General features: G+C 39.8%; 3 protein-coding genes across 8 annotated transcripts; all 3 read right to left on the bottom strand.

The window, feature by feature from the left end:
* Positions 1-26,229: 26,229 nt before the first annotated feature.
* On the bottom strand, positions 26,230-38,357 carry fgf24 (fibroblast growth factor 24). The gene is made up of 5 exons (XM_061252566.1): positions 38,326-38,357; positions 38,129-38,165; positions 33,202-33,379; positions 28,108-28,214; positions 26,230-26,508 (listed from the first exon to the last, which is right to left on the bottom strand). The coding sequence occupies exons 1-5, from the start codon at positions 38,355-38,357 to the stop codon at positions 26,230-26,232; spliced, it is 633 nt and encodes a 210-aa protein (XP_061108550.1).
* A 28,306-nt stretch (positions 38,358-66,663) lies between these two features.
* Positions 66,664-98,104, bottom strand: npm1b (nucleophosmin 1b). Of its 4 annotated transcripts, none has more exons than XM_061252838.1 (11): positions 97,968-98,104; positions 96,693-96,775; positions 95,032-95,151; positions 91,880-91,973; positions 90,213-90,316; positions 89,405-89,472; positions 88,993-89,080; positions 81,043-81,138; positions 72,922-73,020; positions 71,099-71,173; positions 66,664-70,360 (listed from the first exon to the last, which is right to left on the bottom strand). In XM_061252838.1, exons 1-11 carry the CDS (start codon positions 98,017-98,019, stop codon positions 70,340-70,342), a joined length of 900 nt encoding a protein of 299 aa, XP_061108822.1. In that variant the 5' UTR covers positions 98,020-98,104; the 3' UTR covers positions 66,664-70,339. The 4 variants fall into 4 exon arrangements, with proteins under 4 accessions (XP_061108822.1, XP_061108820.1, XP_061108821.1 ...); XM_061252836.1 differs by having other exon boundaries at positions 66,664-69,244; XM_061252837.1 differs by having other exon boundaries at positions 66,664-69,244; positions 81,076-81,138.
* Positions 98,105-115,053: 16,949 nt separating this feature from the next.
* Positions 115,054-137,101, bottom strand: LOC133134632 (T-cell leukemia homeobox protein 2-like). 3 transcript variants are annotated; one of them, XM_061250863.1, is made up of 5 exons: positions 135,998-137,101; positions 124,784-124,999; positions 123,154-123,391; positions 117,133-117,313; positions 115,054-116,535 (listed from the first exon to the last, which is right to left on the bottom strand). In XM_061250863.1, the coding sequence occupies exons 1-5, from the start codon at positions 136,479-136,481 to the stop codon at positions 116,524-116,526; spliced, it is 1,131 nt and encodes a 376-aa protein (XP_061106847.1). In that variant the 5' UTR covers positions 136,482-137,101; the 3' UTR covers positions 115,054-116,523. The 3 variants fall into 3 exon arrangements, with proteins under 3 accessions (XP_061106847.1, XP_061106844.1, XP_061106846.1); XM_061250860.1 differs by lacking the exon at positions 115,054-116,535 and having other exon boundaries at positions 117,097-117,313; XM_061250862.1 differs by lacking the exon at positions 115,054-116,535 and having other exon boundaries at positions 117,097-117,313; positions 123,154-123,388.
* Between the last annotated feature and the right edge of the window lie 7,078 nt (positions 137,102-144,179).

Raw genomic sequence — 144,179 nt, 5'->3', positions numbered from 1 at the left:
CTGTCATTGAAAAAGGCTCTCTGCACCAAAACATTGCATAACTGTACAATAATTCAAGCTCATTGGTTGAACATTTGTTCTAACTGACACTGCCAATGGTGTTTCAACGTCAGTGCTTTTACAGAGAAAGGGGAGGGATAAACAGTGTTATGGTTTGAAGGTCTTTTTTGCTGCTATTCCTCTCTTGACCTTTTGAAGTCCAAAATTGTAACTTTAAACCTTTAAAACTTATTTCTAGTCAGGGCACAGGTGACTGGGGAGTGGCGAACTAGCGGGAATCCAGGTACATGCAAATGCCTTGGTCAAGATTCCAAAAAGATACTTTTGAGGCAACAGTATTATTCACTGCACCACGATGCCACCCGGCTGCATCTAGTTTCAAAAGGAATAAATCACGATACTGAGAAAACAAACATTCCCATTCTTATTGACTCACAGCCTTTGAGGCTCCCCTTCAGTATCATTCTTTCAAAAAACAAATCAGAAAATACTGCTATGTAATTGGTAGGATGTAGGCTACTACTGTAAATACTTAATTCATTCATTCATTCATTATCCTAACCCACTTATCCTGAACAGGGTCGCAAGTGGGCTGGAGCCTATCCCAGCATACATTGGGCGAAAGGCAGGAATACACCCTGGACAGGTCGCCAGTCCATCGCAGGGCTCACACACCATTCACTCACACACTCATACCTACGGGGAATTTAGACTCTCCAATCAGCCTAACCTACATGTCTTTGGACTGTGGGAGGAAACCGGAGTACCCAGAGGAAACCCACGCAAACACGGGGAGAACATGCAAACTCCACACAGAGAGGCCCCGGCCGACGGGGATTTGAACCCAGGACCTCCTTGCTGTGAGGCATCCGTGCTGCCTACTGTACATACTTGCATTACCAAAATAACTTGACCAATGTTTAGCATCAGTCAGTAACAGGACATTGATGAAAGTAAGTTTCATCAATGGCGGACAACCAACCTGCTCTGGTGCTATAAATTGTCCGAAAAAAAAAGAAAACAAATTTCATGCAGAAAAATATTGTGCTAATGTTATGTATCACAAGCCATCAGGTAGACGGCTAACATTAGACTAGTTAGTGAACTACCAAAAAAACCATCCCTTCAGCTACCAACTCACTGACTAAATATCCCATCCATCCATCCATTATCTTAACCCGCTTATCCTGAACAGGGTCACAGGGGGGCTGGAGCCTATCCCAGCATACATTGGGCGAAAGGCAGGAATACACCCTGGACAGGTCGCCAGTCCATCGCAGGGCACACACACCATTCATTCACACACTCATACCTATGGGCAATTTAGACTCTCCAATCAGCCTAACCTGCATGTTTTTGGACTGTGGGAGGAAACCGGAGTACCCGGAGGAAACCCACGCAGACACGGGGAGAACACACAAAGAGGCCCCGGCCGACGGGGATTCGAACCCAGGATCTCCTTGCTGTGAGACGGCAGCGCTACCCACTGCACCATCCGTGCCGCCGCTGACTAAATGTATCAGTGAAAAATATTTATTGCGTTATCGGTAAGCTCTGCAACAACAAAAACATTCTGTTGTTGACCTTAACTCTTGGAGCTGACATTTTTAGTGTACCTAATGTTATACCAGTTTTCAGTATGTCAGTCTGTAATCCTCCTTGCTGAGGAGTTGTAGCTAGAATTGTTGATGGGCATTCAAGACAAGGTGTGTGGTGTGTGATGAAGCTGTATACTCTTTGGTATAGAGCTTAATCTGAAAGTTACACTGACGAGAAGTATAAGGATATGCTGAGCACATTAGACTCATTGGGCCTCATGCAAGAACCACTCGTACAAACTATTCGTTCACCAATTTTCTCGTATTTATAATTTTTCTTTGGGAGGAGCAAAATGTACGAATGGACCCAACCTGTTCTATGAATCATTTAACAACAGTGCATGACGGGCACAAGTGCATGACTCACAAAACTTGGATCAAACTATGATCGAACTAGGCATTGCAGATCAATTATAAGTCAAGATTCAGCAACTGCATTGCTTATGCAAATATTTTCAGAAAGTGTGCTGTTTAGGAGGTATAAGAGAAAGTTTCTCATTGATCCTCCATATTGATATGTAATCAACCACAGTCTACGCAATCAGGTTCAAACTATAAGGTCGACTATGTCCCTTGTTCTTGTTGATCCAATTGGCCATCCTCCTACAGTCCTGTATATACTTACCGTGAAGTGGTCATCATGGCGGTTCGATGCAATTTTCATTTTTGCATGCGCACTCATTTAAAGAGAGGTGGGGATTCATTGTGTTTACATAGTCATTTAGAACAGCTTCAGAGGTTGAAGGAGCATTTGATGAATCTGACATGGCACTCTTACAAGCCCTTTGTATGAAAAAGTCTGCAAAATTTACAATAAGAATACGAAAATGTTCTTGCATGAGGCCCATTGTCTATGCACCCAAATCCAAATGTATAACAATATGTACATTATAATTTCATATAAGTGCCTGTGATATAGAAACATTCTCTGTCATTTAATATGTGTTCTAATACTACTGAATAATAAGCTTGACCGCATAAAGCTGGCATGTTAAAACAGAAAAATAAATGTGGAGCTGAATCAGGATTTAAATATACTTACTGCCTGCAATCGTATTTCACTTTGTAAATGCCCTCTCTCCCTCCCCCTCTCTCTGTTTGTGTGTGTAGTTGAATTAATTTAGTTCCTTGCCTTAGGTGAAACCAATCAAATGAAAAAAAAACAAAAAAAAACTCGGAAAACACTGCACTGCATTTGTCAATGTTACCAGTTTAGGTGCTGGGGCCTTTTGGTACTGACTACACCCAGTTTCCAACAGAGTAATCAGAGGGGGCACTGCCCCCATTTTGCGGCCCCCTCCCCCAGCCAAATGTGGTGACGACTCAATGCTTTTTTAAAGACCTCCACAACCACCAGTGCTTCTTTTGAAGGGAAAAAAAGTTGGCCTTGAAAGAGTCAAGGGGCTTTTACCATTGGTGGGAAAGTGCTGATTAATTGTGTCGTGGCCCTGTGAGAAAATACGCCCTGTGCAGGGCACTAATTATGGGCCCTGCCTAGAGAAAAAGGGCAAAACTTTCAACAAAGGCTTATCTCATATCCCAAGACAATGAGGGCCAGAGAGAATGGGAGAAAGGGAATTAATGAGGTGTGTCACCTGCCAGCTGGTAGCAGTGGATTGTCGGGGAGCCTGCAGACATTCCCTCTGTAAGGTTTGTGTGAGGGGAGAGCGCAGCAGGTCTTGCCTTGGCAGTGAAGAAAAGACACGCATGGCAGCCCAAAGCCGGATCACTTTCTCCACCCCCTTTCCAAACCTACCCCGATTCACCAGAAACTCCATAAATAAGAAAAAGTTTCAAATCTGTTTTTGGTTTTGTTTGTTTTTTAAATTCATGGTCGTTGTCACAATAATACTTGTGATCTACCTATCTGAATTTAATTAATAGTTTTTTTGCATTTTGGTCACAGCTAAAAACAAAAACATTGGTGTCCAGTCACAAAAGAATGTAATAAAATAAAATATGCTCCTATCAAACCAAATACCAATAATATTAATATTACAATAATAATATTAATAATAATACAGTTATTATTATAAATAATATTCATAAATAATAAATAAACAATAATAAAACATATACAAACAAAGAGATAAATAAAACTGTGATCACAGACATTACAGCCTACACTAAGCAATGATTTTCAACAGTAGACTAGAGGAGCCATTTCAAGTGAAAAGTCCTGGTGTTTGAAGAACTAATCCATTTCTATAATTAATCTCTGCAAAGTTATCTGCATCCCTAAAATATACCCCTCCATCTATTTTTGGCATAAATTATGTCCATGCTGCATGTCTTGCATTGATTAGTATAATTTGCATTGTGCTAATGAGTGAATCTCTTTCTGTTGCATTGTATCATTAACCTTTGGCCCTTATTCCTTTTGTGTCCTTGTACTTTGATCCTCCAGTCTTGAACCAACTAGACAGGGCCACAAAAAAAGCCTTCATGTACAAGTCTTCGGTTGTGTGATGTGAATTCAAGGCTAATAGGTAGCGCAGACCTCTCACTGGAGTTGCTTGGCGAACAACAGCACAGTCGTGTGACAGGTCACAGGAAAAAAATGGGATTCCAGCATTGTTTGATCTGTGGTCAAGTGTTGTTCTTCTGCTTCTGGAAACAATCACTATAAGGGGTTGCCCCCCAGCCCTTTTGGGTTGCCTTTGTAATTAAAATACTTAAATCAGTGATTAGAAAAATCTGTGTTTTTGAAACGTTTACAATTGGGTTGAATGAGAAATTTCCATTCCATTCAAAGCATAAACATGGATATTGTATGTGTAGCTATACATCGTATTGTTTTAATACATTTAAAATGGCATATTGCTGCTAACTGGAAGGGTAAATACCAGGAACTTATTTATGAACTAACATCTGAGCTTCAATTGCTTACTAGTATGATATACAATATTTTGGCTTTGTGAAATTGAAATATTACTTAAATCCCCTTAAACTAAAAGAATATAAATGTCGTGGGGGGGGTTACCATTAATGGAAAACAGTCACAGTAAACATTAGGTGCATACATTTGGCCGGCAGATTTTATTTATTTATTTAATTTTAAGTAATCATAATTTTGTAGCTTTTTTGCAGGATAAATCTGAATGCAAGACACTGTATTTCACTGCTAGTGACTGACAGTTTGTTTTGTTTCCTTGTTCTTTTTTTAATCAAAGACTGCAGCCTTATCAAAATTCTGTGTGAATCGGTGACGGTGAGGTCCAGTAACCCCATTCAACTCCCTGGCATAGTTTATCACTGGGAGCTGGCCTCCAAGGTTAACTCTTGAAAAGCAGTGGAAAGCAATAAAGAAATCCCAAATGAAAATGCATTTTGAGTTTACTGATCAGAAATTACTGCCTTGTTTTTATCTCTGCTGCATGGAACCAATGTATGCAGCTAGTTATTAATGTGAATATCAATGAAGCAGCCATCAATGCAGATACACATTTGTGTATCTATTATAAAAAACTTAATTAAGCATTACTTTTCAGTAAGTATATGCACAACCCATAGGATTACTTATTGTAGTACTGAATAATTGAAATTCAGCACTACAATAAATAATCCTATGGGTTGTGCGTATACTTACTGCACAGTAATGCTTAATTAGGTTTTTGGAAATCACTGAATTATTATTATTTTTACCTACTATATGCACTACAGTGGCTCAGAGGTGCAATCCACATTTCTAAAAAGCAATCCTTGTTACTAAAAAGGAATCCATATTTCTAAATTGACATCCTAATTTCTAAAAAGCTATCCTTGGTCCTCATACGAGATTATTTTTGTATTCTTATCTTAAATCTGGGTTAGTGTTGCAGGGTTGGTTCAGCTAGTACCACGACAGTGCTCCCCGATGACATAACCCTCAAATTCAAAATAATTTTGTTGCCCATGTCTAGGGGTGACTTAGCTTTCAGCTGACTGGAAATACATTTGTCTAACAACTCCTTGGACAAATGAGAGGATGAGGTTCAAATCCCACCTCGGACTCCTGCAAAAATCCCTTGCTCATTACACTCGTACAAGTGTGCCATGTCCGATTCAGCTCTCGTAACTTCAGATAAATGTACTAAATGCTGATAAAAACATGATGAATCCCACTTCATTAGGAATGAGCCATTTATGTGTCACAAAAGGTGTCCCATTTGTTCAGAAGTCATTCGTAAAAATGGCATCTAAGAATAAGAAAAATAACTTTGCTGCTTTCTGAGATCAGAAAAATAAAGCATTTTATTTTTAGCAGTGCCGTCAGTAGAATTAAGAGACCTGCAAAAGCAAGGAATGGGAAAAAAATTCTATTGCTATATATGCTATTAATACATGTGTCACCTGATGCTCGTACCATCACTGAAATTAAGAATGGTTTGATATGAAAATGTTTTCAGTCCACTGACAATATTTTAGATGGCTACAACTAATAGATGACAAGGCACTTTAGCTGCCCATCTTAATAAGCACCTTGAGAAAGACTTATCCCAACTCACAGTTTTGCAGTACAAATAAGGCAATTAAAAAGTGACATTTAGCAAGTATTTTACATCTCAAATAATTAGGACATCAATGGAGTGATACTGCTTACAATTAAGGAAGGGGAATTGGAAAGGCAAAGGTGCTTCACTGCTTAGACTACATGTGTATGCTACAGACTATTACTCCTATGCTGTTTGGTAATTCAGGGATGGCATGGAAGTCACTCTAAATTTGTAATTGTTTGATGGCAGTGTATGAGAATTGAAAGTACCTGGGTTTTTTTTATGAGTGCATTGATGACAGAGGGGAGGACTCAAGGAGGTCTGGGAAACACCAGGTCGGTCAAATGAACACAAAATCAATGGCTAAAATGGTCGTTTCTAAAATGCAATTCTAATTTGAAATCCTTCTTTCTAAAGATAAATCCACCTTTCCAAATCTGTAATCCTACTTCCAAAATAAATCCTTATTTCTCAATTAATGTCCTGGCCCGCGTTTCCCAATAATGGTGTCTCTTAGCGCTTTACGAAGACTCTCTAAGGTATACTAAAGTTGTTTACTTTTCTATGTGTGGTCCCCGAACTATCACTTGGGCGGTTGCTTAAGGGATAGCTTCTACGTACGACGTTACTAGGCCCATCAACTCGTAGCAACACGCCTTCTTTTGTTTTATTTACATTATTTTAAGATCTTTGTCATGGTGCCTTAAATGACTTTGCAATCAGTTTTGATTTGCCAGAAGCACCATCACATTACTGCCGTAATTCGCTATTTTCTCTGATAGCTGACATTAGCAATAAAAATGCACCAACAAGCAAAACGCACCAACACGAAAGCAACATAAGCTACGGCAGAAAAAAACAAAGAAAGAAGCGGTCCCACAGCTTCACAGCAAGCGAAATGGAAATATTGTTAGCGTATGTGATGCTGAATAAAGAAACATTATTTTCCAGTTTTATGACTATGGTGTCCAAAAAAACCCAAAGAAAGAACTATGGTTAAACATCCTCCAGCCCACAGAGAGAGTGGGAAATCGTCTGTTTATAAATATCATTTAAAAGGCAATTAGGCAACATGCATCCTTTGTCATGTACAATTTTATTATTTGCATGAAAACAGTCCCATTAATGTGGTATTGTAACTAACTGTTACTAACTAGCACAAGGCTGTCAAACGTTTCCTTTTTTTATGTACATGATTAATTGTGATCAAATTGTGAGTTGTAACTTCCGGAAAGCTGTGCAAAAATACTGTAAATCCATGAAAATATGATTCAGCCAGTAGATAGTGGTGCGGGGCTGGCATCTCCATGAATCTAACTGCAATGCAATGGGAATAGAGCTAGCAGCAATAAGCTAATATCAAAGGCTATTTGTTACAAAAGTTACAATGTTCTAATTTTCTGCAAACTTTGTTTGCACATGTGTTGCACAGGTGTAGATTTATATTGTAAATAAACTAAGCATTTGATCATATCAGCAAAGACATGCATTCTTCAAAACTGGAAAACCAAGCATTGGTACCTACCTATTCTATTGATTAGGCTGCAACCACATGGAAAAGATGTAAGGCCCTATCTTGGACAACACAATAACCATGTAATGCCTTATTAGGGATTCTGTACTGTCTGTTTCCACCTCCTACGATATGGATGTGGAGTTGGACTTTAGGGGGCAACTATTGGAATGACATCCATTCATTAAAAACTAAGGCTTAATGTACATGCTTCATACAACAGTATGCGTATGCCATAGCTTATAATAGCATTTATGTATAGTTATTTGTATTCCAGGTATTCTAGCTGCCAACCATGGTATGCCAGTTGGTAAGTTGAGGAACTCTTCAATGGTTCAAGTTGTATCTATGTGATAATTCTAGGACTCGGAACTGTACTTTACTGTACGCATTGTCCCTGGGTTTCATTTGCACTTCATTGTATGTCACTCAGGGGTGGCCTGTAGCTTTGTGGTTAAGGCACATGACTGGGAACCGCAAGGTCGGAGGTTCAAATCCCGGTGTAGCCACAATAAGATCCGCACAGCCGTTGGGCCCTTGAGCAAGGCCCTTAACCCCACATTGCTCCCCAGGCACCACACAGTGGCTGCCCACTGCTCCCAATGACTAGGATGGGTCAAATACAGAGGACAAATTACCCCATGGGGTTCAATAAAGGTATATTATTATTATAAGAGCATCTGATAAATGCCTATAATGTAATGTAATATTTTTGTTCATAGCTCTGAAAAAATTCTATATACAAGAAAATTGGGGAATGTGCCAAGTTCTCTTAAATCAGTTGTACAAGAGATTTATGTCCCTTGTACAATTGTGGTGGCATTGGCTCAGGAGGGAAGAGCTGTCATCTGGCAGTCGGAGGGTTGCTGGTTCGATCCTGCCCTAGGTGTATTGAAGTGTCCCTGAGCAAGACACCTAATCCCCAATTGCTCCTGACAAGATGGTTGGTGCCTTGCATAGCAGCCAATCGCCGTTAGTGTCTGAGTGTGTGAGCGAATGAGAAGCATCAATTGCACAGTGCTTTGAATAAAGGTGCTACATAAATGCAGACATTTACATTTACCATTTTATGAAGAAATCTGCACAAGTGGTTCTTGCATGATGGTTGGCATTTATATAGCGCCAAAGCACTGTACAATTGATGCTTCTCATTCACCCATTCATACACACACTCACACACCGACGGCGATTGGCTGCCATGCAAGGCCCCGACCAGCTCGTCAGGAGCATTTGGGGGGTTAGGTGTCTTGCTCAGGGACACTTCAATACAACCCAGGCGGGGGATCGAACCGGCAACCCTCCGACTACCAGACGACTGCTCTTACTGCCTGAGCCATGTCGCCCCGGGCGCCCCGGGCATGAGGCCCAATGTCTGCCAATATGTATACATTTAGGCTATATGAATTTTGTAATACTTAGATTTCAAGACTTTCTTTGGTTGTTTTTCCAGAATGAATGTATTATTCTCCTCAATTTATTTGGTATTGCTTTTATATTGTCATATGTGTACTGCCATGAATTTTGAGAAATTCTGGTGAAGTCTGCAACTAAGCTCCATGAAAGTCCACAAGAGCCCAGATGTAGACTTGATTGCAGAATTAGATTAGATTCAATCAAGGAACCTCATTGGTTCTGTAGATGTGTTAGTACATCAGCTGGCTACATGTATTTGCTTTCATGGTCTGTATGTCTTAATGTCAAGAGTAAATGTCAAGTTTTAAAGGGTTTATACATAAGATGACAAGTTATAGCCACAGAGCTTCATTAGACCAGTGTTGGTAGTCTCCCAGCCTCACATAAGTCTCGCAATGACACTTTGAAGCCTTTTTCTCAAAAACATGGTTTGATGGCACTCAAAATGAAATGGGGCACAGCCCCCTCAAAATCTAGAGTAGAGAGATAACTTTAGTATCGTTAGAAAGCCCTTTATCGTTCCCCTCTTTTGATTAGGTTAAAAAAAGCCAAAATACAATATGACTGATTTTGATAGAGCAGGTCACATATATTATAGAAGTCAATGTATTCAGTCTTTATTGTTGCATTATTTTAACAGTGCCAGAGAGGGCCTGCACACCTTGGTAGAGTTTTTTTTGCAGGTGCAGCTTTTTTTGAGGTTGAACTTTTGAAAAAGTAAAGAAAAAGCACAACACTGCTACTTTACAGAGTCACCACTTTATTGGCAGGCGTGCTAATATTTTAACATTACAATGTAATGTACTGCCATGTAACCTTAGTATTCATTTTCTTGTTACAGTAACCAGCAGAAAGGTTCTAGAAAACAAATAACAATATTGTATTTAATTGTTTGAATTTGTAGCTGCTGCTTTTAGTTGTGCATCAAGGAAAAAGAACCAGGCTGATACACTGTATACAGTGCACACTCTTAGGCTACCAAAGTGAGAGCAGACATTCTCTTAATGTGAGCCATGTTTGAATTATTCATTCTTCCCCTGCAGCTCCAAAAAAACAGTACCTCCCTTACAACCAGAAATGGGTGTCACCGAACAATATCTGTAGTGCAATTTCTTTCAATCATAACATGAAATATACTGCTCATGCAAATACTCACATGAAAGTTAATGGCAGGATGGTAGCAGCAACATCAAAACACTTCATTTTTTTACCTTCATTTTTTAAATGACAAACACGGATTCCTCTGAAGAGTCTGCAGCCAGAAGTGACTTTTTCCGCTTCACTTATGTACACTTATATACACACAGCTCAGACCTTGGTTAAACACGTAATTGTTTGAGATTCAAATACTTTTTCTACCCTTCACTGAGGTTGTCTGGTATTTGGAACCTAGAAATACTCTCAAAAAATGCAAGGCCTGCCTTCTGGTCCTCTTGCTTTGCTCAATCAAACCAGATTCAAATGTAATTGAATAAATGTAATAAAGCCACAGTCCCATCGCCTCCCAGGGCAGGAGTGACAAAGCTCCTCTCCCCAACAATACACAGATGTCTGCTGAAGGGACTGACTCTGCCATGTCCCTCAGATCAATGAACAAGTGTAGAGGTGTGAATGCAAAACCAGCGGCCTTTACCTTAACTGTGGCTGAGCCAGTGAAGGAGCCCCCGATCAGGCTCACCCAAACCTCATAGCCCCAAGCATCAAGCGCATCAGCTCTCTTGTCCTGCAAGACTGCTCCAAAGCGTTGCCTCCCTGGGTGCAGAAATCTTGAAGCAAATCCCCAAAATACACCAGTGATAAATAGTGATAAAACAGCGTAATGGTAACGGTATTAGCACCACTAGCATGCTCACATTGGCCTGTTTGCCTTGAGAGTCGTAATATATGAATAGATGTGGGGACTGTTTGAATGACGCACACGTTTATTATCTCTCAGCTTTATAGGTAGCGCAACAAGCTCAGTGCATAGGGCTTATGCAGCCTGTATATTAGCTTGCGTTTATTAGCTTCCAGCTAATACAGGAATCTGTATACATGGTTAAATGATGGAACTAGTTACCAGATGGACTGTATCGCTGGGAATATGACACACCAATGCCTGTTAGCTGACTGCTAATACATGGGATTTGGAGAATGGGCTGGGTGGCCGCTTCCGCCGTTGCTCCCAACCGCTTAGCAAAAAGTGGGCCTGACCTAAGGAGCGATCATGCCGCAGAGACAAGCAATTTGCTGAAGCAAATACAGTGGACCTCATGCAAGAAATTGTTGGTGCCAAAAGGGTGTATGTGACATTTCTTTCCATAATTTTATTATTTCAAAGGTTTTAGAATATTTCATTGTAAATCCTGTGATTTTCATGCACAACAGTCTCCAAAAAAACATCCATTGAGCAGCAATTCTGCAGGCATAAACGCATTATTAATGAAAGAGCTCAGAGTGGAATGGCCAGACTGGCCGAAGCTGGCAGGAAGGTGACAGTAATGCAAATAACCATACATGACAATAGTGGTAAGCAGAAGAGCATATCTGAACACACGCCAATTGACCAATGCTCTGTAATTTTGAGGTATGTGACTGACGTTGTCAATGAGAGGCTTGTTGTGCCCCCCAACCATGTGCATGTATGGTGCTGAGCACATATCCTCAATCTCCTGCTCTCTGATACCACTCAAATAGTGATTGAGAGTGGATCGCTGTTGACACAGCAGTGTTCATCAGGGAGTCATATCAGAGAGTGAACCTATGGGAGGTACATCGCTCCAATTGGAGAGACACGTTGGTGGGCCAAGTACAATGCCCTGAAGAAAATATTTGGATTATTACGAAAGCTTCAAGATGGTCTGTACATTGATGTGCTCTCCACGCTCATAGCCATACAGGAGCAGATGACGTGTATGCACCAAAATGTAAGAACCAATGCCAGAGGATACAAAGAGGGCCAACTCAGGTATGAGACAATACCGATAGCTCAATTATTCCTCAGGACATTCGAACATATATCTCCACGGTCAAAGTACCTGCTGAAGGGTAGGATGGACAATCTCTCTGCTCATAAGCTGGTCATGTCAACACAAGATGCCTTCAATTTCCAGGCTCTCAGAGATGCTGTTGACAACATTGTGAAATGGACGAGTGAAGAAATCGAGGAGCAGGATGATGAGATAAACATAGAAGTGGAGGCTGCACTGCCACAGAAAAGAATAAAGAAGAAGAAAGCAATGGCTCCGAAATGGCTCAGGATGAGACCATGATTGATGCAGACAGAGCCTACGAGGTAAAGGTCCATAACCAAATTCTTGATACAGATATTGAGGCCATCCACCGGTGATGATGACATCATATGAAGTTTAATTAAACTTTTTTTTGTGGGAAGCATTAGTATTACGTACTACCAACATCAGGCATTATTATTAAAACATTATTTTAATATTGGCATTGCTTTGTCTTTCATTTGTAATTATAGAGGTTGGGGGTGAGTACTGGTATGTGTCTGTGTGCCTCTGTGCGTGTATGGTGCCCCTCCCAGGTAAATGGCCACCAGCCGCCACTGTTTAGGAAAATAGTAAGAGCTATTCTTTCGATATCATGGGTACCCTTGCTTGCACAGGATACATATGATCTACAATACTTACATCAATGATACAGTTCTTCATTCTGTAACAATTACTGCTTTTAGTCCCCTAAACTATGCTTGGTGGCATTGCCACTACATTGAAAGACATCATTTTACAAGAGAGAGCAATGCTGGTGCCATCACTGCCGCTGGAATTTTTAAATAACAGATGTGCATGGTACTTGTGGGGGAAAAAACAGCTGATCCTTGTGTGCAAGGAATCAAGACAGTTCTCTCCGAAAACTTTGTGAAAGTAGGCAGCCCACTCTGGTGTCACATTTGACAAAGACAAGAGAGTGTCTGGTTGGTAAAATTAGACGTTAAAAAGCCATGCCCAACAGAATTACCTTACGTCTCAGTTTAGAATAATAGCTGGGGGCACTGTTTATATTAAAACTCAACCGTTATTCTGGTCTTGCATGTTTTCCCATACTTAATTATAGCAAGGCGAGTAGTAATTCAACAAACAATTTAGTATGAAAATACTCTTTGACAGAGATTTTGGTTCCCCACGCAAAATTAGAGTGAAGTTTTATTTAAAGAGACAACGCTTGTTCTACAGCCTCGCAGAATTCTGTTGACATGGCTGTATATTAATTATGTGGTGGCTGACTTGCATTTTCGGATACATTTTGGTTTAGTGCACTGACAGGACATTTTCATGGGTATGACCACAAATGCCACACTTCTGCTGGACAACAATGAACTCCTTCTTCTTACCTGATGAAGAGTATTGTTTGTTTTGGTCCACAAAACAGGAATGCCTTTTTAAGACTTAACATGAATGCCTCCAACTTAAAACGCACAAAAATCGTTCATGTCCAAATCAATAAAATGTAAACGGGAAAACATGTGGTTTTGCCTGATCTTAAAAGGAAAATTTGGGGACCACTTGCACTTTAAGTCACACAAGAGACTTCATATGGAAGATAAATATACAATTTTTTTCATTATTTCACATGAAAGGAGGGGAAAGGTGTATCACTGGCAAGGTATTGGTTTGGTTCCAGGCTGATTTGCCAGTGATCAAAGGGGAAGACGAAGAAAAGCTTGGAGGCTAATGTGAAATCCATTTTCCTGGTTGCTGCCAAAAACTTGGAGATGGGTTTCTGTGCAACAATAGCCCCTTAAATACAAATCAGTTTGTATAATTAGAAAATAGGGGGAAGATTTTAAGGATTTGTGTGTGTGTGCGTGTGTTTGGTAGTCCCACTTGAACACTTTCCACTTTGTTTCCAAATATGGATTGATGCAGCAAATACAATTTTAAGTGAGAGTGATGTCAAATATAAATGCATGTCTAATGACAACAGTAACATAAACCACAAATCAGATAACAGCACAAATTTCAGACTAGGCACTATATAAGGACTGCAAGTATTCATGTTCAATCTGATTACGGAGCTTAAACATTGGGAATTTCCATCATTTTAAATGTATAATGGTACCACAAAAATCATTCCTAGGTGGGCTTTTCATAAAATTCTGTCTATTCCACTGTACTAAGCATAAATTATGAAATTACATACATACATAATAACATTTTAAATGAAGCTTTAAATAGGGGAGGACAGTGCACCAAGTGAAACAAAATCATCAGAAAATATCTCTTGAAATAACCATAAAAACCATTTAGATAAACTACAGCTGGGCAATAGAACAACCTCAATAATTATTGTGATAGAACTCACCACAAAAGCAAATTACATAAAACTTTTGAGTCATTTTTGAAACAGCTTGCATGTTTTTGACATCCACACACATTTACATTTTACATTTTAGTCATTTGGCAGACACTTTTAATCCAAAGCGACTTACAAGTGCATAGGTTCTACCATAAGTCAGAGCATCACATCCAGAAACTAGCAAAATACACAGGAAATGCTGTTCTAAACATAGTTGTCATCAGAAGTGCATATTTTTTTTTTTTTTTTTTTTTTTGGGGGGGGGTTAGACAAGGATAGGGATATCAGAAAGGAGGGGCAGGGGAAATCAGGAGGGAGGACTAAGGTACACACAACTGTGACTGTGAGGAAAGTATAGCTTCCAAAGACAAGTTGCCAAGAAAGATTGCATGTTCCTTCTGTAACTGCATGTTTGGTCAATATAAAATGTGATTTGGTTTCCCCAAACCACCCCTGGAAACACCCCCAAGCTTGCTTTGAACTCGCAGTTTGCCAAACACTTTTATTCTTACACATTCTTCACTTTCACAGTAGTCAACACATATTGGCCTCATTTTTACAACATTAACATACTGTGTAATATTTTTATTTTTCAAAATGCAAGATGCGTAACTGTTCTATCAGTTGCTGATAACATGTTGTTGTTGCTGCTGTATTATTAAGGCTTGGGTAAAACAAGTGTCAATTCAAATAGATGGTTCAACATTCTTATTTTGACTTCAATTTCAAAGTTATTCAGTGGTAATTTGAAAGCTCCCATGGGTTCTCCAGTTACTCTCGGGTTCTACTGTATTTGTACAGTACATTTAGGATAAAGGTGTTCGAATGTCAGCTTGTAAATTTTCCAATTTCTTCTTATAAATAATCTTTGGGCTTTACTTAGATAATTACTTCATGTTTATCAGTATAATTATTGTCACCAACTAATATATTTTGTCATGAAAGCTTTAGACCATAGTGCACAGCTTGATAATCAACTGTAATATTACTTCATTCTAAAAATACATTTTCCAAAGTCAACAAGAGTAAGAAAATAATTATAAAACAAAGCCTCTGTTACAAGAATGATACAGTGTTTGATAGTGTGGACACCATGTGTATTTATTTGTGTGTTTGTTTGTTTGCTTTGCCCCTGATGTATACCATTTCATTACCTGCACTACTATTGTTCATTGAAGGTTTTGTAAAAAATTTGACAGTATTTTTTTTGTCATAACATACAGTACTGTGCAAAAGTTTTAGGCAGGTGTGAAAAAATGCCTGTTTTTGAATGCTTTCAAAAATAGAAATGTTAATAGTTTATTTTTATCAATTAACAAAATGCATGAACAGAAGAAGTGAATGAACAGAAGAAAAATCTAAATCAAATCAATATTTGGTGTGATCACCCTTTGCCTTCAAAACAGCATCAATTCTTCTAGGTGTACTTGCACACAGTTTTTGAAGGAACTCGTTAGGTAGGTTGTTCCAAACATCTTGGAGGACTAGCCACAGTTCTTCTGTGGATTTAGGCAGCCTCAAATGCTTCTGTCTCTTCATGTACTCCCAGACAGACTCAATGATGTTGAGATCAGGGTTCTGTGGCCATACCATCACTTCTAGGATTCCTCGTTCTTCTTCATGCTGAAGATAGTTCTTAATGACATTGGCTGTATGTTTGGGGTCGTTGTCCTGCTGCAGAATAAATTTGGGGCCAATCAGATGCCTCCCTGATGGTAGGGAATGATGAATAAGTATCTGCCTGTACTTCTCAGTATTGAGGAGACCATTAATTCTGACCAAATCCCCAACTCCATTTGCAGAAATGCAGCCCCAAACTTGCAAGGAACCTGCTGCCATTTTTCTGTACCCCAGTTTCTGTGTTTTCATGCATAGTTGAGTTGCTTGGCCTTGTTTCCACGTCGGAGGTATGGCTTTTTGGCCACAATTCTTCCATGAAGACCACTTCTGACCAGACTTTTTCACACAGTAGTTGGGTGTACCTGGGTCTCACTGGTTTTTGCCAATTCTGAGCTGATGGCACGGCTGGACATCTTCCAATTGCAAAGGGAAGTAAGCATGATGTGTCTTTCATCTGCTGCACTAAGTTTCCTTGGCTGACCCTCAACGTTGCCCGTTTCTTTGTGCTTCTTCAACAGAGCTTGGACAGCACACCTGAAAACCCCTGTCTGCCTTGAAATTTCTGCCTGGGAGAGACCTTGCTGATGCAATATGACCTTGTGTCTTGGTGCTGTGCTCAGTCTTGCCATAGGGTATGACTTCTGACATTAAACTGTCTTCAGCAACCTCACCTTGGAAGCAGAGTTTGGCTGTTCCTCACCCAGTTTTAACCCTCCTACACAGCCATTTCTGTTTCAGTTAATGATTGTCTTTCAACCTACATATTAAATTGATGATCATTAGCTCCTGTTTGGTATAATTGGTTAATCACTAATCTGACTATATGCCTACAAAATCCCTGACTTTGTGCAAGTGTACCTAGAAGAATTGATGCTGGTTTGAAGGCAAAGGGTGGTCAAACCAACTGTAAGGGTGATTTGATTCAGATTTTTCTTCTGGTCACTCACTTTGCATTTTGTTAATTGATATAACATTTCTATTTTTGAAAGATTCTTACTTTACAGCATTTTTTTCACACCTGCCTAAAATTTTAGCGCAGTACTGTACAATATAAGGGTCATTCTTTCATTTGTATTGCAAACGATATCAGAGCAATTTCACATTACATAAAAAGAAGAAAAAGTATGTCAGGAAACTTATGGATTTGTTTTTAAGATGAGGAAATAAACAAAATAGAGAAATTTGAAATTGTTATATACAGTAGAGCTTTTTTTTATGAAAAACTGTATGTCCAAAGTCTTACTTTTGCAAAATGATGAGATTTAAAAACATAAAAAATTTTAATTACTATTTTCTGGTTCAAAAAAAAGAAAAACACTGAAAATATTGTTTATTCATTATCTCAATTAGTTTGAAAAAATATAAAATTATATTTTATTTTTTATTTTTAATCAGAATATTTGATGTCTCTGGTGTTACCGAACAGATAATATATCTTTAAAAATTAGCAGGAAGAACTTCTAAACTACTTTTTGTTTGAAGTCAAAGAAGCAGGAATTTGTCCGTAACTTGGAGTATAGCATTTGGATATAAAATAATTATCAATGGTGGATACTTCATGTTTCCACATATATTCTTGCTAGTTTGCTAAAATGACTGCTTTGAAGAAATTATCATATTTGCGTGCAGTTGTCTTTGGTGTTCCTGTCTTTGCTGTTACCGCCCTTCACAGCACTTTCTATGGTGTTACTTCTCACAGCATACAGGAGTTAAATGGCATTGAATATGCAATCACCACATGCATTTCTTTTACATTTTTTCACAATAGAGATTGTGAAGTGAAAGTAACAACCACAGACATGAATGATTTTTAATGTGTTTTAAAAAGCGGATTTTTGATGAATGATTAAGCTATCAAATTTGTGGAAGAATAGTAGTAAGATGTTGCCAAATGAAAGATAATTAATTTTGAAGACAATTCATTTTGAACAATTTTTTCCAGCTGGTTTGCAACATTTGCAAAGAATCACCCCTAAGCGAGCAGTTATGTAGTTTGATGTTCGGTGAAATTCTAATATATAACTGTCAACACAGGGTTAAAAAAAAAAGATGCTATCCTCTGTTATGACCCCATGCACATAAGTCAGCTTTTGTGCCTCAAACTTTTTTTCATAAAACAAGAAGCTGCAGACTCTTCAACAACAGAAGCAATATCCATAATATTTCACTGAGGCTGTCTGGTGTAATATCACTCAACTGTTTATGTGGAGGAAAACCATGTGATGAACTTAAAACAGGCTGATGGTGCCCAAAAATGTTCCGTCAGACAAATATTTGTCTTCTGATTCTTTTTAATACTTTGGTGAATTAGAGATTAATACAGCTGTCAAACTAACCAGACCCATGTCATATCCCTGGTGGCAAAATAGGCCATTTCTAACCAGTCTGAGCCTTTTTGTAGCTTGCATGTTGCATGTAAGCATGTTAAGCATGTCTAGCCTCATCTAGTTGATTAGTTAGCCTAGCATTTATGTGCCTTTTCATTCAAATGACATGGAGCTTTACAAACAGAAAAGCATCTCGCCCTAACATATGAACATATCATGCAAAAGAGAAAAATGGGTGGACAATTAAATAAAAAGTAAATGCTTGTAGGCTCCCAATTTCTGTCTGTGGAAAATTCAAGAATGCTGTATATTATTCTTAGCCTTATTCATTAGTTAAAATGGAAGTTTCTACTTAGCCCTTTGCTTTGTCTGGCATGTCCAAATTGGCATTTTTTAATGGCAGGTTAAAAGCTATGGAATATGTCTCCATCTCTTGAAAACAACACTAAACCAGATGCGAAAAATACAAATAAAATACAGGATTCTCACTCCTTCTGTCTATTTTGAGTTATGAGAATTTGGTCTCAGTTAGCAGCAACCTTTCTGTCATATGTCACGCTGTATTTTTTTTAACCCATGCTTTCAGATCATTAGACTTTTAAGTGCAATGACAGGCCGGGATCTTTGCATGATGTAGGTGGCTGCGCTGGAGGGTGTCTGATAACATCGGTGGGAACTTAAACAAAAGGTATTTTTTTCCCTTCAAAATGCTATCTTTCAGTCTGACGGTTACTGTAAACACTATCCCTGCACAAAACATTATAGGACCGTTACTGCAGACTCGGAATGCCTTTGCACATTCCTTGACCCCCTCCCCCCCCCCCCCCCCCATACCCCCCCACCCCAAACTTTTCTTTTTTCACCATTTTTTTGGTGCAAATATATGTTTGGGAGGAGAAGCATTGTGAGTTTTCTTCCAACATTTACATACAGCACAAACATCTTGTTGCATCTACAGAAAGAATGGCGAAGCTTTCATTTCAGCTTGGGAAAGGCCAAATAACAGTAGTCAAAGGGCAGCAGTTCAGAGAGACATGGGGGTGAATTCTCTGGACATTCCCTCCTTCTTTCACCTACTATACACGTTGAGAAATAACACTTCCTTCCTCCCAGTTGGAGTCTGCTCTTTCTTACTGGCCTTTGTGTCAAAGATTTTTCAGATGCTTACAACCCATAGTTCAGGGTCCAGGGTCACAGAAGGGGTGTGGCTGGTGTGTGCTAAGGACACGCTTCTGGCCCCTAATAATGGTGCCAGGCTATGTTAGCCAGTTTTTTTTCTAGATTCCTTTTAAGAAGCATTTAGGAAGGACAGCATTACACACCATGTAATCCCCCCATTTAGGAAGCCAATGTGAACAAATACATCAAAAGTTTGTTTAAGGACTAAATGGATTCCTACCTTCAAACAATGCACCAGGATCATTTCATTAAAATGGTAATATTTCGGCCATATGTGCAATTATCTTCCTTCCTATGTGTTGAATTAAACATCTTTATACATGTTCTATATCAGTCCACTGTCTGATAACATTTCCTGATTTAAGAATTAATCTCACACAATTTAAGGGGAACACTATCAATAAGGTGACATGAATTGGCATTAACTAATGTAGCTGTTAACTAACTAACTACTGAAAAGTTCATCTGTGCAGCTTTATTTACCATTTGTACCTCATTAATTTATGTTAACAGCATTATTATTTAATGCCAATTCATACTGAAATGAATACATGTATTTGTTCATGATTAGCTAACAATAGTTTTATCTTATGGTTTCTAATAATACATCTGAATGTAACTATTGTAAAGTAGTACAAATAAATTAACTGATGAAAAGTTAATGTCATGCTTAATTCATGTATTTGTTTGTTTTTAACCAGAAATGCACATTTATGTCCATTGAATGGAAGCACACACACAACTACACATTCTCATGAATGTTTCTATAGTACCACGAATTTGCTTACTAAACCCAAATGTAGAAAGCTATACATTTCACAACATACAGGGTGTTTTGTCCTTATAATGTTCTTAGAACATAAAACAATCATTTTATCCCAGGTCAAAGACTCTTGTTTCATAAGCCAGTGTCAAATTAAGAGCCTGTAGCCATTGTTATTATATTTGAAATATATAAATAGCAGGGAAATATAAACATTTTATGTTTTACTAAAAAGCACTGTGGATCCATCTATACATATGCAGTATGTCTACACTCCATGTTCCATGTTTGGCAGATTTAGATTTTTAGTAAGATTTTACTTTACCTATTATTCCTATTTTATTAGGCCTATTCATTTTATGTAATGCTTCTCCTTTAGTGAAGCAACTGCTTCATCATTTCTTGTCAGGGTACAATAAACACATCTGTGTGATGAAAGTCCTTCCATTTCTTAAATACTTTCCTGAGATGATGTTGCAAATGCTTGCCAACTACATTTCTTGAGATGGGAATCCGATGGCATTTCATCAGAAAACATCTGGCTTTTCCCATTTGTATACAAAAACTAAATACCTTAACTGGTCTAGGTTGCATATTGACTGGAATGTTGGTGAAAAATGTAAATCAATTTGGACCAGTGGAGATTCTCCATATCAAAATATTTTTTTCTGCGCTTGTGTATACACCCTAGTTGTCGCAGAAATACTCCTGTCATCATTGTGATGTCACTCGCCTCTGAGTCAGGCAACAAAGGTTATGGCCTGTTTAATTTCCTTGTGGGAAATGCCTTTTGCAGACAGACTTTCCTTATTTGGTTAAGAAATTAACCCTGCTGGTGAGTGGATAGGGGCTGCTTGAGCAACAACTGCCATCTGCTAGTAGTACAGGGGCAGCCTGTAGCGTATTGGTTATGGTAAAAAACTGAGACCTGGACATTTGATGGTTCATGCCCTGGTGTAGCCACAATAAGATCCACACAGGGGCAATTGTCCACTCCTTAGTCCAATCAACTGTAAGACCTTTTTGGATAATAATGGTAATGTAATAATGGTAATGTAGTAGGCTATCACTGGGCATGTATGCACACAGCCTGAATAAACAGAGGGATGTAGCCACTACTCACACATCAAATATCTATCTATAGGTATTGATTATAATAACACACATTTGATATCAGACATAAAACCTGTATTGAAAACAGAATTGTTGGGGCCTTGTCTGGACTGCCTCAGCACCCAACTCCTCCCAAAATGCTCCACCCACAAGAAAGTTGTATTGGAGAAGGAGGGAGATTGTGAAAGGGATATGGTTGGTAGTGGGATGAAGAGCTGAAAGCATAGCTGCCACATAGTTCAAACTACAAAATCTCTATGTACAAATCTCCTGAAACTGTGGGAGGATACATGCGGGAAGACCAAAACATTTATTGGTCATTACGTCAGGTCCCTCATGATGTCATAAATGAGCATACATTGGGCGAAAGGCAGGAATACACCCCGGACAGGTCACCAGTCCATTGCAGGGCAAACACACCATTCACTTGCACACTCATACCCACAGGCAATTTAGACTCTCCAATCAGCCTAACCTGCATGTCTTTGGACTGTGGGAGGAAACCGGAGTACCCGGAGGAAACCCACGTGACACGGGGAGAACATGCAAACTCCACACAGAGGCCGCGGCCAACGGGGATTCAAACCCAGGACCTCCTTGCTGTGAGGCAGCAGTGCAACCCACTGCACCATCCATGCTGCCCGGATATAGTAAGTTGATATTTCAAATGCATTGAATTTAAAGTCATATGCAAAAATCTTGGCACCCCTGGTCAAAAAGCCTTTTATAATTAATATCTTGGTGAATAGAAGTGAACCTGACCTGTAAATGGTATAAAGTTAAACATGACAAATTTCTTCAAATTCAAGATACTTATTTTCATTTTTTACAGTTTCTAATTAATACAAGGAAAAGGGAAACAGAACTCACACCAGTTAGTACTACCTCCTTGGGCAACTTTAACAGCTTGCAAATGCTTCCTGTAGCCAGCTAAGAGTCTTTCAATTCTTGCTTTTAGAATTTTTCCCCATTCTTCCTGGCAGACCGCTTCTAGCTCAGAAATATTCTTCGGTCTCATGGCATGTTTGAGATCTCTCCACAGATTTTCAATAATATCCCAAGCCTGGGGATTGTGGGGGCCATTCCAAAACCTTCTCCTGCCTTTCCTGAAGGTATTCATGGTTGATTTTGAGATATGCTTGGGATCATTGTCTTGATGGAATCCATTCTTCCTTGTACTCACACAATATTTTCTGTGACCCCAGCTGCCACACAACCCAAAGCATAATGGATCTACCTCCATGCTTCAAAGTTGGCAAGGTGTTCTTCTCTACAAAGGATTAACCCTTTTTTCTCAGTTCAAAGCACATTCTTCCAAAAGGCATCAGGCTTCTCAATGTTTTGTTTTGCATACTTCAGATGCTTCATTTCCTATGTTGAGGGCATAGGAAAGGCTTATTTCAGTCAGTGTTGAATTGTTGTCTTGTGAACAACTAGACCTGTGCCTGCTACTCTTTTTTTCAGCTCTTTTGCAGTGATGTGTGTGTTCTCACCAGGTCTCAGGGAATTCTGTCTGAACAAGACCTTGCCTTGACGTCTACTGTTCAATTTATCTTCCATTTTCTTATGTTTCTGACAGTGAGAATAGGCATTTTTTTTGCCTCCTCCATCTTGGTGGAAATGATTCATCTTCATTCTGACATCCTTGGACAACAGTTCAGAGGAGCCCATGGTTGTTAACACCAGACAGAACAGCCACAGCAGTTGGGTACTATAAAGTCATGCATGGCGTTCAGCCCTGGAATTATATGAATCTGATTCATTGAAGCCCTAACAAGAAAATCACCTGGGTCTGGCCTTCGTAATAATCTTTTTTTAAAGTAACAAAGAATCATCTAAATGGATTCCCAAACTCTTGCACAGGGCCCTTTTCCTTTTTTATCATTTATAAAAAAGTAATCTTGCTTTAAAATGTGCAGAAAGGTCTCATGTTTACAATTCAGGTTTGCTTCTGTTCACCAACATTGTAAAAGGCTTTTTGACGAGGGGTTCCCACATTTTTGAATACGGTCTATACCATGAATTCAGTATCTAAATGAGCAAATGCTTAATACATCCCATAATAGCGTGTACTGTAGTGTAATGCACATGTTTCTGCGGTTTCGCTGAGTGAATTCGCGAGGTGACTTTTCTGACTTTGTAGGGGGGGGGAGGAGGCAGAGGCACGGGTCCAAACACAGTCTAATAGATGGGGAGAGGGCTTTTTAAGGGCGGGTGTCTTACCACACTGTTAGGAAGTATAATGGGCCTATCTCGTGCAGTCTGCAGTGTGTTTACATATTTTGAGACATGCTCACACTCAAATCAAATCCCCGGAAATAAATACCTCATCAATACTAAATTTATAGAAAGGTTTTGCCTGAATAACACCTTCAACACTCATCCAGTGTACTCAAGTTACGTATGCAATAGTGAGCAAGTAAGCTAATTTGGATGCTACTCCTGTATCAGGTGCAGCTACCATCAATCACTGACCAGGCCAATCAAAAGGCACATCACTCCATAGCAAAACACTCAATCAGCAAATCACTGGTCAGACATAGCAGCTGTGCTATTTTGGATTGCATGTCACCTCTCCCATCGATAGTTTTGAATACCAGCTAATGGAGGGGTTGATACCACACTGTTTTGCACCATGAAGATGGCAAAGATCAATGAAAGAATGTATTCCTGAATTTTGCATCAGTAATGAAAGTGATGCTCTTACTCGTTCCACTATGCTTGCTTAGCATGTACCTTTTCATGATTTTGAATCAATACAGCTAGTTTTCCCTTGTAAAATCATTGGCAGAAAATGTAATTACACAAATTACTTATTTTTTAAATATAGTGTCTGCTTTATTAACAGAGGCCAAATAGATTCATCAAGTCGTATTTACAATGAAAGGCAATAAATATTTTATAATAGTCATTAAAAAAAATTTGCGTACATTTTTTTTAGATCTTAAATGTTTCACGTTGTTAGTAGCGTCACATACACAGTTTATTCAACAATGTCTGCCTGACAGCAGGTACGTATATAACATAACCCCACCTACATAGACTGAATCTTGTTAATCAGTGGCTGTCCAAATGTCTCAAGCAATCTCTGGTGCTCCAAAACTCTTTGTCTTCTGATAAATCTCTCTACTCAAACCTTTCAACAAGGAAAATGTTGCAGGGCCTGCTTCATACTTGGAGGATGTACAAAACTGTAAATATTGAGTAGCCTCCACCTGCTCTGGAGGGAAATGCTTCCGTCAGCATACTCACAGATTATGCATTTCCATTTCTGTGAGTGGGGGTTGAATTTACAGTCTAGTGGTTGGCTCAGGTGATAAGAGCAGTCGTCTGGTAGTCGGAGGGTTGGTGGTTCGATCCCGCCCTGGGTGTGTTGAAGTGTCCCTGAGCAAGACACCTAACCCACAATTGCTCCTGATGAACTGGTAATTGCATGGCAGCCAATCGCTGTTGGTGTGTCAATGGGTGAGAGGCATCAATTGTACAGCACTTTGGATAAAGGCGCTATATAAATGCAGATGATTTACCATATAAAACATTCTGTAAACATATCTGGACAAGAACAAACATACTTCTTTGTACCCCAATGTTCTTAGTGAATGGATATGTCAGCTGTAGCCAAGACATTCTTAAGAGAACGGCAACTTGACAGTGTCTATGTCAGAAATGAAGAGAATTGTTAGGGAGTAACCAAGGCAACTACTGGAGACAACTGATATCCTGCCTTTGGGAATATGTGTTTAAATTACTTGTCAGACTCAGCGCAAAATCCCTTGTCTGTGCACTCAAGCTTGGAAAATGAACCATGCACCATGAAAATGCATCGTAAAAAATATAAGTCTCGCCTTCCCTAAAGGTAATCCAGCAGACATACATATTTATGTTTTAATTTAACTGCTATAGTTTTGCAAGTCATTTAACTTGTAAGTTGGGGGTTGGTAGCTTCTAACTTGTAATACAATAGTTCCATGGATGTTTCCCTGTTAAGACGGGGGGAATGGCATATGGATGTTGTGAATTGGATATCATAAAATAACCAATGCATTCAGGTAGATGGAATGAAAATGCAATGAGAAGGTTGAGAACTTGTGTTTCTTTTTTTATGTTTCTTTTTAACTGTGCCACCCATAACAAAACAGTCAAAAAGTATATTGTTAAAGCATGGCTACTGTTCCAAAGTGTAGCAATACTTTCTCAGTCACTCCAACTTTCTGTTTACATGAGAGACTACTGTCACTTGCTGACACTGGGCATGTCCAAGCTCGTCCTTTTGAGCGGAATCATAGGTTGCAGAAAAATTCCAATAAACACATAATACAGTACACAGTGAGTTCAGAGCATTCCAGCCAGAAAAGCTCACTGGTCAAGCTGAAGGGTTATCATGTGGACCACATCCCAGAAGGAAAAAGCTGTTTCTTTTTAGTCTGTTTGTTTTTAAATAAATAATTGCACTTAAAGCTAAGCAGATACCTAAACAGTCTATGTCATATGTGGTAGTATCTTTGTCTGTTTTGGTCTCAATGGTGTCTGATCCCAGTGAAAAATATGGAATCTGTTCCTTTGTCTATCACTGTGGACCTCTCAGGATTTCCATAAACTTTTATGATAATCAACTATATAGCTATATATAGCTCCTGTTTTTAAGTTGTAGTCGCAGTTGAAAGGTGTTGGCTTGAGTTTTTTTTATCCATTAGCTACCCAGTATAAATAAATTGGCTGACAAATAATTAGTATAACAACCCAGAATCATTCAGCAGTTGTGAGATATTTAATGCTCCTCAAGTATAAAAATAAACATCTTTGTTAAAATTTCTTTTTTTCCTCTATTGTTGCTTTTCTTGTCATTTCAACAATTGTCTTAATAGTTTAAGGCAAAAAGGCTGTTGAGGTCTCCTTCAGCATCATCACTCTCTGTCCATCCCCTTGCCCCTCAGCTCGTTTTGGAGTTAGGTTTTAAGCGCCGTGCCCTACGTGTCCGTTTTGTTACTGTGGTAAAACGGAATTCCTCCAGTGGGTCCACTTTTCCCTTGGGGTGCCGTTTCATGAAATGAACTTCTTGCTGTGTCTGTGTCGTCCGCGAGCCTTTTTTGGGCCTTCCCTTCCGGTTGAAGCCCAAGTACCAGCCTTTGTACTTCGCAGACACCAGTGCTGTATAGTTGTTTTCCAAAAACTCTTCGATGAAGACACATTCCTGGTTTCTCCCGTTGAGCTGGGGGAGGGAGAAGAGGTGGACACAACATGTGAGTCAAACAGCAATCACCTCAGTATGGTATCACGCACTCACTGAAATCTACAACAATTATAATAATGGAGAGCAATAAACTTAGCCATGTTAAAACTGGCTATAGAAGAATTTCGCTAGCCACATTTCGCTAGCAAAGCATGCATGCAGTGTCAACTAAGGAATTAGCTAATGAATTAGTTAATTCCAAATCTGCTCCTGCTTTGAACTCCAGAAAAATCCTTCACGCAGCACAAACCAGAGACAGAAATAATTAATAAATTTGTATATTTACAGTGAATCAAAATGAAGCACCTCCTGTTATTTTCAGTCAAGCCAGAAAAGGCTGGAATTCACTATTCACAGTTGCAGGACTGTTATTCTTCCCCATTCAAAATGTGTTGTGGCCTGGCTTGCGTAAGGAGACAGAAACTAAACTAAACAATTCCACCTTAGAACCATCTGACAGTAACTTTGCAAGTGTGTCCATTTAAAGAGACACACTTCTCCTTCAGAGTTGGTTGACATTAGGGATACAAACCCAATGAATACCTAGAATGGAATCTGTGCATCTGTAGTTTGTAGATTTTAAATTAATTAACGGCAAATACATTTTCTTCATCCAGTTAACAATAGTCTTTTGTTGTCAGTAAATTGAGAAAGAAATGGGTGATCCAAAAGCCATTGCTATTTCCAGATGGCAATATTGAGACCATTGAATATTGATGATGAGACTTTCTAGCTAGCTAGCAACAAGAAAACAGTGATTTTCAAATCTCAGTTCCATGTCCTGTATCAAGTGATAATGTGCTTTGCATTAGAAAGTATCCTAAATGTCCAGTCAGATCACCAGATCATACATTAAAAAAGAATAAATAACACTGACAAAAAAATAGACTGGTCTTACCTTGCATAATTATGTATTTGTGGTTTCACACATGATAAAAATTAGTCTGGGGAGCATCCCATTTTCCAGCAATGAAAAATATGACAGCCATTATAAACAAGGACATTCTTGAAGTCTCGGACCAGTACATTTGTGGTACATGAAATGTAATTTGCCTTTGTTAGATAAAAACCAGAGAATAAACACATATTTTTTGTCCAAGAATATTGTCTCTATATTATTGTAGACTGAAGGTTAAGCACCTTGAATTGAAAGTCTTCTGGACTTATTCAGCAAAACCGGGTGTGGAATTAATAAATGACTTCAACAGAACATCAAAAAAGTATTTTGGGGTCTTGCCCAAAAACCACTTTACATCAAATGGTCACTGTTTTCATTGTAGAGGACCATTTAGAGCACCACAAAACGTTACAATAATAAGATTCTGATGCTATCAATGTTTTGTACTGTGATACTCTTCTCTCATAGTTATGAAACATCCAAGTGTCTCTTTATTGTTTCTAGTATGTTTATCATTAAACATTTTCTGGTAGAAAGTTATGTACAAATGCATTTGTGTAGCTTGTGTTTGTCACAGACATTGGACATTGGAAAAAACCAAAACCATAACTCGAAATACCCATGGGATGATTCCCCGATGCATGATATATTTCACCCTGAAAATTCCAGGCGGGATTTACCTTTCCAATGATTTTTCCATTTTTATTCATGCAGATGTAGTAGCCACTCTCCTTCCCTTTTATTCGGATGTGGCTCCCGAAGGTTTCTGTCTCAACCACAAGGAGAGCTGCAAAGCAAGAGAAGTAGACATTAACTTCAACAATTCAAGGCAAAAAAGAACAGAATGAATGAAGTCAACCATACAGTGGCACATCTTACAATAAAGTCATTAGAGGATACTTAAGTCTATAAGTTAAAATGTGTATATATCACCTTATAAATAACCTAAATCTTTCTATAAACAAGCCATTTCTGTTAGAATATTTGTTAAGCTTCAGCACAAATGTTCTTCTCAGCACTATATTCATAACAGAGGCTTGTGATTTCAGGTCCTTCCCCACAAGCTAAATCAAACAAATTGATCCTGAATTAGCAACTATTTTATTGCCTAGTTAACTCAGGTTCCAGGTTTACTGAATCTACATCCTCTTTTCTCTTCTCACGAATGTAATTGATAATTTATTTGTGTTGACTTCCAAATTAGTATGCATGTATGTTCTGCAGAGCAGGTACAGTACTACGATGTTAGCTAAAATAATCTTATTGAACAGCACATTCCACAGAATATTTCACAAGGGAATAAAGCAAGGCCAGTTAGTGTCTACAGGTGATGGCGACCTAGCTGTTCCCCTGTCACTAACTGCTTGTGTAAAGCCTCAAGGCCCACAGACCACCCCCCACCTCTCTCAACGGAAGAGAGATCTGCTTGAACTTTCATGAGCAGCTTGGGGATTATATTTCAAGGTCTCTGTAGTCCATGTTCACTCAATTAAAAGGTTAAAGATGCTCTGTCTGTTTAACACACTGGAGCTATAGAGTGTAGCTTCAAACACGCACACACACACACACACACACACACACACACACACACACACTTCCTACAGCAAACCAAATCTATTTGGGAGGTACTACTGAACTGGACTCAGCCAGATTCTCCTTCAGACAAGGTGGGCCTAGTGTTGTGAAATGGAGCAAATCCCTGAGAGCAAGGGAGGACTGGTGCATTTTTTCACGCCAGAATGATATCATGTTTTAAAACCTCATTTCTGCTTTGACGTAAGTGGAAATTTTCACCATGTGCTGAATGAAGGCCGACCTAAGAAGGCTGATGCTAACTTCTGCAGCTGACTCTCTACAATGCAAGTGACAATGGTGTCAAAGGGAAATGCTATGCACACTCTCACAACAAGTCATCATCAGACAGATATTTGTTTCAGTACTAATTCCATCATTTAATTCACTTCAGATTTCTAATCACTGGAATAATATCCATACATGGACCACATATTTTCTCACAGTGTCTTCTGTTGTCCTACAAACTGTGTCTAATCTCAGGAGATTTATCTGTGAGACATCAATGTTATTTTTTATACAGGATTAGATTTCTCTGTTCACTCTAATAGGAAGCTCTGGCTTGCTGAGTTGAGTTTTAGACACAGAGCACTCATTTGTGAAACTCAGCTCACATTGTAAAAGCAAATCAATTTTAAACTGTCCTCTACATGAAGCCTTCATCATAATATACAATGGTACAGCCTCAAAAGCCACATTATAAGTTGGCTCTAAAGGCTTTTACTTACACGATTTGTGAACACGGTGGCAGAGAACCATCTTCATTGACACCTAAACAAAAGTTTGGATTTGTAGCTTTGGCACATTTGATAGTTTTCAACCAATATGTTGATCTTTGATGCTAGTCTACTTCCAGTTCTTTAGGGTCTTTGAGGCATTTTGGTAGAAGAGACCTGCCCATGTTACACACACATTTTGATCACTATACCCAGTTGAAGTCAGAGTCACAGTACTGCATCTCAGCCAATACTACTTCCGCACAGCCCAGTATTACTTAATGTCAGCAAGTCTCTAACTATGAATGCAGACCACTGGCAAACATGTCTGTACCACACAGCACCATTGAGTGTCTCTGTCACTGAACAGACCACCAGTCAACAACATCACTGAATACAGACTACTAGCAATAAACATGTATGTGCTGCTGAGCATTGCTATAAACCAGCATGTCTTTATCTATTAATACAGACCCACAGCAGTCAACACACCCATACCAACCAACACTACTGAACCACAGACCATCAGATTTCCTGCCCCACCGACTACTAATTAGTCTATAATATGTGTCTATACTAGCCAGCACTATCATAGATTTGTGGTAGGTAAAAGTTTGGGAACCCCAGGTCAAATTACATTTTGAGTTGATTTTCTAAATGAAAAGAATCTTCTGCAGGGAACACACTCAAATGTGACACTGTGCTGTCAGTCCGTACACAGTGTCATCTTCTTTGGAAAGCACAGCTTCCAAACAATTCTAACACATCTGACACTTTTTATATTCTTCCTTGAGGACGTTTTCCTCACTCTTCCTTGTAGAACTCTTCCAGAAATATTCTTAGGTCTTCTTGCATACACTGCATGTTTGGGGCCTCCATTAATCCATTAATTAAAACATTAATCTTGTGTTCCTTTAAGTAGATCATGGTTGATTCTGATGGATGTATTGGATCCTTGTCTTGTTGAAATATTCAGTTTTATAAATATTCTTCACTGATTCTTGGATTTGTTGCTGTTTAGTTGAATTCATTCTTTCATCCACCAGTGCAATGTTTCCTGTAGATGTTCACTTTTCTGCAGAGATGGCAGGAAAAGTTCCTGTCTAACAATTCTTCCATGCAGATCATTTTTGTTTAAGCATGAAGCACAATGAACCAGCGCACTACCGCTCCATTGTCAGCTAAACGTTTCCACTGGTCCTTTGCATTGATATGTGGGTTCTGCTTTGCATACCAGACCAGTCTCTGAGCTGTTCTATCAGAGATTGTTCTCGATCTTGCCTTGACCTCAACAGTTCCACTCATCTTCCATTTCATAATGATGTTTCTGATAATGGAATTCCCAAGCTGGAAGCATTTAAATATCTTCTTATTGTCTTCTGATAATTTGTAAGAGTCAATTATTTTTAGGTCATCCTTCAGCTGCTGACAGGGGACCATGGTTGTCAAAGCAAGCACAAGATGCTGATACGTTAAAAGAGTCAGAGTAAGTATTAAGCTATTGCATTGTCTTCACCTGGTGTAATTGGCCTAATGAGTCAATCAAGCTTTGAGAAACTTTGAATGGAAACAAAAAGTGTTGTGCATTGAATATATTAATTTGCAGGAATATGTCATGTTCAAGTTAATACCCTGTAGAGATTCTGTTAAGTTTTTTTCATTTCGAGATTCAATAAAACAAGAAATTTCACCAGGGGTGCCCAAACCTTTTTCATACCACTGTATGACACATTACTAAACATAAACACACAAAATAGTGCTAACATTCATTGTCATTCACAGCCCAGCAACATAAACATAAGCCCAACTATCCCACAAACCACTACTCCACTCAGCTTTTGTGAATACAAGCCCAGCAGACAACAGCAGAAAATGATATCTACTGCTGAACACCATTTAACTCACGTGAGCATGTAAGCACCTTTTGTATGCCCTGTTTAACATATTACATTACATGTAATTTGGCTGATGCTTTTATCCAAAGCAACTTACAGTTGATTAGACTATGCAGGAGACAATCCTCTGGAGCAACGCAGTGTTAAGGGCCTTGCTCAAGGGCTGTGGGGATCTTATTGTGGCTACACCAGGGATTGACCCACCGACCTTGCGGGTCCCAGTGATGTACCTTAACCACTACGCTACAGGCTGCCCGAACATTTACTGCAACATTTGAACAGAGGTTATTCTAAGATGCAGTCCAGTAGTTTGATGAATGAGTTGCATGGTGAAAGAGGAACAATTGCCAAATGTTTTAACCTGTGGGGGAAAGGCAATTTTTCCTTTAAGATTTTTCAAAACTTGATAAATGCCCACCCACCGTGGCAAACAGAACAAACTTTTATCTGCAAATGCTTGAGTTGAAAAAAGGGCGAGAAGTCTACCGTAAATTTGGAGCACTTCAACTGATTAGATTCCAGTTGTTTCATCTCCCCTATGATTTGTACACAGTGAAGCACATTCATAGTATTTTCACACGATACTCCACATTGCCATTTCAGCTGCTTTGGCTCTGAAGAATGTTCTCGTAATAATAATCTCTAAATATCCAAACATTGTCAGACAGCAGAAATGATTTTTATATTGTCGTCAGTGAAGTTTGAAACGATACAGATTTCAGAAAAGTAAAAAAAAAAAGAAGTTTGGCGGCCTACTTAGCCCTGGAATTTAAATTAAATGGATTTTCCCTCTCAAACTCTACTATATTTCTTCAGCAGTTTGTAATTACACTGTCTTAACACTGCTGCCTTGAGAAAATGGTATTGCATTGTTAATTGTCTTGCAGAGTTAACTATATTTTACAGCAGTGTGTATTAAACAGATATGCTTTGTCCTTATTGACAACAGAAGTACATGTATTTAATGAGGGACAGGGTAGAGAACCAGTTCCAAAAAATTACTGTCATGCTTAAACGGTTCAGTTTCCTACAATAATGAACACTGCTTTCAATCACATTGACGACTCAACAGTGCTCTGAGAGGGACTGAATGGTGTCATGTTATAGAGTCATCACAAGAGTTATATCATATGTTTTAAGCACACACTAATGCAGCTGAGATTGTAAATGGACCAAATATAAAATGGATAAACGCCTACAGCCAATCAGCTAAGACTCCCGCCAACTAACCATATATGACACCTGAGAATTCAGGAACGTCTTTATTACCATAGATTACATAGGTTTTTTTTCTTTCCACAAGTCAAGCAGCCATTGGTGTAATTATATGAATAAGTGCCCTCTTGGTTTGACCTAGACCATTGGGATGGATATTGGGAGAGGTCAAGGAGGGGGGTGGTGTTTGTACTTGGCCACAAGTTTCTGATAAGATTAAACCAATGAATAATCTTGAGTGATAGCTTCAACAGGGTAACAGCAGTTTAGATTCACCGCTGGACAGCTAAGGCTGAGCTGTTGTTGCAGTTAAATTGCAGGTAAACACCCTTGCTATGCCGCCCCTGCCCACAGCTGCGCAGGAACACTCCCGTACCATACTTGCCCCCATCGTCCCCGTTGGCGTTGATCTTCTTTCCAAGGATCTGCACGTGCTTCCCAGTGGTGCGGCTGTACAGCTGATAGATCCGGATCTGCTTTCGGCTCAGGTCATCCGGGTTTCTCGTGTGGTTCTCTATGTAAAACCGGAAATCAGCCGAACTTTGCTGAGATTCCTATAAGGGAATATACAGCATTAAATGTCTAAGCATATGCATACTTTTTTTTTGTTATCATGAATCTGATTTTAGGTTTGCTGGGAAAATAATTCATTTTAAATACACTATTTGAAAATGAGACCTAGTCTAGAACCAGGTTGGGGGCCTGTACAAATCTGACCTATAAATGCTGAGTGCATCAAAACAAACATTATCCCTGTGCCTTTTTAACCCTAAACTCACAAAGTAACTTGGCAACAGTAAGGCCCATTTACATTACATTAAAGGCATTTAGCAGATGCTCTTATCCAGAACAACGTACAATGAAGTGCAAATCAAACCCAGGGACAAGTACGTTCAGGACCCTAGAGGAAAGTACAGTTCCGAGTCCTAGCATGATCACATAGATACAAATTGAACCCTTGAAGAATACCAACTTACCAAGTAGCATATCACAGTTGGCAGCTAGAAAACCCTGAGCACTACAACAACTATGCAAAAGTGCTATTATAATCTATGGCATACACATAACTATACAAAAGTGCTATTATAATCTATGGCATACACATAACTATACAAAAGTGCTATTATAATCTATGGCATACACATAACTATACATAAGTGCTATTATAATCTATGGCATACACAAGGCTAATTATGGTAGTGAGGTAGTAAAGTAGTGAGCCCAGTAATGGCAACACAATTTTGAGATGCAGAAGCAAACGTGTAAAACTCTTCGACATACTAAGAGGAATGACAGTTGCACAATGCACACTGTAACATTTGTGTATATTGTTTTTTGCAGAAGCAGCTGATTAAACGTCGTGGGAGCAGTGTCACGTTCCCACTGCCAGGTGCCTGGCAATTATACACCTGAAGCATCCAGACTAATAACACTGTCATCAAACAAGTATCTGCTGAAGGTCGCAATCAAGCACACAAAGCTCGGCGAGTGTCATAAATCAGCCGTGCGTTCTGCAGATACGCAAGAGTCGGAAACGGCATGTGGCAAGAAAGACTTTGCCTTGGGGTGATGGGGGAGTGCTCTTCATTCCACACAATTCATATATCTTAGAGAATATAGAATTTGTATATCTTTGGATTGCTTTGCTTTATGAATTTAATCAGCCAGTCGGCATATTAAAAACCTGTGGATGTCCAACAAAGGTGTCCACTAAGACATGTTGTCTGTATCTACACTTAGCTGCTTCTGCCTACCCATCCCTGTGCGAACAAGAAAGAAAATGTATGTTTTTCAACTCCAGGAATTTCAATCCAGGCCAAGATTCAGTTCCCCAGCTGTATCGTGTGGTAATTACACGGTAATGGCCTTTCATGTGGATGTTCTCAGGTGGCTAATTATATACACATTACATACTCAGACTCCTTGTTATTTTAACCTCAGCAAATTAATGACATTTACCAAATCAGAAAGGAAATATGCTCCCGCTAGAACAAATCTTTAAAGCTAAGAAGAAAAGAATCCATGTCCATTCGCAGTCCACCCAGGCTCCCTGGGCAGCTTGGAGCCTATTGTCTCCCATGACCCAAAGTCAGACAACCACAGTACAATGCCACGCTTTCATAGAGCATTTCAGCTGTAAGTATCTAATGCTGAGGGTAAACCATCACATACAAGAAACAATGACACATCCCAGGTGAAAAAGCTTCATGTTATCAAAAATGTTTTTTTTCAAAAGAACGGAGTAAGTTTCCATTGCCGTTCACCCATGGACTTTAAATAGGTAAACAAACAATTAACTAAAATTTGAATTCATTAATATAAATGGAGAGCCAAAAACCACAAATAAAAAGCTAAGAATGCAGTAGTAGATTATTACATGTTATTGCGTATCTGTTGTTAAATCAAAAATGCATAAACACATTGTGTAGGGATGTCCTTTAAATGCATTTTAATGTAAATCTTAAATCCAATTTTAGAGTGTTATGAAAGCTACTCTCATTGGTAGGGAATCTCAAACAAATCATTTAAGGAGTGAGCAATGCCAGTTAATGTATTTCATAAATAAGAAACTGCAGAAGCAGGGCACAAGAGAAGGTAGAATATCATCCAATGCACAGCTTCCCTGACCACTCACTGTCTTTGTCCTGACAGTTCTTTTCAGTTCTAATTCAAATTTCACAAAACGCTTTTGTATTGCCTTGATCCAACTGAAATGGATATGAATCGCCAATACATGCAGTTTTAAGTTAAAACAATACTAAAGTGTCTTCAAACTATGTTGCTTCATAGCCAAATAAGAAAGGTAAAATGTGTAGGACAGTTAGAAAAACTGGTGCCATAGCTGCATGGAAACTGGATTCATCCATGGATGGCAGGTGGTTTTTGTGCATATGAAATATTCCAGCTCACAGACCACAGAGAAACAGCCAGCACTTTTTTGCTCTTATACTGTAACATTCTGAAGTAGCAGGCAACTTTATGGCCTAAAAATATTAATTTCTAAATGGGTTTTCTTAGAATATAGGATGTAGTATATATTTTGCTTTTCCACAACATTAAATAATTCTCAGGTAATACATAAGATCATATTCCAAGGAACGCCAATTAGTCAACAAAAGCAATATTGTATCATGTGGCCAATGTGAAAACCACTAGAAGGATGCAAAGTAGTATAATTACTGACACAAAAGAGAAAAAATGTGACACTTATGTACACTATCCCATTGTTTTTGCCAATTCCTTTGGAACAAACAGAGCACATAGTTATACATAGCTTCTGCAAAAACGTCTTTACTATGAAATTTTGCCTTATCAATATTAGGTAGTGGCCTAAATGTCTACTTGGACATGTATGTCTGATGAGGAATGTCACATTGCCTGTGAGAAAAAATATCTCCCACAAAATATAGTTGACTGGCTTGCATACATTTAACGATTTCAGAAATCTGCTTTAAATTAGCTACAATATTTTGTCAAAATTAACAAAAAGCATTATATGGTAAAATGGCTTGTCATGTTGTAATGCATCTTTATCTCGCGCAGAATCTTATTGATGGAGATAACTTTTGAACTCTGACCCATATATAGCCGACGCTGTTCTGCAACTGAAACATGCATACGAGCGTTCAATGCATTCGGCTCTGTCAGTTCCAGTGTCTGCCATATTAATATGGAGGTTTGAGTATAAACAACATATACATCCATTGTTGGCCCAATTGAATTTCCCACGACATTCACAATTATGCTGAAGTTCAGTTGATGTAAATTCATGTGGTAAATTGTAAGACAGTGATAACCATTGGCAATTTTTTAAACAAGGGAAGGGAAGGGAAGGGGGAAGGTTTTGACCACAACAAAAACTCACAGTTCATTACGATTCAAACTTGCAAGATTCCGCATAAATGATTGCTAGTAGGACTAGGTGTTAAAGATGGTGTCCAAAACAACTCAATATTGCGCAATAAGGTCTGCTGTTCAAATATTTCAGTTGAATAAACATCGAACTGTCGAGAAGCCCAGAATCAATCAGGCGGTAAACGGGGTGTCAAATTGAGAGTGGGATGGATGCGCTTCTTCCTTCAACATATAGGCCTAGATTTAGTTTTTTTGAAACCTTTTTGAATTTTTGATAAAAGTAATCAATTGTATTTACAAAAAAGAAAACAAATTTGTCAATTTATGAACTTGATATTTGCTAAGTCTCTGCAACTGTCTCGAGTTCCCATTCTAGCCTATACGAATTCTTACAATTACGAATATTGTTGTCTCTGCGTTTACCTGCCTTGATGAATCCATACGCTGTCCCTCCCCCATCTTCACGTCGCTCTAATGTGAATAAGATAATGCATAGCGTGTGTGTGTGTGTGTGTGTGTGTGTGTGTGTGTGTGGTATTTATTAATAGGCTACAACTCCGTTCGTCACATGGGCCTTCCAATTTAACATAGGCCTATAAGTGTGCAGAAAATTATTATTTAACGGTGGAATTAAACAGGTCCAACTCATAATATCATTGAGAGAAATAGACAATAGGCTACTAAATAACCGTTTTCCTTTACAAAGTCTCCAAAACATATTATCATAATTCAATAGTTCAATAAATAATAATAATAATAATAATAATAATAATAATAACACCAGTTGTTATTATTAGTAGTAGTATTATTCTATGCTAATAATCATAATCATAATCATAATAATACGCCATTTAGATATACGACATATGCTATGCATCGTTCCGTAGTATCTCAATTAAATTAAATTATTTGGTCTCTTTGATAACTTGCTGTCAGCCTTAGCGTATTTCACAAGGATGTAACCCACACAGCCTTGTTATATAATATAAAAATAAACCATGTCATTATAAGTGTACATAAATCGTATCCAAGTTCCACTTGAATTACGTTTTAAAATAAAGCACTATTTAGTCTAAGCAACGGCCTAAATATATTATGTTTTAAGCACCCCCAAGTAGCGTATGCTTAAACAGTACATAACCACAAGCAAAGCTCTCAAATTCTCGTCCGTCATTCCCAGAATTAAAAGGTGCAATGAATGACCACCAAATTAACAATTCCACAGGCCAACGGGAAACAATCAAAAATGTATTTTTATTTTTTTACCAAATGACCTTTAAGATATTTGTGTTTTATGTGACCCTTACAAACCGCAGTAAATGAGTAGCACAGATGCAGCGCGTCTCCAATTACAATATCATTATGGTCCGTGTGGTTTATATAAAAGAATATCAAGAATAAAACAATAATAAGGTCAAGTGGAAGAGAAACAAGATTAATAATCCTACCTGTAGCTGGAAATAGAAGACCAGGAAATGTAAACACCTGGGGACACGGGGAAAGGAAGAATATAAATCACAGGTAATTACACGGAATTAATATGTATACCTGGACGACAACTTGCTAAAACCTAGCTTTTAGCGACTTCTATTGGCAAGAATGCACACGCTCGCGAAATCGAAAGGAATAAAAATGGAATCCTTACACGTAGATGAACCTTGAAGGAAGAAGAGACATCTTGAGTTTCTCAAATACACCTGTTTCCACCGTTTTAGAAAGCCCTGTGCAGGAAAGGTTGAGGACAACTCCGCCGATTGTCCTTAGGCGAAGTATCCCGGAGGAGCCGTGGAATCCCAGCTCCACGACAAATTTGCGAAGTAAAACGGAGTCCGAGTCTGCCGCATTAGGTGTTTCCGTGTTTTTGAAAAAATATCAGAAATTCTATTATTTTTTTCTCTTTCTTTTTCAAGTCAACATCCACGATCGCCGTAAATTGGAACGCGCAATATTTGCACAATGTGAAAAGATTCAATTTGCAACCCTTCTGTCTTGCAGGTTTCCCTTGTTTAGAAAATCCAATGTGTGCACCTTTATACCCGCTTTAAGTGTGCTTCTCCAAAGATCAGAGGAACTTCAATCCGGAGAGTACCTGCGGAGGACGTCTAAATATACACCTTGCGTGGATCATTTTAATCTTCAGAGTCTATTGTTTTAAAGACACAAAATAGATTATTTATATAACGGAACACGTCTGGTACATTAAGTTGCGTTGCGTTGTATTTAAAAAAAACTTGATAGTTATCCAAGAAATGTGAAGATAAAACGTGAATCAAAAAGCTGCAGCCGGTCCTTGTAACAGGGAGATGTTGTAATGCTGACAGTGAAGTATCTGCGGCTTAGCATTTGGGCACAGAGAGGGTTTTTTTTGTTGTTGGTGGGTGGAAACTTGTCAGCGCTTTGCACCTGATAGGGTAATCTATGAAAGACCATCAGTTTTCGCCCCTTGTCGGAGTGATTATGCTTGTTAGCAAGCAGAGCGAAGGGAGGAACAGATTGAGGGATATGTTTTGCCGTCTTCTCGTTTGTTCTTTAATTTCTTTTTTCCTTTGGTTATTCATTAAGAGCTTGAACCTTGACGGACACTGAAGATTCTCTGCAGGTGTATTTTGGCAGATGACACAGACCCATCAAGATATTTTGGCCGCACAGTGGGATGATCTGAAATACGATTAAGTTCTCAATGTATCATTATTATTATTATTATTATTATTATTATTATTATTATTATTATTAGTAATAGTAGTAGTAATTTGACAATACCCGTATTATAGCACATTTTTTTATAACCTTTTACTTTACGATTTGTTTGTCAGTAATAAATGACATGACATATAAATACTGCGTGCATAGGCCTGAAATTAAGGGCAACATTAGTCGGTTTCCCTGGTTTTCATCTGCGGTAGTTTTGCGGTAAACCACTGCGGGTATCCAAAACTCAGTCGAGTTCAGTCCAGTCGGAGGCCTTTGCGTTTGTGGATTCAGCTCAACCCTTCCAGACAGTATTGAAATGCAGCTAGTTGTCTACCTTGATTTTTCAATAACGTGCTATAACTGATTCTGCATTTAAATAAAAGAGAGGTGCGAATGCGCTGAGAGTGCCCTCTGAACTCAGAATGAATCGACCAAGCATACCACCCAACACTTAAGTCCTTTGTGTGATTTAAGTTAATTGTTGAGTTCACGTAGTGATTTCAGTTCTTTTTAATGCGAGTTACCGAGGGTAAACGAAAATAAACTATATAAAATATGCCAAAACGTGATTCAAATTATATTACACTTTATTTTAAGATTAAATTATTTAAAGTTTTTCCATTTTAAAGCAATTTGTGTCGTCAATGCACAAACAGAACCCACATTGTCACACACGTCTTGGTCATGTATTATTATTATTATTATTATTATTATTATTATTATTATTATTATTATTATTATTATATAATCAATGAAATAATACATAGAGATAAATCATGAATGCTAAATACATAAGATTAAGACCTATCGTTTTTCACATTTAAAAGTTAATTCCAGATATTAACTATTTTCCACACAGTAACATATTAACTGTTAAATCAACTCTTACAGAGTACATATTGTTCCCAACTGGACGCATTTGTACTCTGTTAAGAGTTGAATTCACACATTTGGACATTTTTATGCACAGAAACAACAGCAGCCACCCATTGTGTTTACATAAACACTTGAATGTATGCTTGGATTTTAATTATGTGCTTAGCCTCAGATTGGAGGCTGAGGTGTAGATATGAAGATTATAAAAAAATATATATTGATAGCAGAAAATAGAACTTTGTTTGAAGCTTTGTCTCAAGTCCTAAATTGACAATGAAATAAACCTTTCTTGAATTCTAAACAACAATTATCCTATTGCACCAGAGTGCAAGCATTGTCATGTCTCATTCGGCACTTTTGTGGTTTGGAACAGAGATATAAATCAATACCTGTTACACGGGAGGAGATGAAATTGCTTTGATGTGTCCATCCATGCAGCGCTTGTGGCAAGTTTAATGCCAAAGTACGGGAGAGAGAAAAACAAAAACATATAACAAATCCCCAACCCCCCTTTCTTATCTTGTTTTGGCCAAAAGCAAAAAATTGATTCACAGATGTTTTGATAAGCGCTAAACTCAGATTTTTCTCAAGTGTGTTTCGAAAGGGATTATTCTTCACCAGCCTGGCATCAAATCAACAACAGACACAGAACTGACCCAGCAGCGTGCTTCTAGATGCTGGAGTCCAAAACCGTTTCCGGCTATATCCGCAGAAAAAGGACAGCAGGCAGTTACACATACATTTCACAGACCTAAACCAAGAACTATGCTTCCTGCTCTTCAAACACAGTAATGTTATACCTCCATTAGCACTTTATAGGAGAGAGAGGGAAAGAAAGGGGTGTTGAGGATGGGGCGAGTGTACAAAATGAGCCGGCATTGTCCTGGGCAGTGACCAATGGTCTCTGCGGCTTGTTATGCGTGTGGGGACATCTGCATGGTATGTGACGTATGAAAGCTGTTTGCTTCAAGCTGGGCCTAGTAGACCCCCTCTGTATCCAGGGATCAAAGCTCAGGCCTTCGCAGCATCAAGGTTGCATCCAGCTGGTGGGAAAACAGTGCATCCTGGGAAGAGGACCATACGCAGCAGACAATAAGGTTGTTGCCTTTGCTCGGCTGCAGCCCAAGCAGGGTCCTACTCTGACTTGCAGCCGAACAGTGAAACCAGTTTAGCGCTGAAAGACTGCTGTAGCCTCACTCAAAGTCTGTGCTCGCATTTTGACACCACGTGCGTGTCTATGGAGGAGCAGTGTTGCTCAGTCCAGTCCATACTGGGCGGCCCTAGTTCTCTAAGTGGGACTTTGCAGCGGACCTAGTTAAGATGGATGCCACGTTGGCCCACTGCCTGGCCATGAGCTAGCTCTTACATAGAGTAAGTTTCAGTCTGATTCAATACATTCAGTTACATAAACAATGCTTGAAACAACACCAAACATTTTGCGATATGAATTCTACATTTTCCTCTTCGGTCAAAATGTGTAAGAGCAGCACTTAGAGAGGGGGTGAAACACGAATGGTGGGAAAATAAGCTCATCTCCAGCTTAACAAGTCCCTCCCTAACACCCCCCCCAACCCATACCAACCAGAGTGTCACGCAGCCCCCCTTCCCCCCCACATCATTCCATCCAGAGGCAGTCACACAGGTGTTCAAAGGATTTTAAAACCTGACAAAAGAGCTTAGCAGTTCGGTAAGTAAAATTCCCCTCCCATTACCCGAGTGTCAGAAACTCCACCCCGTTTTCCACTTTCATCTTCAACAGGGTCATATTGTTGGGGGGGGGGGGGGGGTGGCATTCAGCCCAGCCCATTCAGTCGGTGAGGTGTGGGGTGGGGTGGGAAGTAGGAAGGTGCTGTCGGGTTGTAAGCGGCCAGGCCCTTCACAAGTCAGGGCTCATAGAATAATCATGTGAAGAGGCAAGGAGAATTGCCTCTGATCACACAGAACGACTAGATCCTGTTTTTAACAGGTCTTCAAACGGACAGCCAGGATTGCACTTAGCCCTTGATATATCTTCCATGCAAATAAGGTTTTTCCTTTTTTTCCTTTTTTTTTTTTTGTTTCATTTCAGTCAATTTTGCAATATACACTCTCCAGTCACAAATTCACTGCCATCTAAACATTCGCCATGCTTGGTGCCTTGACACGTCACATTTTCGACTATCTCTAATTAAGAATTAATCTGTAGTCTCGTGGAGTAAATAACAGACAGACAGGGGGTGAGGCCTCATTCTGGAATGCCCATTTACATGCATGCTTCTGAACTCGACAACAGCGATAAGCAGCATCTTTTGCGGCGAGTCTGTGGATATGAACTGCAGCCATTTTGTTTGACCATGGGTTTCACTGTGGCCACTGATGGACTTCTACAGATAATCCCCATGCAAAACAGCAGAAATGAAGTTGGCCTGCAACAGTAGGTGGTGTAGAAGACAGCTTGACCATGAAAATACAATCAAACACTGGTCAAGGAAACTTGAAAGGATGGTTCACACTAGGTCGCCCTCAGGTCATGACTCCTTGGTTTGGAAGAGGGTGACAGTGAGAGTGTGCAGAGATGTGTCAGAGAGGCGTTTGGCATGACCCTCGTACTGGGAGCAGCTGTAATTTGTAACCATCGCAAGCAGAAGCTTTGTTCAGCCACTGCAGTTTGCCATGAACCTCCCCTCCCCACCCACCCACCAAGTCCAAAGGACAGAAAAGCTCATGAAGCCACCCTTCACTCAGACATGAAGTCCCATACAATCTGGTTAGCATGGTTAGCATGACCACACTGAGGTACATTGCATAGTGTAGCCTTAAAGTTTTCTGCCCACATGAGTTGAAAACAGACCTGAAAACTCAAGTCATATTGACTCAACTCATAGTAGGTTGCTTGCACCTAGTTCTAAGCAGACCTGGGTCAAATATGTAATTGTTTTGAGTATTTCTATGCTTGTCTGGTGTATTGGAACAATTACATATTTGAGCCTGTTTCTAAGCACAATTCAAATGTCACACTCTTCTCTTTTATACCCCTTCACAGTTGAAGTAACAGCTTGGGTAAATCCCATGTTTTCTGTTGGCACAAAACATGTTCAACCCATGTTATCCAACCCGGGTCTGCGACCCTGCTCTAGACCTGGGAATTACACAGGTTAGATACAACTTCAAATGTTTTGTGATATAGCTCTTACAAAGCATTTACAAGATTTTTAGCACATCGGTAGGCTATTGATTCAGGAGTTAACATGCTGGTTTACGCCGTCGTAATGGCAAACTACGATGTATCCGCCTGCCATCTGTCTGCCAAGCTGCATTAGCAGGAAAAGATTCAATGTGTACAGAAATAAACTAGCAGACACGGGTCTGTGAACAGCTAGCACCCAGCACTTACCCATGACGTATGGTGTGAATGGGTGAAACACGCGACAGACCCATGTTCAATATCCCGTGTGAGAAAGGGGTACTAGTTGACTTTGAACACTCCAGGTTATTAGACGTGAAAAGAGAGAAAAAGCCCAGCTGCCAGCAACCATCACCATGAAGCAGAATTGAGATGAAAAACTTACAATTTGTAAGTGGACTGCAGGACATCTGGGATTCTTGGCATGGTTTCTGTTTTTGGCAGAGGGCTGACAGTGGCCTGGACCGCAAAGTGAAATCATTAAGGCTAATTTGCTTCTTTAAGGCTTCGCTGAAGTCACAGGCTGTGCATTTCAGGAGGCGCACTGCAGCAGGTCGATTTCTGAGAAGGTAGCTGAGGCCATGCGACACAAGCAGTTCAGTGTCAGTTTGAGATAATGCTGCTTTTAAAGAACCTCCCCAAATTGGTATTTGATTGCTGTAATTATCCTATTAAGACACAGGTTCTTTTTTAATGTGGCATGAAATTATGAGCAGGCAGTCAAATTTGTAAGCTTCTTAATGTTTCCCAAAGGGCTGAACACAAAAAAAAGAAAAAAGAAATATACACTCAGTGAGCCCTTTATTAGGTTTTTATTTTAGACTTGTACTGCTGTAGCCTATCCACGTAGAGTTATGATGCGTTGTGTGTTCAGAGATGCTCTTCTGCATATCACTGTTGTAATGTGTAGTTATTTGTGTTACTGTCACCTTCCTGTCAGCTTTGACCAGCCTGGCCATTCTCCTCTGACATCTCTCATTAACAAGGCGTTTCTGTCTGCTGCTCACTGAATTTCTCTAGAGACCCAGGAGATCAGCAGTTTCTGAGATACTCAAACCACCCTGTCTGCCACCAACAATCATTCCACGGTCAAAGTCACTTAGATCTGTGCTGCCACACAATTGGCTGATGTTAGATAATTGCATGAATAAGTAGGTGTAATAAAGTCAAAATGTTCCTAATAAAGTGCTCAGTGAGTATATATATGGGGTTGGCATTAAATCTTTCTTGGATGGGAGCTGGATTGAAGCCCCCCCCCCCCCCATATAAATAAGTGCATATACAGTTGTGCACAGCTGCTATAAGACACAAACTGTTGCATACTCTGTCTCTCTCAGTCTCTCTCTCTCTCTCTCTCTCTCTCTCTCTCTCTCTCTCTCTCTCTCTCTCTCTCTCTCTCTCTCTCTCTCACACACACACACCCACACTTACAGCACAGCAAAGATGGGCCAAGTGCTGTTGCAGTGGGAGCTCCCCCCCCCCCCCCCCCCCCCCGATATGTTTTGCATGCCCCTGCAGCTAGCCTCAACCTGTAGCTCCACTCAGCCTAATGGCTGAGCCCAATCCGTTCCCTTGTCTAACACCTCTTTAGAGGAAGCTCGCCCCTTTGTTCTGACAATACACAAACGACCGTTCACATGGGGACCCTGTAATCAGTGAAATACTAGCCCCTAGGCTTTCTGAGAAAAAAGGGAAAAAAGCAAGAGAGAAAAATCCATCCATGACCAATCTGCTCCTTAACTACCTGTCTGGCTTTTTTAGCTGCAGATGTTTTTTTGGGGTTTTTTTGCAAAGTTTGTGCTGATTCCAGATGGAGTCCAAAATAAAAAAAAAAACATAACTGTGGTACCACACCTCATGTTGTAAAATGTTGCCTGCACAAACAGTTTAACTTTGGCACAGTTACATGTAGGCTATTCCTTATGCTGAAACTGCTTATTTCTTGGGCGGGGGTGTACACAGTGGAAAGTTCAGCCCGCAGAAGCTGTTAAGATGTGTTATTTCTACTGTTAATTATTCAAGTGTTAGGCGGTATTTAGACTAACAGCTACTCCACATACACTGGAATGAAGGGTACACAAAGCAAATGCACACAGTACACCCCCGTACGTGTGCAATCAAACACTTTGATACATTTGCATTACAAAAGGATCTGTGAGGACCAAAGTCCAGTTGCTCCTGTTCCTGCCAAGGCCTGCTTTACGGGAATATGTACCACTTGTGGGCTAATACAGTTCATACTTATTTGTTGAGTGAAAGTGTATCCTGTGTTCCTGTTGCTACTGAGACATTTCAACCGTGAACATCTGGCTCCATACCAGCAAACTCTTTGGAAAGGTGGCACAAACATATTAAACAAAACCAAGCATCCTGAATTTGCCAAATTTCATTGGAATTAAGACTGGAAGAGAGTGCAATGGTCAGATGAGACCAAAATGAAAAGTTTTGGCCATATACACTATCATATACACTATGACTATCATCACATGTTTGGCAGCAAAATGGAATGCATACAAGGAGAAGCACCTCATACCTACTGTCAAATATGGTGGTGGATCGTTGATGTTTTGGAGATGTTTTGCTGCCAGTGGTTCAGGGGCACTATTTAAGGCAATTCATTCAACAAAGTACTTGGAAATATTGGCAGAAAGTCTGATTGCCTCTGCTAGGAAGTTGAGTCTTGGTCGTAGTTGGATTGTCCAGCAGGACAATGACTCCAATTATACACCAAAGTCCACACAGAAATGGTTACATAAAAACAATGTTCTGCAATGGCCATCTCCAGACTTAAATCCCATGAAAAACATGCAAAAATGACCAAGCTTTTTGATACGATTTACCATTCTTTCCACGTCTGATAATAACCAGAACAAATCACACCTACAAGGAGTAGCAAAGTAATCACACTGCCTGTTACAGTCCAGTCATCCAAAAAATCTCAATTAGTCTTCATATGCCCTTCTTTCAATGGATGCTGTAACATTAAATGCAACTAAACTATCACTACAGTTTGTGAAGCGACACAGACAGAAAAATAGGAAAACAAGAGATATGAAAGCTTGTTTGGGTATATATGGGAAGGGCTAGAAAGACCTGTCCCAATGTGCCCATGGGCTGAAGATGTTGGAGAAAATGTTACACAAGTACGCTCCCTAGACATGGATGTAAATATCAGTCATTCAAAGAGTTATTTTCTGTAGTTGCCTCCATATAATTGAGAGAGAGAGAGAGAGAGAGAAGAGAGAGAGAGAGAGAGAGAGAGAGAGAGAGAGCCAGCCATCTGGGGTCAGGTCAAACAGTCTTGCCACCTCTTCGTAGTACAGGGATAAGCAAACAAGATTACATTACATTACATTACATTATTGGCATTTGGAAGACGCTCTTATCCAGAGCAACGTACAACAAAGTGCATACCCATAACCAGGGATAAGTTCGCTGAAAGACCCTAGAGGTAAGTACAATTTCAACTGCTTCCTGTACAACAAAGATAAGGACAAGGGGCTTCTTTTTTTTTTTTTTTTTTTTTTTTTGAACAAACAAACAAACAAACAGAGCAAAAGTCACCAAAGTTAACTATCCAAACACTGCTTACCTAGCCAACTAAAAATACCGATACACAAAGCAGTCACAGAGACAACAATTAAGGTTCACAGGGAGGTAGGGAGGGATGGGGAGAGGTGCTGCTTGAAGAGGTGCGTCTTCAGCTTGCGCTTGAAGGTGGGGAGAGATTCTATAGTTCTGACCTCAACGGGGAGTTCGTTCCACCACCGTGGAGCCAGAACAGACAGTAGTCGTGAGCGTGAGGTGGAGGTTCTGAGAGGGGGAGGTGCCAAGCGGCCTGTGGAGGCTGAACGAAGAGGTCTGGCAGGGGTGTAGGGTCTGATGATTTTTTGCAGATAAGCTGGGGAAGACCCTTTAACTGCTTGGAAGGCTAGCACCAATGTTTTGAATTTGATGCGAGCCATGACAGGCAGCCAGTGGAGGGAAGTAAGCAGGGGGGTGACGTGTGAGTATTTGGGAAGGTTGAAGACCAGACGAGCTGTTGCATTCTGGATGAGTTGGAGGGGTCTGATGGCGGACGCTGGGAGGCCAGCCAAGAGGGAATTGCAGTAGTCCAGGCGGGACAGAACCATCGCTTGGACCAGGAGCTGGGTCGAGTAGGGGGTGAGAAAGGGGCGGATTCTCCGTATGTTGTATAGGAAGAACCTGCAAGACCGGGTCACCGCCGCAATGTTCTCGGAAAGGGACAGTCTGCTGTCCATCACCACACCAAGGTTCCTTGCACTGGGTGACGGCGTGAGTGTGGTATCCCCGAGAGAAATGGAGAGATCCAGATGGGGAGAGGTATTAGCAGGGATGAATATCATTTCAGTTTTACCTGGGTTGAGCTTTAGATCTCAAAAAAGATGACTCCTCAATGAGCCTGAGGCACACAGTAGAGTAGTGGAGAGAAAGCCACAGGGAAACATTCAGATAAATGAAGGACCCTCTACACTTGACCGTCCCAATTACATGTCATTACAAAACAAAAACGTCCCATGTTGTTACTGCTCTTACCATCGCACTTAATGAGTTAACATCAGCAGGGCCATTTGCATGAAAATGCACCATGGCTGAACTGCAGAACAGCCCCAGAGTCTATGAAGGATGTGGTCAACTCTGACCGGGCAGGATAAGAAATCACAAGCCAAATTAAGCTGGGCAACTGGCTGTAGCTTTGGGAGAAATCTACCTGACAACTGCAGGGGGCAGTACAGGAAGAATAAACCATTGATGTTATGTACACCCTCTGAAAAAAATGGTTCCATAGCCTTTGATTCCATAGAAGAACACTATCCAGTTCAAGGGTTCTTTATTGGGCAAAATTATTCTTTGTCTGGGAGTTTTCACACTTCACACCTATGATATGGGGTTCCATAAAGAACCAAAAAAGGTTAATCAGTGGAGACAAGCTGAAGAACCATTTTTCTGAGAGTGTAGATAGCAGAAGTATATGGTGAGTATAGTTCAACTTTTTGGACTAATTGAGTGTTCCATATTGACTGACTGCAACCATAGTACACAGGCACTATATCTGGCAGACTGTAAATCAAGGACTGACATGAATGGCTCAGCTGCTAAAACACTGGCCAAGTACTCAATTTTCTCTAAAGTCACCATGGCTGCAGCCCATGTCTCAAAATTTGTCAGTTCTTCCTTCTTTTAAGAAGTCTATTAGTCACCCGTATTACTTTTGTCCTCCACACAGCTGGGCAAGAAGTTACATCTGTCAATAGTTTCAACCTGTCCATCAGCTGATGATTTTCGGCATTGTGTTGCATGTGTTTTTTTTATGTTCTCTCAGTACTTATCTTATGCACTGTTCTGTTTGTGCTTGGCTGTCAACAACTAAATTTGCCCCAGGGGATAAATCAAGTATTTATTCAAATAAGGTACATACAGTACAGGCCAAAAGTATTAAGCAACCTGCATTTTTACTTGGCTCCACAGATCACAAACCTAACATATTTTTTGCAACTTTGCTATTCATATTTTACTTACACTCCAGGCTTATGGTTGTATGGTACCCGTCCCTGCTGAAAGATTTTTTGAAACAGCTGGTTGACCAGTTGGACCAGCTCCATACTAAACATGGTTTAACCAGCTCAAGCTATGTTTTGAAACAGCTGATAGCTGGTATTTCAAGCTGGTCATAGCTGGATTTTACACCAGGAGTGCTTCTAAAGAACTCAAGGCAGATAATAGATTTAACTCAAGGCAGATTTCATACAATTTAACTACCCCTCCACCTCTCTCCCACCACTCCACCGCCCACGTTGTATTTGCAGTCACAATATTTCAGTGTTTGAGCCAATTTGCATAGCAATGCTTCATAGCATTGATTATAACCTTTGTATTAAAACATGAAGTAATTTATCTGAAGTAATTTATGTAGTAATTGTAAGGATTTAGATGTGTTTTATTGTTTTCCCGTCATGCATGTGATATGTCATTTCCTGACAAGTGTTTGGGGATGAATGAATGGATGGCCACGTTAGTTTGCCAGCGTTTGTTTGCCAGCATTTTGCTACGCTACACTTCAAGCTGTAATATCCTCTCTTAAGTTACCAAGAACTGGTAAGTGGTATGTTACATGTTTTCCGTTTGTTTATTATTTTATTAGCATCTAAAGTTGTCATTGTGTTTATGAATTTATCATACGGTGTTTCTGTGTTTGGCGCAATAAACATCAGTGATTAAGAACCTGGGCTTTGGAGTGTGACTAAGGGCGGCATAGTAGAACACTTTCTGCATCGGTGAAGTCGAGGACCAGAACTGCGCGCTGAAGTCGGCAAGCAATTAAGGATTTTTAGTGTTTGTAAAGGAAAGTACCACGCACGTCGGAATTCGATTCCGTTTGAAGGACTGAAGCAGCAAGCAGACAAGTAAGGCTAGCCAAGCAAGCACTTTAAGTCTTATGTACTTATGGCACTTACGTATAGATATCGTTACTTGTATAGGTATTGTTGTTTTTATTGGCTGTTGTATTGTTGTATTCTAGCTGCCAACTGTGGTATGCTAGTTTGAAAGTTGATTGTACTCTTCAAGGGTTATGAATTTCTGTATGTTTACACTAGGACTCGGAACTGTACTGTCCTCTCAGGTCCTCTTTGCACTTGTTCTTGTGTTTGATTTGCACTTTGTTGTACGTCGCTCTGGATAAGAGCGTCTGCTAAATGCCACGTAATGTAATAAAAAGTTTCTTGGAAGTCCCGCAAGTAGCCTATCTGTGAACTGTTGCACAAACTTTCAATCACGTTTCCCTCCCATGCATTCAAAGGTTTATGGACATTTTCATTCATTGAATGGCTTCAAGGGTAAACTAAATAGACTGGATATTTACATGGTTCAATGGCAACGGATAGCTTTTAATTGTTTAAGTGCCATATTTAAGTTTGCATATTTTTCTCAAAGTCAAAGCTATTGCTATGTGAATTTTGTGTTTAATATTGTGGAAGGTTTAATGACAGTAAATTGTTGTTGTGGTAGGCTAAATAAGAATTAACAAGGGCTCACATTGAATTCTAAGTTAACCTGCTGATAAATGATAAATGGTACTGAGAACATATTGTTACAACTGCTCATTTAGAATTCTAAATTGATTTAGCCCCTTCAGATTTAACATTAGGCTGCATTATACCATGGAACTGATGCGCTTAGGTCACTAGAAACCTACATAAGCCCACTTTCAAACGCTATCACATCGTAGCCTATTAATGTTGAATATTGATGTCACAAGTTACATTTTGATTCTAAATTAGCCACCTTTCAAACTCATTACTGACATTACATAGTAGCCTATTATGTCAGAGGAAAGTAAAGGGACAGTGCAATATGCACAAGAGCCAAATCCTGATCAAGAAGGTCTTAATGAAGAAGAGACTAATGGAAATAAGCAAGTTGAAGAGGCTACGCAAGTCTAACCGTCTCAGGAGAGTGCAGATGTCACAGAACTCTCAAACATTAGGAAAAGTCAACGCACACGCTCACTTACTGAAAAGGGAAAAGTACTGCAAGATGCTAAATTAAAGGACTTAAGAAAGGCATTTGAGCGAATGTACAAAAGCTGGAAATATCACATTAATGGGTTGAAAAGATTAATTAAGCACAAAGAAGATGCAGATTTTATTAATGAAGTTTGCTATTAATGTCACTCAAGCTGATATCAGCAACATTTATGATCAGATCAGAGCTATTGCAACTCCTGACTTTGAAATTAGGAGGAAAAATGATTTATGTTATGCCATCACCAAGACTGCCAATGAAAAGGCTCAGTGCTTTAGAGCTGCTACAGGTGATCCTGACGACATACCACGGCCTGATTCAGAGTCAATATTTGATGGCACAGAATTAAGTATTTCCTCTTTTCTATCTGTTTCTGATCGGGTCTCTCTTAAGTCATTGCAGAAAAGGCAACAAGCAGCAGCCGAAGTAGCAGCAACACAAGAGGTGATTAAAATAATGAAAACACAGCATCAATGTGAAGAGGAAATTCGAGAGCTTGAGGCAGAGGAGAAAAGGCTGACGGCTGAGCAAGAAGCTCAAGAAAGGGCGATGGAGGCAGAGAATGCAAGGAAAAGAGTCCAGTTTGTAGCAGAAAGTGCTGCAAGAAAAAGGAAATTGGAGGAAAGGAAAAAGGAAGTGGAACGATTGGAGGAATTGAAAAGGCACAATGCCGCCCAAGTGAGGCTTCAAGTTTATGCTGGTGATGAAGAAGAATTACCTCCAGTCCCCACCTCTCAAAGAAAACAAGATGACCATGTGTCTCAGTCCAGCATACCTGGCCCTCTATCTCATTCATCTGTGCTCATGCAAGGTGTAGCTCCTTTAAGCCTTCCCCCCTCTTTTACCCAGCAATGACTCGTTCAAGCCATTGCACCTCAAGCAACCAATTCATATGAAGCTTCCAATGATCTTGTAAGAATGTTGGCTGAAGCCATTACAGGCAATAGGATTCCAATTCCAGCACCTTTTCCAGCAGTTTTCTTGGGAGACCCCCTGCAGTACACAGACTGAAAGCTGTCTTTCCAGACATTGATTGACCGTAAGAACTTACCAGTCCAAGAAAAGCTTTTCTTCCTACACAAGTATGTGGGAGGCTTGGCTAAGAGAGCTATTGATGGATACTCTCTAGTAGAAACAGAAGACGCTTATCGTGCTGCCTGGGATTGTCGTGCCTAGGAAACGACAGAGTCCAAATCTTCAATTTGTCGAAAAACATCCTTGCGAGGGAAAAGACGACACCAGGCAGCAAGATCTTCAGGAAAACCAGGCTTTATTAGCACACGTGCATAAAGCCGGATCAGCTCTCCAGAACTGACCCCCAACTGTCATTTTTACACCCATTTTATACACAGTTACTCCACCTACAACCTCCTCCTCAAACCTCATACCTCAAACCTCATTCTGGCAAATCACCCACACTTTTCTTATCGTAACTCCTCCCAACGCTCCTCCCACAACGTCATTGTGGCAAATTGCCAACGGTCCTTATGCTCTGCCAACTCTGTACAAAGTTCAGGGCATTCTGCCAACTACGTGTCCTCACTTCACCCTTCACCTGCTCTTGGCAAACTACCAGACCTCATAAAGTTCTGGATGCCCTCCCTCTAACACATCATCCATACACGTCACTCTGTATCTTTCACTTTTATAAGACGAACTAAGCAGCAGTAATCATTGAAAATATACAGACAAACTAAACATTTCATTAATATTCACTTCTAATATACTTTTCTAATATACAGACATACTAAACATTTGATTAATTATTCTCTTCTAAGGGAGTAAATGTACGTAGCATTCTTTGCTCTCATTTCAACAGTTTTCACTGTGGTTTCTTGCGTTTTCATAAGCTCAGCTATAATTAATGTTCTAGGTCAAATAGATACACTTCTGGCATAAAACATCGAGAGTCCCGGAGAAATCAGCTGCACAGTCATATCTTGCTCTGCCCATGTCCTTGACAGTTTGGTCTACACAGTTCAAGTCCCTCCACTGGTGAGCCGGCTTGCAATTCTCGTACTGGGTCCGCTGGGGCACTGTTGGTGCTTCTGGCACTCCCAGCTGTAAGCTGGACTAAAGCGACCCTAAAAACGGGGCGAACACCCCAACCAAAATAACAACATACAACCCAGAAAAACACTAGGCACGGAAATAAAGAACCATGAGACGCAGCTCAGGAAAAAACACAAACCAAAATACAAATACCGGGGACAACGTCCCTCACCCACAAGCTCACATGAGCAAGAAAATAAAAAGAGACAAAGAACCTTTAAGGAAGGCGTCTGGTTCTATGTGTTACTACTCTGTCTAAGTTCACCAAGTTTACTTTTATTTTTACTTTGATTATCTACTCCAATTAGAATCAGATAAATACCAGCTATCATAAATACTACCACTACCAGCATCATCAAAAGTGCGTTGATTCTGCTGCCCTGTCCACTGATTGGTTTGCCCACCATTCCCTGGCCCTCCCTTCATTTGGTTCCCACCCATTTGTAGTTCCCCCCCTTGTATATTACCTTGCATGGCCACTGGGTGAGGGATGCCGGAGAAGTTGTAGACCACCGCTGGCCGGGGCGCCATTGGGCTGCTCCTTGGTTCAGGTGTGGGGGGTGCTTTTGTTCTTTGGCTTCCAGCTCCTTCAGCTGCACAGTAGTTTTCTTTGAATGTCTTTAGCTTGATCTTCCAGCTTTTTTCCTCTTCTCGCTGTCTCTACAGCGTGCGCCACATGATCCACAAACTCCCTGTGTGTCATGGTGTTCAGTCCCTTTCGGTTATCAGCCTCCACCTGCGCAGCACGTACATTGTCAAATGGCCCACTGTCCACTGCTGTAGGTTGCACCTGGGCTCTGACAAAGCCAGCCTGCTTGAATATGTCCAGCATTGTTTCCATCCCCACAACCTTCCCCAGGAGAGCCTTCAGGCCCCCCACAGCCAAGATTCGGCCTGTCATCTCCTCCTCCAGCATCCTGAACCAGTGGCTCACTCCATTCTGTAGCTCAGGGAGATTTGTTATTACATGTTGCATGTCTTGAGTGGACCAGGGAATGTATCGAGGTCCAACAGCCCTAATTAATAATGGCCCTACTATTTTGGGGAGCTCCTCCTTATCGCTAAACCGTATGGTTTCTGTGTTGTTCTTGTTTTATTTAATAAAAAGAAAAAAATAGTTTTGTATCACCCAGCCAAGTCCCTCTGCACCTGTTTTGACCCCCCTTCTCCACACTCCTCCTTCCCAAGGCCACACGTCATACGGAGGCGGAGTCGCCTCTTCGCTTCAGTTTCTACCCGCCGCCATTACGCTCTCCTTCTCCTCCGCATATTTTTCTTATCAAACGGCCATTTTGCCGCTATTTTCTTAGTTCTTTTTTTTTTGTTTCCACTTATCAGAGATAGTTTCTATCTCCTGTATACATTTAAGATACACCCCCGCTATTATCTCAATCGCCGTTTTCTTTCCCTTTTTCATTTTCATATACTGCCCGTAATACTTTTATATTATTATCTATTTATTTATTTTTTTCCGCCTATTATTATCTATATTATTATATCTTCAACCTTTATTTCCCCTATTAGGAAATAAGCCAGGCAAGATTCAAGTAGTTTTTGACTGCTCTGCAAGATTTCACGGCACTTACCTGAATGAACATCTACTGACCAGACCAGACCTCACAAACACCCTTGTAGGAGTCCTGTGTCGCTTCCGGAAGTGGAAAGTGGCCATCATGTGTGATGTGGAGCGTATGTTCCATCAGTTCCATGTACACACAAGAAGATCAGGACTACCTCAGGTTCTTGTGGTGGGTGAATTGGAAGCTCACCCATCTGTATTCCGAATGAAAGTTCACCTGTTCGGAGCCGCGTCCTTCCCTGGATGCGCAAACTTTGGACTCAAACATCTCGCCATACAAGGTGAAGACAAGTTCAGTCAAGCTGCAGTGAGATTCATACAGCGGAACTTTTATGTGGATGATGGGTTGGCAAGTCTGGAAACAGAGACAGAAGCCATCCAGCTTGTGAGAGAAGCCAGAGACCTCTGCAACTCTGGGAAGCTCCACTTGCACAAGTTCATCTCGAATAGTAAGAAGGTGGTCGCTTCAATCCCAAAGGAAGAATGCGCACAAGGTGCAGCTGACTTTGACTTGGCCTCAGGCAAGTCCAATGTAGAACGGGCACTTGGAGTACAGTGGTGCGTGGCTTCCGACACATTTCAATTCCGAGTGATTGTGAAAGAAAATCCATTCACCAGAAGAGGAGTCCTGTCCACAATAGCGTCAATCTTTGACCGTCTTGGGTTCATTGCTCCCTTCATTTTAGTTGGGAAAAAGATCTTGCAGACAATGTGCCGAGACAAGGTAGACTGGGACGAACCACTTCCAGATGACCTCAGATCACATTGGGAAGTTTGGCTTCGTGATCTTCATGACCTGTCAGCAGTGAAGATATCCTGTTGCTATGTGCCATCAACACACAAATATGTTCAGCTGAATGAGTTACATAATTTCGCTAACGCTAGTGTGACCGGCTATGGGGTTTGTTCTTACCTTAGAACTGTGACCAAGTCTGGACAGGTGCATTGCGTACTAGTCATGGGGAAAGCCAGAGTTGCCCCAACGAAAGTCACAACAATCCCCAGATTAGAGCGCTCTGCTGCAGTTGTGGCCACAACTTCTCTTGATCTGCTGAAAAGAGAATTAGAACTGGATCAGCTCAGCAAATATTATTGGACGGATTCCAAAGTTGTTAATGTAGCTTGGCTACATTAACAACGAGGCAAGACGGTTCCATGTATTTGTAGCCAATCGAATTCAGCCTAGAACCAGAGCCACGTTGCTACAGAAGATAACCCAGCTGACCATGCCTCTTGTGGGCTCACTGCCAAGGAGCATGTGGAGTCAAACTGGTTCACTGGGCCAAGTTTGTTGTGGCAAAGAGAACTCTCTAAAGAAGAGGTCAAGGTGGGAGAAATTGACGAAGACCCAGAGCTCAAAAGGGCACAAGTTCACATGACAAGTGTAAAGGAGCAGAGATCCCTGTTGGATCACTTTCAAAAGTTCTCTGACTGGAGGAGGATGGTAAAAGCTGTAGCAAGACGTAAACACTTTGCAAGGAATGTGAAGTGTCCAAAAGAAATCTCCAAGTCCACAACCCTTGAGGAGAGAAAAGATGCTGAACAGATCATAATCCACACAGTTCAAGAAGAAATCTTCTGCAATGAAATGAAGCACTTAAACAAAGAAAAGAAGTGAAATCAAACCAGTCTTCAAGGCTACACAGGTTATGTCTATTTGTTGATGACCATAATGTCCTGAGGGTGGGAGGAAGATTGACCCAAGCAGCACTCCATCCTCATGTCAAGCACCCCATCATTCTTCCTAAGGGGCATCATGTATCTCGTCTACTCATAAGGCATTTCCATGAAAGGGTGTGTCATCAAGGTCGTGGCATGACCGTCAATGAGATCCGCTCAAATGGCATTTGGATTCTAGGATGTAGTAGTGAAGTGTCCTCCATCATTTACAAATGCATCAAATGCAGGAAGTATCAGAAATGCACTCAAGAAGAAATGATGGCTGATCTACCACCTGAAAGATTGGAACCTACCCCTCCATTTACATACAGTGGTATGGATTGCTTCGGTCCTTTTTATGTCAAGGATGGAAGAAAAGAACTGAAAAGATATGGCTTTCTGTTCACTTGCATGTGTTCGAGGGCTGTCCACATTGAAGTGCTCGATGACCTCACTTCTGACGCCTTTCTTAATGCACTGCGTTGCTTCATTTCCATCCGTGGCAACATCAGTCAGCTCCACAGTGACCAGGGCACCAACTTTGTTGGAGCAAAGAGAGAGTTCATAGAGTTAATGAAGGGAATGGCACCAGAGCGCATGAAAGCATTGGGCTGTACCTTCATCATGAATCCGCCTGCTTCCAGTCATATGGGCGGGGTCTGGGAGGGACAGATTCGAACTGTGAGGAGCATCATAACAGCCATTCTAGATCAGTCTGCCAGGAGACTTGACAGCTCTTCTTTAAGAACTTTCATGTATGAAGCAATGGCAATAGTGAACAGCAGACCTTTGACCTCTGAACACCTCAATGATCCATTAGCACTAGAGCCACCAAACACCAAACCACATACTGACCATGAAATCGTCAATTATTGCACCACCACCAGGAGAGTTCGTAAGAGAAGACCTCTACCTAAAAAAGAGATGGAAGAGAGTCCAGTTTTTGGCAAATGAGTTCTGGAGAAGATGGAAGAGGGAATATCTCTTGAACTTGCAACAAAGGAGTAAATGGAATAAGAACAGACGAGACACAAAGGTCAATGATGTTGTCCTGCTTCAAAATGACTTAGCACCTCGGAACCAGTAGAAGCACGCCAAAGTGGTAGAAGTCTTCCCAGGAACTGATGGTAGGGTCAGGAAGGTGAAACTTCTAGTCAGTGATACAACACTAGATAGCAAAGGTGCACGCATTAGTAAACCAGTTTATCTAGAAAGACCCATGCACAAAACAGTGTCTTTAATTGAGTCTGATTAAGGTGTTGAGCTGGGTAATGACTTATGTCTTTAATGTCTTAAAATGTTTATTGTAAGGTGATATATGTATAAGATTAATTTTGGATTCATTAAAATCACACTGTGTGTGATGGTGGGAGTGTATTTGCAGTCACAATATTTCAGTGTTTCTCCACTATGTGCCAATTTGCATAGCAATGCTTCATAGCATTAAACTTTGACTAATTATTGCACATATTTATACATTGATTATAACCTTTGTATTAAAACATGAAGTAATTTATCTGAAGTAATTTATGTAGTAATTGTAAGGATTTGGATGTGTTTTATTGTTTTCCCGTCATGCATGTGATATGTCACTTCCTGTCAAGTGTTTGGGGATGAATTAATGGATGGCCAGGTTAGTTTGCCAGCGTTTTGTTACGCTACACTTCAAGCTGTAATATCCTCTCTTAAGTTACCAAGAACTGCAAGCTGTAATATCTTTATACTCGCAAGGAACCGCAAGCAGGCAAAAGTGGTATGTTATATGTTTTCCGTTTGTTTATTATTTTATTAGCATCTAAAGTTGTCATTGTGTTTATGAATTTATCTTGACTGTTTGTTATATGTTTATTTGTCTAGTTCTACAGTGTTTCTGTGTTTGGCGCAATAAAACATCAGTGATTAAGAACCTGGGCTTTGGAGTGTGACTAAGGGCGGCATACACGTATTGCTAATACTCATTGCTAAATGATTGGATAGACTTCCAATAATTTCTTTGTAAGTTGCACCAGGCTGGAGAAGGTTTGTTACCATTAATTCATTTTTCCACAGTGAATTCTTCTATAAATTTGCTCACAGGATATACCGTTTTAAAAGCATTAAAACTTAACTTCTATCTGTATAAACTATGATGCCATTGCTTTAGTGATAATGGTTATCTTTTAAGATGTGGGGTGGCAAAATTAGTGTTGGGGGACCGCACCTTCTCTGCATTTTGAAAATCCACAGATGACAGAGCGATTAATTAGAACATTCAAACCAAATCCATAATCGCTCCTCATTCCAAAAACATGCTAACTAGGAGAAACATCATGATAATATCTATTGTTTACTGAGAATTTGCCATTGTATGCTTGTACAAAAGTACATAGGAATGCTAAGATCTATGTTTTAGGCCCTCTGGAATATAATCAGCCCAGCTACAAGGTTCTCTGACCAGTTACAGTACAGCAGTCACTGTACTGTAGACAATATCCCTCTCTGTGCAAGCATGTTTCCAAAAGCATTCATTTTCTTCATCTGTGTAAGTAAACTTTTCCAGTAAGCACGCAAAAGTGGTTCTTATTTTTTTTTTACAAGGAAGTTATATTGATGAGCAATTACTAATTACATTCTCTCAATATTTAATTATTATTCAGTATGCTTATGGTAAATAAGGTGTAGGCCTGCCTTTTATTGATAAATGGCACATGAAATTGTGGGATGTTTGACTTGTTAATGGGTGTTTGACAAAAATATTTAAATTAATGGACCTCAGTCAATATAGTAGTATTCTAGATGTTATTAGCAGAAAAGAGTAGCCAATAAAAACAAAATGAAAGGTCTTAATGCTACCCTCCCTTCATATAGTGTGGTGATTTTGTGATGCATCAATGTCAGAACTCTGATATACCACTCATTTAAGGCTTCCAAAATACATAAGTAAAATCAACCAGCAGTAAAATCATCCAGTTATCTTTTCAGACCAGTGTCCGGCTCCACTTGTCTCTTTGTCGCTGGATGGGGCTCAGGCACAAGTCCAAGTATGTTCCCATATTTGCATAATCACCCTTATATTGCATGTACTGTATATGCAATTAAATATATTCTGAGAATCAAAATTAAATCCAAACACACACAATATTTGATTTGATCATTGGGAGTTAAACTATCTCTTCTGTCACTGATGATTCTCGGTGAAAATATGTGAAGATCATGAGACTTGAGACATATGATATCTTTCAGCATCCACAGAGTTAATGGACAATTATTGTTTTACCGTTGGTGATTTGATAATACCACCTCAGATGTATCCCACAACCTTGTTATATTGTGTGGCTATTTTCCTGTGCAAATCCAAATAGCCATTAGTAATGTTTGAGTTGTTGCAAGAAATGTATTTGAATGATTTGACAAACTGAAGAATTAAATAATCTATATGTGTGCATTGTACCAGGTGGATACCACTAGACCCATTCTCCTCAAGGCATTTTGCAGTTATAATGTGAATACTGAGAATGTGACAGATACATCACTCACTTTGGTCCAGTTTCTCAAAAAGTTACACTTAAAGATGAAGTACAACCACATTTAAAGTCAAGAATGACAAATTTGATCTTTGTATATAAATCAAAATATCAAAAATCTAAAGATCAAAAATAAACATATACACTCACAGAGCACTTCATTAGAAACATTTTTACTTCATTACGCCTACTTATTCATGCGATTATCTAATCAGCCAAATGTGTGGCAGCAGTGCAATGCATACAATCATGTAGATATGGGTCAGGAGCTTCGGTTAATGTTCACATCAACAATCAGAATTTGATCTAAGTGTCTTTGACCATGGAATGATTGTTGGTGGCAGACGGGGTGGTTTGAGTATCTCAGGAAATACTGATCTACTGGGATTTTCATGCACACTAGTCTCTAAAGTTTGCAAAGAGTGGTGCTAAAAAACCCACAAAAAAACAGTGAGCAGCAGTTATGCAGACAGAAACGCCTCATTAATGAAAGACGTCAAAGAAGAATGGCCAGACTGGTCAAAACTGAGAGGATGGTGACAGTAATGCAAATAACCACACATTACACTGGTATGCAGAAGAGCATCTTTGAACACACAACGCATCATAACTCTAAGTGGACAGGCTATAGCAGTAGAAGTCCAAAAAATACGTCCAATGAGTACCTAATAAAGTGCTCGGTGAGTGTATATAAAAAGGCACAATAATAAGAACCAATAATAATAGGTCCACTCTGACCTCATCTGGAGGATCTGCGGTCTTGCATACATTGTGTCGGCAGAGGTATGCGGCACATCTCTACCATAACCAACCGCCAAGGTAATGCGCTTTCATGTTGGCACACGCCGGCAGAGGTGCACCTTTTCTCAAAGTAATAACTAATACACCATATTTATAGGCCTTGTGATGCTTACTCAAAAAGTGATGACTAACACCTTTCTCACCTAAACACACATTTGCAAGGCTATTAAATACCCTAATCCCCCCACCCATGCTCAAACACACAATCACACTCACACACACACACACACACACACACACACACACACACACTCCAATATTTGCTTTGTGCCTGGTGAACTGGTTTGAAATTTTTAGCATGGGCTTCCCATAGCAAGCCATACATTGTACAGTCCACCTTGCGAATCTGAAAAAAAGGTCATGCAGGATATTTTAAAAAGTAATGCTTGTTACCTGTGAAACAGTTCCTAACAATGACGTTGGCTTCCTCAATGCATAATATAAACATACCAGTGTGATCACTTTCTTTCCCCTCCGGCTAACTTATTGTTCCAGTTCCATTTTGTAAGCTTTCTGCAAAATGCTTGATGGTTCCTTGATTTTTGGGATTTGGCTGTAGCTAGGCAATCTGCTGTTGTGTCCCTGGAACATTGTATGGCATTTATTCAACTGTCAGTCATCTCAACATTCATTGAATGACTGATAAAGTCTCCCTTAGATTCCAGTGGTGAAAGACAAATTTTAAGACAACCGGGGTGGTTCTATGTTTATGTTTTAAAAAGCAGTGACGGTGTTTGTTTGGACATTCATAAATATGTATGTTTAAAGTCATTGACTCCCCTTTGGGCTTGGTTTGTCCAATGAAATGATCTTCCATAAAGTTATTTTCCCAATATCCAGTAGGATAATTGTAAGGTCAACACTGGGTGCCCTTTAATGACAGGCCTGTATTTTATAGGAGCTACTATAGATAACTCTATTATGGAAATGGGGCTCAAGATACTCTTAAATGGCACTTAGGGAAATTAAATGCACCACTGACTAGAACGGGGGTTGCACGCAACACACCCAACGAACTAACACAAGCATTTGCACGATGTTACAGTGACATCACTACAATGTGGCGAGGTTCTCACAACAATGTAATTTGTTCAGACTCGTTCCCCTCCCCCCACATCCCCTGACCAGACTGTACACTATGTCATTCTTACCAGACTGCACCTCTGTTTCTGTGGAGGCCACAGAGGAAAAATGTTGCATAACACCTATATTGAGAGTGGAAAAAGAAGAATATCTCTAGTATGTGACTAATGTAGTGATTATATACATATTGGGCAGCACTGTCATGAAGGAACGAGGAGCGGTATTTTTAAGAGACGTCCTTCGGAGGTGAAGAGAGCTGGATGACGTCTTCTGGTGGAAGGTGGGTCAGGTAAAAAGAAATATTGCTAGGGAATGCTGTAAAATCCTCAGGGGAGATTCAACATCAAGGAATACTGTATATCCGCACATTCAACATTTGTGATCATAATGTCACCATTTTAATTGTAGTATTGCCTGTTTAAGAGGCTCGATGGCTAACTGATATTCCAGTGATAATCATACACTTGTAATGCTGTAAATGTATTAACCCTTTCAGTCCCATGGCCAATATGAAGAGGCTCAACCAAAATCCCAAGGGGATTTAATCCCAAGAGAAAATGTATAAAGTTAAGAAAATTTTGCAGGGTTTTAATATGGGTTCAAAACAATAGTCATTTTGATTGGTTGAAAAGGCATAAGGTCGGCACTCTTGGGACTGAAAGAGTTAACATTGTGTAACACACTGCCAAGCATACTGCATATATGACCAAACAGATCAGTCACAGATCATGGCAAAACCATGCTCATATACATCAACTATTATATATTATATCAGCTCTCAGAGATTCCAAAGCACAGCCCAACACTGAACCAAAGAGTGATATTTTCACCAATGCATTAAAGCTCATAACTCAATTACACACGATTGTATCAAGTATTTTATCACTACTGCATTCAGGTGCATGTTTGCATAAGGAAATCATAGCCTGACCTGAAATAATAAGGTGCTGAGCAGCCCATTTTCCTATTCAGGAACTAGTGATATTTACTGTGATATTTATAGGGGGCAGCCTTTAGCCTAGTGCAGTGTCTGCAGGTATTTGCTCCTATGGTGCGCTGCACCACCTAATTTGACTAATTATTTTACCTGCTCGGTTCAGATAATAAGCAAAATAGTGAAATCAGGTAGTTTTAGGTCGCACGGTCGGAGCAAATGCCTGCAGACACTGCAACCCACAGGATGTGGGAAGGTTATCTAGACTCTCCAATCAGCCTAACTAACCTACATATCTTTGGACTGTGGGAGCAAACCGGAGTACATGGAGGAAACCCACATGAACACGGGGAGAACATGCAAACTCCACACAGAGAGGCCCCGGACGACCGGGATTTGAATGCAGGACCTCCTTGCTGTGAGGCTGCAGTGCTACTCACGGCACCATCCGTGGATAAAACTGCACCATCTGTCCCAACTTTGGATAAAAGCGTCAGCTAAATAAAATAACTGTAATGTAACTCTTCACTGAATTGGCCTATTTGCCATGTGTACTGGACATAATATTCATGGCTGTCCAACTGATTCTTTGTTTTGCACTGGACTGTGCAGTAATCTATAATTTATTTTCTGTAGATACCTGATTTAGGTTATGCTTTTATGGCCATACATATTGTAAGCGCATGTGTAACAATGACAGCTCCCGCAGGCGCAATCAGAAAACCTCCATTTCGGCAATTGAGGTGAGGTCCTCGAGAGGTTCAGGCTACTGTTAATTTATTCAAAATCAATAGCACTCACTCAGACCCCAAACCAGGTGTGCTAATTGTGGAATCAAAAAGAACAGCCTTGCACAGGATTTCCTTCTTCAGATTGGAATACTTTTGTTGTGAAATGAAGCCTAAAATGTGTCCATTTTGGTGCAGGGAATCTTACTGCTACTTGCCTCTGGCAAAAGACATAGTCCAGTCACAAAGGGAGAAAGGACATAGGTTTCATTTTAACATTGGGTGGGGGACACAAGACAAAATAAATTTTTTGGACCCCTAATAAACAATGCTGCATCAAGTCTCATCTTTTTACATATACGTTTTACATACTCAAAACCCATGTTTTACTAATGCCTTTTTCTAATGGATTTTATTGTAATAAACTACAGCATAGGTCCAAGCCAGATGTCACCTCAAGGAATAGCATATCACAATTGCGTATCAAACTCATCTCATTGTAATGCCTCATTGTCTTAGAATACCACTTTTCAAACGCAAACACATTAAAACCTCACTTCTGAAGCCTTGCATCTTCTTTACCGGATTTCATTCTGTCCTCTCCTCCAGGCTGAAACTTGTCTTTTATTAACATGACATGTTTCAAGATTTGATAAGCAGTGCCCACTTATCAATAACACATCATATCATTCATTAATTTTTGCACCAATGTTTGCTTACCAGAAAACAAACCTAAGCCTGACAGCTTGATCATTTGTTAATATTTGCGCTGACTCAATGTCTCAATCAGTTTAACATATTTACAGCGAGCTCCAGAATTAATGGGACCGTTGATAAATATGCACAAAATAATACTGTAAACCAGAAAATAATGGTTATCGACATACCTTTCCAACATGTATAATGTGCTTTATTAATGGTTCAATGGAATCAACTGAATCAAATAAAAGGGGTCTTTGCCAAAGTATTAAACCAGCGATGCCAATAATTTAAAACCTGGAAATACATTTTATTTATTATAAAATGAAGTCTTTTCTTTGGTTTCTCAGTTTCTTTATTTTCACCTTGTTCACCAGCTCGATCCACAAGTGCACAAATCTGATTTGTCCAATAGTAAAGGAACATGCCCAGGAACAGAAGGCATGGCTGGGACCCATACAATTAAAGATATCCTTTAGATTATTTTGTTGTTGTTTTGAGTGACAGTTTGTCCATTAACTACATCTGTACAACATGACGGTTTTTAGCCCTTTCAAGTAAGAGTTGACCATTACTGCCACCATGTGGTGTACTTAAGTGTTTTTTCTAGATAAACCTTAGAAAACAAGTATTTTCACTTGAATGGATTTACAAGCACAAACTGAATGGGAGCAGTTTAAAAGGTATAAATAATATAAAAATTATGGAGGTAGTGCTCCCTGTGCCATATTTTTTGATTACACAATGAGGCAGAGGCTTGTTACTGCTAATGGTTATTTTTTTGAATATTTAAACCTCTTAGTGGTTTAACTTGCACACCCCTTGTGCTGAAGGAGAACAGCTTGATTTTCATTATAATAGCGTTTTTAATTTCACAAAATTCTCCATTTGCTCATCGCCACTTCGCTGTAGCGTCCTATGACAGCATTGAGATTGTGCCTGTTCTTGCTCTGTACCTGCTGTTGAAGTCCTTTATGTCTGGCCATTTCCTCCATCATCGCTGTTCAGAGTCACCATCTTGGATATCAGCATGTCAGCTCAGCCTTCCATGGGTGCATTCACACCAAACATTTTTTTTCACCTCAACACCCTTTTAATACTATTCCTATGAACTCCCAAGTTTGCTTTTAAAGTGAGTTAGCCCCAAGAACAAAACTTTCAAATTGGCCTTCCTTACCTTGGAATATTTTCCAAATGACCTGATGTCAGTGGTCTATCTGTGGGCCGCAATCCAAAATAAATGAAGTCAGGGGTGAAACCGTACGAGCAACACAATTTATCAGCAAAAAGTAAAAAAAAAAAAAAAAGAAAATACACAGGACAGTGACGACTGAGCCACAGTGCTTGCCTCATTGCCACCGTGACCCTCACTTGACCAAGTTTTTAGAAAATATATAAATGGAATATGAAGAGTCATTAGCAATGAAGTCATTCAGACAATAAGCCCCCTCATGTCAAGGTCATATTAAGAAATGTGTTCTCACACAGGGATTCATTTCTTGTGCAGAAGTCACATAGAAACACATCTGGTAAACAAGTTCTTAGGAAACACATTGCCTAGGCCCCCAGGGATCAGCTGTACCCTAAAGCCTGATTTATACTCGCCACACGACAAATATGAGTGTCGCACAACATTTGGCATTTACACTTCGGCAAAGGTCTGCGATGTTCGGCATTTATACTTTGGGCTGAACCGCACCCTGAGGGCAGAAGGCTGTGTACTTCTGAAGCGAACTCCGTTCTAACTCTCCGAACTGAGAGTTTCTCAAAGTCCCATTTCAGTTGAGATTGGCTTTCCCCAAATCCCAGAGTTGAAAAGTTTAATTTGTTATGCAATTCATTTAAAAAGTTAGCAAAACAAAGAGGGGGGGAAAAGGAACAGGTGAGCCTTGAACCCTGGTCTCCTACACGAGAAACAATTGCACTAACCACACCAAATCCGCTGGGAGGCAAAAATACATTCTCCCCTGATTGATTAGCAAATACGTAGGTGGGAGATTACAAATTACCCTTTGACATGGCTGTCTGCCCTCAGGGTGCTGTTAAGGGCAAAAACATAGCTAACCACATTTTGGCAATTCCTCACTGCCAAACTCCCGCCAAAAAAAAAAATATATATATATATATATATATATATATATATATATATATATATATGTTGCAGACGTCATACTTTGTCGCGCAAAGTTCTACAGGTGAGTGACACTGGGGAAAAAGTGTTGGAAACTTTTTTCAGTTGAAAATGTGTTATTTGCATCATATGACATGAATCAGGCTTTGATCCTTTGAAGAGGTTTTCAGTTAAGAACATTTTTATTTAATTTTTTGTGATCTTACACCTTCAACCAAAATAATTAAAATGAAGTTGCACAACTATAACTAAAAATATGCCTATGGCTAAAGTAGGGGGTTGGGGGATTGGCTCCATAAGTGACCTCCACACCCCTAAATTACACAATGAATAATTGTTTCATGAAAACATGTAAAAGACACTGGGACCACCACCCCCCCCCCCCCCCAGGGTAAATTCTACCCTGGTTTTACATAAGAGCACTGCTTTTGCCAGCTGAGCCTTCATCGCTGTTAAACCAATGTGTGAGTGACGCAATGTTCTCTGGAGGAATGGTGTAGGCCGCTACTGCTGAAAATGAAATGACAAATCCTCACAGGTTTGACCACTTTCTTTTTTAATTAGAGAAAAAGTCAAGAAAAAAGAAAAAAAAACAAAAAACAAACAAGTTCTTTAAGTTCACAGTCCGCCAATTACTTCAGAACACAAGAAAGAAAACGCTCTTTGAAAACGGTTGGGTGTGCGTAAAAATGGCACGAGACGGCAGTTTTCACCTTTCCCGTTAAGAACGTGGCCCAGAGCAATAGCGCCTATGCACAGTGCGGCCTGCCGGTTACGGTAATGCCCCTCTCCTACTGTAGACTGGCTATGCCCCTCTCCAACTCAAAAACATCCTGGATAATCATGGCCCTTTTCCCATTACAGAACTGGAACCAGGCTGACCGGTTATAGCCCTTCCTCACTGTAGAGGCCTGAAAATGGATGGTCCATTCAGGATCACCAACAGCTTGTCAGCCATTGAAGAAACAAAGCAATGTAAATCCAAAGAGCTGTGGATGGAGACATTCTGCTGTTCACAGCATAAACGATGAGAGCAGCACACAAGTAATGTCTTTAATGCAAAATCAGTGGCCCTCGTTCCTGGTCCTGGAGAGCCACAGGGTGTGCTGGTTTTTGTTCTTACAGAGTTAACTGTAATGAACTGCTTTAATGGATCAATTAAGTGCTGAGTAACAACAAAATCCAGCACACCCTGCGGCTCTCCAGGACCAAGAGTGAGGACCACTGTGAGAAATGCATTTCATTTCTACATTGGAAACAAACGGCAATTTCACATTCTGCATGCGTTGAACAAATTGTCACAAATCATGGGGCTACCCTCAAATGGTCACACAAATTAAGGGACAAATTCTAATTTCAAAAGAAAGTTAAATTAAAAATGATCACTTTAAGAAAGTAAAAATGACTAAATAGGAGCTACTATCTGCCTATCTGTATGGTGCGCAACACCAGTTTAAACAAAATACGTGAACAGAATTTTGACACAGGAAATGGACTAAGGAAAAACTGACCAAAAAAATCCTACAACCATGATATAATGAAAGGTGGGGGGAAAAAAATGCCATGCTTGCGGCTGTTGAGTTTTCGGTGACTTCAGTTAGAAATCAATTAGCATCATGCTATATTAACAAAATGGGTCTCTTTGACTGGCTTAAAGGAAAACACCTGCTTCGCTCATTTTCCAAAACATTTGATGTGTGTCCACATACCAAATCTATTTTTTTCGTTAAACTTTTTAAAACGGAGAACTCAGTGAGCAATTTATTAGGTATTAATAAATTGAATTATAATGAATTAGAATTATAATTCTTTAACTTACTGGTCTTCTACTTAAGAGATTTGACACGCTGTGTGTTCAGAGATGCTCTTCAGCATACCACTGTTGTAATGTGTGGTTATCGTGTTACTGTCAACTTCCTGTCTCCTCTGACCTCCCTCATTAGCAAGGTGTTTTTGCCTGCAGAACTGCTACTCAATGCATGTTTTTCGTTTTTCACACTGTTTTTCATTCTTGGCAAAACTCTAGCGACTGTTGCGCATGAAAATCCCAGGAGATCAGTACCAACAATCATTACATGGACAAAGTCAACTAAATCACATTTCTTCCCCATTCTAACATTTGGTCTGAAAAACCTCTTGACCATGTCTGCATGCTTTTATTTAGTTGCCGTCACATGATTGGTTGATTAAATATTTGTATTAACGAGCTGATGTACAGGTCTACCTAACAAAGTGCTCAGTGAGTGTATGTCCTATTAAGTATGTGCTGACTGAACTTTCAAATGATGCAATAATATTACAACTCAACTGAGTGGACATGCCCTCCTTTGCAGCTGTCAGCACAGGATTACTGGACCATGTCCACATAATAGCCTCAGGTATTGGACAAATATCCACATTCGTCCCACTCCGATGCTAAAGCTGCCTTTATGCAGGAATATATACAGTAGCATTGCCCTACATTTACAATGTACAGAAACGCCCCCCAGGCAGGACGGAAGCCTCGGCACAGACGGTGCAAAATGACGACCAGCTACTGGCCACTGAGATTTAAATAAAAAACCAAGAGAACAAACAAGAGAATTCAACTCTGAAGGCATGTGCGTACATACCTTTCATTTTTTCAAAAATGGTCATGCTTCTGTGATTTTCATCACAGCTTCATCAACAAAACTAAATCGCGTTTTATGGCCTCGGCGGATTCGTTTACTCGACGGACTACATGATAATTGGTACACTTAACCGCTAGACTGGATTGCAAGGCTTGGAGCTGAAATGAGAGCCACCTAGAACACTTTCAGGTGTTTTTGTGTTTTGAGATTATTACTGTACTTTTAGTACAAATTAACCTTAAGTTTAAACCGTTTGCTGGTAAACTTCAGGACTGCATTTGCGGTTTACGCTAACCGAGCACGATGCTAAGCAGAATAGTGGAAGTAGAATGGGTAAGGCGTTCGGCCTGGCCATATATCCGGAACTCAAATGACACACAGCACAGAGGGATGCAAGTACGGAATTAAAAAAATAATAATAAACCTGGGATTAAAAATTATATTTTTATCGTGAGTGCTTCTTCTCAGATGTCAAGGTCTGTAGAAAGGTCCAAAGATCTTTGATAACCTGAAAGAGAGGACAGGGAGAAAGTAATTAGAAGACCTGTTCCAAAGCAGTCATGCAAAGAGGATTCCCACACACTGGCAGAAGAACATGGTGAATGTCGAAGACCAGAACCCTCAATGGAAAGGATCCGCTAACTGGCTTGCAAACGCACTCAAACCAGCGCTTTTATCTCGAAGTTGTTTCCCCCCCACCTACGTGATGACACTGCAGTAATTCAGTCATTCATGCAAAGTAGAAAATATATACTCAGTGAGGCCTTTATTAGGTATTTGGTTTTAGACCTTTGCTGCAGTAGCCTATCCACTTAAGAGGTTTGATGTGTTGTTTGTTCAGAGATGCTCTTCTGCATACCACTGTTGTAATGTGTGGTTATTTGTGTTACTGTCACCTTCGTCAGCTTTGACCAGTCTTCGAGCAGCCTGGCCTTTCTCCTCTGACGTCTCTCATTAACAACACGTTTCTGCCCAGAGAACTGCTGCTCACTGGATGTTTTTTGTTTTTTCGCACCATTCTCTGCAAACTCCAGAGACTTCAGAGAAGACAGTATTCTAGAACTCTGCATTCAATTACCAGTATTGATCTTTACATCAGCATTACTAGTCAAATATTTGCTATATAATACCTTAAAGGGTAGAAAAGTCACTTCACCACAGTCATGATATCTGTGAATAAAGGTTGAAGGCACTCACTCTTGTCTGGAAGTCCCAGAAATGTATTTTTTTTATAATGACTCAAATTTATTTAAATACAGATGCAATTAAAAGCAAGGGAAAGGTTGAAAACAAGGATGCGTTGAAAAGTGTCAGCATCATCCCCTGACTTTGAACAGCGAGCGCATTTATGCACAACATAAAATGCTCTATACAGCACCGGCCTTCCCCTCTCAACTGGCAAATGGCCTTGAAGTGGAGTGAGAGCCTGGTACGGTTTGCATACTTCCAGTCACATCATTAGGCTACAGGAGACATCTCAGAGAGAGCAGATGCCAGTAAATAACCACATAGCAGATACACTCCCGTTCCTGTGTCAGAGGCAATATCCAGCAATCTTTTAATACTCACCGCTTCACAGGACATTCGACCTCTCTGTTTTCATTCACAAGTTTCTTGTGATGAGCTTCAGGAACAGGAAGCATACCGTCATTCCTGTTTGCAGCTATATTTCACTGTTTTCCTTTGTGAAAGATGCGTTTGTTGTGTCACGGTACCAATTTTAACATATACTAGGAATTACTAGGAACAATAATCAATTAAGAATAAATCCCTTTTGGGGACTTCAGAGAGCGGCGCACACTGTGGAGTTAAGAGAGGCATTATCTTTAGCCATTTATCTATGGCCAGCTACCGGAGAGGGAACAACAGTGGACAAAGCTGTGAAGTGTCCTCTCAGTAAAACCAAATCAGACCAATAGAATGGTATTTTATCCCTCCGCCTTCAAAAAATAAATAAGTTATTTAGCTTTTTTAAATAAGCTTTTTTCCAAAGCGACTTAAAGTTGATTAGATTAAGCTGACTTCAAACCACCCAACAGACCTTGCTTATCTTATCATGGGGCTTGAACCACCAGCCTTCCGGGGTCCCAGTCATGGGAGCCACTAGGGTGCCGGCTGCCCCCAATTAGCTTTTCTAATTCAATTTCCAAAAAAAATTTTGAATAAAAAAACCCATACACAAACACACTAATATGTTACTCCAAATATAAACGGATGCTTGGATAGATATGGCAAGGCAGCACTCCACTGGGAAAGGTGCAGTTTAGGAGAAAGCACACGCTTCAGCAGTCTATGCAGTGTTGATGTGTAAATTGCTGAAATTGGTGCTTCCAATGCAAGTAACACTGCTCGCAATACTTACGTTTTTATCCAAGATCTTTAAGCAATTTCTGGCATAATTTTCAAACTTCTGCCCCGTTTTTGGAAGACTTTTTCCCTGGTGAAAATGAAAGGATTAGGTTCAGCTTTTAGGATTCTTTTTTAGAATGCAAGGCGTGACTGAATAGTTGGCTTGCGCCTGGTTTAATGTGAACAAAATGTGTCGCTGATTCCTGTTGTTTAAATGTCTTTAATATCATGCATATCTTATATATTGTAGAAAATTACATTGAGAAATCGTGCATTTATAAATGAGCCGTTTGGACTTCTGAAGTGACATCACAACGAGGTGCTCATTTGCTTCAGCAAGGTCCATATTGTAGCCAAATCCAAGCACTCGGCACAGAGACGCCGTTCGGCTCATTGGAGCTAGCCCACCAATCAGAACAGAGGTTCCTTGATATCAATGAGCCTTAAAGACACAGTCACTAAAACAGCCTGTTCTTGGTGAGAGGCACTGGAGAATGTCAAATGTAAAACCACTCAAATGTTGTCTTATAGATATCAGGACCTAAAATAAACACTGGAAAGGCGGACAATATGGGAGAAATTTGCATTCATCAAATAAACAACCTATATTAATTATAATTTTCATTTGCAGAGGAGGCACACCTAAGTTCTGGAAATACCCGTCTGAGGCTGAAAGCTTAAAAGAGCATGGCCACCTTTTCAGTTGAGATTACTTTCATTAAATGCTTCACTTATGCGAGTAGGCCTTTTTAAAATAGACGTCCGAGCAGCCGTTTCCTAAATATGGGGCAAAACTTAACCTCAGGCTAGCCTAGGTAGGTTCCGTGATATCTGTATGTTAACATGACTGTATTTTCTTGGACTGTCATGTGATCGCCTGGATAGATGGCCACCCATAAACCAGTCTTCTGCATTCAAAGGTGGAGTTTGAGCGCCCATTATATATTCAGGAAACGGCGACATTGATGGTGATTTAAAAAATGACTATACACATAATTTAAGCATTTTATCCAAATAAGCTCAACTGCTCATTGTCATTATCGTTGCTTGATAAACTGGAAATGGGGATAGAAACTGTGTCCTCTGGTGCACTGCCACAGGGCTCCCCTGGGAGAAGCTAAATTGTCTCATCTTGAATTTTGGAGACTAAGGTTTTTGTGTGCATGTGCATGAGTACGTACTGTGCGCAGATTTGTTTGAGCGTGTGTCTGTCTTGTGAACACATCTGAGTGCGTTCTCATGCAGGCCGATGTGTGTGCGCACATCCAAGTGTAAGAAAATGTGCTTGTCTGGGTTTGTTTGAGTGCAAGTGGAGAATTTGTGAAACAATGGTAGTTTTGGTGAAAATTTGTAAAACCATGAAGTTTTGAGAAAATATTTTAAAATGCTCCCTCTGTTAGTGGAAAAAGATACATTAGCCCAAAAAAACAGCAACATATTTTCAGAATATTTTCATTTGAAATGTAATGATCATAAACCAAATCTCAAAATACCAGGGAAAGTTTTATTTCCCATCCATTTGATGGGGACCTCCAATGTTTTGTACTCCACATGCGCAGTACAGGTTTACTCCAAATCTTAGGCTCTGCTTTCCTGACCAGTTAAACATGCATGGAGAGCAACCGTAGTCAGTCAAGCAGAAGGGGGCCAAATTCAATTTCGGAGAAACAGTTCCAAATAGGTACTTTTCGCTAATTATGTCAAACTGGACTGCTGCTGCACACCATCATTCCTGCTTGCAGCTATATTTCACTTTTTTCCTTTGTCAAAGATGTGTTGGTTGTGTCACCGTACCAATTTGAACAAGAACAGAACCACAGGGCAACTCTGACTCACCTCTTTGACTGCAGTGCTTAGTTTGTTCCTGTAGTCACTCACTGTCAGCGGTTGGGGGGACGTACCAGCCCCAGACTTGTCTTTGCCCCCTCCTGCTACCTGAGAACAGTAATACAAGAGATCGATCAATCACCACGTCATATAACACAATCCAACTGTCCACTAGTCAAGGCAAAACCCTTTTCCACTGGGAATGAAAGACATTCATGGAGTCCACGAGAGCCTTTAGACAGCAGGAGAATAATAGCATGTTTAGACACTATATATAAATGGATAAGTAAAATAAAGCTAGTACTTTTAAGACAGACGGACAAAAAGTGGCCTGGCCTCACAGAATTATTCAGTAATAGTTTAAGTTTGACTGGGTCATTAGGGTCCCAACAAGGGCCGACTGCATCATATTGAAAGCTGATGCAACTCATGCAATGGTAAGAGGAAGAGTTGCATGATTGGTTCATAGTTTGGAGATCCTGCCACTCCAATACAATATTGCCTTTCTCTGTAATAACCAATCTGACTTCCAGGACACTTACCCAATGTTTGAAAGGAATGGACACTTTTCTTGAGAAAAACTATTAAAACCAGTGGCAGTGCAGTAAAATCCTTATATCCTTAATGTCCCCCAGAAAGTTTCCTTTTCACAGAACAATTTCAAAGTGAAAGAAAAGTAGCTCTTTTGAAAAGTTTCACCACAATGCGTAAACAAACCAGCTGTTATCTACATACATTTCAGATCATTCATAAACATGATATACCACAGGCAAACTGTTTAACTCAACCCCCCATGTAACCCAATCTCAAACCCCACAATGAACATCTATACCTTAATTTACAAACATTCTATTTACTAATTTTCACATTAACAAACAACATTTTAGGGACATTCTTTCATTTAATGAATTAAATGTTCACTTTAACGAAATTTTACATGGAGAAAAACGTTTTTGCAAGGAAAAGAAATGACCCAACTCAATGCTGCCCTCTAGTGCTTGAAACGTTTTTATTGGAGCAGCCTAATTTGCATTAGCACATTTACCAGTTTAAACTCAAATGGAGGGCGAAGCTCCGGGATTTACTCAATTATATTTATATAATTATTGTTATAAACTGCCCTGAATGTATCTCTTATCAAATCAATGATAAATGCTGTTCGGTTTACGAACAGTTTCTCAGGAACGTAACCCCTTCGTAAATTGAGGAATTCCCTTGAGGAGACCTGTATCTCAAGTGTTGTAAAATGTGGTGTCGTTTGCCTTTTCTTGTTTTGTATATAATGTCCAATTTATCTCACGGTTCTCTCATTTTGTTTTCAACTAACACGCTTCCAGACGAGCACCAAATTTTTTCATGACTATTCCTGAATGCCATTGTAAAGGCATTCTACTTCACCATAGGCCATTATTGACATCACATTTATTAACCTATATATTCTCGGAGCTTTTGTAATTCTAATAGAACTGAGAAAGATGACCGATCTAAAGACTGGGACAGAAGTGGGAAGATCCTGCCTTGCGGGAGGGGAGGTTCTCGGGCCTTTGCTGAAACGCTATGCTCACAGCGCTGGCAGCGGTCGCCTTTGTTTGGAGGAAATGGAAGACGGGCAGCAGCAGAAAAGAGCAGGAGGACACACTTGCACACGCACACGCACACGCACACATCCGTACAAAGCCCTGTTACTCAAGTGATGACCTGTTCCCACTTGCACACAGGCCTGGAATCTGCAGTGATTGCAGGGTTTAAAAAAATTGGCCAGAACTGGGAGAGACTGAACCAGGAAACATCAAGTGTTTAACCCCATAGAGTGAACCATATTGAAATGGGGGTAACCAAAGGACGTGTACACTCACCCATGCTCTGCAAACCCAGTCTACACTCACTTGTTTAACTATAATACAATTGGAGCTTTGCTCTCCTGAATACACTAAATGCGTCCCAAACATAGTCCCCTCCAAAAGTATTGGAACAGCAAGGCCAATTAATTTGGGGTTGAGAAAAAGATGACCACCAGACTAGAGTTCAGAAGTTCAGCTTTTATTTCCTGGTATTTACACCTAGATGTGTTAAACTACTTAAAACATAGCACCTTTGGCATTAGACCACCTGACTTTTAGGTGAGCAAAAGTATTGGAACAATGTATTTAAGTAAATGAAAGGAATAACACTTAATATTTGGTAGCATATCCCTCACTTGCAATAACTGCATCAAGCCTGCATTCTTCTTTTGTGATGCTTTTCCAGGCTTTTACTGCAGCCTCTTTCAGTTATCTGTCTTCAATCTCCTCTTCAGGAGGTAAAATGCATGCTCATGAGGTTAAGGTCTGGTGACTTGGCCAGTCTAAAACCTTTTTCTCCCTAATGAAGTCCTTTGTTGCATTGGCAGTGTGTTTTGGGTCATTGTCTTGCTGCATGATGAAGTTCCAGTTCGTTAGGATTTCTCCGTAAAAATGTTTTTGTAGACTTCTGAATTCATCCTGCTGCTACCATCATGAGTTACATCATCAATAAGAACAGTGAGACCACTCCAGAAGCAGCCATGCAAGCACAAGCCATGACACTTCCTCCACTGTGCTTCACAGATGAGATTATGAGCAGATCCCTTCTTTCTCCACATTTTGGCCTTCCCATCACTTTGGCAGACGTTAATCTTGGTCTCATCAGTCCATAAAACGTTGTTCCAGAACTTTTGTGGCTCATCTCTGTACATCTTTAATTGCAATTGTAATCTTGCCTTCCGATTCTTACTACTGATGAGTGGTTTGCATCTTGTGGTATAGCCTCTATATATTGCCACTTTCTAAGTCTTCTTCAGACAGTTAATTGAGATACATTCACTCCTGCCCTGTGGAGCTCTCACAATGTTTCTGTCATCAACTGCAGTTACACTAGCTCTTTCTTTCCTTTTTCAGGACATTCCAAGTTGTTGTACAAGCTATCCCCAATGCTTGTGCAATGGCTCGGATCGATTTCCCTCCCTCTTTTCTCAGCTTCAAAATGGCTTGCTTTTCCCCCAAAGACAGTTCTCTGGTCTTCATGTTGGTTTATATTTTTTAACACAAAAGCAGTCTTCACAGGCAAAACCAGAACTAGATATTCAGAACTATTTATTGTTTCCCCAATCAACCTAACAGGACAGAGCTGGGCAGTCAACTGTTCCAATACTTTTGCTCACCATTAGGTGGTCTGATACAAAAAGGGTGATATGTTATAAGTTCTTGAACAAACATAAATACCAGGCTGAAATTCAGATCGGTCATCTCATGTATACCTTTTGACCTCAAAAACAAAGGAATTGACCTTGCTGTTCCAATACATTTTTAAAATGCCAAATATTTTCTGATTCCTGGCCTTGAAAAAATCTGACCTGGCCAGAACCAGAGGCATACCCTCAGGTGCCAGCAAATTCTGGTTTGTTAGACAAGACATTCCTGGATTTCAAGAGTTTTCAATTCTGATGTCTATCTTTCACCCTGTATAGGAATGCATTTCAATGCACAACTTATACTGATTAAAACTGAACAGATAAAGTGATTTGCACGATGTGAAGAAACTGTGCCATACATGCACAATCGTAGGCACGCTGGTTAATCAAGGAAACATAATGAAAACAGGTTGAGGTCAATAATTACTTGAAAGGCAAGGATTGCACCTGACCAATTTTCAGCTCACCGACCGCTGTTATGTGTACTCAACCTTCAATACATTTTGCTTAAATTACCCAATATGGTTGAGGCATGAAATTTTAGCTTCAAACTAAAAAATACAGCTGTTAAAATTGTACATGTGAATGGTGTGAAGCACATTGCATTGCTCAGCATCTATGACATGAAAATAAAAGCCTGTAGGGTATGGGGGTGGTGGAGGAGAGGGGGGATGACAAAATGGACTGACAGTGAGGGAAGGGTACAGATTCACATGGGCACTAGTGCAGTGATTAAGCAGTTCAGTTTTGAAACTGAAGCTCATTGTGTGAAGGTTTTGGCCTGAGGTGAACAAAGATCGTAATTTGCATTCTGTATCAGACCTGGGTCAATTACGTAATTGTTTTGGATTCAAATACTTTTCTGTGCTCTACTGATCTTCCCTGATGCAACTCAGCCTGCCAAAAGGGTTTGGACTTTCATAGGCTCCAGTACATCAGAAAAGCATTTTAAACCAAAACAAATACGTAATAGGTCGGTTCTGTATCACTGCCAAAAAACGAAGCGCAGCATATTACCAGCAATGCTATCCCAATTGCAAGCCATATGTGATCAACAACCCGTGCTCCGTTCTCCTCTTTTCCACATTGAGCGTGATAATCTGCTCTTTCCTCTTTTGAGATTGACATGCGCCAGGCAGATCAAAAGGCATCAAATTAGAGGACGCACTCCCACACCTCTGCAGAGGGGAGGATGAGGGTAGAAAGACAAAAGGAGGGGAGAAAAAAATAAAATAAAAATAAGCCAGCCGCTGGCTGCGCTCCAGAAATGCCTGTCCTGCTGAACTCTCCAAGAGGACACCTGTGGGACCAAAACAGCTGAGAAACAGACACCCCGGGGCCAGCCTCCTTTTTCATCAGTGCCAGACTGCTGATTACAGATACCCAGGGTGACCTGCGACTTATTCGATGGCATGCTATCATTTCATGCAATTACCCTGCCCCAAATCACCCATCAGGATATTGTCAACTCTCCTGGCCGCGTGCGTCAGCTATGGCAGTAGCAGTCATGGTCTACACCCAAAGGTTTTTCTTACTTTGTACTTACAGGCAGACAGGTGGTGGTACGCTCTTGCATTAAAACGATGCATTTTACAGTCGTTGACGTGACTAATGCATTTAGTTTAGGAAGTAGTGCCAAACTTGTCATTTGTAATTACTAGCCACTTATCACTTATTACCCTACTACCCGTATCAAAGTGTCAGCCGCTGAAGAGCAATACAGGTGTAATTGGACAGCAATTAATCAATTACCATCAACTATAAATTACGCCGTTCTAATGGACCCCAGGTGTGACAGCGGCTGCCATTGATGGTTTTTACAGCAGTCTTGACAAAGCAGAGCTATCATTAGTGCCTCCAAGTCCTTCTTCAGCTTCCTGTCCTTTAGTTAGCGAATAATCGCGGCCTTTGAAAGCGTGTTTGAGAGACACCTAGCGTTCTTTGAGAGATTACCGCTTTATGTAGGTGTTTTTTTCCCCCCAGATGTAACTGAAAGGCGCGGGCATTCCGAGGCAGATTAACGGTCGATTGTGCCCGCTCCTTAGGTTTTTCCTTTCAGAATGTGCAGATGTGTGACCCTCATCGGGAATCTGCCGGGTGTCCCACCCCCCACCAAGGGCATCCCGCAGGATCCTGCCCCCTCCGCTGAAGGGCCACCACGGGATTAGCACGCAACCTGTACCCACATCAAAAAGGTGTAAAAGCACCAACGTGAATGAAGGTGTACACTGGGGGAGGGTGCTAAACCCACAGGAGGTTCACCGTTAATGAGCCGTTAATCCTCCCCCGGCTTTAACGGCCCCGGGGCCGGACCTCGGCGTGGTCATTATAGGCCTCGGCCTGGGGGGGGGTCCTATCAGAGCGAGCCCAAGCCCCGCTCTCACTCTTAATGACGCGCTTTCTCACGCAGCTCAATTAAGTCTTGCCGAGCATCGCAACGGGTACGAGGTCTCTGTGTGTGTATGGGGGAAGGGGGTGTATTTCCAGGTAATTAAAAGCGGGTAGGGGAAAGCGGAGGAATTTCGGGGGGGGGGGGGATTCTGCAGCTACATTGGTATGGCAGGTTTTACGGGGAGCTCCCGTAAAACCCAGGAACAGCTGTGATCTAGGCGTGCCATCGCGAGGTGAGCTGTTGCATGTTGTGGAGCTGGAGGGTGGGTGGGGGTTCAAACCAAGCCTGGGGGGATGGAGCACAAAGGACAGATCTGTTCATTTAGCTCAAACTACAGGTTGCGTAGGAGGCCTAATCTGGACTAATTACGGCTAATTGCTGTTGGTTTAACTCCCTGCTGCTTTAACTCGGCTGACGGCAGGGCTTGCTGGTCAGTTACTTGACGACAGCAGCAAAGAGACCCCGAACAAAAACTAGCCCCAAAACTAGCACTAAAACTAGCCACAAAACCAATGCTAAAAATGGTTCGCAGTGTGGGAGATCAGAAGTTAAACAGAAGGTACTTAAGGCGGAACACACAAGGTGGAACTTTGGTGCCCTCTATTAATAAGTGGGACAACTCAATTCAACTTATCAATTCTGCTTTGCAATTAATTCATTTATTCATACATTCCTCAAAAATCCAGTTTGTGGATGGTGAGGAAGCAGCATGGTGTGTACAGCACACACACACACACTCCAAAACTGTGTGATTTTTGAACAGCCTGTTCTGAAACCCAGACAGCAAATTAAAACCTCAAATTGGTTGTGTTGGAATCATAAGGCTGCGTAAGACTCTCGTCTAATCTGCTAGACTTCTGAATTTTTCCCACAACGCTTACCTTAAAGGCAACGTGAAATGGCGATTTTTAAAGAACATCACAATCCTTAGACAACTTTCAAAACATTTCAAAACAAATAGGGGCTGATCAAGAAATTGTGACTTCTTCCTAGCTGTATACACAGGCTACAGTCTCCATTATTAAAATGGACATTCTTCCAAGTATAAATATTTTCACCACTATGATTCCGCCTCTCCCACCAATTAAATATTGGACCAAAGTTTATAGTCAAATATCAATTTTATTTGGAAAGACAAACATCCCAGAATTAAAAAGTCAATGCAAAAAGTAATGTGGAGCTGTTTGCACCAAAATCTTTTTTTTTTGTTTTACCATATTTGGGACAAAGACCATCTGCAAATGGCATTTAGACTCCATTTTTCATAACTATGCACTGTTAGCAGACTCCTGTCCTTTCTCACTACCTCAATGGAGAACACAATTCATACCCTTCCTGACAGGAAAATACGACCTACCTGGTACATAATTTTACTATACATCTGTTAAATGTTCCCTTAAGGAACTAAAAGGCCCCCAAATATTTCTAGAGGAGGGAAACCAGAGGGCACCCTTTGACTTTTGTTTCATTAAGTCCAATTTTTTCAAATGCGTGATGTACAAGTGATCGACCTGGGGACCCACCTCTCCTAATCTGCCACACATCTGTAAACAGGTAACAGGAAATCGGAAACAGGCCATGACTTCGGGTTTGAGGCATGGCGTGTGCTGACATCGTTGCCGGACCGATGCCGTTTGCCCAGGCACTCTTTCGTGGCCATAGCCCATTGAACCAAGTTGTAACAGTTGTAACAATGCAAAGGTTGAGGCTTCAAAACCCGAGAAACCAAGTAGACTGAGAAGACAGACGTTTTTTTTTGTTTTACTATTCTATTTTCTTTCACAGCTGGTTTAGTATCTCTTTTCCAATGCAAAAAAGCATCTCATCCCAACACATGGATTTTGAATCAGTAGCAGATTCACATCACAAGTTCAACACAGTTCAACAGTATTTCTGTGGCAGGGTTAAGGAATTGATTTCCAGGCTAAGAAATTGTGATTTTTTTTTTAAACTCAAGAATCAATAGGGCCAAAATATTCAATCACAAATTGCTAATCATCAACAACAAAACAGCCACAACAAGAAGTCCACCAGGAACACTAGTCTGGAGGGCAACAGAGTAAAATTCATAACTGCAGTGAAGGGACAAAAAAATGACCTTAGCGCTGTGTGAGAACACAGTACACGTCACATGAAAACCTGTCTGTCAATTGCTGGGCCGAAGACCCAAAAGTCTGTAGCAGACTGGTTCCAGGTCTCAAACAGAAAGAAGACCGTCAGAAAAGGGAAAAACCTTGAGTGCTAAAGAAACACAGTTATTGGGCTTAAACTGCACAAGACCAATAAACAGCCGTAGGACCAAAAAAGTCTCAACTGCACTGCTGCATGTGTGCTGACAGCACAACACGTTTCGAGACCGTATCGTTTTCCTCAGAAAACATTAGGAAAATCACTTCACTTCACAATATAGACCAAAGGAGGAAAAGCATCATATGCGAAGGCAATACAAGAATATACAAGAAAAAGCCAGGCCATGCGAACAAGGAAGGGCTCCTTTTTTTGGGGTTAATTTTTCCTGCACCAGGCCTACCTTAGCCTGGGGCTTTCCTGTTGGGCCACCCACCTTCCCAGGTGAGCCATTCTCCCGGGAGGAGACTTTAGACTTCTTCTCTGGGGTGCCAGGGTTCTGTATAAAAATAAATAAATAAAATGGACAGCTCAGGGAGCATGATACACATTATTTGTGGGTTTACCATAGACCACACTGCATAGCCAACAGATCTAGGTCAATTAATATCATTGCTTTGTATTCAAATTATTTTCTGTGCTCGACTGCTCTAGCCTGCGGCAACAAAGCCAGCCAAGCTGATCAGAAGGCGGGCTTAACACTTCTTGAGTATTTAAACGGTTTCAATACACCAGACAAGCTCAGAAAAAACATGAAATGTATTTGAATCCAAAACAGTTTAACTCAGGTCTCATAACCAAACAGTAAAACAAACATTTACAGAGAGGTACTGATGTGTGGTCCATTCTGGAAAACTGTGTGCCTGTTCTTTAAACTGGGAAATATGCTTCCACCGTGTGCACTTAGTTGCAATGTGCTTTCAGGAACTGTGCTGAAACAAGGTGGTGGTCTCAACACAGAACCAGTTAGTCAGCAAGCCACTTCAAATCTAAAAGTGAAAATTTCACTTCCTCAGCACAACAGAACCAGAATTGGGAGAGAACAGGCAGAAAGGGAGAGGAGTAATACAAAAGAAAATCATTGAGAAAAGAAGCAGACAAGAGGGACAGGAAACCGCACGCACGCGCGCACGCGCACACGCACACACGCACACACGCACACACGCACACACGCACACACGCACACACGCACACACGCACACACACACAAACCAGGCGCATGTAGGGACCAGGTCACATTCAGAGTAACAGTCAGGAGGGGGGGGGGGAAGCGCTTCAGACAGAGAAATAAAAGGAGAGGAAGAGAAAAGGGACAAACGAGGGTGGGAAAGAGAGATGGAGAAACAGGAGAAAGAGGGAGGGAGTGGGAATTCCCAGTGCTTGTTCTGTGCCATGTTTTTGAACGTGGTTCGGGGATTCTGGAAGCACATTTTCTCCATCAGTTTGCAGCCAGGGAAATAGCAAGCTTAGAGGGAGATTACAGAGGAGACGTCCCGTCATTACACACGAGACCCTGTTTTAACTGTGCAGAAACCAGATGCGTGAGCCAGAAAGAGATGAAAAGTCAACTCTACACACCCGTATCCAAAGCTCCTCATTTAGGGTTGCAGAACGAGACCGTAGAGTTGAGAAATGTTGAGAAAAGTAATTTTTACATGTTGGTAAATAGTTTTACCTAATCCTATTGCAATAAAACTGGTGAAATCAAAAACACAAAGATTTGCCATGACAGTTAGGCAATTGACACATATATTGCATTGGTGTGTTTAACAGTGGCAATGCTGTTGAATAGATTTCTGGACTTTCACACCAGTCCTCTCTGAATGGGTGCCTAATGGATTTCAGTAATACCTAGCCTTTGCTGAACTTAAACCAGGTGAACATTCCCTCCTAAAACATGACATCTAGTGGACATTTTGCATAGTCCCTCAAAATAAACCAGATTCAAATTAAAGTCAGGGGTGTCTAACCAAAAAGCTGTTGTGAGTGCAGGTTTTTGCCTTGTGCAGAACTGCAACAATTGATTCAACTAATCGGTGGTATGGTATTGTGTTTGTTATTATATTTGCATGTTACAATTTATGCTATTATTTCTTTGCGTTGTCACTGCAAACAAAAATAACACCTTTGACGCCGGATTTACCATCCTTGAAGGCAGAAGTCAATGAAAACCCAGGACAGTCAAAGGTGTTTGTACGTTTTATCAAAGCAATCTCAAAAGATTGAGCAAGTCCCTTCACCCCAGATTGCCCCAGGGGGGATTGGACCCTGCTGAGTCAACTCAACTGTTATTCTCTTTGGATGTAACGCTGACCAATGTATACATTGTAAATTGGTCAGCGGTGTTGGAGTTGGCGCTTTTAAAAAATCTATACGAGATCCATCAATGCACTAAACTTTCCACCATTCTGCAAGTACTATCAATAGACATGAGAAATTTGATTGGGACGTTGGTTAGGTTTGGGACAGCAGTGGGTAAGGGTGCAGTGCTCCTGCTAAACTGCCAGGTCCGGGTCATTAAAAATTATAATAATTTGCATCACATACCGAATAGACATTACATTCAGTTATTCAGAGTCCAGTTACACTTCTATTTTGTACTATCCTTTTTACCGGAAGGTAATCATATCTATATAAACAGTGATGGCCCTGACCGATGATATCTTGTGTTAACAGGAAGTAAACCATTTTAAAATCTGCACTTACAATATTCCACTTGTGCTAATCTCGCCATAATAACTTGAACTATTAATGACTAATATAATCTGTATTTGACCATTTCAAAAGAACTAGTTTGGCTGTTAGTTTAAGACTGTTACCACTAATGGCCCTTACACGTTAACATCACAGCAGCAAGAGCTAAAATGAAGTAGCCAACAAGCCTTGAACTCCTTGAACCACATTCTTTTCCACCTTTTCCGACATGAGTCAAAAATGAAATAGTTGAAGTTACGGTAATGTGTGTGTGTATGTGTGTGTGTGTGTGTGTGTGTGCGTGCAGCAATTATTTCCACAGGGGTAGTTGCTGTAGCTTCATATTACCTTTTAACATGACAAAGTTATCCCCAAATTATCAGCTTGTTTGGAACGCAAGATAAATTTGAATCTGCATTTTTTTAGATAATGCAGAATACTGCATTAGTGTGACCACTGATATAAAGATGTCTGTAATCAGTAAATATAGTGTGTTACATACATCAGCCGCAACATTAACACCACCTGCTTAAACCAGTTTTTTCATGATTAAAAAAGCTTTAAACTGTATAAACTTGTCTATAAACACTTAATATTTCATTATATAATACGTGTACTTATATAAGCAGATAATCATAAGTGAATTTCATTAAAAAGTTAATTGGGCTGGGGGTGCATTGTTTTGTTATTTAAATATGTTGGTACGTACTGGTGTTCACGATCACGTCTTAACAGGTGCTCCATGGAGAATCTTAAAAAAATAAAGACCCATCCATCTAATCCTACATCAGTATCACCCTTCTTCCCTCCATTGGAATTACATGGAACTGCATGTGGTGAAACTTATGTAGGGTTGCGTGAGCATATTAAGTTTTTTCTTTCCAGCTTGCCGTAGCAACATTGCCCGAAGTAAAAAAAGGACAAAAACAAGAAAGTAAGACTTATTTTCATTGTCTGTTGTTTTTTTATTTATTTACTAATGGTTAAGGTTAGGATTTGGGGAGCTCCATCACAAGATCATTTCAATAGCTGCTGACTACACAGGTTAGCGAAATATGTTTGCTAGCTAGCCACGTGACCAACCAACCATGGGTAACAAATTTTGGCTAACTTCACTTCACTAGCTAACGTTACAGCATGATCGAAGACAGTTACTTGCTAGCTTTGCCTATATTGCTAGCTATGATAGCTATGTGCTCGCTGTTGATAGCTGCAAAACTGGAGGTAACGTTACATTAAGGCAATGGCGTTTTGTAAGCTTGGCGGTTACAACTAGCCTGCTGTTGTTGGTTTAAAGTATATGCGTTACAGGACATTATAACATAGCTAGCTAGAAGTTGCCATTATAGATACATTTTCCTATTTAACATTACATAGCTAGCTACTACTTCATAGTAGTAATTAGTTAGTAATATTAACGTTACTTTACCACCAAGCCAATATAGACTAGCTAGCTAAGCATAGAAGCATAGAGTTAGGTAGTTATCCCAACAAGACACACCGATGGATAGGACAGCTACATACTAACCAGAGATGCTGTTGTTGGAAAGTATGTTACCCATTGATCCAGGGTCAGACATAATGTTCCTTAGTTATTTTGCGAAATCAGATCCTAGAGCAGCAGGGCAACATAAGACTGAAGTATAGATAGATAGATAGCTAGGTAAGTAACATTAGTTCGGGTAAAAAAAATGTTTTTATTTGAGTTGACTAGCTCAATAGCTAATGTTAGCTGAGCTAACTGCCATCTTGAAAGCGGTCAGAAATAGCCTGTCATGACAACAAGTGCGTCCCATTAGCCAGGAAGTGCATACTACTTAACTCCACTACCACCTTCCTCCACTCATTGCCCCGGAAACTGATCTTTGTGAACTCCCTCCCTCCACTGTCCCATTTTCCGAAGTGTAGGAACGAAATGGCTAAAACTCCGCCCTCCTCCACTCCCCCAGCATAGCGTACAACGATGTATCTTTCAGCGGAAGTCTTTTCACATTTCTGGGTGACTTAAACTATGAAACTACGAAAACCCAACCCACAAAATCTGGCACTGTCCAGGGGAGATGGCAGGGAACTTGAAATCCCCCAATTAGACCATGCAAAAAATGTTGCCCAATTTTTGTGTCGTTATTATCATGCATATCATCCTACCCAGATTGGGAAATGTCAGTTTGTTTTTGTGGGACATATGCAACAAAAACAAATTCAGCAATTTAAAACAGGGAAGTCGGTTTATGTATTTGGTTGTAGTCACTGGAGTAGTGGACACAAACTATGTTCGTCAATCACTAGTCCATCTTGCCAAGTGCCTCCGACGTTGCTGCAGCACTAAAATGGTTTCCACATTGCTTTTCCCTGTAGTAATGTGAGCCAATGTGCTTGCAATCTAGATTCAAATGATGTGATACCACATTTTGTTTCATTGTTGCTAATTAGGCTACTAATAAGCAGCTACATAGTTTAGCCTAAGTGAATTGCAGAATATAGGCCTACGCATTCTAACAATACCCATATGGCAAATGCTGGGAGACAAGGTATACGTGCGACAACACAGAGTTTGGATCACGCTGGGATGAGACTTAGAAATAAAAACGGACACAACATAGACGTGTTTTACTTTGCCATTTGAGCTCTAGCAATGTTCTGTTAAATTTAAAACAAGCAAGCAAATTTTTCCATTCTGTGATCCACAGAATTAAGCAATTAGAATGTATCAATGTAATTCACTCGTGGTGTTCCTATAGCATCTCATAAGACGTGCAAAAAAATTTCTTCATTTACTCAATTATTTTCTTTTTTCTGCCTTCATTTAACCAGGAATACCCAATTGAGGTCGAAATCTCTTTTTCAAGGGGACCTGAAAATCGATCAATTTCAAAATTCAAGCACTTGTCAGCCTACTGTTGCTACAGTTGTGCATGTTGTTATTGTTAATTACATGTATGAGATCTGACAGTTTTATCCTACGTATTTATTTTGCGTGACTGCTCCACCACTTCAGCAAGTGTTGTCTGCTATATATAACACCAAGCATTAATGATCAGCAATCGGTCATATTTTCTCCTTAAAATTCACAAGAAATGAACATTTCCTAGCTGCTTTTAAAAAATATGCCACTGGTTATAGCCTTCATAAAACTAGCGTGACTGTTAACAAGCAGGGCAGCTACAGTTATTTAAATATCCTACGTAAACATGCGTACCATCCATTTCCAAATGGCAGATTAATTACCAATACATCTGTCACAGATGTCACAGTGGGGAAATAATTGTTTACCAATGCAAACACTTGTGATAACTGACATATGAAGCGCCATATAGTATAGGCTACGTTTCACTGATGCACAGAAATGTTTCTGAATTAGTGTATGTGAGACGCAACTGCCAATAGCCAAGAACATAAAACTGTTACAGTACACGGTATTGAGATCGGACACATTGGGATTCTGGGATTAACCTATGGAGCTGGTCTAACCAGCTGTTTCAAAACCTAGCTCTAGGTGTCTTTTTCAGCAGGGTTTGATATTGGACAGGGATGTAACATCACAAGCGATGAGAAAATGATACGGACCAGGGGCCTCATTTATAAACGTTGCGTAGGCACAAAAGAATGCGTACGCCACTTTCTAAGCAAACTTTGGCATTTATAAAAAACGAACTTGACGGGAAAATGCGCGGTCCTCCACGGAAACTCTGACCCATGCGTACGCACATTGACTGGAGAAATGAGAAACTGTGCCTTTAATGCTCGTGACGTAAGACCAGGAAAACGGGAAGTGAAACAGGATGCAAAAAGATATAAAGATTTGCCGGGAGTTGTGGCTGGGTATGGCTGCTGTAAGGACGTGCGTCGTCCGTGTTATACTTATTAAAGTGTTGTATTGTTGAATCTCGCTATATGGGTTCTCTCCCTTCCTAAGTGCAACACAACATTTGGCGACGAGAGAAGTCGAAAATGATACACAACAGATACCACTGTGTAAAATAAATCGAAATTGATTGTTGATTGTACTCTTAAAGGGTTCTGATTTTCTGCATGTTTACACTAGGACTCAGAACTATACTGTCCTCTCAGGTCCTCTTTGCACTTGTTCTTGTGTTTAATTTGCACTTTGTACGTCGCTCTGGATAAGAGCGTCTGCTAAATGCCATGCAATGTAATGTAATGTAATGTAATGAAATATTACCTCTCACGTATCATATACGAAGAGTTAATTTGCAAAAACGGACAAAAGCCTCTCTTACAACGAATAAACAAACAGCTGTTTGATTGATGCTCCCTGGAGTGCCCAAAAAATATGATTTAGGATGATAAATATAAACGAAGATGTTGTAGTAAAATAATCCCTCAAATATGTAGACGAATTGTTAAACAATACTTCATGTTATTAAATGTATTCTCATAAATAATATGGTGAACAGTCGGACAAATTGCGCTGCACTGATGCCGTTTACAAGTACGAGCATAGTTTCATATATTGTTATCATATTCATATATTATGTTTTATAATGTGTTTATTGTTATAAATGTTTGTTCGTTTTATCTCTTAATTTTGTAACTGTGTAATGGTGCTAGACAAATAACGTGTATTATTATTATTATTATTATCATCATCGTCATCATCACATTCGTTGTGCAGAACTGTTCGTCATTTACAATCAATCAGGATAATTCCCACACCTGTAGCTTTTCATAGGCAATCAAATGGCTGAAATCCCTTTTCTTGGCCTTCTTTTCAGCGTTTGCCATTGTTGTCTTCGTGAAATGCATATTCATTAGGGGTGTTTCACTGCCTATTTATAGGCAACTGTGGGCGGGACATGAAGCTGGCAAAGTTGCGCCACATTTAGAGTTGATTGTGATTTATAAAGGAAAACTGGCGTGGGATGTGCATATGCACTGTTTTATAAATCAGAATATTTTTTTGCGTACGCACGTCCTAGGGTTCATGCTTATGCAACCTTTTGACGTGAATCCTAAGCACAGTTTTATAAATGAGGCCCCAGGTCTCATTTGGTTGTAACCCATCGGGATAGCAAAGTATGACTTTGAATTACACACAAGGTAAAAGACACTGAAAACGCTGTCTGCTATTCACATTCCTGGACGTCAGGAGGCAGCAGGGCCGCTAAGGTCTTTGCTGACTGACGTCACATCCACTCCGCCATTATGCCTCCATATATATAAGGCAATGTATAATCCATATGTTCCGTGAGGTGCGTGGCTTGCAGTTACGCCATGCCTTACATTATAGAGTCACTGGCGAACAGACAAGCTAACTTTTCACCATTGATTTTCAACAGGGCCTCATTCTGACAATGTCCATTTTAATAACAACCGTTGCACATGAAAACCCACTTTTAGGAAAAGGCACTAGTCCGTTTAGAAGTAGGACGTGTTCAAATTGGGTGAGAACAAAAAACAAAAAACAAAAAGCAAATATTTTCACTCATTTTAATAAAAAACTACCAAATGGATTTTTGAGATTTTCAGGATTCGTTGGATTAGCGCGTTTGCCTTACCAAAAGATTTTTCATATATATTGGTCCCAGAACGGCGAAACTACGAGGCTGCCGATTTTTGTGTTTTGCATGTCTGGTTCGGACATTATCTGACAGATACACGATTTGTTCATAGCAAATAGAGTGAAGGGAACACATACTATTTTGGGAGATTTGATCAGGGTGCTTTTTGGAATTTTCGCAGAATCTTCCTCATCATCGTCATCTTCATCTTCATCGTCGTCGTCACTGGGAAGAGAACCCAGGTTTCAAAAGCTTACTTTAATGTGACAATTATATTTACAATATCACATTCAAATGTAGGGAAAATAAAGCTACTACAATTAAAGTGTCGTACATCCTCCAATAAGTGACTAAACTAAATTTCTAACTTTTTTTTATTTAGCAAGGCAAACCGTGACTCAGGAATTATGCAAAGGCATCTGCAAATTAAGTTATTCCTTTGAAGGTCCAAATGAAGTTTTAGCCATTTAACATGGCCAATTGAAGAGTTTCCTTTGGGAGCCAAAACTGGCAAGATGCAAATGGTGGTCAGAAAAAGAAAACTCATACTCCTCATCGTCGTCGTCGTCATCATCGTCCTCCTCCTCTTCGTCCATCTTCACCATCTTCAGTTTCTTCTGCATGGGGACAGTAACAGATGGGGTGAGAAGGCAGGCTCCTCAAAGAACATGGCGGAGAAAGTTCTAGAATTTATTTCTACCATGAAGGCCTAATCTACCAAACCTATTAGCTGGTTTCTGAATCCATTTCAACACTGAAAGAATGTGGCTCTCTAATTATTTCACCTATACACCATCATATCATTAGGAGAGCTTTACTTCATGTGAACCTTGTGTTGCAAGTTTTTATTCAGTGAAGAAAGCAAGAGCTGAAACGCTCGTCTTGTCTAGCATTTTTTCCTCACGTGCACAATTTTGCACTATAAATTTCTTTATTCATTAAATGTATATGTTTTCTAAACCACTTTGTCCGTGTTTATGCAAAGTGCCAGGCACTTCTCTGTCTTCAGAGAAAGTACTATAAAAATGCCTAGCCTTGGTGGTCATCTAGTGCAAAATGCTAAATTCACTCTCAGCAACTCTCTGTGCTTTCCTAAATTGTCTGGTGTACTGGATGAACTACTCTCAAAAAGTACAAACCCCAATGTCTGGTCCTCTTGGCTCAATTGCACCAGGCAAGCACAGAAAAGTATTTGAATTACATATGACCCAGGTCTGAAGCCTACTGATAAGTAACCGCTGGAGTGGACTTTACAGCAAGAACCCGAGGTGCCACAGGTACCTCAATCCAGAATAAACCAATTACGGGGACTCAATACTCTAGGCCACGCCCTCGGGATAGGGAATGAGGTACATACCTGCAAGGGAGCCTTCCCAGAGGAGGAGTTTGATGGCCTCTTCATGGGCGATGTGTTGTTTTCTTCCTCCTCGTCCTCTTCTTCATCATCAGAATCCTTCACGCCTGCAAACACGGACGGGGAGATAGAGTCAACATATGCTCAGAGCCTATGTTCACTGCAACCAAATCTCGACAAGCGGTCAAGGGTTCAATTCCGCACCAATGGCGCGCCGTACTGTGATTCCCACCAACATCAGTAACCCTTTCTGCTCTCCACCATCTGAATATATAAAACGTTTAAAAATAAAAATAAATAAACAAAAATCCTCCATATTATCTGCTGATCTACCACTGGAGATGGCAACGCAGGTAGATCTAACATGATTATCCATCATTAAATCCTGCTTCAACCCTGGACCTGGATGTTGAAATATTACATTACATAAGGGAAAATAAATTCACTTAGGCAGCTGAGGAAAGGCCAGTCACAAGGACATTAAATACAGATCCAAAAAACACACACATTCTAGGACGTGGCATTATTAGATAAGGTGTAATGAGCACGCACGCATGCACACGCACGCATGCACAAACACGCAGGCACAAACACGCAGGCACACACACGCAGGCACACAGCTGGGCAAGGGGTGGATTTCTGTGGCAGTTTCAGTTCCAAAGGACACAGTCCTGTTCCTGAAGCGCTGAAGCCTTTGAAGCCTTTGAAGAAGTCGCACACAGGATGCCAGAGCCAGACTAATTCTGCCGTCCCTGTCATTCTTTTCCCATCACCTGCTCTATGAACACAGTGGCTAATAGTAGTGTCATGCCAGGTTTTAGCTAGCATCCAACAAAAGCCGCAATTTCACTGCGCTGTGACCCAGACGCTTCCTCGCTACCTCCCCCTGGAGGCGCCTCAAAGTAGAGCACATTGTAAGGATTTGACATGGGGGAGGTCAGGCTTACTGCCCATTCTGCACTGTTATTTAATACATGCATCCGTCAATGTGTCATGAAATGTGCTTAAATGCATTTTATAGTGCGCAATAAATTACAACAGGAGACGTATTTACAAAACATAATTACACCGCACCTACTCAAGACATTAGTTATACAGCATATTCCATGCATTTCCATACATGGTTAAGAGGTACAGTCGTGGTACACAGGAAGGTTTTATACATCAAAGTTGTATAAAACCTATGATCTATAATAACTTGACACACTGACAACTATTTACTGAAGTATACTTGACTAATTTTGAAATTGCAAAAATAATGACATTACCAAGAGCATGAATGTACACACATTAAACACAACAACTTCCCAACAACACAATAAGGAGTGCTCTCTCATAAAACATGGTCTCACATGAATTGTGCATGGGGTGTTCATATCATGAGCAAAAAATACATACATTTGTAGCAAATTTTTCTGCTATGATTACAGCTAGAGATGGTCCCTGAAACACTCAATCAGTATCTCTTAGAATTCAACATAGCACACCAATTTGACCAGGAAAACCATTTAGGGTTGTTCTGAGAAAATAAAACCCAAGGAACGCGTCTGATATTTCCCCAAATGCTTTGTCCAAGTGCTCTTCTCTAGGGAAAATGCCCTTGGAAGCCTTTCAGTAAAGGTGCATGCATGTATGGAAATCAGTAACAAGGTTCATTGTACGTCACTTACTGACAAAATGTTGGCCGCTGATGAAGACCGGACCGGATCCAGACTTGAGACGGAATGTGATGGGCGGTGTGATCTCGAAGCCCCCCAAACTCATCTGAGGAAAGATAATTACAATATTTTCACATGCAAAATGTACTCTAGGTACTCCATCAAATATACGCCAGCATTGATATACTAGCAAAGGTTACATTATTATTTGAAGTTGCCATATTATGGCAAAAAGGCACTTTTATCAGAACGGAAGTGAATTAGTGTTAAATGCAGATTTTTATGGCTGGCATTTATATAGCGCCTTTATCCAAAGCACTGTACAGATGCTTCTCATTCACTCATTCGCGAGCGCGCGCGCACGCACGCACGCACGCACACACACACACACCAACGGAGATTGGCTGCCAAGCACGGCACCAACCAGCTAGTCAGAAGCAATTGGGCGTAAGGTGTCTTTCAGACAGCAGAATTATTGTTGAAATGGTAAAGAAAGATGCAAACTATACTATTAAATTGTGCATCATTATGCATGCTAGCTAGGTATAAAAACAAAACCTTTGGCTGAGAACTCATTTCAACCAAGAAAAAATTAAAATACTACTTTTTGCCAGTAGATGGCATCCGCGTAAAAGAAATGGGGACAATTACAGTTAGCTAGTGGGCCAAATATATTCTTTAAGCCAAGTTATTTTTAAGGCATATTAATAATTACCAATCAAGTATTAATTGAACCTCCTGGTGTAAAAACTAAGGAAATTAATTGGGGGAAAAAAGTTTGAAGTGAAAATGTTTGCATTTGCAGAAAGCCTCAAAAGACATTAAATTGATCAGCCCTAATGCTGGAATGTAATGTGGACTCACAGTGTTCTGAACACCAAGTTAGCCCACAATGTTCCATACAGTGAAAATGTAATATAAATAAGACATTACGTCCAGATCAGCGTTCATAAAACTTCACACAAATCACATACACATACAGTGACATGGTAATGGTGCTCCCCTGTAACAGTATGGTGGGGAAGCTGTTGCCAACTAGAGACTACGAACCAGGCAGACCTAAACGGCACAGCCAAAAGTGTTCCTTGTAAAATTGTTCACGCACGTACAAACATCGTTTTATATAGACCATCAGTTTTTAATTAACACGGGTGGGTTATTTGTGGTTTTCTCTATAATTATTGATCCAATTCACATGAATCCAAGTGTTTTAGTGTCTGGGACAGCAAATAAGCAACCATAATCATAAATCACGTTCCTCAGGAGAACAACTAACATTGAACAGAAGTTAACTTCTGGTGGAAGTTTCCCCGTATTCTGTTCAGATTATGGTCTACGTTACACTAAGACTAATATTTTTACCTTCTATGTGTCTTTAGTTGATTACATGTCAAGCATATGTAACATGTAACAATGTTAGCCCCCTTTTGTGGAACTGGCTACTCAGCCATGATTTGCCGGGTCATGGTAACTTGACAACAACTTTCACAGTCAATAATAATACCTACTGACAGCAGATTGTGGTGTAAAATTATATATATGTTTTTCAAAGCTAAAAATCTTTCAATTATTGAGCTAAAGATGGCTGCAGTCCTTGCAGAGCAGCACCAGAGAATATACACAGCAACGTGGCGATGTCCATGAATCACAGACTTCAAGCAGTAATTGATAAGGGATATGCAACAAAATACAAAAAATGACTACTTTCATTTACGTTGCGGTGTCCCAAATATTATGGTGCCCTGAAATGGGGGGACAATGTCTAAACACTGCTGTAATTTCTACACGGTGAAACCAAAATGTATAAAAATGCCATCTATTAAAATCCGACAATGTACACTTTAACTACATGTGATTTTTGAAATCTCAAATTGTAGAGGCAAATAAATAATTGTTATTTGTCCCAAAAATTATGGAGAGCACTGTAGATTATTGGTGTAAATGGTCTGCATTTATCCAAAGCGCTGGACAACTGATGCTTCTCATTCATGAATGGTGATTGGCTGCCATCCAAGGCAATCATCCAAGACTAACTTTGTTAACCAAGTTATCTATGGTCACAAGTTCACTGGCAATATACACTACCGTTCAAAAGTTGTTTTATTTTCTGTTTTTGTAATCAAACAATTCACATGTGGTCAAAACGCAGACTCCGTTTTTATTAAAGGGTATTTTCATACATTTTGGTTTCACCATGTAGTAATAACAGCACTTTTTAAATGTAGCCCCCCATTCCAATGTTTGAGACTAATTAAACAATAATAACAATAAAATAGTCTTTTTTTGTATTTGGTTGCATATCCTTTGCATGTCACCATTTCCTGATGTCTGGGACCTAACAAAAGTCTGGATCTCTCATTTTCAGGTTGTCCTACAAGTGATATTAAAACTCTTTGCATTTGAATGGATCTCTGTGAATTGGGGGGTGGGACTAGATTCAGCTGTAAATTACACTGATACAGTGTGGAACACATTGGTTGGCTAAACACCCAAGTCATCAAGAGGCCAAGGTATCAAATGAGCCTCAAACCACTGCTGCTGCCAGATATGCAGTTCCACAGGAAAATTTGTCAGGAGAAACAATTGAATTCAAACACAAATAACATTAAAAACATGGCGGCCTGTAGCGTAGTGGTTAAGGTACATGACTGGGACCCGCAAGGTCGGTGGTTCGATCCCCGGTGTAGCCACAGTCCGCATAGCCGTTGGGCCCTTGTGCAAGGCCCTTAACCGTGCATTGCTCCTGAGGAGGATTGTCTCCTGCTTCGTCTATATCAACTGTATGCCACTCTGGATAAGATTATGCCATTAATGTAATGTAATGTAACATGACTCTTATTTGACATTATGTTAATTTGTTTCAAATATTGAAATTGGGGGACCACACATAAAAAGTGCTTTAATTATTATATGGTGAAGGCAAAATGTATATAATACAATAATTGAATAAAAGCCTATGCTTTGACCATGTGTGAATTGTTTGATTACAAACACAGAAAATAAAATATTAAATCAGAGTAAGCAGAAAAAGGCTAGGTGATTACAAACATTTGAGCGGTAGTGCAATATCTAATAATCTACTCTTTAGTCTCGTGGCTATCTAGACCATTTCATGTACTTTGTGACACAAGAAAATCAGTGCCGTCGGTTGGAAGAGCACTCACAGAGGGGAGCACTGAAGGCTTCAGGACGGCCAACTGGACTTTGGACATCTTGCCGTCGTATGTCATGCCCTCAATCTCCACCGTGTGAAACTTGTCTTCAGCCTCCGCCCCCAAGCACACCTGCGGGACACAGATAACAGAGCTAAACTCTCAAGAAATATACTCTTAAAAACCAAGCTACAATCAATAATCTGACAGGCTGCAATAGCTTAGGGGATGATTAAGTTCTCTGTGCACATGTAACCATTTATTTCCCACTTATTCAATATACCAACATCCAATTGCCCCAGGTTCACCCATGTGACATGCCTGGGCGAATCACATACGTGTGTGCACTGTTTCCAGAGGAAAACAACAACACCACTGTTTTTTGAAGAGGGTAGTTGATGAGCGCAAACCTAAAAATGTGAAGGATCTTGCAAGGATCTACATAGAGGCATGGTCCAAAATAGGGGTGTGAACGGTTAAACGTTTAACCTTGATTGTGACAAAAATTGAAAACCGATAACCGATTTCTTTTTCTGAAGGTTAAATGGTTTAAAAGAAATGCACGTTCATCACCAGGCATATAAGCTTCTGTAGTTCGAGCAAGCAATCTGGCCATTTCAGGGGGTTTAAAATGCAAACACCACAGGAAATTGAATGCTACAGTATTAGGGTTATCAAAGAATTGCTGTAGCTGTTAATGATACAGGTATTTAACTAGATTTCTGCAACTATGAGGTTATGCTGCACAATGTCAATGCCAATGTAAATATTTGGCAATTAGGCTGACTTAATATTACTATTACTACTTACTATGTTAACTTTTAACTATTGAGATGGCCCAAAATAAAGTTTTGAAATACAATTAAGTTTCTCAGTAACCCAAAAAAAAGAAAATAAATTTAAGATATGACCCCTACCGTAAAAAAACGGTAACCGGTTACAAAAACGGATGATTTGTCACATCCCAGGTAGTATTTCCTAATGTTCTTAACCTCGTCAAGCATTACAAGAAAATAATTAATGCAGTTATCCATGCCAGTTTAGGTCACAGTAAAATGTTTCATGTTTTTGGCCATCATGCATGCACTTGTCAAATAGTGTAAATATTACTGCTAACCAAATAATTAAGGCCAGAATCTAGCATGAAAACCAGAATCAGATACTGCCCACATTGCCCACCTCTAAGGTAGAGTCTTGGTTCAGTGAGCCAAAATCCAAAATGCCTTTAAAAGGTGATTTGTCCGACTCACTTGCTTATTCTACCACTGGGGTGGGGTCATACATTCTGAATTCACACTCCTGGAGGTACTTTTTTTTTTTTTTTTTTAATGGCCAGGTTACCAGAGGTCAGAGTTCAGGCAGGGCTGTAGTGTTTGTTGATATGGTTCAATAAAAGAGGACTGTCCCTGTTCATACTCAAAAGGCCAGCACCAGAGTTTTGATCCAATATGTTCAGGTAACCGAGGGAGGGAGGTGAGGAGAGATGAGATGCATGTTGCTACTTTGTAGCTTTGCAACTGCATGAATAATGAAATTACCATGTTCATATTGTACTTAGCTTACATAAGAAGAGGTAACAAATAAAAGACTGAGGATAATTAGGTAGTTAGGAGCTTGGGAACCACTGATTTAGAAGGTACATTGTTTCAGTGCAGTCTGCAGACTGGCCTTACCGCTTTGAGTGAGAGCTGGTGCTCTGCTTCATCGTCGTCCACTTCGACTTTGTATTCCTTTTTGTCTGGCTTCAGTTCACAGCCTGAGGGAAATTATGCATGTTTGTGAACACAATTACCCAAATGCAAAACATTTGTAGGACTGGCTTCCTGGCCGTGAATTGTCCAGGTTACAACCCACTATCAACCATTGCAACTACTGCAAAAATAATACCTTGCTAATATGTTTGCCACATTCCATTTAGCCGAGTAAAGGTTCGTAGAGAAATTAACCACAAACTCGACTAGTAACAAATATTAAACTAAAGTATCCCTAATGAAATAATTTTTTTGTTTTAATTGAGCCCTTCTTCTGCAGTCCTTTACTTGTCCATACGGCTTGTGCATCAGTTTTGTCCAAACGCAGGGGGAACTTGATCAAAAGCGTACTGAATGTTCTGCTTGAAATGTTTTTAAGACATTAAATTGCAGGCCAGGGTCTTGCCCTTTTAAAAGCATTGTGGTGTTGCTATCAAATGATGGTAGCTAAATGATCTGCGATGCTCTCACCCCCTTGGGTGTTAGACGCAAAACCAGAATGAACTTCCCGTTATAAGATTTAGCAGTACTAGAGCTAAAGCCAGACGCTACTACGACCAAGTACGTTATTTTAATGCAGGCCAGTCAGTGTGTATTGACTTCACCTGTACTCAAATGTTACCCAGCAAATGAGCGGAGGAACGTTAGCTAGCAAGCTACCGAGGTAAATTGAGCTCGTCAACAGTGATGCCAATTGAATTTCTAGTGCTGTATAATTCATATCAACGCAAAGTACATGGCTAATGTGATTGAACATGCCTAACACAATGTGCACATGTAATGCTGTTGTCAAAAAGAAATGTTGGCTATCCAGACTCAATGTAGAAAGTCAGGGACTGGAGAATCCTGATAGCCGCTGGCCACACTGTACATGTCGCTTAGTATTTCAGTGTTTATTAAATGGAAGTTCTGCTTCGTGTACTCTGCATTTCAAGTGTGCCACGAGCTGAAGATATTCTTAACGATACGAAACTACAAATAATATCGTAAATTGCACTCCTCCCCGTCTTCCCGTCTTTGTTAGCTAACTATGTTAGCCAGCTAAGCTAACTGTTGTCCTACCCCCACACATGCTATGCAAGCTTGCTATCCAGCTTGCTAACAGGCTATGGGTGTTTATCGAAATGCGCCTTTGGTATTTGAACAGAACTGAAATTAGCTAGAGATATACATGGCACACGAATCTAACATGCTCACCAAATAAATACATCTGTGGTCTGCTAAAATCTGGGCTGCAGTCTTCCGCCATATCGTTCTTCTACTGCTAATTTCAATGATTCTAGAAAGCGAAATTCGAGAAAGGAAAAAATACTTATGTCGGTCGTAACTGGCAGATGTTTTAACGAATAGGATACTATAATATGGATTCTTCGGCCAATATTGTCCAATAGTAACAGAGCATGGGCGGGGAAATAAAAGGTCAGTGGGAACCACTATATTTTCCTCCAGATGGCGCTGTCGAATTTACCCAAATGAGCGATGAATTTATCAACTCATTTTGATATAGTCTCAACTCATTAAAATATAAATAGGACTGTATTTTCTACCAGTATCATGTAGCTAAATGGTGGCTGCGGATGTTCGGGGATTTCAATATATCAAAAGACAATACTCAGTAACCATTTTATTAGGCATTTATTTGAAGATGTATTGGTCTTCTGTTGCTGTAGCCCATCCACACAGGTTTGACTTGCTGTTTTCTTCTGCATGCCTCTTAGCTTGAACAAGTCTGGCCACTGCCTCTCATTTGATGTTTTTTGTTTTCATATACCATTCTCTGTAAAATCAAGAGACTGTCGGTAGATTCTCCAGTAGGACAATGAATCCAAGCACACATCACAATCCACGCAGAAATGGTTAAGTACAAACAACAACCATGTTCTGCAATGGCCTTCACAGTTTCCAGGCTTAAATCACATGAAAAACCTGAGGTCTTAACTGAAGAGGGGGGTACCCAAAGTTATGCATGGAGGAATGGTCAAAAATCCCTCCAAATGTGTTCTCTAACCTTTTCTCTAATTATAGGAAAAGACACATGGCTGTCGTCTTTGCCAGGGGTGTTTGCACAAAGTATTAAACCAGTGATGCCTGTTTTTTGGGGAAATACATATTTTATTTGAAAAATGTAAGACTTTCATTGATTCCATTGAATCATTAATAAAGCACTATTTTATTTTATGTTGGAAAATAAATCTTATGTGAATAACTATAATTTTTTGGTCGACTGTATTTTTTGAGCATATTTATCAAGAGGCCCATTGTATAGACACTCACCAAGCACTTTATTAGGAACATTTTTACTTTATTACACCTACATATTCATATGATTATCTAATCAGCCAATTGTGTGGCAGCAGTGCAATGCATACAATCATGTAGATAAGGGTCTGGAGGTTTGTTAATGTTCACATCAACCATCAGAATGGGGAAAAATGTGATCTAAGTTACTTTGACCATGGAATGATTGTTGGTGGCAGACAGGGTGGTTTGAGTGTCTCAGAAACTGCTGATCTCCTGGGATTTTCACCCACACTAGAGTTTGCAAAGAATGGCGCAAAAACCAAAAACCAAATAAAAAAATCCAGTGAGCAGCAGTTCTGCAGACAAAAACACCTTGTTAATAAGAGTCATCAGAGGAGAATGGCCAGACTGGTCAAAACTACCAGGAAGATGATAGTACAAACACATTACCACAATGGTATGCAGAAGAGCATCTCTGAACACACAACACATCATAACTCTAAGTGGATAGGCTACAGCAGTAGAAGTCTAAAAATAAGTCTAATAACTACCTAAGAAAGTGCTTGGTGTGTATATACAATTCTTTGTAAAAGGCACCCTTTTTATATTTTTTTAATATGAATTTGGTCCTAGATATTTCTCTATTTATTTGTTTTCTGCATTATTGTGTCAGTAGAAAAGAGCAAATTTGAGATTTCCAAACATTTTCCACCAAAAAGATTAATGGTCCTGTGAAATGCTTGCATTTTGTTGAATAAAGTAAAATTAATCTGATGGATTATCTATATCTGTGTTTAGTGAGATATATGTCCATCCATCCATCCATCGTCACCCGCTTATCCGGAGTCGGGTCGCGGGGGCAGTAGGCAAAGCCGGGTATTCCAGGCGTCCCTCTCCCCAGCAACGCATTCTAGCTCCTCCTGGGGGATCCCGAGGCGTTCCCTGGCCAGGAGAGATATATAATCTCTCCAGCGGGCTCTGGGTCTCCCTCGGGGTCTCCGCCCAGTTGGACGAGCCCGGAAAACCTCCAAAGGGAGGCGCCCGGGAGGCATCCTGATCAGATGCCCGAACCACCTCAATTGGCTCCTTTCGACGCGAAGGAGCAGCGGCTCTACTCCGAGCTCCCTCCGGATGTCCGAGCTCCTCACCCTATCTCTAAGGCTGAGCCCGGCCACCCTACGGAGGAAGCTCATTTCGGCCGCTTGTATACGCGATCTCGTTCTTTCGGTCACTACCCAAAGCTCGTGACCATAGGTGAGGGTTGGGACGTAGATCGACCAGTAAATCGAGAGCTTCGCCTTCCGGCTCAGCTCCTTCTTCACCACAACGGTCCGGTGCAACGCCCGCATTACTGCTGACGCTGCACCGATCCGCCTGTCGATCTCACGCTCCCTTCTACCCTCACTCGTGAACAAGACCCCGAGATACTTGAACTCCTTCACTTGGGGCAAAGACTCGTTCCCAACCCGGAGGGAGCAATCCACCGTTTTCCGGCAGAGAACCATGGCCTCGGACTTGGAGGTGCTGACTCTCATCCCGGCCGCTTCACACTCGGCTGCAAACCGCTCCAGTGCGTGCTGAAGGTCACGGTCCGATGAAGCCAGCAGAACCACATCATCCGCAAAAAGCAGAGATGCGATTCTGAGGTCACCAAACCGGACACTCTCCTGACCTCGGCTGCGCCTTGAGATCCTGTCCATGAATACCACAAACAGGACCGGTGACAAGGGGCAACCTTGGCGGAGTCCAACACCCACCGGAAACGTGCTTGACTTTGTGCCGAGAATGCGGACACAGCTCTCACTTTGGTTATACAGGGACCGGATGGCTCGTAACAACGGCCCCGGTACCCCATACTCCCGCAGTACACCCCACAGGGTTCCCCGGGGGACACGGTCGAAAGCCTTCTCCAAGTCCACAAAGCACATGTGGACTGGATGGGCAAACTCCCATGACCCCGCCAGCAACCCTGCCAAGGTAAAGAGCTGGTCCACTGTTCCACGGCCAGGACGGAAGCCATATTGCTCCTCCTGAATCCGAGGTTCGACCGTCGGTCGGAGCCTCCTTTCCAGTACCCTAGAGTAAGCTTTCCCAGGGAGGCTGAGGAGTGTGATACCCCGGTAATTGGAGCACACCCTCCGATCCCCCTTCTTGAAAATGGGGACCACCACCCCGGTCTGCCACTCTACAGGTACTGTCCCCGATCTCCACGCGACACTGAAGAGGCGTGTCAGCCAAGACAGCCCAACAATGTCCAGAGCCTTCAGCATCTCAGGGCGAATCTCATCTACCCCCGGCGACTTGCCACTGAGGAGCTTTTTGACTACCTCAGCAACTTCCGCCAGGGATATAGGTGCAGATTCCCCCGAGTCTTCAGGCTCTGCCTCTTCCACAGAGGACGTGTTGTTCGGGTTCAGGAGCTCCTCGAAGTGCTCTTTCCACCGTCCGACAATATCCCCAGTCCGGGTCAGCAGTTCTCCTCCCCTGCTGAAAACAGCCTGAGACAAGCCCTGCTTTCCCTTTCTGAGTCGTCGGATGGTTTGCCAGAACTTCCTCGAGGCCAACCGAAAGTCCTTCTCCATAGCCTCCCCGAACTCCTCCCATACCCGGGTTTTTGCTTCAGTGACTGCCGAAGCTGCAGCCCTTCTGGCCACCCGGTACCTGTCTGCTGCTTCAGGGGACCCCCGGGCCAGCCAAGCCCGAAAGGCCTCCTTCTTCAGCTTGACGGCCTCCCTCACCGCTGGTGTCCACCAGCGGGTTCTTGGGTTGCCGCCCCGACAGGCACCGATGACCTTCTGACCACAGCTCCTGCTTGCCGCCTCTGCAATGGAGGCTTTGAACATGGCCCACTCGGACTCCATGTCCCCAGCTTCCCCCGGGATGCGTGAGAAGTTCTTCCGGAGGTGGGAGTTGAAGACCTCGCGAACAGGGGCCTCCGCCAGACGTTCCCAGTTCACCCTCACTACACGTTTGGGTTTACCGGGTCTGTCAGGCAGCCTCCCCGGCCACTTGATCCAACTCACCACCAGGTGGTGATCAGTTGACAGCTCTGCTCCTCTCTTCACCCGAGTGTCCAAGACATACGGCCGCAGGTCTGATGATACGACCACAAAGTCGATCATCGATCTTTGGCCTAAGGTGCTCTGGTACCAAGTACACTTATGAGCTACCCTATGCTCGAACATGGTGTTTGTTATCGACAATCCATGGCCAGCACAGAAGTCCAATAACAAAACACCGCTTGGGTTCAGATCAGGCAGGCCGTTCCTCCCAATCACCCCCCTCCAGGTTTCTCCGTCATTGCCCACGTGAGCGTTGAAGTCGCCCAGCAGAACTATGGAGTCTCCGGGTGGCACCCTTTCCAGGATGCCACCCAGTGACTCCAAGAAGGCCGGATACTCTGAACTGCCATTTGGTGCATACGCACAAATGACAGTCAGAGCCTTCCCCCCAGCGACACGTAGTCGCAGAGAAGCGACCCTCTCGTTCCCCGGGTGGAACTCCAACACAGTGGCGCTCAGCCGGTGGCTTGTGAGTATCCCCACACCCGCCCGGCGCCTCTCACCTTGAGCAACTCCAGAAAAGAACAGAGTCCAGCCCCTCTCCAGGAGTTTGGTTCCGGAACCAGTACTGTGCGTGGAGGTGAGCCCAACTATATCTAGTTGGTACCGCTCCGCCTCCCGCACTAGCTCAGGTTCCTTCCCCACCAGAGAGGTGACGTTCCACGTCCCCAGAACCAGTCTGCGACGCCGAGGATCAGCACGCCCAGATCCCCGCCTTTGCCTACTGCCCGTTGGGCAAAGCACCCGACTCCGATGCCGACCCCTGCAGGTGGTGAGCCCACAGGGCGGCGACCCCACGTGACCAGTTCGGGCTGTGCCCGGCCGGGCCCCATGGGATAAGGCCCGGCCACCAGACGCTCGCCGACGAGCTCCCCTCCCGGGTCTGGCTCCAGCAGGGGGCCCCGGTTTCCCTTTTCCGGGCGAGGTAACTGGGTCTTTGTGTGGCCGTGTCATGGGAGTCTTTGAATATATATGTGTCAGTAGTATTTAGTATCCAGGTCTTGTCTGGACTAAATCATTTTCAATGTAAAGCTGAAACCAACACCTTGTGGAATACTCCCCTGAATTAAAAGCGGAGAAACACTTCATTTATACAGCAGGGGCTGTCACTAAACTCTTAAGTGAAGCTGAACATCTTAAGGTCTATGGAAGGGAACAGGCCATTCAGCCCTCCTAGACATGTCATTTTCAGTTGATAGCAAATATTCTAATAGGAAGGATCCAGCAATGTGCCAAGCCTGAACTTGAACACCCTGAGGCCATCTGAATCATCTACTGTATGTGAAACATGAGAATATATGAAATGGTGGGGAATTTCTACCTTTTCCACCCTGTGTGGACATAACTCACTTTTCGTTCATTGTTTTGTTAATCCCATTTTTTTGTGATCATTTGGCTCTTCACAATCAGTCCCATCATTCTCTGATCCAGCAGGTGGGGGTATACACCAACTTTTGTTTGCCGAAGGAATAAAGCAAATCACACGCTCGCATGTACACGTACGTACTTGCGTATACACAAACACACACACAGAACAATGAGTAACATGTTAACAATGTGTTCTTTATGAAACAGCAAATACACAACAAACAGAAAAGCAACTATTGTTCACGTGGTCACATATACCAGGTCCAGAAAAATGATGCCTCTTCAATAACATTGTCTAAATGCATTTATTTATTTATCTGTGCATGTATTATTTAATCACTTCATGGCTTAAGTTACCGATTCTTCATCCTATTCCAAAACATTTAAACTTTTTAAAAGTTTAAAGCTTAGCAGTTGCCTACAGTCTTGGAAAGCATGGCATTGTCAATTTCAGTTTGTTTACACTTCCTGAGATAAATGTGAAAATGTTAGTCTAGCCAAGTGAGTCATTAAAAACCCATTACTCCCAGTAGGATTTTCCAAATTGCAAACTATTGTACCTTCAAAAACCAGTATCAGTTAGAAATTAGCATTTACAAACAGATACCCAATAACAGAAAAAAAATCTCTTTCAAATATGGTTACATTAATTAACATCAACTAAGGCATTTGACACATGCATTAAGTACATCAAGAGAGAAAACCATGGAAAAGTCAATCCTGTGGTTATTACAATTAGGTTAAGTGAAGCATTATGGCTGATGTACCTCCATTTTGTACATTTTACGCTGCTTCTGGGTTAGCACGAATACGTGAAGATATGATGTCACATTGTGCGTGTATCTTAACAAATCCAGGTGTACCATGGACGTGTGGTTGTCAAGAGGCTGCAAAGAAAATGATAAGATGACTTTGCAACGTTATGGCTTATAATGTTAATGTGTGTGTGGCATGAGAGAAAAACAAAGATGCCCATCTCTCTTCATACTTACACATGACAGATCTGAGGGACCAATGGTGAATGCTTCTCAATACAGCAGCCTTTTTCGTTCATCCCTTCCTCCTCATGTTGACATTTTTTCTATCACTGTCAATCTCAACACTGTGAGGGTCGCTTCCTCTGAAGTTGTCTGCTACCAAACAATGGCAAAATCTTTACATCTGACAAACTAACTTCACATTCAGTCATAGGTCTACACTTGCCCGGAGAGCAGTTTATCACTTACAGTACAAAACACCATTGGGTATACAGTATATTGTATATTGTATATTGTGTATTGTATCAAATCAATCTGTTTTATTTGATCATATGCAGCTGCGAAGAGCTTCAGCCAATACGATACAAGGCAAAGGGTATTGTAGTGTATTTTAAAAAAAGACCAACAATTAAGAAGAGTAATTGCCAAAATGAGAATTGAAATGATGGGACAGTACAAAATGGTGGGTAGAAAACAGCAAAATAAAAATAAATGTCCTACTGTAAACTACTATTAATCTGAGCACAGTAGCATTGTAGAAAGCCACATGGCCTCAAGCCACAACTGTGAGCAGTCAAACCAAATAAGTTCTGATTGCACTTGGTTATGTTTGAAAATAATAGTCTGTCAAGGGTGTTTCTGCTGTGTTTTTAATGTCATTTGTTAAGTGTCACCTTAACATTACTCCAGATCATTTCATTTGAATGTTTCTGTATTATGGTAATACACAAGGTGATCTTACTTATCAAATATAGCAGGTGATTCTATCCATGTTACTAGCATATGAGCTGTATTTGCATCTCATATGAAGGTAATTCTGTCATGATCTGTGTTTTCTGTTATCTGTATTTTGTCTAAGTCCTTAGTGTTTCCATATCTTATTACCTTTCTGCACTCACCATAGTCTATCTGTCAGTTTATTTCATTCCCTGTCATTAGGTTCACCTGTATCTCACTTCCTGATTGTTTTGCACAACTGATTATTATTTCCCCTTCATTATCTGTATATTTAAACCCTTCTGTTTCATCTAGTCATTGGCAGATTGTCATGTACTATTGCCATACTGTCCAGTGTTTATTGGCTTCCCGTGTTTGATCATCCTTCTCTTCTGATTTAACCGCCGTGTTTGGGCTCCCTTTGATTTACCGGTTTGTGCTTTTGGTTTTTTTAGCATGCGTAACAGGTAAAATCAAAACCATAATTTCTTAATTTCCCCTACAATTGTGCCTGATCACATTCATATTCATTCCTTTGCTTGTTATATTTTTTTAAGAATGTTGACACTTGTTTTAACCAGTGTACCAACAAAGCCAGGCAACTTGAGACCCCTCCCACTCCTAAATTCCCCCCCCCCCCCCCAACAATTAGCCTATTAATTAATGAATTGCCTATTAACATTTTCTATAATGTCTTTTAATGGAAAGTGTATACCTTCCAAAATAAATCCGGGGCAAAATGATTTAAGTCATGTTCAGTAAAGAGAGACACACCAGTGGGGGGCGGTTGATAAAGAAGATAAAGAAGAGAGAATGGCTGTTGTATACAAAAAGCCTTGATCCAAAACAATGTGATAGGAAGTCCGATATACTTTAAAGCTGTAGTTCTCCTTCTTCTTGGGTGGGTGACAAGTCACTGGATAAGGACGAGGCCCCAAACAACAACGCACAGAAAAATATTGAACACCTAGAAAAAAAGCCTTTAAGCACCTGTAGCAAAACACAATGAACGGCCTTATAAACACAATTAAGCAGGAATGTCTAAGATAAGGGCCAAGTCACGTCTGCACAGAGGCTGAGACGGGTGGTTGGAGGGTAGTGGGGGTGTGTAGAAGAGGTGTGTCAAAGGAAATAGGGGCCAAGAAGGCTGCCACGGAGGACTGCCTACCACTAACAGGATTCCAGCCATCCATGGTGCTTTCTCAAAATGACAAACACTGTAGTTAGATAGGGGTGTGGGGGCGTGGACTCTGGCAGACCAGACATACATTCCTGACCAAATCTTCAAGTATCTATAGTTTGATGTCACGGCAAAACAAACAAAACTTATCGAACCAGAACAGTGCCATGACAACTGTTATGTTTGCTCTGTGTTAAAAAAAGAAGAGTAAAATCAGTTGCAAATGCGATGGATGTCAAAGCACCCATTTGTAAGGTTCATGACAATGAATTTTGCTGTTAACTGTGTGTGCCTCAACAAGACAGTGATTAATATTTATGTGTGATAAAAAATATTGAGGGTATTGTAACATACGTGAGCAAGTTCAGTATCTTAGGAGAAGAATGGATGCCATTTATACAATACTGCAAAGCCAATCTTCAGCTGTGTAAAAAGACTAATGCTTGCAATCTCTGTTTAATTAAATCTGATAGGTATACCTACACCTAAAAAAAAAGCAGACAAAAGTCTTCCATTGGGAGTTTAAGTTATTAAACACGTCTTTCCTTGTCTGACCTGAGTCTGACCCTGAACAGCATATATAGATGAAAAGCCTTTTTTTGGAGCATAACACAGTATCAGCTCAAGATAGGGAGTAACACAAGGAGCGCAAGGCTTTTCGCTTTTTCCATTCCATTTATTACCTTTTTATTATTGCCAATAACAAAGAATTTGCTATTAATTGTTTGCCCTTATGTTTAGATTTATTCTAAGACTTAAATTTCTGTGAGAATTTAACAGGACTGAATGGAATCTTTATTGCAGATATATGTATTATAGCCAACCATTTTATTTATTTGTTTGTATTTGTTTATTTAGTTTTTTGTTTAGTAGCACTCTTATCCATGATGACTTGTATAGTTGAAGTATATCTTATGGTGTGTTAATTTAAGCTGTGTTAATTTACACAGCTTGACATTTACCAAATCACTTTGGGTGATGCCTTATAAAATGTGTACCCAAGGCTGAAGGAGGCTGGGCAAGACAGTTCTCTGGGCTTGGGTCACTAAGTATCTGTATCCATTTGATTATTTATGTATATTCCTATATATTTTCCATTTTCCTCTATTCATACATTATGCAAGATCAGAAGGATGAGCACTATAGACTCTGGGTGCGATCCAAATTTACAATTAATAGTAACAGGCCGATCATTTTGGCTGCATTAAGCAAGGTTTGGTTGGCTTGCCCAACCACAGGGAATGAATATTGCGAACAGCAGGTACTCGCAATAACTGAATATGCTCTTGCACAGGATTCCTACAGATGAACATGGTGCTAATGACTTAATATGCGATTTGCATTACATGCGATCAGTTCAACAAACAGCTTCTTCATTACTCACTTTTTAATCTTACAGTAGTGTGCAAAAATGTGGGCACCCCTGGTCAAAAAGCGTTTTACATATTAATATCTAAGTGAATAGAAGCGAACCTGACCTCTAAATGGTACGTTAAGTATGACATATTTCTTAAAATTTTAAAGCAAGATTACTTTTTATTTACATTTTTGAAAGTTTCAAAGTAATATTAAAATTTTGGTCACACAGTCAGTTAGTACTTTGTAACTCCTCCTTGGGAAACTATAACAGCTTGTAAATGCTGCCTGTAGCCAGCTAAGATTTTTTCAATTCTCGCTTTTGGAATTTTTCCACCTTCTTCCTGGCAGAACACCTCTAGCTCAGTATCCTTGCATGTATGGCATGTTTGAGATCTCTCCACAGATTTTCAATAATATTCATTACATTACATAATGTTTTCATTTGACTGACGCTTTTATCCAAAGTGACTTACAGTTGATTAGACTAAGCAGGAGACAATCCTCCCCTGGAGCAATGCAGGGGATGGCAACGGCTGTGCGGATCTGATAGTGGCTACACCGGGGATCGAACCACAACCTTGTGGGTCTCAGTCATGTACCTAAACCACTACACTAAAGGCCGCCCATATTCAAGTCTTGGGACTGTGGTGGCCATTCCAAAACCTTTATCCGTCTTTCCTGGAGATACATCATGGTTGATTTTGAGGTATGCCTTGGATCATTGTCTTGCTGGAATACTCAACCTCTCTTCAACTTCAATGTCTGGACTGACCTTTGAACATTAACCTCCCGAATTTCTTGATATTTGATGTAATCCATTCTCCTTCCACTTGCACAATATTGGATAATGGATCCACCTCCATGCTTCACAGCCGGCAAAGTGTTCTTCTCTACAAAGGCTTCACCCTTTTATTTTTTCAAAAAGATACCTTCTTTGGTAGTAGCCAAAAAGTTTAATTTTGGTTTCCTCGGTCCAAAAGGCTTCAGGCTTCTCAATGTTTTCTTGTGCATACTTTGGATGCTCAATTTTGTGTTCTTTCTGGGAACTCTTTCTGGGACCATGTAGGTCTTTGTTGTTTAAAGTATGTTGTATTATTGTTTTTTGCAGCTCTTTCGCAGTGATGTGTGGGTTCTTCTGAGCATTTCTCATCAGGTCTTGGCCATTCTATCTGAAATCGTTTTTTGGTCATCCAGACCTTGCCTTGACTTCAACTGTTCTATTTATCTTCCATTTTCTAATAATATTCCTGACAGTGGTAGTTTAAGTTTTTGTAGCCTGGAAATTAACCATCTTCATTCTGAAATCCTTGAACAACTGTTTAGAGCAGCCCATGGTAATTAACACCAGACAGAACGGCCACTGCAGCTGGATACTTTAGAAGGCATGGAGTTACTTCAGAATAAAAAGTAAATCACCTGGGTCTGGGCCGTAGTAATAATCTTTTTAAAAAGTAACAAGGACCCTTTTCCCTTTTCATAGTTTATAGCACAGTAAAAGATGAAAATAAAAAGCAATCTTGCTTTAAAATTAGCAGATAGGTATCATGCTTAACTCTGTACCATTTAGAGTTCAGGTTTGCGTTTGATCAAAACAGATTCATTATAACAGACATGTAAACCAGGGGTGCAGTTTGCACCAAACTGTAATAATAGATTGAATAATATCATATCAACTTATGTAGATAATGCATTGCAATTCCTGTGGCAGTAAGCCTATTGTCTGTGCCTGTGTATGTTGTTGTCCAATGTCAATATCTATTATTTATCATGTGTCAGCATGACGAACTGAAAGCTAGTTTTAGTGGGGAAAAGTTAAAGTCTGATTGCTACTAAGTAGTGATGATGAGATTAAAGGAGGCCTAGCTACAAAGAAGTGAGTCAAAATACCTTATAAACACAAAAGGGGATCACAGAAAAGAGAAAATGGAAGAATGGACAGCTTACAAAAGCAGTCTCAGACTCAACTGTGACAAAATACCTGACAACACATTGGGTCTACATTATTGTATGAGTATAGTGATATCTCCGGTGATACAGGGTACATTGTCAGACTATCATTAGGCTATTCACTGACTAATATCATGTAATTGTGTGGCTTTTGGCTGTAGCAAGGTAGCTAGCAAACATCTATACCCCATTAATTGAGAAATCTGTAAATGAATAGCATAAGTCAGCATACGCATTGTATTCATATCCTATAGCCTATGTAAGCTGCAGCCGTGACAAACCATATAACTTTCCTGGGCTTTTTTGTTCTGATATGTTGTGTAGGCTATACCCTGGCAAGCTATAGGCCTAGGTAGTTGGGATGTTGTTGTTTCTGTGTTTATGTATGTTTACCTTGACATATGCTCCCAACAGCCTAACTTGTATCACCCACTACTGTAAATAATGGCCCCCTTCCCGCCACTATCACTACAACCTCACCCCCAACATGTCCCTAGTTTTATTTCTTAGTTATTCTAAGGACATTGCAACCTCTTATAATGGTTGTTCAGTTTGTTGATTTGTTTTGGTGTCTGCTCACAACAATGAAATGAGATGAGTTTATATTTCAAAATTCCCTACCACATCTTATTATAGAACTACTGCTGATTTATATATACTCACCAAGCACTTTATTAGGTATTTATTAGACTTATTTTAACTAACCCTGTCTGCCAGCAACATCATTCCATGGTCAAAGTCACTTAGATCACATTTTTCCCCCAGTCTGATGGTTGATGTAAACATTAACTGAAGCTCCTGACCCGTATCTACATGATTGTATGCATTGCACTGCTGCCACACAATTGGCTGATTAGATAATCACATGAATGGGTAGGTGTAATAAAGTAAAAATGTTCCTAATAAAGTGCTCGGTGAGTGTATGTCATTGTAGTGTGAAAATGCATCCCGTTTGTTTTAGATGTTTTACAATTATCATTCTAGGTGTGAGGGTACCTTAACAAGAAAAAAATCTTGTTATAACAAGAAAAGGTTTTTTTATGAGAAAAGTTTATTTTATTGTTATAACGAGACACTGACTGGAAAATATTTTTTCATGGGGGCAGCAATACACTGCAGACAGAACTCAATTTGAGCTATCTTTTGTAGTCTTTTTAAACACCTTTTAGACACCTTTTAAAAACAAAATATTCCCCCAAGTCTCAATTGGCTGAGCCTTTGCATCTTGAGAACAAACTGAATTGCTCTTATTTGAACATTTTCCTCAATACAAGCAAATACGATCACTTTGAAACTGCTGCATCAAAAACCTGTTCTGTATTTCAGCTTGTAACTGCCTAGTAAAACTATAATTCTGTTTTTGTGATTGGGCATAGCACAAAATTGCCACCATGAAAAACGTTATTGGTTCTTGAGTCAGAAGTGCTATAAAGAGAATAATCTTTGCAGCAAATTTGAGATATAACAGTGTTTTTTCTTTTTATGACTGTTTGAATGATGAGACTTACTCTCACTCTCATAATGCCATCAAGTTTGTCAGCACTATGAGGTGGATAATAAGAATGGGAAAGAATGTCTTTAGCGAGTCAGACTTTCAAAATACACCAGTACTTTTCATAGTTGCTGTAGCAACACCAGCCTTTTGCGTCAGGCGCACATATGACACATTCTGCCCAGGAAATCTTGTGCAAGGGCCTAGAACCGCAGAATGTGTGTGATCTAGGTGAGTCACTGCAAAATGCACTTATGTCCTGAATAGATAGATTGACATACATTTCTCCGCCTCTATAGAGCAGGTGTAAAGCGAGGTGCAAGACAGAAACACAGATCTAGGCTTCAAAGATGCACTGAAATAATCTTTACAACAAGAATCACACAATTTCAAATCCCAGAGCAAGAAATCATCAAACAGATTATTAAGAGTAAATATTAATAAATGATTGAAGATATTCAATGCACTGAACAACTGCGTTGTTTGAGATCTGTATCTTTCGCAATATGCGTTTGTAGGCTGTCAAAATCGCTGATTGTGTCATGAGCCTTCATAAATAAGACGTTAATTTCAGGCAAACTGCGACCGCACAAACACACTCTAGTCAGGCCGCATTTTGCGCTGCGAGTTTCATCTACTAAAAGTGTCAGCACTGGGTGGGTTATTGTAGAGGATCAATATGTACAGTCAGTGCCATTAAAAAGTATTTACCCCCATTCTGATTTCCTCAATTTTTGCATATTGCATCTTTAGACAAAATGTCATATGAGTCTAAGGGAACCTGAGTAAACACAAATCACTATTTTATTTATTTAATGAAAAACAACATGGCTCAGGCAGTAAGACCACTTGTCTGGCAGTCGGAGGGTTGCTGGTTCGATCCCCCAACCGGGCTGTGTCGAAGTGTCCCTGAGCAAGACAGCTGACCCCCAAATGCTCCTGACGAGCTGGTCGGTGCCTTGCATTGCAGCCAATCGTTGTCGGTGTTTGAGTGTGTGTATGAATGGGTGAATGAGAAGCATCAATTGTACAGCGCTTTGGATAAAGGTGCTATATAAATGCCAACCATTTACCATTTACCAAAACTTTATAAATCACCCCTCTCTGTGAATTGTAATAAGTGAATAGTCAAAGTCTTTCCTTCAACCCAATAGAGATGCTGTAGCAGGACCTAAAATGAGCAGATCGTGCTTGAAAATCTATCAATTTCTCTGAGCTAAAGTAGTTTTGCAAAGAAGGGTGGAATAAAATTCCTAGGGGTGATTTGGGTGTTTTTATTTATTTTTTCATTAAATAAATAAAGCAGTTATTTAAAAAATGTGTTTTGTGTTTACTCAGGTTCTCTTTGTCTATTATTACATTTTGTCAAAAGATCTGAAACTATTTAGTATGACAAATATGCAATAATAGTAGAAATCAGGAACTTTAATAACTTAACAATAATAACAATAACCTTTTCACGGCCCTGTACATCTACTGAACAAATGCCATAAAGTGGTCCGAGGGCTATGGTAAATATCCTGCGCACTGGTGTTGCTGTTCATGAGGTGTCTTTGTCTTTAGAATTTTTCCTTAGCTTGTTAGGGTGTGGTCGACACACTACCAGTATGTTCTACAGTATCTATACACCAAACTGACCCAGTCAATGATCACTAATTCAGTAACTATGTAGTTCAGTAAAATTGAGTCAGTAATTCACAAGACCCAGCTTGCCATGTGGAAATGCTTAAATTGTGTCAGCCATATTATTATTGTTTTATCTATAATCCAGTTTTAGCAGATATATATGTTTTCCAGTTCATCGCTGATGTATATGTAATTTTGAGCATATTTTCAGCAATTTTCAAATAAAATACAATATGGAAGATATCTGGCATGCCAACAAAATGTTTTATTAAAACTTTAAAGAGAATATATATGTCTAAACTGAGGCTAATATGCATTATAACCAATTATGACGTTTTTCTTTTTATATAATAACCTCAATTGAGTGCCATTTAAAAAATGTGGCTCAATCATTTGACCCAGGGGTATGCATTAGGTCACATCATATTTAGCACAATGCCCCATATAAGGCATTTGGAGTTTTTGGAGTTTCATGATTAAGTAGCCATACTGCCACTAGATTCAGTCCCTGGACACTTCAGAATACACTTGTGTAAAAGACTCAAAGTGTCATACATTTTGACACTTTAAATCAAGGATGTCCATTGTTCTTGCAAGGTTTGTCCTTGTCCTCATAATGACTGATTGTAAGAAACAGGAAAAGGTACAGATTAGTATGGTGTCTGTACTGGAGGGAGGACCTTTTTGAAAGGCCATGTGAGTTTCTGTCTAAAGAGTCTGTTTATCTATCATCAACTTAACATCTGAAATGTTTTAATACAATTAATGAAAAAAATATAATATAATTTAGGAAGGCATATGAACATTATTTTCATATTACAATGATAAAAGGAGAGCAGTTGTTGGTAAGTCAATATAGAATTTTCAGAGTAAAAGCTATGTCAACTGTTAACATAATTTATCATCAAAAATGTTATAAATTAAAGTATTCCATGCAATTAGTATATTTCAGGCATTGTGGTAGACAGTTGTATTCTGAGGAGTCTGAGGATGTCACATACCTTCCTGTACTGAAGACTACATTGCATAAGAGCATAATGCGCCACACTGAGTGCATGTAGCTTAAACCACTTAAGTCACGTCCTTAACCTATCCCCACACCTGTCATAACTAGCACCTTGTGATAATAAATGGACAGTACATTTGTTTCACCAAATATATGTTGCTCATCGAAATTCTGTAAAGCATTAAAGCATCTCATCACATTTACTGCATCAAAAATGAATATTAATTAATAAATTGGCTCGGCAGTGTTTATGTATCTGTCCCAACCTATTTCTATGAAAACTATTTTGCAAACATGTCTCCTCCTTTTTCGATGCTGGTGGATTCTCTGTATTATGATCCATCCAATATTGGTTCAGGTTTCTAAGAACAATGTAGCAATGTAAAATAGTATAGCACTGGGCAGTACTATACTATTTAGTATACTGTGGAACTGTGCTTGTTGCATGGGTTTCGGGTTTGATTCCCAGGTAGGACACTGCTGCTATACCCTTCAACAAGTTCCTTAATCTTACTTCAGTATATATTTAGCTAGATAGATGGATAATATGTAAACAATATAAGCTGTGGGTGTTGCTCTAGATAAGAGTGGCTGTTAAATGTAAATGTCATGCACACAATATGCATAATTTAGCAAGTATATAAAGATGTCCCATAACCCAGAAAAGAATGATGTCCCTGTAATGAAGTAATATTCGTTTATTCAAACTCCAAACTGGAAGACAGTGTTGGACACATTTTTATGTACTGGAGGTATTTTAGTGTGTTTAGCATCATGCTTTCGCAGAATTCACATTGAGTTTAAGATTAAACCAACATGATGTGCTCATTTTGCTTTGTTCTGTGTGGCGCCATTGGAGAGCCTGAAGATAAACATGCAATTTTACAAAGGGAAAGCTTATGTGTACCAATGTTTCGGAGGCAGAGATCCAGAGTTTGTGTTCTGACATAATTTGAAACTGTGAAATTGCGTCAGAGATTCAAATAATTAAATTGTACTATGCTATGAATACTATGCTATCCTATAGTATGCAATGTATACTTGCATATGTATACTATGTATAATTTAGGTGTCTCTTCAGCTATCTGTTTTAAAGGATCATGAAACAACTCTGCTCATGCTCATGTTTTTTAAATCAATGTCAGTTGCTTGTTGTCAGTTCTTGGACTGGACAATAATTATGTGTAGTAAATGGACTTTAAAACATAAAAATTAGTGCATCATCAGATTAGTAAACAAACATGAAAAAATACCAATACAAAAAATAAAAGCTGCCCACTCCCTTCATACAATGAGAAAATGCAAACCTTTCCATATATTAAGTTTTATTTGAAAGTGAATATGTTCCTTTTAACACATAAATGATTCAGAAAAAAAAAACCTGAAAGTGCAAAAGATGAAAACATGACATACATCTCACTTGATGGCAGACAAAAGTATAAAACTTCCAGTACTTTTATGGATTGACATTGTCAAAACCGCTGGAAGTTCAAGACAATTGGCAGGGAAGGAAGTTGTAATATCAAAAAAGAAAAAAAAAACATTCATTTAAAATAGTTGGTTCAATGCCTTGCGCCATACAATTCTGTATTTGAAAGGCTGTTGTTGCAGATCTCTGTTTTTCAGTTTATAGGTATGCCTGCATCTGCACCTTTTGGCCGATCCCTTGCCTGGAGCAAAATTCACTCTTCGTCAACCCTAAAGGGGCGTTGTTCCGCCCCTACATCCGCCAGTATTTTCACATCCGCAGACAGCCATTTGAATCCATGCAGACCTTCACTGCTGCTGTGAGCTTGAGCTTGATGCCTCATTTATGCGTTCATGAACCATGGAGCGCTGGTCAGTGACCCAAAGCTGCTTCCCCCTCCTCAGGAGAGATTTACCTGGAAATGACTGTTTAGGGATGTCCTGAAAGGAGATGTTTTTGTCCCATGCTCACTTGGAAACTGATAAGCATTTGAGTCTCTCTCCACATTACACCAGGAGCCCTGAGATCACTGTGGGATTTCTTACCAAAAAAGAAGGAGGCCACATTTCAACAAATCCACTTTGGACTTGCCACCCGTGACATGGCGATACGTCAAATGGTTTGAAGTGCGGATTTTATTTGTGAAGTTCCTGGGGTCTTTTCTCACATATGATGTGGCTTGTTTACTTTCAGCCCAGCCTGTTTCAAAATATAGATGCATATCTGGCCTATCCCATCGAATCACCACTGCTTAGTCTGCAATCAAGTGTTGGCACATATACATACCAGAGTCTACAGTGAGACATGAGGGGAACTGATGAATGCCAAAAACAAGGCTATTTGAGAACACTTGAATCAATGTCAAGTCACAATGACATTTAATATAAAGCACATTAAATAGGAAGTCGTGGCCAGTCTGACACGATGCGGTAGAAAAGGACACAGCTGCCTCTAGACCAAACTGACAAAACATATGAGGATTAAAGTCTCTATCTTAGATGGGCAATCCCAAAAGTGCACACACAGACACATTTGGAACATGCGTTCAAGTGAAGTCGTATGCATAAGAAAAACTAAATAATATTTTGCCATATCGGAGCTGAAGTGTAGCCTGCGGGCTAACGATGAGTGACAGCCAGGATCAATGACAGGTCCTGTGATATGCTCCACTCTCTGTTAGATCTTTGAAGATTAGCTCCACCCCTCTGTTAGACAGACGAAGATTAGTTCCACCCTCTGTTAGACTGACATCCGATGATTAGCTCCGCCCCTCTGTTAGACAGACATCTGAAGATTAGCTCCTCCTTCTGTTAGACAGATAGCTGAAGGGAAAGTAAAAATCTCATGTAAGGTAAGAAATACTGAACAGATTCATGTAGGAAAGCACATTGCAGAAGTAAATAGAAATTATATGACAGACTGCTTTGTCCATTTTAATGGATCTCAACAATTTTCCATGCCCAGTTTGGGCACACACAAACAAATGTACTAAATTAGAAGGTATATCAGGTTCCTTTTTTAAATCCCCTCATAGTGTTCCTATGATAAATTACAATGTCAGCTCAATCCCTTACAAGGAATAAACAGCTGCAATATACAGTATATGGAGAAAACACTCCTACACATGCGCACACACATACACAACACACACAAACACACACACACACACACAAAATGCATGAGGACAGGTGAAAATCCCTCCCTTCAGAGTTTTACATAAAAGTCACACATCTCAGAATGCGAACTGAAGCACAAGGGGAGGAGTTTTTACAACCTATCCACTACCCAATTCCCCACCCATTTCCTCAAATGGACCACCCCCACCCACCTTTAGGTCCCACCCATAGAATGCCTTGCCCTTCCCCCACTGCTGCCCGGGTGGGTCAGACCACGGATGCCACAGTGGTGACAGAGGTCACCTTGTTTTCTTCAGCCCACGGCTGCAGGTTCTGAAGGGCATAGAGCGAGGAGTTGTGCAGACAGAGCGGGTCCTGCTGAAGCGGCTGGTTCAGAGTCTTCTGGAAGGCCTCCTGCTGCAGCTGCAGCATCAGCCGGTTGGCCTGTTGTCTCTCTGCCTCCCGTTCCTCAGCTGTCTGCCTCCTGGTGGCAGGGAGGCAAAAACACAAGCGTTTGTTTTCTTTATTACATTCACCATAAGAGTACTTGGTTCTGTCTGTTCATAGCAGTGTCTTCTCCCGAGTAAATACTTTCAGGCTAATGTTGCTATTGTAATCTGACACAGAGGCATTGTACATTTCTGAATCTCTGACATAATACAGAACCTCAGCACTTCTGTTAAGTCACACCACGTGTTTATTGGAATTGACAGTAACTTGATTGAACCATGGATATACATCTTTTTAGGATGACAAGTGCTGACAACAGAGCTGTACATGGTATTTCACTTGGCTAATCCTTTTCTGTTGTACAACCTGCCTCCCTCACCACAGTGATTTTCTAATGTGGCAGACATCTACAGTAACAGATAATGACCTTAAAGAAAGGTCATAACTAATGCAAGACCAGTGAACTCATTTGTTCTATAAAATAATAATAATTTAAAGAAATGTTAAAGACATTTGTTTGCTGAATAGAAAGACTTAAAACATTATCCTAGGGTTATTCACTGTGAAACCCTGTCCTGTAATATCCGTGAAAGATTTACATCCAGAAAATCAGACAGAAGCCTGATGCTGTGAAATCACTACTTTCTTCTATTATTATTTTCTTTCGGTTTCTTTGCATTCATTCATTTTTTCAGGGTGCAATTTTCAATCACTATGGTCACAGGATATACTGTTTGAAAGCATTAAAACTCACAGTTCCATCTGTGTACCCTAATTTAAGATGCCATTGCTTTGGAGACAATTCCTTATTTTGTAATGTGGGTGGTAAAACAAGTGTGAGGAGATGGTTGCTGTCTGAGGATAGCTGCAAGGAGGGGGGGTTGAGACAGAGAGGTAGGGGGAGGGTGACAGGCAGGGAGAAGGGCAAACACTTTTTTTCAGGATAAATGGTGTTGTATAGTTTAGCAAGCAAAATGCAGTATTTTACACATCATTAGATGCCCCAGCCACAGCTAGAATAATCTGTATCCAGTCAAAAACTAAAACTCTTTTCAGCAAGAAAAAAAGCTTCCACTTCCTCTGTGTTTGAGCTTCTGTAACTTTGTTTTAGTAATATTTGGAGTACTTCTGACTCTTGAAAAACAAACCTGGTTGTCAAACAGGCTCAAGAATAGTAATGATTTTAGTTATGGGTATGTCCTTTTTAAGCTTGTGTCAAGATAAGGGGTGATAAAGTTAAAGGGTTAACAAACAATATTTACAATGCACACATGAGCAGAGTTGTTTCATGATCCTTTCAAACAGATAGCTGAAGAGACACCTACATTATACATAGTATACATATGCAAGTATACATTGCATAGTATAGCATAGCATAGTATTCCAAGCATAGTACACAGTTTAATATATCATATACAATACATTGAAATCTCTGAAAAATTGTTTTGTGATTTCTACCCAACTTGCAAGCGTCTGTCAACACTTCTTAATCACTGTTGGATAGAGTGTGGTGATAAAACAGTATCTCTATAGCTATGCAAGAATATGTCCCAGAGTATCTTACATTTCTTGAAAAAAAAAAAAACCCACTTCAACCCTAACCATACAAATTGCTGTAGGCCATATGCTAAACAAAACAAGTCAATCAATGATTTATCGCAGTCATTTAAAATTGGTGTGCAGTAATAATAAGCAAGTGATAGAAACAAACAAATCAATAATTTAGTTTTATTTATTATTGTTTTATTAATGCATTGATGCCGGGGTTGGTGGGGGGAGTTGCGGACGGTCTGTAATATGCCCATCCTGGACAGTAAACTGGGATAAATCCTACAAAAAAACTCACTCATGCACACCATGCACCATCCATCAGCCACACGTTACCACTAAGCTCATTACACTAATCTGATTTCTCATCTGTTCATTTGATCATGTCCTTATTACACACACAGCAGACACATACATATCCGTCATGCAGTGCCTCTGTGCTGCTTCTGGGGAAAGGTAATAAATCACCGGCAAAGCTACAAACCTGAACCACGTATGTCCAGCTTGCTCATATTTCACCGTGTTTTTCTGCCTATCTAGCCAAAGTCATATTGTGTTTGTGTGTGGGTGTGTGTGTGTGTGTGTGTGTGTGTGCGTCTGTGTCTTTGTTTGTGTGTGCATATGTGTTTAGCCAAGTCTGCAGGCATTTGCCTCAACTGTGCACTAAACAACCTGATTTCACTAATAAGATTATTATCTAAACCAAGCAGGTAAAATCAGTGGACTCAATGGACTCCACAGTCATTAACTCATTGTTCCTTCCTCTTGTAGGAACGACTCCTTAGCCCTTTGTGATCTAAAAACACACCCCATCTTCTAGTCAAATCAATGTCAACTACCACCCACTTTCCCTCCTGAAACTTAATAATGAAACCAAAGGTACAAAAGCATTATAATTCAAATGAGTACTCATGTTTAAAGGACCACACAAGTTTGAGAAAATTATGGTTTCTTTTTGGAATACCACTTTATACAGACCATCTGATCAATATTGGACAGAAACTCACAGGATGCCTTTTAAAGGCAGGAGTCTTTTTTGCTTTGTCAAGTGAATTTGTTTCTTTAAAAAGGTAGAAAAAAACAAGCAGCTGAGCTAAGCAAAAACTATATATTTTTTCATTGCCAGAGGGTACGGGAGAATTTCATTGGAATAATCAGACTTTTTTGTTTTTCTAAGTCATGGCAGGGACTGGTCCTAGAGATCCATGGGGAGGGGTCAGGGCAGGGCTGGGGTGGGTGGTGGTGGGTGGAGTGAGGTGCTACCCTACTTTTCAAGCTCTATTTGAAGGCCTTCCATTTGTTAGGTTGAGGGAAGTGACAAAATTGTTTCAACAAGAAGTGACTCAAAGCTTCATCACAGAAGTGGAACAGAACCAAAATCCCAGGGGGCCAAGACCAGACCGGACCCATCATGCTTAAGGAAAATTGTGTGAAATGATTTGTTCGATATAATGTCCTGGCTAGTTACCTATCTGCATTGCAGTTCATTAAAAACAGTTGGCTAGATGGCTTGATAAACCTTCATATGTGGCCTGCTCTATCAAAATCAGTCGCATTGACCCCAAAACGTATTTTGAGTTTTAGAAACTAATCGAAAGAGGAGAATGTAAGCTTTCTACCAAGACTAAAGTTATCTCTCTAAGATATCAAGGGAGTTGTGTGCCATTTCATTTTGAGTGCCACCAAACCATACTTTTGTTGTGGTTGTTTGTGACTGGTGAATGGTGACAAGTTGGCTAGCCTCCAAACAAACTGTGGTGTTACTTTCACTTTGACATCTTGCGTTTAAAAGCATAAAAACTGTATTTTTACTCTGAATTTGGCATTAAGACATGCAAATTATGAAAGCCATGATATTGTTCTACAAAATGTAGATGAAAGCCTAAAACAGCCAAGAATTTAGATTTTTACATAAGCATTGCTTGATGTGAAACTGGCTGTCGTGACTTGCGACTAATACAAGTATGGATAGCACTAGTGACATGAATTGATTTATAGTGAGCAAGTCTACTAGTACTGGTAGCTGTTTCCTCTCTGTACTAATACAAGGCTAGCATGTAATATTGCTGTGGGTAGCTTGTGAACTTTTTGAGTGGACTTTTGAAAGGATAGCTTCATAGTCCTAATGGTTGGCATTTATATAGCGCCTTTATCCAAAGCGCTGTACAATTGATGCTTCTCATTCACCCATTCATACACACACTCACGGCGATTGGCTTCCATGCAAGGCACCGACCAGCTCGTCAGGAGCATTTGGGGGTTAGGTGTCTTGCTCAGGGACACTTCGACACAGCCCGGGCGGGGGATCGAACCGGCAAGGTTAATTTCTCGATGGTTAACGCACATGTTCATTCCCATATATTGAAGCTAGATTTATGAGAAACTGGGGCTAGCTAGCTAGCTAAACTAGCTGGTTACAACTGATCCAGAGCATTGTTGTTTAATCTAATGAGTGAAAACATTGATGGCTGCAGTGAAGCCATGCCGTAACTCGGCGAGTCTGAGCTGTCCTCATCTCGCTCAGGCTAGCCAAGGTAGGTTCCGTGATATCTGTATGCTAACATACCTGTTACCTTCTGCGTAACACAGACTGGAGATTCAAGCCAAACATGCCCAGTGACGTCACTGGACGTCTTTGTTTTGAGAGGTTTTGCCCCATATTTAGGAAATGGCTACAATGACAGTGATTTTAAAAACGCCTACACACATAATTTAAGCATTTAATCAAAATAAGCTCAACTGAAAAAGGCATGACACTTCTCCTTTAATTCACAAATTAAATCACTGGGCCAGATTATTTTTTAAATATAATATAATTTCTTTGGACTTCTGACATTCAAATACATTATGTATTCAACTATATGAATACTGTATTCATTTTCATTATGCATGTTTGTAACATTTAAAAATGCCAAGTACCATACCTATTACACCATTCAATTTCAGATTAATTTACTACTATCTAACAAATGAAAATGATCAACTTTGTCAGTTTCAAATATCAAGAAAAGCATATCATGTTCTGAGCAACAAGACCGGTGTGATTTCTGCTGCGCAGGACGCATTTCATAGCAACACCAGGCCAATAATGTTGATAACATGATAGCAAGTTAATTCAAAGAATAGGAAAAATTCTAACCACAAATTCTCAATTGCCACACCCACTGCCAAACGGTAATTTTGTGTTCAGTTAACTATTTCATGGTTGAATTTGATGTAGAATTCCGATCACTGCCTTACTTAAAGTCAATTAGCAAAATTTGAAGCCCTCGCAGAGGAAACAAGGTTTGACTTGATGATTTCTGGTGTTCATTGTTCTGCTGACTTCCAGGGCCAGCTGATTGAGGTACCTTCCATGATCCACCACCATATTTTCTATATGATATCCTTTTCAACATACTATGAACATCTTCTAACACCAATCCCACTGCTGTTGAGTATGGCCAAAATGCTTCATTCTGATCTTATTTTCTTATTATTATCCAATTGGCAATAAAGTGGTATCTCATGGCAAACTTTCAGACTGTCCCCCTTCCTCCCAAACCATCTGCCTTTTACTTCTGTGTGGGAACATGATGCACTTGGGTCCTCTAACATGCACCACTCCCCTAGTGATTCAAATGATTGACTTAATAGTAAAAAGTGGTGTTTTTTATTAATTTCTTTACAAATATCTCCTGACTGGTGAAGGTCTACGACCCTTTGGCTTGTTTTTTTTCCTTTTCTTTTTTCCTAGCAGTTTCTTTTCCTTTCCTCAAGGTCATGGAAGACCTATGGACTGGCTAAGTCATTTTCATAACCCAGTGAAAGAAAACATCATGGGAGGCCATAGTTGGCCATGTTAAGACTGAGATTAATTTACCATGCATGGCAATGCAGAATCATTTGTTGGGTTCCGTTGAAAATAATTATTAGGGGTCAATAATTATTACACGTATCTTTGAAAAAGAAAAAAGTCTGAGCAATTGTATTAGTATAAAAGAATAGGATTTGCCTATTTTTGAGTATACAGTATAGCATTACCTGCATTGTTTATTTTATATTATCTTTATAATGTTTGTGAATATTTTTAGAGGGCTCTGTACATGCAGTATATGAAGACATAATACATTATATATGTTAAATAACAGTTAAGATGCAACAATTAATCAATTAAATTCTACACCCCATGAATGAGTATGTGCTGTTATTTTGAAACTGACTGAATTTTTCTTAAATACTTTAAGTTTCAGGTGAGCGTGCATATCCCTGCCAAAAAATATATTCTTTTAATTTATTCCAGGATAAATACGAGTAATAAATGCAAATAGAAAATGGTAAACATACCTCCATTTTGTTCTCCTGTTCTGGAACCAGGTTTTGACCTGGGCATCGGTCATCTTCAGCGTCTTGGCCAGGGTGGCGCGTTCGGCAGACGCCAGGTACTTCTGACGATGGAAGCGTTTCTCCAACTCGCAGATCTGCACCCGACTGAATGAAGTCCGCGGCTTTTTCCTCTTCGGAGGCGTCCGGTTCTGATATGGGTGTCCGATCCGCCGCGTCACGGAGAAAGGAGACAAGGCTGCTGCCGAGGGAAAATAACAAATGTGCGTCTGTCCGCGTGTCACGTGTCCAATCCTGAATTTCTGTCAGTCTCACGCAGAAAGACAGATTGTTTGTTTGTGTATCACGTGGCTATATCATATGTTCTGTTCACAGGATACAAGACATGTTTTATGCACACAGCTGACTAGCTAACACATGTGCCATGACTCGCACGTTGAAGGTCAATCTCACATTTACACACATGCATTTTAATGACAGCTACAGCGCGTTACAGTGCCAAATTTATCATAATTTTAAAGAATGTGTAGTCTAAATCATCAAAAGATAACATTGTTTGCTATGTGGGAATTTGTTGTAAGAATCCTGCATTTTTATTGAAGCTGCCTTTGCATATTACACAAATACAAACGCGTGATAAAGAAGACATAATTGCAGTATGTTTGTTTCTGTATCACATGGCTAAATCAGATGTTCTGTCAACATGTCACAGCATGACAGGTGTTCTGTAAATCCATCACAAGCATTTCTTAGCCAGATTTTCTGTCAGATGCCAGTCTTCTGCCTCATGACTAATGTTAAGCCAGGTCTTCTGATAGTTAAAATTAAAACAAATCCTCTGTTGGTATATTACATGGCAGATGGTCCTGGTGTGCCATCCCATGTTCCAATGCCTTATCACAATCATTACTTCTAATATTCATAAACATTTAATGAAAATTATGTTTAGGTTCAATTCTATGCAGTAATTTGGCATTGACACCCATGTATACAAAGTTGTATAACAGAGCTAATCATAGATATACGTATATGAGCCAGCTTTAATTGTGTGACACACTGCCTGGTGTTCTGATAGTATGCCACACAATTACAACTGATGTTTTGTTTGTGTATCAGAGGACAAATCGTCTGTCAGTATATCACATGACAATGCCAGATGTTACGTTTACAAGGGACATAATTGTGGCACTGTTCTGTTCTGGTATGCCATCCCATGTTCCAATTCCATATCACTTTTTAAAAACTAAAAAACATTAAATGAAAATGATGTTTAGTTTTTATTCCTATGCAGTAATATCTTCAAAGCTCAATATCTGAAAACCACTCGGAACACGTAACCTTATAATTCAAATGTCACAGAATACAAAATTTAAAAGGTTATATCTGCTTGGAGCCCATTCACTTTGGTATCTTTGAAGCTCAATATCTGCAAACCACTCAAAATGCAAATAGTACCTTATAATTCCAAGGTCACCTGTCATCAGATTAAATGGCCAGTGGACGGAGAGAAGAGGAGGTACATGTGTTCACACTGCGTTTGAGTTAGTGCAAGGCTGTCAACATTCAAACTGATTCTGTCCCAGCTACAGCTGGAGATTCCACAGTGCTGTAGGGACCCTGCCTCTCAACTCACCTGGGCAAGTACCCTTGAGAAAGGGGTAGTCCAGGAGCGGGCTAGCCTCTCGCAGCAGGGCGAGATCGGGGTAACAGTGTTTGGCTAACGCTTCCACTGAGCTCCAGACGGGGGCCCCACTGATCTCCCCCTCTGTCACAGGACGGAGGCCGGCCAGGGAGGGGGGTCCCGGCCTGCCGCAGGGGCCTCCCACTGGTCCGTCCACTGCCTGCTCCGCTACAGAACAACAGAGGGAGAGATAGTCAGGGTCCCCGGCCCCTGGCTGCTACATTGGTGGGCTGGGGAGGGGGGGAATTGACATGGTCGAGTACTAAAATAGTCAACAGAAAAAAAACTTCATTTATAATGTTACCATGTAAAGTAGATAAAGGTAACATTAGAAATAAATACCCTGTATTGGTTTTTCCCCACATATCAATAATATTCCGTGAAGGAAGAGAAACTGTGCACACTTGCCTAGCGTCAGTGTTGGGCAAGCACTGTGATTTTTTCTTCCCTTATTCTGTGTCCCGTTTGTTGCGATACAGTAATTTCATGGCATTTCTATTCTATTCTACTTCCCTTGTCATTTTTTCATATTATTGTCTTTTTTTCCGTTTCTGCATTTGATGTGGATGCTCAGCCATTTTTCAGTAAAATTTCTGTTGAAGGATGAAAGCAATAAGTTATGCAAATATAATGTTTTAAAGAAATGAGTTTTTACTGCTAAATAAAAAAAAAAAATCTCAGCAATATACTGAAGTTACACAATCACAATCATGAAGTATGTTAAGGGGCTTGTGGTATTTCATTTTAGCGATGCAGTTTGTAGGCCATAACATAAACAGTATTGTGAAAATGAAATACCCATACTAAATGTAATTTTGTGTTTAAGCAGCAAAATATATATATAAAGTATATTTATAAAGTGACCCAGTCTTAACACTTCACAGTAAAAAACTTTTAACTAAAAAACCGTATGATTTTAAGTAAAATACCTTTGTATGATTTTAAGTAAAAAAAACCTTTGTATGATTTCGATCATGATGGATAGCGATATTGTTTCATATATAATTGCCTGCCTTTGTGTGCTCTCTCTGTACGAAATAACAGTGGCGTAGCAGGCGTACCATTATTTTCCTCATTTGATTTGCAAATACAATTGCATTTGCACGTTCGTGAACAATGGGGCCAACACATGTACATGCTTAGGGCGCGTCTTGACTTGACGTTGTCTGAGCCCAAATTGCGCCCGTGGAAGTGACGAGCACGGCTCACTGTAACCCTGGCAGGTGATCGTATTGTCAGATAAACAATGTATTTTCGCTGTCAGATAGAGCAACGGGAGCCGGGGCGCATATGAAAACATCTGCGATGGCGTCCCATAGGAACGGCAGCACTGTGTTGAGAGATTGATGATCCGCATTCAGCGAGAGCAATCAAAATTCATCCGCACTAAAGATGCTTTAGGGGTTGACGGGAAGTGAGTCGCTCCGTTGGTACTTGAAGTGATCCCTGACATCGGGATATTAATCTCCTGTGGCCGGTGTGAAAATGGGTGTGCTAAAATTAACCAATAATTAAAAATGAGAAAAATACCCACAAAAGCAAAGTGGCATTTTCAAAACAACGGATGTATTACAGCATAACATGCTGTGCTATAGCATGGTTTTTGAGCGTTTAAGCAATAATGCATGCGTCTCTGTTATAGGCCTACTGCCCCAGAGAAAGGAAGAAATATGTGGACAAGCTTCACAGAATTTAACGGAGGATCAGGCATACAAGTTCACAATTTCATGTTTATAAATACACCATCTGCCTTATGTAGAGTTGCATGCCAGTGGAGAAGCTGCAGTACATTGGTAGTTTATTTTTGGCCTCTGAAATATGGCCCAAAATATGGTCAAGATAAATGATCATTAGGGCATGTTAACATGCAACTGAAATTGAATATCATGCATAATGCAGTATAGTCAAATACAAAAGAAAGTGCATCATATGCCATTTTATTTATACTAAAACAGCCATAAATGGCTAATTGGCTAAACATACTCAATGGACTACTAAAATAGTCAACAGAAGAAAGAAATTCAAAATGTTAGACAAATAATGTTAGACAAGTAGACACAAATAACATTACAAATAAATACCGCTAAATCGTTTTTTTCCCAACATATCAATAAATATGGCACACATCAGTGTTTTCCTTCAAAAACAGAAATATTCTGAATAGTGGACATTACATTACATTACATTACAGGCCTTTTAGCAGATGCTCTTATCCAGAGCAGATCAAACACAGGGACAAGTATGATGAGGACCCTGGAGGACAGTACAGTTCTAGTGTGGGCAATTGTAGCATTCCTCTCCATTATAATACAGTAGTACAGCAACACATTATTCATTTGCAGCTCTCATCACAGATAGTTTGTTAGAATCAATAAGTATTTTAAATTACAGGCTAGGAAATAGTTTGTCACATCTATGTCTGTATGTGTATAGTCAACAGTGAAAATTGTTATCTGAGCATTTCCAAAGGGGATTACTAATCATGCCTCATATTTGCCTTTGGTGCTTCATGTAATGACAGTGTCCTGACATATCAAAAGTGGCATTAAATTGATAAACCCATTGTCAACATAATTTTTTGGGGGCTCAGGATTTCATTTACGAAATGTCAATGTAATATTTTCCATTTCCACGTGATTGCTTTTCAAATAGCTTGACACCAGTAGCAGTATCTCTGGGCAAAGCCCCTGAGTTTTCCCCATTTCTTAGCCTTACATTAAATGCATTTTATCTTTAATGGTGGTGGCTCTAGGCAACATGACCCTATTAGGCTACCTATATAATGTACAAGTATATGTGCATTATTGTTGAATGGGAACACATTGTTATATTGCGCTGTTTTTTTTGGAAGGTTGTTAAGTATAATATTTTGCCTCAGATGATTGTTTGACACTCTGAAGTCAGAAAAAAACTTACTTTAAACCTCCGAAAATGATATCAAACTGGATTTTTAGGTTGGCTGAGGGGAAGACGGTCCAGATAAGCAGCTTTTTACCAGTCTATTTGACCCCAATCAGTGTTTGACATCTCTTCAAAACCAGTTTTGACACTGTATGAATTTTCAAATAGTATAATTTTGTGGGATTAAACATAATATAAAAAACGTTTGCAAAAGTCCTGTACAAGTTTTCATCCAAAGGTGTTGTGTGCGGTTAGCTTTACCCTCTGTAGCTGTATAAAATATAAGAAAATGTATCACCATTTTTCTTTTTATCTCAGATTTCTTTGTGGATGATTCTGCTGGCACTTCACATACATGTCAAACCTTCACTTACCTGGCTCTAAAATGAGATGTTTCTAGCAGATTTTTCATATTTGTGGATAAAAGGCTAGTTATTTGGGATAGAATAAGAAGGTTATTTCTATTTGACCCCAAATTTAAAAATCGCCATAACATAACATAACATAACCTAACATAACATAACATAACATAACATAACATAACATAACATAACATAACATAACATAACATAACATAATATGAGGGTTAATACATAAAAGACATGAGGCCAGAGAAAGGGGGAGCCTAACTCCACCCATGATGTTGCTTCACTTTTTTTTTTTCCAAGGGGACCATGGCATCAGAGTGTATTTGCAGCAGCCCGGTGGAGCTTCCAGATATCCACTGGAAGATGTATCTCTCATTAGCACGTCATTATCTGGAGCCCAAACGATCGTTAACACTGCACAACCATGTTAAACAGGAAATAAAGCCCTTTTTCAAATCACTCAGGGGCTTTGCCCAGAGATATCAGTAATAAAATTTACTATCAGCATATCGCAGTAAATGCTACCATGGAGAAATTGTGGCCTGTTACAGAATCATTTCTACTTAATAACACTTTCTAGCGACAAGGTCTCTCTTTCCCATTGTGAAAATTACCTTTGTTGCAATCTAATAAATATATCTGTAAAAGATTCAAAGGGGGATATTGAAATATAACGGCAACATCTATTGCTATTTATTAAACTGCTGTGCAAAATGTGGTTTTATGCGGCTGTCATTAGGTTTTGCCTTTAGACTGGGAATTGAACCACCAAAGAGCTCTTCAGAAAAATAAACAGCCTCCGCGACAAACAGTAAATCGTCTTTACTTTTCCTGAGCTGTTGACTGTTATTTTTCCCCGATGTCAGAGTCATCATACCCACCATCACATGCATCTTGCCTCCTATCAATTTATATTTATTTGTTGGGGAAGTCATTATTGTCTCTGTGAAACGAGTACCCCCCACTGCACAATGAAATTCCTCTATCATCCCAAAAATTCTCTCTCTCTATAGCAACTGCCATTGCCTGCTACTTCATAGAGTAATATAACCACCCAATACACAGAATGGGCCTCATATGGCAATGTGTCAATGTGCTCAGCTCAGTTGTTGTAAGAAACAAACCAACATGTCCTGATTCTCTCCTGTTTTAGCGACGAGTGTTGTGCCAAATGGCTGTGGCCTGTTGGTACTCACTTGCTCCCTCTCTCATTCTGAAAAGTCTGTGGCAAGGCCTTCAGCTCCAATTAATGGTCGAGAGAGAGAGAAGAGAAATCTCCTGTGGGCCTGAGTCAACAGCATCTCTGCCTGCAGCAGAGGAAAACTGCACATGCTGCAAAGGCCTGCAACACTTTGTGCAAGTTTTCTCAATGGAGCGGGCAATTACGTCCACAGTTTTAACTTTGATGCCAGAGCCAAAATGAGTCATAGTCTACACATACTGAAGGCCTAAATGGACATCTACAAAAACACATTAAACCTGCAGGGATTTTATTTAAGGAATTTCTTTATTGTTGCTTTGAGATTATTCAAGTTCACCCAGATTTTGTAAAACAATTCGAATCATTTTCATATCATAATTGTAAAATCATAATCTTTGGGAAATATTTATTTCCAGTACTGAACTGGCGAATATCCAACATTATGTGCTGAGAGGAAAGACATTCCCTTGATTTTTAAAAAATATATATTTTAGGGGTTCAAACTATGCAGCCGATATTACTTTTATTGCGTAAATTTTTTTTATTGCGTTAACTCTGAATGGGTCAGATAAAGGTAATTGACTTCCTCACATACAAACAATGCCGCCCCTTCCAAGGACTACAGAAAATAACTATTTGCTTACTTGAAAGACAGGGTTGTTTAAGCTTCATAAACAGCCAAGAAGTCAATTTACAATAGAGTTGGCTACCGTATTATTTTTCTGCCATGTTATATTTCTGCACATCTCGCTCCAAATATGTCCAATGTATTCCTAATATCAAATCTCTGCCTCTCTACTGGGTCTGTCGGCTGTATTTGTATGCTGTGACAATTGCGGTGAGCTCCAGCACATGCAATGTAATATGAAATGGAACGCGTGTGAAAATGAACGACCGTCCCGATGGCCCACTGAAAAACATCTCAGTTAAACATGTTCCGCTCCAGAAAGTAGGCTATTCTAAGGCAGTGGCTAGCAGAATATCGTGTATACTTATGCGCGTGTAGCCTAACAGTAAATAGGCCTAAATTAGCCCACTATTCCGGTAAAGATAAAAACAATGCTAGAACAGCGTTCCTTCGTAGGTCAAGCTGATAAGAAACCAAAAGAAAGAAAAACACAAAAAAAAAACAATGAATGGTGTTTATTTAAAGACTAGCGTAATAATACCTGGCGTATATGAACGCATATTGTTTATAAAGCGTGTGCATATTAAGCGCAACGCATGATGCACTAAACTCTTAAAAATTAACTGGAGATGAACCTTGTTAAACGACTGGCCCTCGGTGACTATGAATAGGGTTGATAAGAATATTTACATCATAGCTTTTTCAGTTGACATATCAATCCCCATCCTGAATAATTAACGAGGAAAGCCCAGCATTGTGAATATTTAATGTGCAGGAATCCATACTGTCCCTCATTTTTATCCAGTTAAATATGTGCCACGTCAGAACAGCGGCTAACTCATATTGCTCGGACTAAAAGGAAGTAAATATTATTCTGAAGATGGAAACAAACACGATTCAATTGCAAACTGTACAGACATCATTTACCATTAAATGTTTTGGCTACTATATGCCTACTGCTAAATGTGTGCGCTGGTAAACTATTTCTTAGTGATTGATTGCCAAAATTGGACTTAATTAGCCTATAAATGTGGCATAAAACCTTTCTTAAGGTTTGCATCTCAAGTGGTCCCTCTGCTTCACAGTAAACATTAAGCGATATGGAACGGCCTACGTTATTTTTACAACGTGCAAACTCTTTCACAGTAAAGATTTAACAACTCTCTATAAGCGACGCGGAACTGGACATTATTTTTACAATGTGCAAACTGTGACAAGCTGTTACAGGCTTGTGGGTTATTACACGATTTGTAATGTTCGTCGTCACCGATGGTTTTCGAACCTTCTTTATCAACATAACTCAAATGGGGGTAGGCTAATCACTTCAATTTAACTAAAATAAGTTTACAGTCAGTATTTAGTAGGCTACTAGATTAAAACATCTTCGGCTGAGAACAAAATGTAGGGAGAGGCGAAACTATATTTTAATCATTCTGCATTGCATTGCTGTTAACGAAAAGCAATAGGCTAGACTTTGGACAGTTTAGGCCTACTATAATACGGGGAAATATTCCAACTAGCTAGTATAATAATAATAATAATAATAATAATAATAATAATAATAATAATAATAATAATAATAAGCATCACCATTATTATTATTATTTTATTTTATTTTTATTTTTTTTATTATCATCATCGTAATCATTCTAAATGTATAAATAAATAAAAAAAAGAGAATCTGCACTGAAGTAACCTACACAGAATATATTGTGTATATACAGCATTTATTAAATAATGGGGGAGAAATTACCAGAAATAGCTCCATCCAGGATGGGCATATTCTGAAGAGCAAATACCTACCCAAGAAGAGGCATTTTGCAATAACATGTTGGCGGTCACATCCTAATTCTGGTCGATGGCATTTATACTTAACCCAGATAATAGTCATCATAGTTGCATTAATGGATGGTATTATTTACATTTACAAGTATGTTGTGTGTGGATATAAAACCCATGCCTTGTGTTTATTGTTGATCGAATTCTATTTTAAAATCCTGTTGTCAAAAAATATAGGAATACAAATTTTAAACAATCGAGGGTATCATGTACTACTGTGATTCAACAGTAGTTTTATTTGGATTTATTTGAAGAAATATATTGTTTGTGTGTTAGCTGGGTGACTAGATATAGTTATGGGTGTTCAGGTATTCCTTTAATGAGCTCTAATCAATATGATGGGAAAGCAGACCAGAGGAGATGTACTGTAGTAATAGCAGAATTTTGGACATTGTAGACCCCATTCGCCTTTTCCATTAATTCATGTGCACACAGCCATCAAAGTGGCAGTGGAAGATCTCAGCCATGGAGGCAATTTGTTCACTCAATCAATGTCAGTACTGTTGTGTCACTGATTCAAAAATGCCAGTCAGTTCAGGTTGTACATGGCACTGAATCATTAAGACTCCCATAGACCATCACTGCCATAACTGCCACCTCTGTGGAAAAAGGGGAAATACCTGATAGGTTACACGCAAGGTTACCAGTTCAGCGTGATGTATTTTTAGATGATGGAAAGCACAGATGGCATCAGTGTCACACACAGAAATTGGATGAGAGGTGGTAGCTAGTGTCTTTATGCTGACAGTTTATGTCCCTTGGCCCTAGATTACACCTCCGTCTCTGTGTACCTGCCAATAACACATTACCTTGTCTCCATGACATGTCTTATTTTTTCTGCAGGCCTCTACTTGACTCTTGAGCCCTGGCACGGTGTACTGAATAGCTGTTGATCTTGGGCAAGACTTTAAGACTTGCCAGACCCTGTCGCTGTGACCTACAGCCTTTGTGACCTGCCTTTTTCACTGTTTAGGGTCAGAAAATAGATGTAAAGTGTCATTGTATCACAACAGTACATGGCTTCCAGGCCCCACAAGAAATGTTTTTTTTACAACCATACATGCATCATCGGCAAGTAACATTTGTGAAGAAAATGAGAAAACTGGAAATCCCGTAGAACTTTCTTTAATTTTGGAATGACATCGAAAATCAATCACTCTCATTTATCATGTGATGTTTAAATGAGCAGGCATATTGTCAGCGTGTGTTTGCATGAGTTGCTATTTCTAATTGTTCGTTTTCCAATTGTTTCCCCGTTTAAAGTTACTCGTTATGTATTTCAGATTGTTAGAATAAATTATGTATTAATGTCATTAATAAGTTATACAAATCATGTTCGTGGATGCATATGGCGTATCTGAGCGAGTGCTCTGACAGTGCCAGGTGGCAAACACAGAGACCTGACGGTATTGCTCGTGTGTCCTGAGGGGGGAAACGCTGCGAGCAATAACATGACAATCATATTCTAATTTGCAAGACGATACACAGAAGAGATTGGACCCCAAAAGTCAAAGGTTTTTGCGAATGACAAATACCAGAACACAAGAGTAACAACAGCAACGCATTCAAATACGTAGGGTGAAAATGAAGCTCTGCGCTTTATCGCAGCAATTAATTTGTATTAATTCGTTTAGTTAGTTAAGTATGTTCAAATGACATCCGAAGCAGGTGCCTGACTCTCCCTCTCGTGGGCTCCACCACCGATGTCATTTCCTTTCATTACAACAGATGACGAAGTTTACCTCAGGCGCACTAGCAAACACGAGAGGAACCATACCTGTAAAGTATTATTGCGTTAATAGGTACTAGGCCACTATGTGGAAACGAGGCCTATATTGTGCAACAAAAATGTAGGCTATTTCCAGGTTTACCGTGAAAAGGAAAACATTAAAACAATCGTATTATTTTCTGATAGTTCTGATATTATTTTATGATAGTTACAATTTCCAGAAAACCACGTTTTGATTCTTAAACAACCTTTGGGAAAATATATGATATAGCTGAGTGTCCGCTACACTTTTATGGGGACGATTGTTTTGCGCGTTTGCTCACTGGATGATTTCACAAGCAACATTCACTGTTGCCATATTGAATGAGAGCATATACACCTACATTTAACATACGCCTCTCTGTGGTGATTGAAGCAATCATTATTTATAAGGGCGATTCAGTTCAAACAAAGTTGTGCAGCAGCAGCAGTAGGAGCAGTAGCAGTACCAGTGCTATTAGAGAAGCCTTATAGAAATTCGTAGGGGCAGCAGCAGTAGAGACGTAGTGATAGTGGAAGGTTAATAATAATAATAATAATAATAATAATAATAATAATAATAATAATAATAATCAATATCCTTGTACAACCTACATATTACACAATATCATCAACTACGTTTTTTTAGATTTCACTTGCAACACCACACTAGAAAATGTATGTTGGACACCAAATGCACCCTTAAAGCTTGATCCGCGAACCAGTCAATTTTATGTTAGTGTAGGCCTAATATTCGTAGCTATGGAAAGATTCTCAATGATTTATATAATGCAATAAACGTCAATAGCCTACATTGTCAGATTAGTAATATATACAATAGTACTACCGTTACATTGTGTTATGCACAACAAAAATGTTCAGTGTTAAGTTACCGTGTATATGTTGTCCCTATTGGACTCAAATCCCCCAAAGACCTGGCAATTTTGTCCCCTGTAGGAGACAGGTGTCTCCGGAGTCAATCTCAAGAACAATGTATTCTACTATGCTGAAACCTATTCCACAATGGACAACCAATAAAAATGAATTGTAAAATATTTTTGACAATATTTTCACTGCATGACATAGCCTTCATTGTATTAGGCTATGTCAAAAAATAACTTAACCTTTTTTTCTGCCGGGAGAAAGAATTATATAAACTCTGTTTAATAAACACTGCATACTTACTGTGCAAGCTATATCTTTTAAACATAATAAGATTATACAATTACACATCGGGTCAGATAAACATGGTCTTCCAAAATAGTTAGGCTATCTGTACCTCTGTATCTGTACATCATCTGTACATGATGTTTTGCAAATACATCACCTTTGGATAGGCAACCACAAACTCATAGCCTACACATTCCATATAATAATTTAATATATAAAGTAGGCCTATACATCTGAAGTCCAAGCATTTCACAATTATAAGCGTAAGGAACTTTAAAATGTCTCTACTACTCGAGGAAAACAAGCATTAACAGACCTGCAGGGATAAGGAAATCAAATAAAATGAATCATTAGGGCTATGTGAACTGTAATTTAGTGATACATAACTTACTTCCAAATAAATTATGCGTGCAATAAAAAAATCAATTTGAATCTATGAGAAATATATAAACATACCCTAATATAAGAAATTCAAGCTTACCATTCCAATTAAATAGAACACATAGTAGTTGTGAGGATGTGCACAACTGACATTTAAAACATAGAGAACAAAAACTAGATAGATTCAAATAGATAAGGGACTGTGGCCAATATATTTTCACACTTACCCGAAACTAAAATTACAGTAATTTATTCAAGCTATTTTCATTATTGAAGGCGATTGGTCGGCGATTGAGTGTGTCATTCAGCTTTGGAAGTGGATATAATAATATACAATAATAATAATAATAATAATAATAATAATAATAATAATAATAGTATTTTCAGCGTTGGATATTGTACCTTGTTGTACACTTTACAATAATAGCCTACGTTATTTTCATGAGTTCATAACACGTGTTTATTGATACTGGAATTAAAGTATTTTTATCAACATATATAGGCTACCTTAACTCCATGGTCCCAAAACAGAACATTCGATTTATTACTGAAACAGACCTATTTCATTATTTATTTTTGTCATTTACAATAACTACAGGCCTGGTATTGTATTAGGCCTATGTTCAGATGTTTGCATTCGGTAGCCTACACGTTTTGCATAGAAAATAACAGTTTATGGAAAAGTTGAGAATTTCCCTGTGCATTTAATACTTTTAGCCCAGGGAACTACGATAGGCCTACTGGCAGATGTTTTATATTTGCATTAATTTGGTATTGTAAATATAGAGGAGAGATACTTTACTAGAAAACAATTGTACAACCGCACGGATTTAGCGATTATGCGTATTGCCGAACATGGCTTTTGATTATTTTTTTAATTAAGATAGGCCTATGTTGTTATCCAACTGGTAAAAAGCCATAAGCACCTTACCTGTCAGTCTGTCTTTTGCAAATCGTCGACTGCTTTCCATCCACGGAAAGGTAAAATTCCCCATGGCAGATACTGCTGGCACGGTGGCCATGCCGGCCGAGATGCCCGCTGGATGAGTGGAGGGAGTTGTGTGAGGGGTTGGAGGCATCGGTCTGTGGGCAGGAACCCGAATAACGCCACCAGCATTACCCGAGTTTACATTTACGTTCATATTCATGCTCACATTCATGTTCATGTTGACATTGTACGAACCCGCGAGCCCCGCAGCCATAGAGCAAGCGGGGTTGTACACGCTATTGTAGCCATTGGAATAGACGTTGGAGGCAATCTGGTAATCCGCGTCGCTGGTCCGGTTCGGCAGCATGCAGCTGGTGGCCTGGTCCGTGCTATTCAAAATCTGATCAATCCCGAAGCTAATAGGCTCGTGTTGTTGATGAGTCTGGTTGACTTCTTCGACCCCAGTGTGCTCCATTGTTGTGTTCATGTTCGCGTGTTAAATGACCTCATTAATGTTTTCAAATTGACTTGATTTCTCGACGCACAGTAAACCCGAAAGTATTTTACATCACCCTCACAATGGTTGGAAATATATGGCTATATTATTCGCGTAAGACGTGAGCGACCAAGCTCTCTTGAGATGCCATAAGATGTACAAATAATAATAGTAATTACGCAATTCACTGCAAATAATCCATCTTGATGAATTCAAGAGTTCTGGACAGTGAAGACAAACATCCATTATCTGTATGCATTTTAGTAGATTCGAATTTTTAAACTGACTGAAGAATACTAAAGTAGATGAGAAAATGAATGGAACATCATGGTTATATATGCCTAACCTACGGTGCAAATTCGAGCACGGCGTTCTCCTGGCAAATCCGAAAAAAAAAATGTTTCCAAGTTTCCAACTTGATGTGTAAATGTCTGTTGATTTTTATTTGTATTTCTTTGCGATTATAAAGATTTCAGCCAAAGCATTTGTCTTGAAACTATATCACACCATACGGTGATACATAATGATCTACTAATAGTTTAAAGCATGAATATTAAAAGAGAAAGCGGAGATTGCTCTGCGTTAGTACTTTCCGTTGCGATTTTGAGCAGGTGAGGCGCTCCTTCTGCTAAAACCCTGAAATTCACATTTCGATTGGCTATTAGATTTCCGGGAAGGGGTGGGAGTTGTGCAAACCTTCTCAGTGTCCTTAAAGAAACATGCTCATTTTCGTATTTGCGCAGCTTTGCATTTTCAAAACATAGGCTACAATATCCAATGCATGTTGTTATAAAACTGAAGGAATTACAGACAGCAGAATTACGGAAGAAAATTGCAGACCAAGCCAAACTGCTCTCCACATCTTTGAATGCGATGGATGGAAGGAATGAAGAATGTATGATTTCAGCAGTGGTTCGCTTTCTCTTCGTGTTTCTGTTTTCAGTTTTTAGCTATTGTAAAGTCAGTTAGTCACGGAAATATGGTGTATAGCCTATGTTGTGCTTAAGTCACAAACAAAATGCGGCGTGGCTTCATAATTGAGCGAATTATATGGATTACTATCCTATATTAACACCTATTGTACAGGCTATGTCAAAACGTTCCGTCTTTCACGTTTAAATACCGCTTTTATTGATATCCTAACTTCCAGGCTAATATTTTTATATCGGAAAAGAATATTAACAAATGCGCTTACTGGTTACAACAGCGACTAATTCTGCTGGCCAATTAGGCCTATTACGTCCAATGATGATGATAATAATAATAATAATAATAATAATAATAATAATAATAATAATAATAATAATAATAATAATAGATGTTTTGTTGACCTGCATTTGGTTTTCACATGGTCATTATTGGGAAAATCATACACCTATATTTACTATGAGCTGGATTCAAAGTTCATTTTTATCATATGAGTTCACAGAATCACAACTATGTGTACTATTTAATCAGTTGTTTTCGATATTACCACTGAACTGAATGCTGAGTAGGCAAAGGCCTGCTAAGACATCCACTTGTAGAGCCAATTAAATGAAATATAGTTGACCAACGTGTCCTTAATTACAAAGTCACATAGCAAATAACTTTATTTAGCTATATCCTGTGTTGTATAGATTTGGTTATGGGTTTCGTTAATTAATTCAATTCATGCCTCAGTGGTTTATGTGACCTGAATAACCTACAAGAAAAAAACCATATCGCCATTTGGCTTAGACCTTTAACAACAACACTGGGAATGACAGGGCGAAAACTTGGACAGCTTCGGTGAATGGCTAACAGCGGCGCTGATTGGCGCAAATAATTTAACCTTTCTCCGCCTGGAGCGAGACGAAGGATGGCTCGGTTTCAATTCAATAAAAATGAAAAATGGCTTATAATAAAACTGCAACACGGGGAAAACGAATTTAATATATCATCGTTTTATTACACACTTATTTCAGCTTTCGCACGAATGAAAATATTTCTCAGGCGTTCAAGGTGGCTAGGGGGAAGAATAAAAATCAATTGTGGGTATTCGAATCTATATTAATAATGAACGTTGATACACATTTCAGTCAGGTTGGGGATGAGATGAGGGTATTGTGTTTCCAAAATAAGTGTCGGGTCTTAAATGTGATCGAATATAAGGAACATTAACGTTGCGCTTAGAAAATAATGTGGTCTGTTTAACTGAAGTTGTTTATTTAATAAACAAAATGCATGCTCCTGTTTGACATTGTAGGCTATTACAATTAATACGTCTCGTCGTTATGAGAAACACATATAACATCGGATATACGCTATGGAAATGGTTTGGACATTATCGGCAGTATTGAAGTAGGCTATGTGTTCGGTCGCGCCTTTTCTAGATGGCATAAGAATAGATGTGTAAAATACAACAACTTTCCTCCTCAGTTTAAGTGCATTTTCTGCTCTCTTTGGAGCCCAGGTTGCAAGGAGGATAGAACGGAGAAAAGCACACGTGTGTACAGGAGTAGATTCTGGTCTCGAGAAATAAGGGTGAAAGCAATGATCAGGGTAAAAATGCAAACACAATATTAAACATTATGAAAATAAATCACTGTAATGTTTTATTGATTTATTCTCCGTTAATGGGAAAATGCTCGTCACTATTGTATTTACCTCAACTTAAATAAAATCATATTTTCTTTTATTTCACACTTTTCATTTTGTTATCTTCGCTATTTCCCTCTGCCGCGTTTTTACATAATGCAATAATCACGTTTCTGATAAATGATGTGTCCAATATATGATGAGGAATCTGGATCTGATACAGCCGTCCTTAATTGTATTTTTCACGGACTCCGATATTGGCCTCTATTAAATTACATTTCAAAAGCGCGAAATGATCCTTCTCGTGTTTTCTGATATTTCAGCATCTAACGAGTTATTTTAGTCAACAGTAAATGCTAAACACTAATCCGATTCAACCAAGAGGCAAAACGTTATATACTAATTCGTTTATATTTTAATTATTTTGAGCAATAAGAAAGAGTATTGTAATTGCACCTGGCAGCGTGCACCTACCTAATCCGTGTTTCATTTAATTACACGCGTTTAACCGTCCCTGTTAAAATTAAACTAATTAATATAAAGTCAAAGCATAGTTATAAAATTGTAATGCAGCATCTTCAACAATGGCTAGCTCAGGGGAATGAAGTTAGTTTATTATCAACCATCATTTTAATAAATTGGAATAATTCAGGACTTAGAAGGTAGGCTTACCTCACCAGGCTATAGCCTGCTATATCATATACTTTACCTGTGAATTATTATCACAGCTACGAGCAACCATAACATAAAGGGAACGAAGTCGCAACAGGGTAGTTGATTCAATTACAACCCTAAAGTTTCCAAAAGCATATGCTACTCAACTAAAAATAAACCTGTGCCATTCATGGAGCTGTTGCCCCATCACTCTGTGTTTCATGCTCACGGTGTAGGGTAATATTTACATCAAATTCATACGCTTCAAAAACATGTTGCCGATATTTATGTTCAGCTCTGACAAGAGCTGCGCGCCAATGAAGATTTACGCAAGTTTCATTTATTTCCCTTTACCATAAATTTGAACAGCATTTTGCAAGCTGTTACCGTCCTCAATCGCTCTTGTTAATTCGTAATATGAAAGCCTTCAGCTGGTTGCCCGGAGGCGCTGTCTAGGTTGGGTCCCAGCGTTTATCGAAGCCCATGATGAATCGGTACCTTCCGGCGGTGCTGCTCTTCTGGGTAATAAAGTACGGCCAAAGCAGAGACAATAGGAATTTGTCACAGTTTTTTCCCCGGGTTATTTGCGACCTGCCGGCCTCGCGCACATTCGATGTTGGGGGATTAGGACACTGCCAGCATATGTTTGCACAAAAAGAGCAATAACGTTGCATTGAAAGGACAGTCAGTGCCCATGAAAACAGTCGATTTCATCACTAGGCCTACTTAAAAAAAGGAATTTGAAATACTGTTATGATACTGTTGTTCGAAATCCAATAAAGGCTACATTATTAAACCACCGCCAATGAAGATTCACAAATAATGAACAAAAACGTTTTTAAACATGTTTTAAACATATTTAACATATAGCCATATCTGAAAATAATTCGCTGATACTAAACGAATAACTTGTATTTGCATAGATTCGAATTGCTTCAAAATATGAATCACATTTTATTTGAGAGAGCAAAACCAAATTATGCAACGCATACCCAATTACATTCCCAACACCGCTACTCCTATATCAATAATAACGATGGAAAAATGAAATGTAGCATAACCATTTGATATCTGTACTATAAATAGCCTGCAATAGATGTGGTAGTTTTTAATTCTGCATGCATGACCTCAGATAGAGATTGTAGTCAACGTTATATGCAGTTACATTTTGTAGCTTGACAAAACCAACAATTTAGACGATGGAGAGACAACATATAGATAGATAGATAGATAGATAGATAGATAGATAGATAGATAGATAGATAGATAGACAGACTGGCAGATATACATATATATATATATAGATAGATAGATAGATAGATAGATAGATAGATAGATAGATAGATAGATAGATTGGGATAGATAGATGAAGTTGCGAGAGGGAGTTAAGGTTGACATGGTCCGTCCTTGTACTACTATCCTTCCAGTGCCCAATCTTTTAATCCCAAATGAGGTCTGGTGGCTCCCGGGTCTGCTGCTCAGCATTTTCCAAGTACTTCGTTCAGTTTAAGCCGTCTGATAGAAGCAGGAGGCGCCAGGTTATCCCTGGGGAACGGAGAAGTCAAGGACTGGTGCTCGAAATGCAGAATAATGTAATTCTATCTGGGCCGAATTCAACCTAATTACTGCAGAAAGAACAACAGGCAGAACTGCTTGTGAACAAAAATGGGCAGAAATGACACGCTCGTCACTATAATCACCACATCCTGAAGTGGAAAGTTTCTTTGGAGCAGACACACCAAGGAACACGAGGCATTGTCAGTTCTCTTTTTTGCCTTCTATTTTCCTGTAAAAAACAATTGATTGTCTATGATTGTTCTCGAATACTCCTCTCTTTCAAGAAGAATATCGGCATATTGAAGATGATTTGATGTGGGGGTTTTTTAACAAAAGGACATTTTTAAAGATATATTTAGCAAATATACTGGGTTCAGTATTTCCCAGAGAAAGTAAAAGTAACGGCGAGAATAGAGAGAATAAAACGGAAAGGTACGACTGGCGTGATAAATGGTTTGATATAAAAATAAGCAAACAATAATTGTATTTATTCTTAATAAATACAATTATTTTATAGCCTTAATAGTATGAAATCAAACATCCTAGTATTAAATCAATTAATGGCACCGCCAACCATCTCATTGTAAAATTTAGAAAAGCAGAAAGTAATCTGTACTAAAGTCGAGCATCCAGACTACTACATACAAGACCAAACTCAACTGTACTATACTGTACTATACTATAGCCCACTACATAGAACGCTTGATAGTTGATAATGTTAGGCCCAAATAGATTACATCATTTTTGAATATTTATAATGATATATTTTTAAAAATCGTCTAGTAGGTCTGTTTCACAATATATGTATATATGAGTGATAGGTGCCACCAGCTATGAAAACAAAACAATAATAACAATAATAAAAACAGATTTACAATATGTCTTCCTGGGTTGATTGGGAAACAGAGAATAATTGACAGAATGATCATTGAATGATCAGTGAAAGACTACTGCCTCCATTCTGACCGGAAATTCAAGAAATAAACTGTTTTCTGCTAGTTATTGTGTTCTTACGTCCTCGCTGCAGCCAAAACTGAGTCGGTTTCCCTGTCTTCCCATCTTGTTTGTTTGTGGCAAAATACAAATTAAATGCTTTTAGGATAATAATTAATATAATTTTGTAATTGTGGTTCATGTTTTTAAGATACACATTAAAGAACAAAGATGTCTTCATAATTATCAACATTCAACTACAGTTCCCTACAAGGAAATGTAAAATATGGCACTCTGCTGATAGAGGTAGGCATCCACTCTGACTGTAATCACAATTTACTCGATCAACTTTATCGAGTTTATTGTTCATTTGTTACCCTTTTTTAGAAATGAACATTTGTCCATTAAAATGATACAAGCAAATTGAGGTGCTAAATTGCTATCGGCATTGTAAAAATTAAATGTAATTTAATGGGTTATCATCTTTTACTTGCCTTATAGTTTTTTGTCGTATTTATCCCATTAACAACATCAGTAAAGAACAAATGCACAGACCTGCCTTCGTTTCAATGTTATTTATCCTTTATAAAGGGCAGTAATCCTAATATTTCAAGGGAAATAATGTCTGGTTGCATTTGTGTTTTTACACAAGGGTACCCAGACACAGCACCATCTGAATAAGAAAGTTTGCAGTGCGCTCCAGACTTATTGGCACCCTTGATAAATATGCACGAAAAACACTGTAAACTGAAAAATAATACAGATATAGACACAACCTTTATTTTCCAAAATGTGGAAAGCAGTGTGCTTTATTAATGATTAAATTAAATCAACCAAAGTCTTACATTTTTCAAATAAAAAAAATATTTCCCCAAAAAATAAGGTTCCACAATTATTGGCACCCCTGGTTTAATACTTTGTTGGCTTGCAAAGATGACAGCCATGAGTCTTTTTCTATAATTTGTGATAAGGTTAGAGAACACATTTGGAGGGATGTTTGACCATTCCTCCATACAGAACTTCTCAGAATCATTGATATCCTTGGGATTTCATGGGATGTTTTCATGTATGTTTGGAGTCATTGTCCTGCTGGACAATGTACTTACGATCAAGGCTCAGCTTCCTAGCTGAGGGGACCAGATTTGTTGCAACGATTGCCTGGTACTTTGTTGAATGAATTGTGCCATTGACCTTAAATAGTGCCCCTGGACATCTCCAAACATCTATGACCCACCACCATATGAGGTGCTTCTCCTTTGCATTCTCCTTTGCATTCCATTTTGCCGCTATTTTGCTGTCAATGGTCTGTATGGCCAAAGCATTGAATTTTTGTCTCGTCTGACCATAGCACTCTCTTCCAGTCATAATTCCAATGAGATTTGGAAAACTCAAGATGCTTGGTTTTGTCTGCTCAGAAAGGGTTGTATTCGTGCCAGCCTTCCGAAGAGTTTGTTGGCCTTCCTTACCATCTGTGGGGATAATATACACTTGCAACCTCTTCCTGGCATGTCTGCAACCATTCCATATGTTTTACACCTTTTTATTATTGCCCTTACAGTGCCAAGTGGTATGTTTAACCATTTATGTAGTTTGTCATTTCTCAACTTCAACACCATCTGTGTCTTCAGAATTGACAGTTCTTTGGCTTTTCCCATGTTGATAGTTGACTCAGGGATTTTTTCTGCATGCTTGTTACTTTATATTTATACTCAAGTGAAACAGGAAGTGATGGAATGACACATTATAATTCCTTTAGACTGAGAGGAATGAAATTAAGTGACTTCACTTCCTGTTTGATTTTATTTACAATCATTGTCAGTTGGTCATGCAATTTGCTGAAAGAGCTAAGTAGCTGCACATGTTTTTACACTTGGCTTTAATTAATACAATGTAGGTCTGTAGTCATTGCATTGATTCTATAACAGGAGGCTTTTGTTTTTGTAAACAATGAGCAGGTTCTTCAGGCTAGCCTCATGACAAAGTCAT

Source organism: Conger conger, chromosome 8 (assembly GCF_963514075.1).
Source record: "Conger conger chromosome 8, fConCon1.1, whole genome shotgun sequence".
NCBI classification, from domain to species: domain Eukaryota; kingdom Metazoa; phylum Chordata; class Actinopteri; order Anguilliformes; family Congridae; genus Conger; species Conger conger.
This window is presented reverse-complemented; position numbering and strand designations above follow the sequence as displayed.

What these genes read in the sequence shown, in the direction of transcription:
- fgf24 (XM_061252566.1), bottom strand. Translation starts at nt 38,357, where the DNA reads ATGTCTCTTCTTCCTTCAAGGTTCATCTACGT. An exon ending in TCTTCTATTTCCAGCTACAG is followed by an intron (nt 33,380 to 38,128) that starts GTAGGATTATTA and finishes ATTCCCTTATAG; the next exon opens with GAATCTCAGCAAAGTTCGGC. An exon ending in ATGGAAAAATCATTGGAAAG is followed by an intron (nt 26,509 to 28,107) that starts GTAAATCCCGCC and finishes TCCCTCCCCCAG; the next exon opens with CTCAACGGGAGAAACCAGGA.
- npm1b (XM_061252836.1), bottom strand. Translation starts at nt 98,019, where the DNA reads ATGGCGGAAGACTGCAGCCCAGATTTTAGCAGACCACAGATGTATTTA. An exon ending in AGCCTTCAGTGCTCCCCTCT is followed by an intron (nt 91,974 to 95,031) that starts GTGAGTGCTCTT and finishes ATCTTTCCTCAG; the next exon opens with ATGAGTTTGGGGGGCTTCGA. An exon ending in GACGACGACGACGATGAGGA is followed by an intron (nt 89,081 to 89,404) that starts GTATGAGTTTTC and finishes TTCTCTTCCCAG; the next exon opens with TGACGACGACGATGAAGATG.
- LOC133134632 (XM_061250860.1), bottom strand. Translation starts at nt 136,481, where the DNA reads ATGAACACAACAATGGAGCACACTGGGGTCGAAGAAGTCAACCAGACT. An exon ending in TCTCAAGGGTACTTGCCCAG is followed by an intron (nt 123,392 to 124,783) that starts GTGAGTTGAGAG and finishes TTCCCTCGGCAG; the next exon opens with CAGCCTTGTCTCCTTTCTCC. An exon ending in AACAGGAGAACAAAATGGAG is followed by an intron (nt 117,314 to 123,153) that starts GTATGTTTACCA and finishes CCCTGCCACCAG; the next exon opens with GAGGCAGACAGCTGAGGAAC.